The 142,875-nt window shown below is 39.3% G+C and overlaps 1 protein-coding gene and 1 pseudogene across 5 annotated transcripts; one reads left to right on the top strand and one right to left on the bottom strand.

Annotated features, from left to right (window-relative positions):
- Positions 1-30,720: 30,720 nt before the first annotated feature.
- LOC132649817 (small nucleolar RNA SNORA17) lies at positions 30,721-30,825 on the bottom strand (annotated as a pseudogene).
- A 4,394-nt stretch (positions 30,826-35,219) lies between these two features.
- Herc6 (HECT and RLD domain containing E3 ubiquitin protein ligase family member 6) lies at positions 35,220-139,962 on the top strand. 5 transcript variants are annotated; one of them, XM_060374152.1, is made up of 23 exons: positions 35,221-35,505; positions 37,355-37,514; positions 38,727-38,803; positions 45,938-46,165; positions 47,538-47,632; positions 55,418-55,545; positions 58,683-58,819; positions 59,242-59,315; positions 60,771-60,889; positions 61,755-61,814; positions 82,163-82,256; positions 86,113-86,302; positions 106,205-106,359; positions 110,392-110,472; positions 111,235-111,342; positions 129,050-129,184; positions 130,075-130,113; positions 132,361-132,527; positions 134,026-134,089; positions 134,915-134,985; positions 136,317-136,500; positions 136,596-136,698; positions 136,955-139,962. In XM_060374152.1, exons 1-23 carry the CDS (start codon positions 35,313-35,315, stop codon positions 137,161-137,163), a joined length of 2,871 nt encoding a protein of 956 aa, XP_060230135.1. In that variant the 5' UTR covers positions 35,221-35,312; the 3' UTR covers positions 137,164-139,962. The 5 variants fall into 5 exon arrangements, with proteins under 5 accessions (XP_060230138.1, XP_060230135.1, XP_060230134.1 ...); XM_060374151.1 differs by having other exon boundaries at positions 35,222-35,505; positions 130,075-130,218; XM_060374155.1 differs by lacking the exon at positions 45,938-46,165 and having other exon boundaries at positions 35,220-35,505; positions 130,075-130,218.
- Positions 139,963-142,875: the final 2,913 nt, after the last annotated feature.

The raw sequence follows: 142,875 nt of genomic DNA, 5'->3' as shown, positions 1-142,875 counted from the left end.
CGCCACGCTTTGCTTGTGTCACATTTGTATGTCACCCAGTTTTCTTGCTCGTTCTTTGGGCTGCAGTAACAGGCATCTTGGGATGGTTTGCAATGCAACTGTCCTGCCATAGATTACTATTTTTGTGAAGGAAGCGTTGTCTAGTATATGGAGGTCCAAAGTGCCCTTAGAATCTTTAGCCTAATAAGGAAGAAGAGGAAGCAAGCCAATAAATGAACGAGTAAAAGATAAATCATGTCAGGAGAGGACGGATTTTATCCCAGGCACTGGGTCCCACTGCAGCTAATGAAGGCAGTACGATTCTGAGCAGAAAGCAACAGCGAATGCCTGTTAGGCTGTGTCACTACACTCCAGGGCAGGTTCCACGCACAGGAGTACTGGCCAACACAAAACTGATTCCATGTTTTTTTCTGTTTTAGTTTTGTTCTGATTTTTGTTTTTTAATCCCCCCCCCCCCCCCCGGAGATAGGCTTATTTTGTGTAGCCTTGGCTCTCCTGGACTCGCTTGTAGACCAGTCTGGCTTCGAACTCTCAGTGATCCATCTGCCTCTGCCTCTGAGTGCTGGGATTACAGGCATGCACCACCGCGCCCGGCTGTTTGTTTGTTTGTTTTCTTTCTTTCTTTGTTTTTTTTTTTTTTTGAGAGGAAGAGAGAATTTGGGTGGGTAGGAAAGTGGGGATGATCTGAGAGGAATTGTGGAAGGGGAAAGAATATGCTCAAAATACACTGCTTGAAATAAGTTTTAATTTAAAATATTCTTAAATATTCTCAAAATTAATGATTAAGTTGTATTGACTAGTTATACCTCCTAGTCCAGGATCATCTGGCAATCCGGCGCACTTAATAATAATGTGTTTAGACAGTGATGTTCATGTTGATGACTCACAAACTCTAACGATGACTTGAGGATTATGTTGGGTAGAGAGTCAATTTTCATAAAGCTCTTGAAATTGTTACTGGATCTAACATACATACAGAAAAGTATGCAATTGAATGTGGCTCAAGGGATTTTCTCAACATACAGCCTGTCTTTGCATCCAGCACCAGATCAAGAAACAATGTTATTAATATCTAGGAATCCTTCACCCTGCCATCCTGTTACTGCCATCAAAGGGCAACCTCTATCCTGACTTTTAATATAGTAAAGTAATTTTGTCTTTACACTTGATATTTATTAAACTGTAAACTATTCATTCTTTTGTTTGTTTGCTTGCTTGGCTTCTCTGGTTCAATAGTTTTTTTTGTAAGATTCTTCCATCTTGCTGTACAGTTTCAGGTCTTAATAATTTTCCATTTCTCAATTATATCATAATTTATTCATTTATTTTTATGATGGGTATTGAAATAGTTTCTGGTTTGGAGCTATTATAGTTAGTGCCTAGAGTGCTCAGTGCCTTGAGTTCAATCCTTAGCACCAAAACAGCACGTAAGAGCACATTCTATGCTTCCAGAAAACCCTAGTTTGGTTTTCAGCACTCACATAGGGCAGCAGTAGCTCCAGGGGATTCAATGCCTTTGACCTTCAAGGGTACCAGCACTCATGTGCACAGACCATACCCATAGGCATAATTAAAATTAATAAATCTCGTTTTAAAACAAAGAAAAATAATTACTATCATTTGTATTTGTAAAGAAACTGGATGAAGAGGCTGAGAAAGTAACGTGAGGCACTTAGTTTCAGGCAGGGCCTCTCTCCACAGCAGTGTTGCCCGCTACTACATCATATGCTTTCTTAAGAGAGGTAGGAAGGTACCGAACTCATGTTTACTGCACAGTGCTACCCAGTGCCTTTCTCTCTAGAGCATCTCTGATGTCCTTTCTACAAGTGCTGCAGAAGCAACACCATCTAATTCTGAAGCCTTTACTCAACTCTGGCGTTTCTTTTATAGACTCTCTGGAGATAGTTGTCACCTGTTCTGTTTTTAGAACTGGTGATTGTACACTGTGTGAACAAGTATAAATGTGGTCTATATCGGTCTGTGGGATCAGCAGCTCCCTTTCTCTCTTGGAGGTTACTCTTGGTACTTTTCAGCGTGAAAAGGAAAGGGAGAGTGTCCATGGGCACATGCACACCCCGGCTCTCATTCTTCAGTCAGAGCAACGTCTACACAGAGACTTTGCCCTCCTAACATAAATATCTTATTGGAAAATTTAGAAGGAGGAAACAAATTCTAGGCCACCATGACCCTTCTCTACAGTCAGCTCACAGTATGCTCTGTTTTCTCCTGAGCTCCATTCGGAAACAGCCTCCTTGCACAAAGCTTTCAGTCACTTCAAACAGGCTAAAGGTAACTTTACCTAACTCCAGTGTTATAAGCTGATTGCAAAGTTACCCATCTCTTTTTCTAAGGAAGGAGCTTGCCAGAAGGCAAATCTGCTCATCTCAGGGGGCATAGTTTATTTTCTGGCCTAACTGAACCAAAGTGCTTATTTCTCCTCTTCCAGTGTTTCAGAAAGAGTGAGGCTCTATCTCTTTGCTTTTATGAGACACAGAAGCTCCCAGTACTTCAGTGGTTCTCAAACTGCCTAATGCTGTGACCTTTTAATACAATTGCTCATGTAGTGGTGGCCCCCAACCATAAAATTATTTTCACTGCTACTTTATAACTGTGATTTTACTACTGTTATGAATCACAATGTAAATATCTGTTTCCTAATGGTCTTAGGTGATCCCTGTAAAAGGGTCCCCCTTCTCCTTTTCCTTCTCCCCCCACATCCTCCTCCTTCTCCTCCTCTCCACCATTCTTTGCATTCTATATTCTTTCCAGAAGCATAAAGTGACCAGAAACTAGTGATCATTATATATTTTACACAAGGGATACAATATAACAGAAAGATAACCTTGGCTGAACTAATTCAAGATGTACAAATCAAAATACTAGCAGGAACATCTCTACAATATTTAGAATCAATAACCATGTACAGAGAGGCAGAAGAAATGAGCTTTGGAGACTGAACCTGGATTCAAATTTTCTCTGTTCCACACTGAGGCCTGCAACAAATCGTTTACTTCTTAGTGTGTCAAAAATCTCCTCATCTGGAAGATCAAGATAAGGCTGACTTTATCAAGGGCTATTGTGTAAAGTGTAAAAGTTGAGACATGTGATATACAAATTACTGGTAGGACGAAGGTGTTTACAAGAATAGTTAGAAGAACATATAAAGAGCTAATGAGTTCAGTTTTCATCTTTTTGAGAAGGGAATAGTACAATATTTAAAAATCAGTCTGAAAGTCCAGCACTAACCCACAAGCAGTATGATCTCAGACAAGTCGCTTAGCCTTTCTGTGCTATTAAAAGGAGGCTGGCAGTAATGAGACTAGCTCATAGGACTGTAAGGTGAATATTACACAAGTTAGAACCTTTGTGTCAGTGTGCAAAGGGAGTAAGTGCTTGCAAAGGTTAGCATCATGGCTAATTTCATGTCAATTTTGTTAGGCTAGGGTGCCCAAATATTTTGTAAAACAGAAATCACTTAATCAATTTTTATGTAATAAAGTGTTTCCCAATTCCAGAATAGTCAGATCAATTTAAATACTAAAGAACAAGAAAACAAACACTAATCTACTCATTAAATTTTAAGAGTACATTACAATTTATAACTGGATCTAAAATTCAGTTGTAACAGGGATGAGGGCAGTTGTCTAGGAGATTGTTAGAGCTTCCACTGGCACAACCTAAGAAACAACTGGAAAAGACAGAAGACCAAGCCTCAGAGAAAAGTAACAACGTCATGTTCTCAGGATGTGAGAAGCTTAATGATGGAAGTCCAATAAAGTACTGTTGGCTTGGGTATTTTATAGGACTCCTGGACCCTCCCCTTTCTTCTGTTGATCCTGTTTACATAAACAGGCCTGGCCCATGCCTTTCTACTTTTTCTCCTTGTAATGTTTTCTGGGAATAAAAAACAGGCATCTCAGGAACCCTGCTTTCATTTTCCTTCTTTACCTATGTGCCCGTAACTGTTTTATGCCCCCATCTCAGAGACAGACCAGTTCCTGCCAGGAGAGGAATGAACACTCTAGCTGTTTTACAAGGACTAGTCTGAGGGGAGCTGGTCCATGAAAGAGGAGATGTTTATAAGGCAGGCTCCTGGGGCCAATCTAGAAGGCTGTGGTAAAATTCTGGTAAGCAGCCTGTCTGAAACTCCATCTTCAGGACCATTTGTAAGAAGCAAAGAGGCTAAAGACTGCTAGAGGACACTGTATTATGTCCCACATAATGTTTTCTGGAACAAGAAACAAGTATCTCAAGAACCTTCCTTTCATTTTCCTTATTATGCCCTCCTTACTGTTTCATTTCCCCCCCACCCCCTGAAGACTGAGGCACTTCCCAAATGGTTTTCCAGACAGGAAAAAAAGAAGAAATTTCACCACCATTTGGTTTTTCAGTTAAAACAATAGTGGGCCTATTGATCTTAGAGGGTTTGCAGTGTTAGATTGAACCAAGGTCATGATGTCTTATCATCTGGTCAGCGCTTTGCTTACCAAGAAAAAAGTCATGAATGAGAAATGGCTAAGTAAGATCTTCTATGACCTTAAGCCTAATGTCCAAAGAGTGTGATCCCTTAAACCATTAAAGGAAAACAACAGTCATTTTATCCTTTGGTTATACCTTCCTGTGTGTGTTTAAGAGTATGCTGGTAGTCAAAATCAATCATTTATTTAATTTGTTTTCTGTCATGGTAATTTGAAGATCTTGTTCTCAGGGTCACTTGGGCTTGGGAGGACCCTTTGGCTCCTCTCGCCTTCCCTTTACCAGTTCCATCTGTGTGAGAGTAATTCAAAGGCCTTGCTTGACCATGGCTCCACTTGAAATCATAGAAATTTCCCTCTGTATTGACCCTCTTCTTTGTCAACTGGATACTCTTTAGAGTTCACTAGGTGTCTTCATGGCTTTCCTAAACACGAGAAAAGGCAACTCCCCACAGGAACAACATATTTTTTCCCTGAGACCCACTTGACCTTGGATGATAAGAAGGAAATACATTCCCTTTTAATCCCTCTGAATATGTTAGAATATCCTACAAGTATGGATATTGAACACACAGAAGGTAAGTTATACCAGCCTGGTACTTTTACTTCTAACTACTGTGTAATATTTAGGTAAAACTTAGGCAAAAACAAAACATTTAAGATTTGATCAGAAATACATTTTTGTTCTTTAATCCAGGCCTAATAGTTATTATGGAGAGTAGACCAAGAACTCTATTGATTGAAGCAAAGGTTTCACATCAATGCATTGAACTTTGTCTCAGACTCTTATAGCTTGCTTAAGCTCTATAGCTTTCTTTTTCCTTTTGGAAAAATATCCAACCATTTTATGAAATATTAATAATAACATTGATACCACCTTAGTAAAAGAAAGTTGAGCCCAAACTGCATACATATAAATTAATATTAGCTATGAGCATACTGTTAAACTGTAACTCTATGAAACTGACTCTAGTAATTTACACTGAACAGGAGACTCACCATTGAGTCCAGTGACAACTGGCTGGACTCAAACCATCTGTCCTTAAAAGCACATCTAGTTTCCCAGATGAGTTTTAAATAGTGTTTCATGCACTGGGAACAAGACCTGACAAGCTTTTTAGACTCTTTAAACTTTATAAATTCATGGATGAGAATGGCACAGAGCTTTCATGATCAAGGAGATCACAGTATCTATTACCAAGTGATAAATACTGAAGCAGTGCTTTTGGGATATAACTGAAATAGAACCAAGTTCTGTTCTCTGTAATCCTCATAAACCCTATTCATAAAATGATTTGGTCAGTGCAATGAAGTGAATGAATGAATAATTATTTTATGTAAACATATAATAATAGAAAATCACAAATAATATTAAGAAAAACTGCCAGTGTTTTGAAATCTGCAATGCCAGAAGTCTATGCACTTGTTAGAAATGACAACTGTTTTCGAGTTTTCTAAATTCAATCGTCTGTTCTGGGTTTCTATTCTGGGTCTTGTGCAAATTATCCTTTGGAATCTGAAAGTAACATTTGCAAGAGATGATGAAAGGCATGTTTGTGGCTGGTTGTCAAGCAACCAAAGGCAGAAGTTACTGGCATATAGCCCTTTTATTTTGTATAGAGAGTGGGTGTAGATGTTGAACTGAGTTTCTATTGGTTATATTCTCTTCCAATAGCAGAAAAGAATTTGTTCTTTCCCAGCTAATTAGCATACTCTGGGAAAGAAACCAACTGTAGACATAAAAAAAAAAAAAAGCTGTTAAGGAATTCAAAGGGACTCCAAAAGTTTTTAAAAAATTAAGAAAACGAATGGCAGCAAATGGTGTATGTGTTCGGCTATGGGAAATAAGCAAGTTCTCTCCTTTCCTCCCGCCCTTCTCTCTTCCTTCCTCCTTTGGTCTCCCCTCCCTCCGTGTTTGGCATAGCCCAGTCTCTTTAAAATTCAGATCTTCTTGCCTCAAGCTCCCATTCATCTTCAGGAAGAACATGTGTGTGCCACATAGGTGACAAGAAATCTATCTCCTGAAGATGCTTTAATGTAAATAAAATTAAAATCCCCAGGAATACTTCTAGAGAGAAACCAGAAAATGCTTAGTTACATCCAAACAACAACAGCATTGTTGCTTCCTATCCCTGCCTACTTCAGAATAGACAATATAAGAAGATACTGCAAGCTGTAACCTGTGAAGAAAGAGTTTTAATGAGAGTAGAAGGAAGAGGACCAAATGGACATCACCCTGTCACTACTGGGAATTTCTGTGTGGCCTGAAATGTGACCAGTTAAGATATATATATCTCCTTTTTATGGTAATGAGCTACATGTTCCCTCTTTCTCTGTCATCTCTTTCTGTGGTTTCCTCCTCTTCTTCCTACAGTTAATCCTGGACCCACTGACATGTTTGTCATCTTACAATATTACCTTACAAAACTTCAATAACTCCATTTCCAAAAGAAAAAACAAAAACAAAAACATTCCCAACTCCTAAGGCTAGTATTTCTGTCAGAACCCAGAGACTGCACTATCCACTATCCATTAAACAAGAAAACAGAAATCTACAGAAGAAATGGGGCTTTTGGATCTGTTGCTGGGATCAGAGCTCGGGCCTTTGCATGCAAGTTGTGTTGAGTGAGTCATGTTCACCCCTAGATGGAGAAGCAGGTTTTTATTCATGTCCTGTCCTAAGGAAAGTCAGGGATGTTTGAAATGCCTACCCCAGTTTTTCAAACTTTTCAATGGGCAGATCCTCATCTTCAGCAATCTTTAGTCCCATTACTTCTCTAAATGGATCTTTTCTCTACTCAAACCTCTTCACCCCCAAACCTGTAGAGGAATTTAAATCCAGCAACAAGGATGCTCTGCCAAAAGATCATATCCAAAGACCTTCTAGGTCTGTATGACCTGGCTGGAATGCCTGTGTGCCCTTGTACATGTTTAATCCCAAACAATGAAAGTAAGGTTAGTTTATAGAAGGAGGCAGGCATGTTTGAAAGTGACATCTAATTGAGAGACAGACAAGTGACAAATCAGGGAAAGATTTGACAGAATGAGTCAGAGATAGTATATGCCCAACAATCATGAGGACAGGAAAAGGGGTAACTTAAGAGAGCAATTCAGTTGGGTCAGTCACTTGGCAGTCAGGTGAAAGCCAACTCTTGGGAATCACTTGAGGGGCAGTGTAGTGGAGTTGAGTTAGTGGCAGTTCAGATCAGTTCAGGCCCTAGGATACTGACTGGGAAAAACACAATTTGTAGTTGTTTTCTTTTGTGAATATCAATATTTAAATAGTGAAGTAAGGAGGGAATGAGGAAAAGGACAAGAGTGAGTAAAGAAAGAATGAGAAGAAAACTAATGTTTTAAAGATATAAAAGAAATAGAAAAAACTTAGATGTTAGGTTTAGAGAAAAAGGAAGACATAAAAGTCTTTCTCATGAGACACAAGTAACAATATATTGACTAGACACCTAAAATACAATTTACACATTCTGAACTTTTAAAATTATGTATACATGTGTATAACACATTTAACAGAATGACTAAAGTAAACAACAAAATGAAACAGAAGATGTAAGCCTTAGTCAATGCTTCTTCCTAGTGTCCCTGTGCTCTACACAGCTTCTTCTTGCTACAGCCTGGGTAGCTCAGCTTCACTCACTTGCCTGACTTTGTGCTATATTCATCATAGTCTGTGCAGCTCAGGATATGTTGTTCCTATCAGGATGCTACACTAGATTCTACATTCTGATGTGATCTTCTCAATGTCTTGATCAACCCCTTAAAGCATGCCAGACTAGCAGGGGCAGAGACATGGTGAATGTTATAGATGTCTGAATTTCATGACCACTTATACTTTCTCTAGGGCTGTGTCCTCAGGTTGCTGCCAGTTCACTGGATTCAGCTTCCCAGGAGCTCTTCCCACCACCTGATCACTTGATCTTTTAGGGAATAGTAGGAAAGGACAATGTAGGCCATATATATATATATCCTGATTTCATTTTCCTGTACCCTTTTTCTGGTCCATGGTCGGTCGTTTTCTTCTCTATGGCCAGGGAAGCTCGGACTATGATTTGGCCTGTCACAGTGTACCCGCCTGCGGGACTAGTAATTCGTGGGGTCTTCGAAGAGGGCCAAGCCTGAAGAAAAACGGGTGAAAGAGAAGAACGGGACCAAGCAGTTTTCCTTGTCAAAGTCCCGTTTATTGTGGGGCAAAGCTTTTGCTTTTAAGCTCAAAGAATAAGGAAGTAAAAAATTGGAGGGAGAAAGACGGGAGGCTATCTCGTGATTCCGGTCAGGTGGGGCAATCAGGTGGTGAGATCAGATGGGGGAGTCAGGTGGCGGAGTCAGGTGGGGGGTGGTTCCTGGTCTCAGGAAGCAGTCTATCCAGGTGGTCAAGGCTCGTTGCAGCCTCCGGCGCCAGCGTCCGTCATGACTACATGCCTGGGATTCTTGGTCTCCGGCATCACAGAAACTGTCATTCTGTAGCACTCGATGTACCACATTCTTAGACTACACTTTCCACATGATCATTTACATGGGTTTAATGGATTTAAAAACTTTAAAAAATGCTAACTTTATGTTATGATCTGGCTGGAATGCCCGTGTGGTACACAGCTCCATTACCAGACACAGAGGCAGATGTTTAGAATCAGAGCATCTGAATGTAAACCAGTGACCAGATGCAGGAACTGAAGCACTCTACAGTGCTATAGACTGCAATCCACAGGCCAGTGGAAAAATCTGTTCATTAAGCTGCAAGTTTACAAAATATTCTGTAAGACTAACAATTTAGCAGCAATGAACATGAAAACTATATGGTGTTAACATTGAATATAATAGCTCTGAGGTTAATGACGCCACAACCCTCCTTTCTTGGGTACTAAATAGATAGGTAAGAACATAGTGGAAATGCTGTGGCACTAAAGCAGATCCAAATTTTTCAAGGAATCATTGTTTGTGAGTGATTTTGCAGTGAAAGAAATAATATTTTGATAGATAACAGTTTTATTAAATAAAGCTTAAAATTAAAATAAAAAATGTTGATATAATGTTCTTTCCAGTAGTTACACAGGAAAAAGCAACCTGTACACTATTCATTATAAAACATATCTTTGTGCATATGTCAGTTTACACTTTGAAATTGTTAAAATTTCTAAACTTTGAGTGACAGAAGCAGCACAGGAAGGCTTTATGAATGATATTGAGATAAGAATCCAGGCAGTAAAACATTTTATCATTTTACCTGACTATGCATTGACATCTTTTGTTCAACAGAAAAGGAGAATTTCAGCAATACTGTCATTTTATCGTAAAAATGTTCGTGTAAAGATATTTAACTTTAAAAAAAAGGTATTTAACTTCTTCAGTGATCAGTCACACAACAACTAAACTATTTAATTAAAAATTCTAAAGTATTTATAATGAAATAGTATAGCTTTAAGTTCAACTGCCGTAGAATTAAAGAGGATATTCTCATGGAATTCTCTGTTAGGCACCATAATCATTCTCAAATATACCCAATAACCTTTCTCAAATAAAATGTTAATAACATGATTACTGAGAATTTCTATTTTTATAATTAACAAAATACAGATATTTCAGACTTCCAACATGAATATTTTCTATTATATACACCAAAATAATTAACTAGAAATCATTGCAAAACAACAGGATAGCAGATAACTGAAATGTTTGCTTTATGATACAACAGACTTATGCATTTGGTGTTTCCACTCTGAGTGACTGGGAGCCGGGCTCTTCCTGTGAAGAGAAAACTTTGCTCTTCACAAAGCCTAAAGTCAAAGGTCAATATAATGAATGTGGAACAAAAAAGGAGACCATTAATTTGAAAGACATCAAGAGGATGGGTATATGGGGGGGTGGAAGCACAAAAGGGAAGGGGAAAATGATGTAAATATATTATAATCTCAGAAAAAATGTGGAGCCACAATTTTTTTGTATGAAATTGCTGCTACAGGTTTAAAAAATTTCAAAGAGTAATAACAAATTATGAAGCTACTATATACAATTTTTCAAAATATTTCCAGATGAAATTAGTCAAAAGTACCTAAAATAGCCCTATAAAACAATGTCCTGTAACACCAGCTAGTGTCGAGATGAGAGTCATTTCCATCTTTCTGTTACTGTCTGTGTGGTGGTTTGAATAGGAATGGCCCCCATTCCTATCGAATCTTTGAATGTTTGGCCCAAGAAGGAAGAGTGGCACCATTAGAAGAGTGGCCTTGTTAGAGTAGGTGTGGCCATGTTGGAGGAAGTAGATCTCTGTGGAAGCAGGCTTTGATTTCTCATATGCTCAAGCTAGGCCTAGCATGGCACTCACTTCCTGCTGCCTGCCAATCTGGATGTAGAACTCTCATATCCTTCTCTAGCACCATGCTTGCCTGCATGCCACCATGTTTCCAACAATGATGATAATGGACCAAAGCTCTGAACTATAAACCAGGCCCAGTTAAATGTTTTCCTTTATAAGAGCTGCAGTGGTTATGGTGTCTTTTTGTAGCAATAAAACCCTAACTAAAATTGTCCTTGTGATTCCAGTCATCATGGTTGTGGTCTTCATAGAAGAAATCGTCTGTCTCCTCTAAAATAGTAGTAGCCTGAAGTTCAAAGTAACAGCATTCACTGCCTACACAGAAGGATGAGAATTCTGATTTTATGCAAGATGATAGCATATCTTGGGTCTAAGTGTTGCAGCTCTGAAAGGAAAGGTATCCTGACTGTCGGGAGCCAAGGAATACTATAAAGTCACACTGCACACTGCATAAAGAGATCGATGGGAAGGAAAAACCTCGGAGGGTGGAACTGTTCAGACACAGGGTTCTTGATGGGAGAGTGTCATTGCTTTCCATAGTGGGGCTTTCCTGGGTGAGGATTGGTAAGATTTCATGTCCTGAGCTTGGGAACTCAGGGATTGGTGGGCTTTCCTGTTCAGGGATTGGTGTTTTGTTTTGTTTTTGTTTTCCTCTCCTTTCCACCTCTACATTAGGCCCATGGGACAAGATAGGAAGACCATCTTGTAGTCTGCCGCTTTGGAAGAGGGGTGGGATGTGTGGGTGTAGAGGACACTGGCTCCTGGCTTGCATCCATTAATACAAATCTAGAGATCAAGTTGTCCACCATATGACTATGAGCTGCGTGGCCGTAAGCTTGAATTTCGCAGTATGACACACAAGCACCCTTCGAGGCATGACTGCTTTCTGATCCAAACTGAATTTTGAAGGATGTTGGGTAGCACCATCGATTAAGAACAGGTACTTCCTCGTGTTAGAAATTCACAAATGCAAACAGTTTCCATTTACAGTTTTCATTCGAAATTTCAGTGTTTTTACTGCAAGGCCTAGCGAAACATCTAAAAGACACTCTGCCCCCAACTTCCTCTCTGCGATACCTGAAGACTGCAGTCGCCCTCACAGCTTTAGCAGCTTTCCTGGGTCCTGTTCTCAGTTCTTCTGCTCTGCCTAGGCCTAAGGCTCACCCCATGGATCCTACAGCAAACTCGGCTAAACCCCAAACTTTCGTCTAAACAAAAGCTTCCATCGCCTTAACTTGTAAAGATGGTAGATGGGCAAGATGTGAGGGCATATACCTGCAAATCCCAGCGCTCAGAAGGGAAGAGCAGGAGGACAGGGGATTCATGCCAGTGTAGGCAACATAGAAACACTCTATCATCAACTCTCTTCCTACACACTCCCTTACCCCCCAAAAAAACACTCCTAAGAGCAAACACCAAGATACCACATTTGATGATCATTTGGGAGATTGTTTAGACTTTTTGCTTAATCCAGACAATGGTGCGATGAGAACCCATTCGTGAAAAGTGCATATGCTGTGATTTATGCAGGGTGTCATGTCTGATTGTGTTTGCTAGATCACCTAGTAGCTTCTATAAGCCATTTCCTTTCCTCCTGTACAAGGATATTGTTAAGTCCTAAATCCTGCATGAAGACCACCACTCACATATACATTTGGCAATAGTCTTTTATTTCGAGAAAACCTGCATGCAGGGGTCAAAGCATTTTATAAAATGGCAACTAGACAGGCCCTTTTATAGGAAACTAAGGGAATTCTAGCAAGGGTTAGGTAATATAAAACCTGAGTGGTGGGTGCCAGGGAAGTTACAAGGGTCGATTCCTAACTGACTTGTGTCCAGGTAGTCAATGGACTGCATTCCTATGCCATAAATGTTTAACTACAGGATGAGACAAGATATTTTTTCATTCTTGTAATTACCTCTAGGCTGTTCCTTAGGTAGGGGATTTTATAGTCTTGTTGCTGGAATTGGTGACCTATGGTCTAGTTCCTGGGATTTATGACTTTTCTTTTAAAGCCAGGCCTGGTCCTAAAATGGAGACACAATGAAGTTTATGACATCCCCTCAGATATATTTCTTATAAATTAAAATTTCTGACACATAATTCAGAATACCAGTCTTGCTTGGATAATGCAAGGCATTTCTTCAAAATATGTCATGCTTGAAATTGTAAGCACAGTATTGCATGCATGGCTTCAGAGTTCTAACAGTTCAGGAGTGGTGTATGCCTTTAATCCCTTAAGGATCTAGAGCTTTGATCCAGTTTGCTCTATGTGATGAGACCCTGTTTCAAAATAACAAGAAGGCTCAAGCATATTAACTAAATCATAAAACAGAAATGCCAGAAACAACAAATGTGCTAATTAAATGGTTAAGAGATACAGACTCCCCCAACCCTACAGGAGAGCTCCCTTTAAAACCCTGGATTATGCACAAACTGCAGCTAAACACCTGTTGTCATGGAGAGCTCTCTTATTAAGCAGGGAAGAAAAGTTAAAGTGGCTAGTTTCAGACTCAGGCAGAAAAACAAGTAGCAAATGACCTTGCAGGTGTAGGTTCTAAGAGGGAAAAAGGGGAAGGTCTGGGTGAGAACGGACTAGCATGCAGTGGTATATTTTGATTGGGCATGTTAATTAAGTGAGCCAAAGAAGGGCTTTTGGTTGCTGGACTTTAGTACTTTGATAGGGGGACCTTGGTAGTCAACCTCAGGAGGAGGAAGTGGGAAAATATGGGGGATAGATTTTGATAATTAGTTTTAAGAATGTAATTTAATAGTTTTTAGCAAGGCAGAGAGAATAGGGAAAAGGGCAAGGCCTGCCAGAGCCATGCTGGCCAGAGTCCCTTTATAAATGGTGTTGTTTGCTCTGGTTCTATTCTGCTCTCATCTTTTCTCTCTCCGAGTAAGCTCTACTTTGCAGGCCTTTCTCTCTTTAAGGAGCTGGAGGGGCTGGAGATGAAGCCAGGTTGCTGTAGAGCTTTTCTAGTCTGTGCAAAGCACTGATTTTGATTCCCAGCACTGCATGATGGTGCATCCTGGAATCCTCCCAACTCCAAAAGAGTAGGAAGCAATGCCAAGAGTTTAAGGTCATCTTTAAAGTCATCTTTGGCTATATGTGATCATCCTGAGATATATGAGAACCTATCTCAAAACAATTGGCTGGAGAAAACACCTTCATCAGGTTTCTACCACACAGGAGTATATTTAGAGGGTGCATAGCTGACCACCAACTTGAAACATGGGTCCCTTGAGACCTAATTTCTTGCCTATCTTCTTCTAGCTGCCCAACATCCCAGATGCTTATCTATTTATTTATTATGTGTTAACTTATGCCTGCTGTTTCCTAGGACACTAAAAGGAAGATATTTGCCATATAAATTGTGATATTCTTAGAACCTAAAACAGAACCCAAGGGCTCTAAAATATTTGTTAAATGAGTGTGCAAATAAAAGCAGAATACTCATTTTCTGTGCTTCACTGGAGACTGCTCTAGAGAAAATTATGTTAAGCAAATAACATGTAAACATGATGACAGTAAGAACATTTTAAAGGAGATTAGTGGCCCATCTCTGAACCCATGAAAGTAGAGAAGGAAACTATGGTGGTTTGAATAAGAGTGATTCTCCCCCCTTCTGCAGGATTCCCCAATCTCTGCATTGGACAGATTTTAATATTAGACATAATTTCCCTCCTATGGAGTGGGCTTTAGTCCCATCAGAGAACTGTTAGTTACTGTCATGATATTAGGACCACTTTAGAAATATATTTCCATGCTGGTCATCATTATAGTTTATTGGATAGATAGGGGTATTTCTTCACTCCAATGTCAGCTTACACAGTACTTTTGGAGCTCTGTAAAAGTTCATTCTAAGATGGACATGGTGGCTCATGCCTTTAATCCCAGCACTTGCAAGGAAAAGGCAGATCAAATTCCAGGATATCCAGGACTGTTAAACAATTAAACTCTTTCTCAATAAAGCCAAAAACAAAACAACAACAAAAAACCAAAGCAAGCAAGCAAGCAAACAAACAAAACCCTAATCTGTAGATAAGCTTAAATTTTCTTATTTCTGTATTCAAAGTTTGTGGTAACTTCAGCAAAAGGGACTTACCTTCAATCTCTGTGAGACATCAGCAGCCTATATTGTTTTGGGAGTCGCTAGGACTAACAACTCAAAGAGCTCAAACAGAAGTTTCTCATGCCTGGTACTGGGATTTTTGTTAGACTGTTTACAGCTTTTATGAGGAACATTGCAGCCCAGGTGTTATAACTTCATTTAAGAAGAACACACACACGTGCCTGTGGGCACACACACACACACTCACAAACACATACAATTCACCAGTATATATGGTATATTGGTGGCACAGTGCATAATTTCTGCTGATAAACCTCAGATCCACCAAAGCCTTTTGGTGGTAGAGACAAGAACCTGATCAATTCTGCAGAAGTGTTTTAAAAACTGAATTCCTAGGGGTAAGGGAGGTGGCTCAGCGGGTAAAAACACTTGCTGTGTAAGTACGAGGACTTGAGTTAAAATTCCAAGCACCTGTGTAAAAAGCTGAACATGGCTACATGCCTGTAAATCCAGTACTACGGCAGACAGAGACAGGAAGATTACTGGAGCTTGTTAGTTAACCAGTCTAGCCCAGATTCTGTGAGAACAAGGAAAAGAGTTCTCAAAAGAATAAGGCAAAGACTGATGTGGCAGGTCACTAATATCTTCCTCTATTACACTCACATGTGCACACACATGCATGTATCACACACACGGACCCCCATGCACACACATAGATATTTTTTATTTCACACAAACCCTAAATTTCTGTAGGCCTTCTGCATTTCATCTCAGCACTGCTCATCTTGATTTGTTTTTAAAAGTCTTGACTTCTCTATTTGTTTTCTCACTTGCCCCATTCTTTTGTTCCTATTTAAATACAAAGATGGAATCACGCATTTATATTGTGATCGCAAACTTCTTAAAGCTTCCCCGTGGGCTAAAACAGTGTATATATTTTTCATTATATGAGTTTTAAGCCAGCGTTAAAAATTCCTCTGGAATGTTTGTTTTCTCTTCTGCCTTGTCTATAGCCTGAGTTGTAGTTACATATGTTCCATTTTTGACATTTAATCTATCCAAGGACAAAATTATAATTAAAAGATCTTAATTGGCATGAACTTCAATTTTTATAAACAGACAAAGCTTCGTTTCTTGAAATAGAGTAAGTATTCAGTGAACCAAACAGAAGTTGTTTTGTAGACAGATAAACGCAAAAAAAAAAAAAAAAGAACAAAGAGCTATTTGATCCAAGTTACTTTCCTTGTAAAATGTGGAGACAGAAAAGAGGGATAGAACAATGGACAAATAACTGAGGTTATTTCAGGTTGTCATATCAGGATTAAGTCAGATGGAACTTCATTTTCATGCCAACTAAAACTGATACCCTCGAAAAAATTGTTCACCTCTCTCCCAAATTTGATAACAACTTATTATACATTTAATGTCAGGCTCCAATGGCCTAACTGACTCTTTTTTGATTTTTAGACCGTTGGACACAAAACAATTGGGTCTAGTAACAAAGCTAAGAGAGTTTGCTCAACAAAATAAGTTGGCTTTCTGTATTCTCTGTTACCTATCTGTGTATAAATTTTTTAATTTCAGAAAAAATGTGTCTGTACTAAAGACATAAAGGTGTCTCTTTTTAAAAGTAATCATTGCCAAATTAACATATTGTAATGTCAAATTTCATACTATTTACATGTTATTTGGTGTTATAAATAATTGATGGTTTAAATTATATGAAAAATAAATAAAGGTTTAGATAAGCACTGCGCTATTTTATATAAGAGATTTGAACATTCACAGATTTTGTTAATCTCTAGGGAAATAATTGTCTTTGTAAATTATATCTCTGAAAAGGGACTTACAGTCTTTTTAAAAAGACTTTTCAACTTAACAGTTAAACTTCAAATATCCAGTTTAGAAATGAGTAAAGGTTCTGAATAATTCTTCAAATTAAGATTTCCAGCAAGCACATAAAAAGGTACTCAACGGCATACTTCATTAGAAAAATACAAAACAATTCAATAGATGTCACTAAAACCTACTAGAATGGCAATAATAATAAAAAAGAGAGCAAAATTGCCTGGGGGAGAGCAATAGAAATGACAAGGGAAGTGGTACTCCTCATGTTCCCTGGACCCACAGAGCCAGAAGAGGCCATGGTGGAGTGGAGTGCAGAGGTCTGAGCAAATTGCCATAAAAAGACTTAAAACTACCTCTTCTTCACATGGCAAAACTGCACAGAACACTGGGGCTGCATTCACCTCTTCTCCAACAGCAGCAATTGGAGCCTGCTAGAGCCCGAGGTGTCTTAGAACTTTCCATTTCAACTCAGCACAGCTTGGACAGTAATTTACCCCATAAATACTCGTTTTTATCTCTTATATTGCATTATTTAGTCCCCGCTTTTTTATGATTGTCTCAGGATATTTTTGCTTTTGTTTGTATATTGATTAGTTAGATTTTTAGGATTACTGTATATGTTTCTATATCTAATTTACTGCAAAGCATTCTTTTAAGAAGTTTTTTGATGATGATGATGATGATGTTGGTGGTGGTAGTGGTGGAGGTGGTGGTGGTGTCGTGTGTGCATACAGGTGCCCAATGACACCAAAAGAAAGACCAGATTGCCTGGTGCTGGACTTACAGGTGGTTGGGTAGTAGTCTGATGTTATCGAAGTACCATTTCACTTCTAACCTTTTTTCTCTCCTATGTAGTATTGGGGAGTTGGAAGGAATAAGGGTGCTGTAGGGAGGTAGGGAAAAGACCCAATAAAGTAACCAAAAGTCTAGTTACAAGGCACTAAGATGAAAAATTAATAAGTAGGACCTCATAAAACTGAAAAGCTCCTGTAAGGTAACTGACACTGTTAATCAGACAAAGAAGCAGCCTTCAGAATGGGGAAAATTTTTTTTGTTAACCAATTCCACATTCAATAGAGGTCTACTGTCCAAAATACATAAAGAACCCAAAAACTAGATATAAAAAACAAATAATCCAATTGATAATGGAATACAGATCTGTTGAGAATAAACAGAATTCTCAACAGAGGAATCTGAAATGGCTGAGAAACACTTCAGGAACTGTTCAACATCGTTAACCATTAGGGAAATGCAAACCAAACTACTTTGAGATTCCATCTTACACCTTTCAGAATGACTAAGATCAATAACATGCTGGCAAGGATGTGGAGCAAAGGGAACTTTTAGGAGTCTCCATTGATGGTGGGAGTGCACACTTGTACAACCACTATAGAAATCAATATGATAGTTCCTTAGAAAATTGAGAATGATCTACCTCAAGACCAAGGTATATCACTCTTGGACATATATACCTAAACAATGTTTCATTCTACTACAAGCTACTATAAGGACACTTGTTCAATTTTGTTCACTATTGCTTTATTTATAATAGCCAGAAACTAGAAACAACCAAGATGTCCCTCAACAGAAAAATGTATTAAAAAATAGTATATTACTCATTATTTCATGTCAAAAAATGACATCATGAAATTTATAGGCAAATGGATAGAACTAAAAAAAGAGTCATTCTGAATGAGGCATCCCAAACCCAGAAAGACCAATATGGTATGTATTCACTTATAAGTGGATATCAGCTGTTGAGTAAATGATTATCTACAATCCACAAACCCAGTGAGGTTAGGTAAATAGAAGGGCTCTAGGAAGAGGGCAGAGTGCATGGGCCTCCCTGGGAAAGGGACTACATTTTATATTGAGTTGTTGGCTAAGGAAGGGGTCCTGTGGAGATCCCTAAACAACCCAGGCCAATGGTAGGACAGAAAGCCTATCTCTGAAAACTAGCATCTAGGCCCCATTGCTGAGGACAACATCGACACAGCTCATTGAACATAGAGAGGCTGACCTGGTGCCTGTATGGAACTTTCATCCCTACATTCTACCCTTTTTGGTGCAGGAATGTACCCTGCAGGCTATGGAAAGAAAAGCCTGAACACCAACCCAATCACAAAACCCTCCCCATACAGTCTATCCTGCATGCAAGATGTGCTGGGGCAATGATGGCCCAGAACTAGTGGGAGTAGCCAACCAATGTTTGGTTTAGCTTGAGGACCATGCCATGAAAGACAGCCCATTCCCTACACTGCCTGGATCACCAGGAACTAGAGACTGTATAGGCCAGAGACCTAGGGTAGAAACAAACATGACTGGCAAAAAAAAAAAAAAAAATCAATGAAATTATTCCAAATGATATTCTGCTCTACTGAGAGATTTGTGCCTTGTCCAATAGTCATCACAGAGGCTTCTTCCAGCAGCAGCTGAGACCTAGTGCAGAGACCATAAGCCTAAATTTGAGGTCTCCATCATGTCCCTCCCCTTTGAGCTCAGGGAACCCCATGGAAGAGGTAGAAGAATGATTGCAGGAGTCAGAGGAAATGGAAGACACCAGGAGAACATGGCCCACTGACTCAACTAAGCTGGGCTCACATGAGTTCACAGAGACTGAAGCAGCAAGCAGGGGCCTGCATGCGTGTGTGTCAGATCCTCAGCATTAATGTTGTGGGCTGTCAGCTTTGGTTTTGTTTGTTTGTTTGTTTGTTTGTTTGTTTGTTTTTTGGGGGGTTGGGTCCACTAACAGTGGAAACACGTTTATTTCTGACTCTTTTGCCTGTGCTCAGGAGTCTTTCCCTCCCATTGTGTTGCCTTGTCAAGCCTTGATTTGAGGGTTGTCATCTCTTGGAGGCCTGGTCTTTTCTGAAGAGGAAATAGAGAAGTGGAGTGAGAGAACACTAATTGGGATATATTGTATGAGAGAAGAATCTAGTTCCATTTAAAAATAAATAAAAGAAAATTTCATGGCTTTAACAGTCTCAAAAATCTATTGACTATAACAATAGTCTAACTTCCCCTGCCCCCCCCCCAGGTACTTTACTCCATTTTATTTTCTTTTAAGAGGCAATTTTTCACTCATCCCTAGTCTCACTCATCCTATTTCTCTCCTAGTTCTAATCTTATTAGCTTAAATCTAAATATACTTTATACTGTCTTTGGTGGTTTGTCTTCAGCAGTTACTGAAGTCAAACAGGTCATTGCTACTAACTGGTGAGGTGACACTTGCAGAGTGGGAATATCCAGCAGCTGTGTTGTTCTCGTTGTTAATATTCTACTCAGGAAAAATATAAAGTTTTTACTAGGCATTCTGAGCTCCTAAACTATTTTGTCAATATATCTCATTTCAAATTCTTCAAGTAAAAGATTATAGCTGATTGCTAAACAGATTAACAACACATAAATCCCAGTGAAGAAACACAAAAACCCAAAGCAATATAACCTCTCCAAAAACTGCTAACCCTATGATAGTGTAATCTAACTATACTGAAATCCCATACAGATAATTCAAAGGAATGATTGTTAGTATTTTCAGAGAGATAAAAGAAGAAAATAATCTCCCAATAAGAACACAACAACTAAAGAAATTTGGAAGATGAGGTGAGATATGCAAATGGAACTCAATAAGACACAGAAATCTGAAGAAAAAAATAATATGAATTATTGGAAGTAAAACTATAATAAATCAAACAAAGAAGCTCTGTGGAAAGTCTCTTCAGTAGAATGTATCAAGAAAAGTATCAAATATCTGAAGACAGAATAGAGGAACTGGAGCTATCTAACAAGAACAGAGATAAAATACTAAGAAGCTACTGGTGAATTAAAAAATTCACAAAATACTTTGAAAACACCAAATGTACAGAAAGTAGGCACTGCAGGAGAAGATTCTTGTTCTACAATCATAGACATCATTTCCAAAAGAATCATAACAGAGAATTCCTCAGAGTTATAAAAACAGAAACAAATCCAGATACATGAAGCATTAAGAAACCAAGCAGACAAGATTAGAAAAGAATCTCCCACCACCATACTAAAATTAAAACTTAATAAATACACATTACAAAGAAAGTATGTTAAAAGCGACAAAGAAGAAACACCAAGTCACATATAAGGACAAGTCATCAGAATAACAGCAGACTTGTCAATAGAAACTTTAAAAGCCAATAGGCTCTGAAGCTTTTTATTTCAAGTTCTAAAGATAAAACTGTCTGCTTAGACTGTTATACACAGAAGAACTATCAGTCATGATGAGTAAGAAATCAAAACTTTTCACAATAAAAATAAACTAAGGAAATTTCTTTCCACTAAACCATTATTACAGATCTTTGAAGGGACTCTTCAGACTGAAAAGAAAAACAAATCCACCATGAAGGCATAGGAAAGAATAAACCACAGTAAAATAATAGTATATCAAAAAGCAAGGGGGAAACATTATAAATTCACAAAATGACAGAAATCAATTCACATCTTCCAATAAAAACTCTGAATATTGGTGTTCTCAATTCTACCATAGACCCAGATTAGACTGAATCAAAACCTAGTAATTATCTAATTGTTGCCACCAAGAAACGTACCTCACCATAAAAGATAGACACTAACTTAGGGTAAAAACATAAAAAATATGTATTCTAAGCAAATTGACCTAAGAAACAGGCAGGCATCACTATTCTAATATCTTTTAAAAGTCAGACTTCAAACTAAATCGGGCCAGGAAGATTAGAGAAGGTCACTCTATACTGATCAAGACAATAATCCATCAAGAGGCATTAGAATTATAAGCACATATGTTCAAATTGAGGTGCACTCAATTTCATAACACAAATATTACTAGTTTTAAAGTCACAGACTAATTCCAGAGAAATATTAGTGGCTGACTTCAAAATTCTACCCTTAGCAATTGACCATTCATCCTAACAAAAGCTAAACAGAAATATCAAATCACATTATAGACTAAATGGACATAACAGGCATTTACAGATTATTATGTCCAAACACCACAGAATGCACATTCTCAGGAACCCATATGACTTTCTATAAGATAGATCATATATTAGAACACAAAGGAAGTCTCAATAAATATATGAAAATTGGAATAATGTATTGAATGTTGTGTGATTATAATGGAATATGACTAAAATAAACAGAAAGACAAACCCCAGAACTTAAGACAAACTCACTGTTAGATGATGAATGGCTCCTTGAAGAAATCAAGAATGAATTTATAAAAATTTTTTAGAATCAAATAAAAACGCAACATACTAAAATATATGGGATAAAATTAAAGCAGTCATATAAGAAAGGCTTATAACTGTAGGTGACTGTTTTAGACATCAGAGATATCTTAATAATATATCTTAGTGCCAGGATGAAAGAAGAGTAAGTCAAACCTAAAGCCAGCAGATAGAAATAAATCATTAACATTAGGACAGAAATCTGTGCATAGAAGAAGTATTAGTACAGTGGAAACCACAAAAACAAAATACAGAGATCAGTAAAACAGAGTTGCTTATTTGAAGAGATAAACAAGACTGACAAATCCTTAGCCAAAACAACAAAAGCAGGAGAGTGAAGACTGAAAGGACCTTTATTAAGGAGGGTGCAGGCTCAGCTGTAATGAATACCCCAGCATATTGGTGATGCCAGTACTAAGAAGTACAAGGAGACAACAGCAGGTATGGCACAGAGCTGGCCTGAGCTTACGAGACAAAGTATGTGTGCTGTGGATTCCAGAACTGGAACAGTAGAAATCACCAAGCCAATTGGAACCCAAAAGATTGTGAATCCCAGATTACCAACACTAAAAATTTACACTGTTGGAGTTTGGCTTTGCTTTGATATTGTTGTAATTGTGCTGTTTTTCTTCCATCTTAGAGTAAAAAGTATGTTTTTAGTTTTTAACTTACATAATTCTACAGTTGAGAGACTACACTTCTAAAGAGACATTAGGTATTTTAAAGAGGCTGAATTTTTAACGTTTTTAAATTTTTTTTAAATGACTGTGGCATTTAAAAGTTATACTTCATTTTACACGGTCATATGATATCTTGGGGGTAAAAACAAGAAAGGAAAGGTTATGATTCACTAGTGATATGTTTATGCAACAAGCTGACAAGAAGTCAATTGTATTGATTCGTTTTTTGTTTTTGTTTTTGTTTTTTTTTTTGTCAATTTGACATAAGCTTGACTCATATGGAAAGAGAGAATTTTTCTATTGACAAATTGCCTGTATCATATTGGTCTGTAGAGGCGCTTTTTCTTGATTGATTATTGTTGATATAGGAGAGCTCAATACACTGTGGGTGGTATAGAAGGTGATTCTGGTTGTATAAAAAAGTCGAGCAGAGGCAACCATTGCAGAGAAAGTCAATAGTAGCATCTCTCTCTGCTTCAGTTTCTGCCTTCAAGTCCCTGACTTGAGCTCCTTCTCTGGTTTTTCTCCATGATGTGCTGTGATGTAGAAGTGGAAGCAAAATGAATCCTTTCCTCTCCTAAGTTGCTTTGAGACATGGTCTTTATCACAGCAACAGAAAGCAAATTAGAATAGATATTGATACCAGGATCATGGAGTATTTCTATGATAGCCCATACATATGTTGGTATGTTTTTGTGGAATGTATATGTATATGTACATATATGCATATGTTTTGCTCTTGTTCATTCACATGCTGATTTCTCTATCCCAATATCTGGTTTCAATCTAGACACTGCATTGTGATGCTTATTATAAGCATCACCTGTCTCAAGTTTGTGTAAACATGCTACCATTTGTTTTCTGTATTGCCAATAAAACAACCAGCCAGTACTGAGCAATAGAGAGAATAGGGTGGGACATCCTGGTCCACGGGGGAGGAGAAAGAAGCAAGCGGGGGTGGGTGGGTGGGAGGGTTCAGAGAAGAGAGAGCTGGGAGGAGAGGACCTGGAAACACCAGGAGAGATGACCCAACTGTACCTAAGACATGAATTAAAAGCAATTATAATTTGGGAAATCTGAATGGGAGGAAGCTATGCAGGCTTAGAGGTTTAGGATGGAGTAATTATTGCCCAGCATTGTGTTCTAGGTTAACTAAATACATCCTAGTCTCTGTGTGGTGATTTGGGTATACAGCTGGTTTAGGAATAGTGGCTGTTTAACTAAAAGATAAATCAATATTAAATATTAATAATCATCAGCAATATTATTTTGGGAAGAGTTATAGAAGGTGCTTGAAATAAATTGTGCTCAGAGCTTAATGAACTTTTGTGGGATCTTCGGAGATAAGAATGTAGAGAGAAGTGCAGATGGCTCATGAAGCTTCAGAGAGAAACAAAGCTCTATTAACGCTATTTATATGATATATTTAAACTGAGACAGGGTGGTTTCTGCTCAGCTGGTGCTGAAGAATCATCTGTGATTAGCAAAACACCAGCACCAATGAAGTGAAATCTTTGCTTTACTGGGATAATCAATAATGGTCAGTAGGGGCTACAATCAACTATGATTAATAAGACATCAACACAATCAAAGCAAAATTTTCTGCCAAGTTTTTCCTCAGGGTCAGCATACAGAAGCTGCAGTCCGGGGAGGGTGGGGGCACAGCTGCATCTCAAGCTGGTAGCTGACCTTAGGAATATATAAGCATGGGACTGGTTTGGGCAGCATGGAAGGTGCAGAGTTGTAGGTGTTATAGAAAGAAGCTGAGGCCTGGCATCATGTGGCAGGGTTAGAGCCCCTGAAGATGCTATGAGAGGTCATAGGTCATGAAGTCTCAGTTTCAGTGGAGACCCCAGCATTTCGGAGTTTCCAGGCCTGTGGGTTGTTCATTAGGAACGGTGACAGGTGCGGAATGGAGTTGGCATGAGCTCTTAGAAAAGCTATGTGCATTTCAGATGGGCAAGCTAAAGAAGTAGGAATACCCAATACCCTTGGAGTCCTGAAGACACTGGACTATTTTCACTGGGCTATTTTGTTTTCATCTGATTATAACTGTGCCCTGGCTTTCCCCCTTTGAAATAAGAAACTAGAAACATTGCTTTTGATTTTACAGGAGCTCATAGTTAAGAGACTTTAAATCCTTAAAGATAACTTTAAATTGTTGGAATTTTGTTTATTTGTTTATTTGTTTTTTGATACAAGGTTTCTGTGTGTAGCCTTGGCTGTCCTGTACTCTTTTTAGAGACCAGGATAGCCTCTAACTCACAGAGACCCACTTGCCTCTGCCTCTCTGAATGCTGGGATTATAGGCATGTGCCACCACACCCAGAAAATTGTTGGAATTTTTAAACATGGAGGTTTTGTAAAAAATATAGTGCTTTTAATTAATTAATTAATTAATTAATTAATTTGGCTCTCCTGGACTTGCTTAGATCAGGCTGGCCTTGAACTCATAGAGATCTGCCTGTCTCTGCTTCCTTGAGTGCTAGAATTAAAAGCATGAGCTACCATAGCCGGCTAATATAGTGCTTTTTTGGTTGTGACATTAATGTGAAGTCTTAGGGATAAACAAGAATGGTTGTAGTTTAATAATGATGTGTTTGCATGTCAAGTAGACAAGGGGTCACTTACACTGTTTAGTTTTTTTGTCAACTTCACAAAAGATAGGATCATCTGTAAAGAAGAAACCTCAAATTGAGAAAATATTTCTATCAGACTGGCCCGTAGGCAGTAGCGTAAGGCATGCTGTTTATTACTGATAGATATGAGAGGTCCAGTCTACAACAGGATGTAGCCTGCCTCCGCTGTATGCAGGCTAGTAAGAAGTGCTCCTCAGTGGTCTCTATTCCAGTCCCTGCCTTGCCTTCGCTTTCCTGAGTGATGGACCAGAACATTAAGATGTAATAAACCCTTCCCTCCTCAGCTTGCTTTAGGTCAAGTGTCATTTCGAGCCAGGTTCTGCTTCTTCCCCTTGGAGCATCCATCAGACACTGGACCCAAAGGAATGAAGCTTACCCAGGAAGTAGGTTAGCAGGATCTGAGTCCAGTGGTGAATGTCAAGAGACAGAAAACCTCCTATACAGCTTTTCAGTGATATAGCTCTTGCAGTGATATATCTCTGCTTTATGGGGGTGGGGGGGTGGAGAATAGGGGCTATATAAACCTTGGGGAAGTAGGCAGAGGTTTGGGGGGCAAGTGTGTACATCACTGTTTGTGGCTGAGATAATGAGAATGCTTCATTTCCATGGAGAGGAATTCTAGGTACTAGCTGGAATTATCCTTATGAGGAAATCTGGAACCTGGCCACCAAGCTGTGCGACTACCAGGATGGCAGAGGTTGGGGGTCGAGACACTACATGCATCAGGACCCAAAGATGCAGAATAGGGAGGGAGCAATCCTTAATCTTGGTGGTTTCAGGATGAGATTTTTCAGGGTTTGGACACATCTCAACCTCACTCTTGCTCCAGGACAGTCGCCCATTACACAGTTCCTATTCCCCACAGTCAAAATGTTTTGCTGTTGCAACAGAAAGCTCTCTCTCTCTCTGTATACATGTATTATGTGGCAGTCAGAAGACAAGTTTCAAGAATCAGTTCTCTCCATAGAATGTGGGTCTAGAGGATTGAACTTAAGTCATCAGCCTTGACAGCAAGAAATTAGGGAAACATATTAGGATCAGGACTCTGATCCTAATCACCACTGAATCACCTAACCAGCCCAATTTTTAACTTCTAACCCTCCTGCCAACTCCAAAATCCTGGGATTTCAGGTTTTTTGCTATCATGACTAGTTTTATATGGTGATGAGGATAAAACCCATAACACTGTACATGATAGATAAGTACTATACCAACTGAGCAATTTTTTTTTATTTTAATGGATGAGTTCTATGAACTGTATCTTAAGAAATTGCTTAAAAGTCTTACACAGACACAGTGGAGAGAGACACACACACACAAACAGAGAGAGAGAGAGAGAGAGAGAGAGAGAGGAGATTGTGAGCCATTTGACATGAGGGTTGGGAATTGAACATAGATCTTCTGAAAGTCTGCTGAGCCCCTAAATTAGAGATTTTTAAAAGTCAACTAAAAGAAAGTGAAACTAGGGCTTAAATTACCCTTGAATGTTCTGTTTCCCTTTTTCCTTCTGTGTAACTTTTTCTGGGAAGGGGTCATGAACAAATGTTTATTCACCATAGAATAAGCACTGACGAAAAAAAGAAAAAAGAAAAAAAAAAAAAAGAAATCCCACCTAAATTTATCTTCGTGAATCACTGAGTTCATTGGTGTTACTTATAGGAACATGGCTCTGAGGCTAACTGATAGGAGCATGAATAACTCAAAGGCAAAAGAGCCGCTTGAGCAATACCTCACAAAAACTTCGTTACTGGAACCCCCTTTACACCCTGCCATAAAGTCTCATCTCCATGACAACTTTTCATTGCTAATATGACCGTGTGGAGGGACCTTGTAACTTACTGATCCCAATATGTTTTTCTAATTTCTTGATCTTAAGAGCACCCTTCTCCTTCCAGAAAAGAATCTCCAGTTGGGCAGATGTAGCTACTGTCAGCGCAAACGCACAGCTTTCACCTCACACGGGCTAAAAGCCGCTTATTCTGGAGCAAAACATGGATGACCATGGCCAGACACACAGGTTTAGGTTGCCCCAAGTTCCATGTTCCAACATGGAAGCAGTTTCATGAGGTTTGTTTGTTTGTTTGTTTTTTTAAATGAAGTTTTTATAGATTTTCAAAACAAAAGAAAGTCATGAATCAAGATACTTTCAAAATATATAGGTGGGAACACCAAGAATTACAACCCCACAAACAAATCTCTGCTTCAGGACTCAGACGCTTAAAATATTCTTAGTCCTTTATGAGTCGAAAGGCAGGTTTCGTCAAATTGATACACTACAGAAGGTTAATATCTTTTAGTCACAGGATGTTAGGTTTGATCTGTAGGTGTAAAAGTAATACCTATTTATGGGCTGAAGACAGCCCTACATAATTGTGATTAGGTTCTGCAAAAGCAACTTCCTAACCTCCATATCACTGACGTTCACAGCCAATAAGCCTCCACAGACACCGTCTTCTTGAGGTCACAGCTCCCCCTGCTGACCAAGCGTTACACTGTGCATGCAGGAAGCCACATCTTTATTCCCACACAGCAAAGTGGGCAGGCCAACAGACTTCAGCAGAGAGGAACAGCTGGAAAAAACCATTAAGAAAAGAAAACTTCTAAAATGCCAAGTTCACTTTCTGAGGAATCCACACAGAAGACAAAATATAGTGTTGCATAATGTCTATAAATCAGTTTGTTGTCAGATCCTCCAATTAATAATCCTCCTTCTAGGAAATTACAAACATTCTCATCTCGCTTAGATAGTAAATGGAAAGTCTCCCTGATGATTTGCTGTTGGGCATCTTCACTGTAGGGCTGGTAGAACTTGGAGAGCCGCGGCTTCCCGTGGTTGTTGAAGATGAGGATGGCCTTGATCATGGTTGGGCTGGGCCAACCAGGTCTTGACTTTGCTTGGATTTAAGTCAAGGTACTGTATAGAAGCTGCATAAAATCAGTATGGAAGTTCAATGTTGCTTTTCTTGCTCAGTGATTTTAAAGAAATTGAGTAATTCCCGTGTGATTTTTTTTCTTTTCTAAATTGCATTCCTATGCCCACATAAAGGCATGCCTCTATATATTGTCTATTACCGTAATTCGAAAAGTGAGATGTTTCTTTAATTATGTACAACCCAAGATGTTGATGTTTTGTATGGATCACAAGTGCAGCATTCTCTAATTCCTTCTGCTGTTTGTCACAATTGTTATTTAAAGGACCAGGAATGTATTGCATGAAAACATGACCTTTTCCTTAGTTTAAATGAACTCCAAGGTAACTGGACTTCTAAAGTAAAAAAGAAAAGAAAAAAGAAAAAAACTTCTGAATCAAATCAAATTACTAGCCACCATGATCTGGATCAGACTTCTTTCCTTTTGTCTTCTGTTATCTGACATAACATTTACATTTGACGTATAAGATTAATATACCTAAAAATAAAATAAAAAAGCTGGATTTGCTTCCACCTGTATTTACTGTAATTTTTATTCAATGGACTAACTTATTTACATTTAGGTATTTAAATAAATTTTTTTCTCTCTCTTTCACTCTCTCTTAGGGACTTTTGTATGGTTCGATCTAGTTTAACTTCATGTAGCATGGTTAGATATAACTCTAGGAAAGAATGACAATCAACAGTTAAAGTATAGCTCTTATATTCAAATACTGACTTGATCTGCTGTACTTTAGTGATATTATTTAGTTCGGAGAATTATGCGGAAAGCAACGCTGCAAAAAGGGTTAGATAACAATATAGTATCGTTTTATACTTTCATTTAACAAAGATTGTTTTATCTTAATAGTGATAGAAACAAGAAACCAGGCCATGCTACAAAAAGAGTTGTAAAGTCCTTACAGGTATAAAAAAAATTACCTTAAAAAAACTTGTTATTGGTTCTTTGTGAGTTTCACATCATGCACCGTAATCCCACTTATCTCCTCCTCCCCTCATACCCACCCTCCACTCCTGCAACCTACCACCCAACAAAGAAAAAATAAATCTCATTGTGGAGCCTGTAGCATGTCATAGTATGTCCCACTTTTGTCCCTTTTGTCCATACTTCTTTGTTTGCAAATGTTCATTGCAAAGACTGATTGGTCTGGTATGAGGCCTCTAGTTTCTGCTACTCTATCAATACTGAAAACTCACTAGGACTCCTGTCTGTTATCCTGTTGTTGTCCAGTGTCAGGGAGATTCTGCAGTTTTGGATCTGTAAGACCTGCCTCTTCATGCACTCCAGAAGTTCATCGATGGGATAGATGTTGGGTAGGCCAACTCAAACTAATGGATCTGGGTCTGAGAGGTAGTCAGCCCACTCTCACACTGTCAGGGCTGCCTTACCAGCACTCGCCTCCAGCCTCCATCCCTGCTGCTGAGGTGAAGTGCAAGGCATGGTCTCCTGAGTGTTGCAGCTGGTGAGGAACAGTGTCAGTTCTCCAGCTCTCATGCCTCCGGGGCCAGCTCTCCTGCCTGCCCAGTGTTGAGGAACCAGCAATGAGAAGAGGGTATTTTTTTCCTCGTCTGTGCCACCGCACAGCAAATAAGAGGCAGGACCAGCTCTCCTGCACTCATGCCCTTGGGGCTGACACCTGCAACCCCCACATACAGGGGCAGGTCAACTGTGCTGCCCAGGGGAGGTTTAGGGTCTGTTCTCCTGCGTGCTGCAGCAGACGAGGGACAAGACAAGCTCTCCTGTTCTCATAACCCCAGAGCCAGCTCTCCCTCCTGCCATATGTGGCAAGGGCCGAAGGTGAGGAAAGGTGTTTCTCTCTTACCCATGTTACCACACAGCAGACAAGTGGTGGGACTAGCTCTCAAATGTTCATGCCCTTGGGCCCAGCTCACCCAAAACTCCTATAATATGCAGGCCTCCTCTCCTGAATACTGTGTCTGGCAAGGGCCTGGGTTAGCTCTCTTGCTTTCATGCCCCTAGGGCCCTCTCTCCCACAATGCTCAGACAAGGAGGTAGGGCCAGTTCTGCACAGCCCTCAGACATCCATACGTCCCAGGGTGGCAGCCCAGACTGGGGATGTCCATCTGGCCTTTGTCAGTAACAGATCTCTGCTACTGTAGGGCCATGGACCCAGACATGGCTCCCAGTGGCAGCACAAACCAGGACTCCACCACCATCCCAGGAGACATCACTAGCTACTCACATCAGGCTGTTCCTCACGACCCTAGTCTCTAGTTCTGCTTCTTTTCATTTGCACACATCTTTCTGCCTCTCTTTCTCTTCCATTTCTCTACTAATTACTTGCTTCTCTTAGTGGTGTCCAGGGTTTCTGAGTATGTGGTGTTGTCTCGGGTGCTATGCCCTGCTATGCCTTATTGCACTGGTCAAGGGTCATCTTGGACATTGTCTGCTCTCCCTGGCCTGTATGATACAGGTGGACATCTCAGGCTATCTTCCTGTTCATGCCCCCTGACGCTGGACTGGTGGTCATCTCAAGCTCACTTTTTCAGGGGTGTTAGGCTAATAATCACTCAGATGTTCACAGATCAGAACACTGAGCATAGACACAGCCTCTCTCCTCCCTGACACAGCAGTCACACCTGCAATGCTTCTAGGAGCATGAATTACTTTTATGTTAATGGTTAGAGATACAATGAGACTCTAGAAGGAATCATTGTAACATTGCTTGTTTGCTTTTTTTTTTTTTAGCAAAATACAAGTGCTGTTTGATTTATTTTTTTTTTTTCCAAAATTCTAGCACTTTATACTTCAGGACACTTTAGACACTAATCAAGAAACACCAGTACTAACGGTATAAAACACCATGAATGCTGTTGTTATTAGAGTTTGATATCTTTTGTATAATTTGATAAGAAGAATTAATGCAAATCTTTGGGCATCTCTAGCTACAGTAAATGGAATTAAAGTTTGAAGTAAATCTGAGCATATTTTTAGGGCCTTTCGCAGTGTTTAATTTGTTGTATATGCATAGTGAAAAATTGGTCAGGGGACCAGTATACACAGACACACACACACACACACACTCACACACACACACACGCTCACATTCACTTACACAACATTTTAATAATTTATTTTATGTGCATTGGTGTTTTGCCTGCATGTATGTCTGTGTGAGGGTGTCAGGTCCTGGAGTTATAGACAGTTGAGACTTGCCGGATAGGTACTCAAAATTGAGCCCAGGGCCTGTGGAAGATCAGTCAAGGCTCATAATTGCTGTGCTATCTTTCTAGCCACTATACAACACAAATTAAATAGGAACAAATTTATTTCCTTAAGATGTAAGAATTTGAGTTTAAAATATAGATACCCTAATTGGAGTTTCCTTTTGAAGATTTAAAGTAAGTTTTGTTTTTAAAGTAAGTTTAAAAACTAGTTATTCTTGTCATGTTCAAAAGAAATTTAAAATTTTGAGCCTGTGACTATGATTAAAAAAAAAAAAAAAGAAAACGTTTGGCAGTCAGTGCTTATTGTAACAGTTACCAAAGCTAGACTAATACGCAACAGAATTCCATTTATTAAGGTTAAACCTTGAACTTTGAAGTCTTAACATCATATATATAATCTTAAGGCATCATCTTTTTAAACATACCTTAAATCACTTCTTAAGACAACAGTATGGTAACTTGAGTTTGCTTTTACATTGAAACCTGCTTTGTGATTTTATCTTTTTCAGCATGCAGTTTTTTATCAAGGTCAACCTGTCTATGAATTTGTCTTTCTCAATGGGAGAACTAGTAGCTCTAGGCAAAATAAGGCTGAGAGATGGCTCAGTGGTTAAGAGCACTGGCTGCTCTTCTAGAGGACCTGAGTTTCATTTCCAGCAACTACATGGTGGCTCACGACCATCTATGGTGGGATCTGATGTCCTCCTCTGGCATCCATGTGTACATCAGATGAGGCGCTCAGGCCTAAATAAATAAAAACTTAAAATATTATAGTAACCTTTTAAGAATGAATAACTGCCAACTCTCTAGCCACCTGATCTCTGATTTGACCTAAGGCTTACTCCATGAGATAGAACCCATACCTGAAACTGTTTAGGTGAACAAGAACCAGAATTTAGATAGCCCAGAGACTGAGCAAAACCAAATACTACTGATCTTAAAACAAAAACAGAAGACAACAAAAAGGTAACAAAAAATGACTCAGTGATATTCTGCTATACTCATAGGTCAGTGTCTAATTCAGCCATAATCAGAGAGGCTTCATCCTGCAGCAGGTAGGAATAAATAGAGAACCATAGCCAGATATTATGCAGGGGTGTGTGTCTCCATCAAATCCCTCCCTTCAGAGTTCAGCGAACCCTTCAGAAGAAGAGGCAGAAGGAGTGGCAGAGCAGCAGGGATGGAGGACAACAGGAGAACAAGGCCTTCTAATCTAAGCAAATCTCGTCTGAACACAGACTGAAGCAACAATCACAGGGCCTTTTCAGGGCTGCACTACGTTTTTTGCATATGTAGCTATAGCATATGCTATAGCTTTCAGTTTAGTACTTTTATGGGATTCCTGATTGTGTAAATGAGTGGGTCTCTGATTCTTGTGCCTTCTCTTGGGGTACTTCCATTTTTCTGTTGGCTTGGCTTGTCCAAATTTGATATGAAGGTTTACATTTCTCTGCCACTGGACCTTGCCCTCAGCCTCTGCAGTCGGACTCAGTTGAGCAACAACTTCTTTGCAGCTTAGTCTGGTTCATTATTCATCTCTACAGGTTTCCAGCTTTGGCTTTTTAGGCCTCTTTGAAACATCCTTAAAACTTCTTTAACCCCTGTATGCATCTCATAATCTATATAGTATACAGATAGATAGATGACAGATAGATAGATAGAAAGAAAGATTTATCATATTATGTTTAATGCATGATCTGAAACTAATAATCAAGACTGGAATAAAAGAACCTCAGCCATGGCTGCCAAGGAAAGCATATTCCCTGGGAACTGGCTGCCACTGAAATGGCTATACCCTGTGAATTTATTGTCACTTAATAATTATTTCACAAACCTAGCAATTTGCCCAGAGAAGCAAGACTCACAACAGCTTAGTTATAATGGAGATACTTTTCTTCTTCCCTGTGTCCTTTGCTACTCAGCACTTGAAACTCAAACAGCCAGGTTTTATTTATTTTATTTTTATATTAATTACAGTTTATTTACTTTGTATCCCAGCTGTAGCCCTCTCCCTCATTCCCTCCCAATACCATCCTCCCTCCCCTCATCTCCCCCTTGCCCCTCTCTAAGGCCACTTATAGGGGAGGTCCTCCTCTCCTCCAATTTGGCTCTAGCTTAGCAGGTCTCACCAGGACTGGCTGCAATGTCCTCCTCTGTGGCCTAGCTAGGCTGCTCCTCCACCGGGGATTGGGGGCGGAGGTCAAAGAGCTAACCATAGAGTTCATGCTTGAGATAGTCCCTGTTCCACTTACTAGGGAAGCCTCTTGGATACTGAGCTGCCATGGGCTGCATCCGATCAGGGGTTCTAGGTTATATCCATGCATGGTCCGTGGTTGGAGAATCAGTCTCAGACAAGTCCTTGTGCCCAGATACATTTGGTCCTTGTGGAGCTCCAGGTCATACTAACTCCCTCTTCTTTCATGATTCCCTGCACTGTGCCCAAAGTTTGGCCATGAGTCTCAGCATCTGCTTTGATACACTGCCGGGTGGAGTCTTTCAGAGGCCCTCTATGGTAGGCTCCTGTCCTGCTTCTCATTTTCTCCTACTTCCAATGTCCATCCCATTTGTCTTTCTAAGTAAGGATTGATCTTACTCTGGGTCCTCTTTCTTGTTTAGCTTCTTTAGGTGTACAAATTTTAGTATGTTTATCCCATTTTATAGGTCTACTATCCACTTATAAGTGAGTATATACCCTGTGTGTCTTTCTGTTTCTGGGATACCTCACTCAGGATGATCTTTTCTAGGTCTCACCATTTGCCTGCAAATTTCATGGTTTCCTTGTTTTTAACTGCTGAGTAGTATTCCATTGTGTAAATGTTCCACAATTTCTGTATCCATTCCTCAACTGAGGGACATCTGGGTTGTTTCCAGGTTCTGGCTATTACAAATAAAGCTGCTACAAACATGGTTGAACAAATGTCCTTGTTGTGTACTTGAGCATATTTTGGATAGATGCCTAGAAGTGGTATAGCTGGATCCTGAGGAAGCACTATTCCTAATTGTCTGAGATAGTGAGAAATGGGGCCATCCCAGACTAGAAAGAAAAACAACTGGACCTTGAATAAGGGCCAGCTAAGAAAGAAGAACAAGTCAGGCAATTAAGGGCCAGCTAAGAAAGAAGTCAGGCAATTAAGGGCTACTAAACCTTGAGTAGAGGCCAGACCAGATGGCCCTCCTCAAAAGTTTTAAGATAAGAAACCTGGAGATGGGAGGACTGCCCTTGAAGCTGTAAGCTGCCAGCTGCAAAACCTGGGGCTGGGAGGATTGCCCTTAAAGCTGTAAGCTTCCAGCTGCAAAACTGCTATCTTTTCTGCTGACTAGTCAATGTAAAGATATATGTGTGGCCTGATTTTTAGGTATAAAAACTCTGTGCTTTGTATGCTTGGGGTCATCTCCTGCCTTGAAGGGACGACCCCCATCGCGATCAGAATAAACTGCCTCTTGCTTTTGCATTGAACCCCGGTCCATGAATCTCTTTGGGGAGGGAGCAGTACGGAGACCCTGCATCGGGAGTGCAGGTTTTGCAATAGCATCAGATTGATTTCCAAAGTGGTTGTACAAATTTACATTCCCACCAGCAACGGAGGAGGGTTCCCCTTTCTCCACAACCTCTCCAGCGTGTGTTGTCACTTGAGTTTTTGATCTTAGCCATTCTGATGGGTGTGAGGTGAAATCTCAGGGTCGTTTTAATTTGCATCTCCTTGATGAACAGCCAGGTTTTAAGATGACCTGCGCGGGAAGCCCGTGAAAAAGTTATTATGGCACCGGAGACAAGTGACCACTTACACAAAAGAAAGGACCGTGACGTAAGAGACAAGGCAGCGCCCCTGGGAGGAGTTAAGAAGCTAGGTTACTTGCTTCTGGGAGCCAATCCCACCTAGTTGTCAAACCAGAGCTGTGGGTGACTCCGGAGAGATGTATTTCGTCTGGGCTGCGGGAAGCCCTCAGCCTCCTCGACTGGAGGCGGGAACCGGCGTTAAGCTCTTGCAGGCTGCCAGCGGGGAGCGCCACTCGCTGCTATTGTTCAGCAACCACAGGGTGCACTCCTTCGGGGACAACAGATGGGGCCAGCTGGGCCAGAGGAGAGAGCAAAGTACCGATCAGCCAGGTGAGTACCCAGCCCAAGAGCAGCTGCTCCGGACAGTATGTGGGCGCCTAGGCTCGCTGAACCAGGAGACTAGGGATACCGGGTGGCTAGACCAGGGATGCCGGGAAAGCTGAGAACCCTGCTTTAAGGTGCGCCTGTTAATGGTTTCGTTTTCCAGAGCTCCAGAGTTTGTTTCGGTTTCCAGTTCCTCTTCATTGACAAACTGAAAATTGCATTCCTCTGGACAGAAATAAGGTTCCTCTCTCTTGACTTTCCAGCTAAGCCTGAGTGAACTTTCTGGAGGAGGTCTTCCAAACCTAGTGGGTTACACACCTCTAACTACCTTAGCAATACCCTGGAGCATCTTTTCTCCTAAGTTTTAAAATAAGTATAATAGCACTTTTGGGCATTAAAGCTGTTGTAGGAATGTAAAAAAGAAGAAACCTGTAGAGTCTGGAGAGACAGTTCAGTGGCTAAGAGTTCGGTTTCTCGCACCTATTGGGCAGTTTACAACCATCTGTAATTCCATCTCCAGGGGATCTGATGCCTCCATGGCCACCAGCACACACACATGCACAGAGTGACACACTCACACATGCACATGAATAAAAATAATAATATATTTTTCAAAGGAAGCCACCTGTAAGCACTCCAAAAGGCAGCTCTATTCTTCTATTTTCTCTGTATGTATTTAATCCTTATAGAACTGATGTCATTATAAATTATTTGTATTTGTACTTAAAGAACAAATTGTGTTTTTATCAAAGCATATTACTCCATTAGGGGCTTTTATACATGATATTGATTCACATGCTTGTAAGTATAGCTCTAAATAAAGTTCAGTCTGTTTTTCTTTCTTTCTTTTCTTTGTTTGTCATTTTATATACTAAGCAAACACTCTACTACTGGGCCATATTACATTATCAGCCCTTGACTATATTTGATTACATGCTTAGAATAATTTGAAGAACTGTGTGGGAAATGAAAATTATTCCTCTATCCTTTTAGATTCAGTCCTGGAAGCTGCAAATTTAACTGGAAAAAATTAACAGCATCAGATTTTATTAATCTGTTACCTAGGGAGTAATTTGTGTGTATAGGAATTCACAGAAAGTAAATGAAAAGGGGTGCTTAGATTCACTGTAATTAAAAAAGAAAAGAGGTTGAGACTTTAATGGGTAATAAATTGTGGGAAACAGTTATAAAGCACTTGCCATACATGAATGAGGCCCTAGGTCAAGTCCTAGTACTGCAAAAACAAAACAGAACAAAAAAGAAGCAGAAAGAAATAAAAAGATAAATTGTGTACGTTAATAACCTGAATCTCTGATTGGAACATTTAATCACTCATGAACACTAGAGTGCAAGGACTCAGGCCGCACTGAGGGGTATGAAATTTCAGCTGGAAACTTTGACAAACTTGTGCAGAATTTAAGAGAGCAAATAATTTAAGAGACCAAATAATTACCTTGGTTAAAGTGGTCAGGCCCTGGTTAAAGTTCTATTCTCTGTGTAAAGATTAGCTGGACACATCTCAGTTTCTTTTCCCTAGGCCATGCCCATCATTTTGAGTTGGGTTTCGGTTTGCTTTTGCTCAAACCTTGCCAGCCAAGTTGTATCCAGATAGTCACTATAATGCTGCAGCTGTGTTTTCACACATGTAGGACGAATATACTGTATTTGTTTCTTCCCAATGTTTAGGAAGACTTCAGGCTTGATTTAACAGACGCTATTAAATCTAGATAGCTCTTCATCTTCTTTCTTTCTTTTTTTTTTTTTTTTGAAGGCAACTACTGACTTAAACTCTACAAAGTTCATAATTTTACAGGAGTTTTTTTTTTTTTTTTAATTATTTGTTTTGTATCTAAAGAACCAATTCAGGCACTGGCTAATCTCCACGTTGACCTGGTGAGCTGTGGGAAGGCACATTCTCTGGCTGTCTGCCAAAAAGGAAGAGTCTTTGCTTGGGGAGCTGGTTCTGATGGGCAGCTGGGGATTGGAGAATTTAAGGAAATAAATTTTATGCCTATGTGAGTATTTCAATTCACTGTTTCTTCCGTATTTTTGGGTGCTAGGTACTCAAATGCCAAGACACAAAAGTGACTGTGACTAAGGTGTTCCTAAGCCTCAAGGGTTAAGATGTGGTGAGAGAAGTGGTCAGGAAATCATGTGTAGTAGATTAATTGAAGGAGAAAATAAGAATGAAGTGATATGTGATATTCCCAGTTTTACTTATTGTAATAGAATTATGGGAACTCACTTGGACTCCTCCAGTAAATAAATAAAGAAAAATATTACCTTCAGTACAAACCAACAAGGTACCAAGTATTCAGAAAGAAATCTTACTTGATTATCTTGTATCTGAGTAAAGCAGAGCCTCTTATATTAACCACACTTTATGTATTTCCCAAATATTTAAGCCCCTCTGTTGTAGACTACACATTAGCATTATGAAAAGGCCTAATGGGACACACCATACTCTTCCATTGAACCTCTAATATACATAGACCTTTACTGATACAGAGACAGGAGAATCAGAAGTTTAAGATCGTCCTCAGTTGCAAAGGGAGTCAGACCAGCCACGCCTATGTGAGGCGCTTTCTCACCCTCCTCCCCTCAAAAACCTTAAATCCTCCAAACAAGCAAACAAGCAAACAAATACAACACCCCCAACCGTAACCAAAAACAATGGATGCAATGCGATTTTGGCCCCGTGCTGTGTGTCAAAATGAAGAGATTCGATTAAGGAAGAGTATACAGCATAGAACTGTGGTCCTGTTCAGGCAGTCAGATGCCTTGTCAGCTTAGTGATGCATGTGGTTAGATGACTGAGAACCTGCGGCCCCGTACACTGTCCAGTGAAACTACAGCTATGGCGGTGGGATTAGCAGGGTTGGTGTGGGAAAGCAGCCTCTGTCTGACCTGATGAACAGATTCAAGAGGGGCGAGATAAGTGGGAAACCCCGATGCTGCTCTGTCTTCACATGGGAATGGAGATGGTCTGAGGCTCTTGGAGGCTGGGAGAGAAACCCTTCAAGTAGCTAAAATCATAAAAAAGAATGAGTGGAAAAAAAAAACAGTTTGGCATTTTGGGGTAATGGTATTATGGAAGCACAGGAGAATACAATTATTCCCTAAGATCTGATGTATTATCTAAAATACTTTTAAACATCTGTAATTTCTTTGATCACTGATTCTAAACAAGGTTTAACAGATTTTTGTGACGTACTTATTTATTATAGGAAAATAAAAGCTTTGGCGGACATAAAAATAATCCAAGTTTCCTGTGGACACTACCACTCTTTGGCATTATCAGAAGGTAAAGAATACTTTGGCGACCTCTGTCATTTGGAAATATTTTTAAAGAATGTTGTGGAGATTTTGATCAGGATTGCAGTGAACCTGTAAATTGCTTTTGGTATGATGACCATTTTCATAATATTATATCTACCTATTCATGAGCATGAGAGGCTTTTTAAAATTATCTGTTCTTTATTAATTACACTGTATTCAGTTTGTATCCCCCCATAAACCCCTCTCTCTTCCTCTCCTAATCCCACCCTCCCTTCCCCTTCTTCACGCATGCCCCTCCCCAAGTACACTGATAGGGGAGGTCCTTGAGAAGCTTTTTTTTTCTTCATTTTCCAATGTCTCCAATCTCTTCATTCAGAGATTTCAAGTTTTCATTGTTGAGGTTCTTCACCATTTTGGTTAGGATTATTCATAGATACTTATTTTCTTTGAGGCTATTGTAAATGGTCATATGCTGGTCTTTCTCAGATTGTTTATTGTTGATTTTTAGAAAGGCTACTAAGTTTTATAAATTGATCTTTTTTGTATAATACCATTTTGCTGAATTTACTGATTCTTTCTAGAAGTGTTCTGATGGAGTATTTGGAGTTTCTTATGTCTAATACCATCTCATCTGAAAATAACGATAATTTTGCTTCTTTTTATTTTTGTTTCTTTAATTTCCTTATATTGCCTTTTGCTCCAGATAGTGCTTAGAGCACTATATTGAAAGAGTGAGGACAGCAGACAGCCCTGCCTCATTCCTGATTTTAATGGCAGTGATTCAAGTTTTTCTCCATTTAATGTTTGTCATATATTAATTTTAAATTAATTCTATTAATTATTAATTTGAGTTAGGTATCCTCCAGTCCTACTCTCTTTAGGACTTTTATTATGAAAGTAAGTTGGATTTTTGTCAAAGGCATTTGCATTTATTGAGATGTTCATCTTATCTTTAAGTCTGTTTATATTACCTGGAGGCTTTTTATTATTGTTTCAATCTACTCATTTGTTGTGAGTCTGTTTAGGGTGTTGATTTCTTCTTGGTTCAACTTCGGTGGTTTGAATGAATCTAGAAATTTGTATATTTCTTATAGATTTTATAATTTCCCTATAATATTCTGAATTTCTTTGGCATGTATTGTAATGGTTCAATATTAATTTCTGATTCTGTTAATTTGGGACATGTCTTTGGGCTAAGGGTCTGTCAATTTTGTTTAACTCTCAAAGAACTGGCACTTAGATTAGTTAATAGTACTCTTTCGAGTTTCCAAAAGATAAGAGAGTAAAACAGTATCTACAGGTTAGTGTGAGGAATCAAGGACACCTATCCTTGGAATATCAATGTTAGATTAATTTCTCCCAGATATGGTGGAAGCAGCTGTCACAGCTGCTTCTGTGTAGACTACACCATGGTACTGAGATGCTATGGTTTGGCTTTCCTGTAGACATGGAGAAAAAGAAGCATAGTAATCAACGCCTACCATGAACCAGGTTGCTGACTTTAGGACAGTATCCAATAGCTTGGGCTAGAATGTTATTAGCTTGTTTATTCAGCCTGCGCCACACATTGGAGATACAGAGATAAGTAGACTATGGTGACTGACTTAGAAAAGTTGTTTGTAGATTAAGGTGGAGAAACCCACAAACAAACAGTAATGAAGCCCATTTGACCCAATAGAAGGACCAGTTGTAGAATGTCTATGATACCTAAAATTGTCAGTAAAATACAAATTCCAGTGAGTCAGTGGTCTAGAAACAAACAAATCTTTTAAGTGTCACATCTGGAAAAAAACAACAACATAGGGTCCTAGGAGAAGAAGAGGGAGGAAGGGTGGGATTGGGAGGGGATGAGGGAGGGGGCTACAGCAGGGATACAAAGTGAATAAACTGTAATTAATATAAAAAATAAATTAAAAAAAAACAGTACTCTTTCAGCTTAGGATTGCTTTGGCTTTCCAGGGTATTTTGTAGTTCCATAATGAATTTTAGAATGTTTGTTTGTTTCTTTCTGTTTCTGTGAAGAATGCTATGGAGATTTTTTGTTAATTAAATTTTTATTTTTTATATTAATTACAATTTATTTACTTTGTATCCCAGCTGTAGCCCCTCCCTCATTCTCTCCCAACCCCTTCCTCCCTCATCTCCTCTCTGCCCCTCTCTAAGTCTGCTGATAGGGGAGGACCTCCTCCCCTTCCATCTGACCCTAGCTTATCAGGTCTCACCAGGACTGGCTACAATGTCCTCCTCTGTGGACTAGCAAGGCTACTCCTCCCTCGTGGGTGGGAGGGGGGGAAGTCAAAGAGCTAGTCACTGAGTTAATGTCAGAGACAGATTATAACTGGAATTTTGTTGAGTGTGTAAGTGTCTTTTGATAAAAAACATTTCTTTTCACAGTATTAATTTTGTGTACCCATGACCATGAAAGGGCTTTCTATTTTCTTGTGTCTTCCTCAACCTTTTTCTTCAGGGTTTTAAATTTTTCATCATGTAAGTAGTTCACTTTCTTGGCTGGGCTTATTCTTAGATATGTTATTTTTCACTGAGACAATTGTAAATGTGATTATGTCAATGATCTCTTTGTCAGCAAGTTTGTTGTTTATATGGGAAGGCTGTTGAGTTTTTAAAGTTGATTTTATGTCCTACCATTTGCTGAAATTGTTGGTCATTTCTGAAAGCTTTCTGGTACAAATTTTGTGATTTTGTATGTATAATATCCTATGATATGAAATAGAAATAATTTCTTCTTCTTTTTCTACTTTCATTCCTCTCAATATTTTTCTTGTCTTATTGCTCTAGCTAGGGTTTTAAAATCTGTAGTGAAAGGAGTGGGGAGAGTGGCCTATCCTTTGGATAAAGTGAGATATTAACATTGTCTGTTATTATTAGGTTGCCGTTAATCTGTGTCTTTAATTTTGGTCCTACAGTTGCTATAAAATTGTGTGTACTAGAGTTTGGTACCTATATGTTTAGAATTCTAATATGTATTGGTTAACTGTTCTCTTGATTAAAATCAATAAAAGTTTTCTAATTTGTCTATCTTGAATCTTTATAATCTCTTTTGATTAGTTTTAGTTTGAAGTCTATTTTGTCAAATATTTGGATAGGAATGCTTGCTTAGTTCCTGGTCCCATTTGTTTGGAAGATATATATTTTTTTACATCTTCCTATTTTAGAGTTGTTCTTTTCCTTAAAGCCAAGGTTATTGTCTTGTAGAAAACAGAAGTATGGATTTTGTTTTAAATCCAGCCTCTCTAGTTTTTTAATTGGACAGTTAAGGCAATTAATAAAGTTACTATTTATAATTTATTTAATTTTTATCTTATGTGCATTAATGTGAAGGTGTCAGATCCCTTGGAATTGGTGTTACAGACAGTTCTGAGCTGCCTCGTGGGTGCTGGGAATTGAACCCGGGTCCTTTGGAAGAGCAGACAGTGCCATCTCTCCAGCCCCTCTAAGGTTATTATTTAAAGATGTGTGCTGATTGCAATCTTATTCTTTTTGTTTGTTGTCTGTGTTCTTATTCTTAGTTTAGTAATTATAGCTTCACTTTTCTCCTTCTTTAGTCTCTTGGTTATGCTTATTTCTATATTTAGGCTAAAATATTGCTTCCAGGGGCTGGAGAGATGGCTCAGTGCTTAGGAGCACTGTCTGCTCTTCAAAGGACCCGGGTTCAATTCCCAGCACCCTTATGGCAGCTCACAACTGTCTGTAACTCTAGTTCCAAGGGATCTGACACCTTTACACTAATGCACATAAAATAAAATTAAATAAATTATTAAAAAAATATTGCTTCCAGTACCCTTTGCAGGTCTGATTTTGTAGACAGATTCTTTTAGCATGCTTGTATCATGAAAAGTGTTTCTTTCTACTTCATATATTGCTGATGGTTTCACTGGGTATAGACATACACTTTTGCATTTGTGATCTTTTAAAAGTTGGATACATTGCTTCAAGCTCTTCTAGCTTTTACAGTTTTTATTGGGAAATTAGTTGTTATTATAATGGGGTTTCCTTTATGTTTTTTTCTCTCTTGTAACTTTCAATTCATTCCTTCTTTATATTTTCATGCTTTAACTATTGTATTCTATGAGAATTTTTTTTTGATCTTGTCTACTTAGTATTCTGCGTGTTTTTTGTATTTTTCTTGATATATTTTTCTTTTGCTTGAGGTTGTTTTCTTTTGTGATCACACTGAAGTTCTGGCCTATGGCACTCATCTGGGATTCATCTCCTTTGTCTAGCCTTACTTAGTTCCAAGATTTGGTTATTTTATGCTTTTTCACAGTTATGCCTGTTCCTTTTCTGAATTTTAATATGTGTTTCACATTCTTTGCTGTGCTGTGTAATTCTTCTATTTTAAGCCTTGATATTCTATCTTTTTACTTGGTCAGTTTATTTGGAAGCCTTTCCTCTGAGGTTTCTAAATAGGTTATTGAGATTTTTAAAACCCCATCTCCAATTCAGCTTGAGTTCTCTTCTGTACTGTTTTTGTCATTTCACTCATGTTTGTTTTTTTCTTGAACATCGGTCAGCATTTATTCCTCGTGTTCACTAAATTGTGTCATTTTTTTTTCTTTTTTTTCTTTTTTTGGTCATGGTGTTTTATTTTTATTTTTTATTTTTTATTTTTTTTATCAGTTACATTTTATTAACTCTGTATCCCAGCCGTGTCCCGATCCCTCATTCCCTCCCAGTCCCTCCCTCCCTCCCTCATCTCCACCGTGCCCCTTTCCAAGTCCACTGATTGGGGGGACCTCCTCCCCATTCATCTGATCCTGTTTTATCAGGTATCTACAGGACTGGCTGCAAAGCCCTCCTCTGTGGCCTAACAGGACTGCTCCTCCCTTGGGGGGTAGGGAGGCCAAAGAGCCAGTCATTGAGTTCCTGTCAGAAATAGTCCCTGTTCCCCTCACTTTGGGAAACCAATTGGTTACTGAGCTACCACAGGCTACATCCGAGCAGAGGTTCTAGGTTATATCCATACATGGTCCTTGGTTGAATGTCAGTCTCAGAAAAGACCCTGTGCCCAGATATATTTGGTCCTTGTGGAGCTCCTATCCTTTCCCCATCAGACTAACTCCCCTTCTTTCTTATGATTCCCTGCACTCTGCCAAAGGTTTGGTCATGAGTCTTTGCTTTGAAAACACTGCTAGTTAGAGTCTTTCAGATGCGCTCAGTAGACTCCTGTCATACGTTCAATGCACATCCCATCTGTCTTTCTAAACGAGGATTGATCATCTTGCCCCATGTCCGCTCAATTGATTATCTTTTTTAGGTGTATAGATTTCATTATGTTTATCATATCTTATAGGTCTATATAAGTGAGTATATCCCATGTTTGTCTTTCTCCTTCTGGGATATTTCACTCAGAATGATCTTTTCTAGATCCCACCATTTGCCTGAAAATTTCATGATTTCCTCCTTTTTGATTGCTGAGTAGTATTCCATTGTGTAAAAATACCACAATTTCTGTACCCATTCCTCCATTGATGGACATCTGGGTTGTTCCCAGGTTCTGGCTATTACAAATAAAGCTGCTATAAATATGGTTGAGCAAGTATCCCTTTTGTGTACTTGAACGAACTTTGGGTATATACCTAGCAGTGATATAGCTGGGTCTTGAGGAAGCACTATTCCTAATTGTCATCTTTTTTTAACTCCTTGAATTCTTTGGCAAAGTTTATGGTTGTTCTTTTTAAGTTCTGTGCTTCAGTGCCCATCTACGTAATGCTCAGTGAAGAACATTTGTATAGCACTAGTGGATTTTGGGGTGTAAATACTGTCTTGATCATTCATAGTTGTTTTCAAAAAGACAAGGGCACAAACCAACTTTTGTTGGTTGTGTTTCTGATGTGGACACAGTAGACTGTAAGGCTGGGCTCTAGTACAGGATATATGTGCTGGGCTTGACCTGGAGAATGTATGTGCATGGGTGACCAGGGTCAAGAAGGGTCATGTCAAAGCATGCAGGTGGGTTATTTGTGTCTCCTTATCACATGAAGGTCCTTGTTAGGAAAGAGTCCTAAACTGAAGAAGAGTGGCAGGGGATGCCAGAATCCCTGGCCAGTGCTTCAGGGTCACATGAGTTACAGCCTGGACTTAAATTTTTAAAATATCACTTTGGCCACCCTTGATAGAAAAGACTGTTGTGAGCAAGGGAGGAATGTGGGACACTAGTTTAAAGCTCTTAATTTCTCATGGTATCTTGGCTAAAGTGGTAACGTTGGGAAATGAGAAAAAGTTGAATTCTGTGTATATTTGACAGCAGGGGTGTGGGGATTTAGGATTTTCTAGCTTGAAGCATATAGAAAACACAAGTCAAGGCCAATTCCACGTATTTGGTGGTGGAACAGCTGTAAAAACACAGTTTCCTTTGCAAGTGAAAATGGACATTGTTTTGAAGAGACTCGAACTTGACAATGTGCCTTGCCTTTCATTTGAAAACTTTAGTCTCATTTCTTCCTTTATCTTTGTTTTATTAATTTTTGAAGGCTTGTTAAATTAAGTACAACACAAAGAGTAGGAAAAAATAGTGCGTTTGCAACACCATGAGTGAACTTATGGGATATTATAGTAGTAACTTAAGCCAAACATAAAAAGACAAATGCTGCCTATTTCTCTTATGTGTAAAATCAGGACACCAGACTCATAGAAACAGAGTAGAGTGGTGGCTGCCAGGAACATATAGTTAGGGGAAAGGAAGAAGCTTCAAAGACTATAAACTCACCTATAGGATGAAGGAGCTCTGGAACTCTGTTGTCCTACAATGTAACTATTGTTTATAATAATGCTTTGTATATTTGACACTTATTAAGAAAGCAGAGCTTTGTTTTGTTTCACTTTCCTGTCTGCTTATTTATTTGGAATTGGCCATTGAACCCAAGAATAGTAAATAGTCTGAGCACACGCTAGAGATACAGCCTCAGCCCTACAAGCAGAATTAGGAAAAACAAAACAAAAAACAGCAACAACAAAACTACCTGTGTAAGTCAATTTAATTAGCTAATTCTGGCATTTGTTTTACAGTGTATATGCATATTAGAATATTGCTTCATCTTTCAAATATGTATAAGTTTTCTTTGTCAAGTGTATCTCAGTAAAACCAAAACAAAATGTGGTACTGAGGTGACAGGTTTTACTGTGTTCTTCATTTTTGTAGATAGCCAAGTATTTTCATGGGGAAATAACAGTCAAGGTCAGCTGGGCCTGGGGAAGAAGTTCTGTTCCCAAGCCAGCCCACAGAAGGTGAAGTCCCTGGAGGGGATCCCATTGGCTCAAGTGGCTGCAGGTGGCACTCACAGCTTTGCTCTGTCTCTCATGGGGACTTCATTTGGCTGGGGAAGCAACAGTGCTGGGCAGTTGGCCCTCAGTGAAAAAAATATTGAGGGTAAGAATATTTTTTATATTTATGAGTTGTTATTCTTTTGCAGCTGGAAAACTGGCCTGCCACAGGGCATAACAATGTAGTTCCCAAACTCTGTCTCATTAGCATTACCTGGAAAACTGTATCAGCTTTTCCTTGCTTCTGGAATAATATCACAAAACTTACCAACTTTAAACAATACACTTTTTATCTAAAGTCAGGAGTTCACTCCTAGGTCTCACCCAGCAGGTTGGCCTTGCTTTTTGAAGGTTCTGTGTTAGAATCCATTTTCTTGTTTTTTCTAGCTTCTATAGGACTCTAACTTTACCAGGACTATCCCTGTTTCTGCAAACCTGTGGTGGTAGATTAAAACTTTTAAAAATCGTGCTATGATAACACTGGTCCTTTTGCCTCCAGCTTCCTCAGTTAAAGGAGTAACACAGGGCCCACTTGGATCATCCAGGCTAACCTCCCTAGTTTAAGGCCAATTGGTTAACATTTTTAATTCTACTGCTTCCTTATTGCCACTTTACCAGGTCACCTATCATATTTACAAGCTCTGGCCTTGGCTCTGGCCATTTGTCTACCATAGGATGCCTTTAAAGCTCTTGATGTCCAGGTCAAGCCCCATGGAAATTAGAGCACAGAATCCTGTGCTGTGAGTGACAGGATTCAACCATTGTTACATATTCCCATGTCATTTTCATGTGCAAGCTTTGAGAATCACTGATTAAACTGATAGTGTTAGAGGAAATGCTAGCTCACATGTTTAAAAAAAGTTTCTGAGCAAGTGTCTCTCTTTGTTCCTCTAAAACACATTAAAATTTATTAAAATTTAAAACTACATTAAAATGCATTAAGAAGTCTTCTTCAAGAACTCCAGTCCCTTCTGTCCATTTCACTTCATTTGGCTGGTATATATTTCAGCACCTACTGTGTGGCAGGACAATGGCCAGCACTTACAATCCATCTAACCCTCTTAAGGTAGGTTCTCTTATTCTCTGTGTCACTAACACAGGCATTTACTATATGCATCAGAAATGAATACAAATTATGAAAACATTTTGGGAGATTGGTACTGGAGCTTAGTACTGAAGCTTAGTACTCCAGGACAATTGCTTCAGATGTTCTAGAAGGTTAAAGGTTTCCAGAAATGAGAATTAGAGTGCATAGCTTCCCCTCAGCATATTTTTTCTTTTAATACTTCTGAATGTTCACTTTCAAAATTATATTGACAGAAATCATAAAAATTATAAAAACGTAAAGATAAGAAAATCTGAGACTATCTTCCCACACTCGCCAGAGTCTCACTTTGTAGCCCAAGCTCTTCTTGAACTTACAAACCCCTCCCTGAGTCATTTTCTTATATTCTAGAAAGTCTACTTTCTTTCAACAGTGAACATCTACAAGCCTCACTCAATCGGAGCTCTGAAGAATCTGGGCGTGGTTTATATTAGCTGTGGTCATGAGCACACTGCAGTGCTTACCCAGGTAACTCAAAATGTGCTTCTCCTTTTCAGATGTTGGAGAATTATTGATAAGAGATATGTGTTGTTTACTGTTGACAGTAAGCGATCTGAGTGTCCAGGTTACTGTAACAAAACCTCACCAACCATGCAGCTTAGAGATACCAGAAGTATAATTCTCATAGCTCTAGAAGCCACAGCATCCTAGAGATTTACATATGATGATAGGTGGCTTTCTGACTCCCAGGTTATAGTTTTTGCTGTGTTCTCACATAATAGAAGGGGTCGGAGTGTTCTTCTTGAGTCTTTTTTTTAATATATAAGAAAAATAACTTCATTAATGATGGATTTACCCTCATGAATTAATCATATACCAAAGGTCCAATTCTATCTCCTGATAACACTATATTATAAATTGGGTTTTGTTGTAAAGATTTATTTTGTGGATGTCAGTGTTTTGTCTGCATGTATGTCTGAGCATCGCATATACACAGTGTTTAAGTAGGGCCAGATTCACTGGAACCGACATTACCAAGCTGTTAGGCTCCATATGGATGCCAGGAACAGACCTTAGACCCTCTGCAGAAGCAACAAATGCTCTTATCTGCTGAGCCATTGCTCCCGAACCCAGAAGTTAAGATTTTCATAAACGAATTTTACAAGAACACCAACATTCAAATATGACATCAGATGAATTTCAATATCTAAAAATGCCTATCTAATATACAAATATCTAAAGTGGAAAACTAAATAGAAATCAGGAGATGTCTCAATAGAAGTTAATAGAAGTTAATGTAGGAGCTAATCTTTCAGGCAATTATTCATTGGCAAAATTGGTCTATAAAAATTTTGTTTTATAATTTTTTTTTTAAATTTTATTAATTACACTTTATTCATTTTGTATCTCCCCATAAGCCCCTTCCTCCTCCCCTCCCGATCCCACCCTCCCTCCCCTTTCTGCATGCATGCCACTCCCCAAGTCCACTGTTAGGGGAGGTTCTCCTCTCCTTTCTCATCTTAGTCTATCAGTTCACATCAAAAGTGGCTGCATTGTCCTCTACTGTGGCCTGGTAAGGCTGCTCCCCCTTCTGGGGGAGGTGATCAAAGAGCAGGCCAATCAGATTATGTCAGAGGCAGTCCCTCTTCCCATTACTAGGTAACCCAATTGGACTCTGAACTGCCCTGGGCTACATCTGTGCAGGGGTTCTGGGTTATCTCCATGAATAGTCCTTGGTTGGAGTATGAGTCTCTGGGAAGTTCCCTGTGTTCAAATTATCTTGTTCTGTTGCTCTCCTTGTGGAGACCTTGTCCTCTCCAGCTCTTACTAGTTCCCACTTCTTACATAAAATTCCATTCACTCTGCCCAACAGTTGACCATCAGGCTCAGCATCTGTTTTGATAGTCTGCAGGGCAGAGGCTTTCAGAGGCCCTCTGTGTTAGGTTCCTAGTTTGTTTCCTGTTTTCTTCTTCTGGCTTTCAGAAGCCCTCTGTAGAAGGTTCCTAGGTTGTTTCCTGTTTTCTTCTTCTTCTGATGTCCATCCTCTTTGCCTTTCAGGATGGGGATTGAGCATTTTAGTTAGGGTCTTCTCTCTTGCTTAGTTTCTTTAGATGCACAGATTTTAGTGGGTTTGTCCTATGTTGTATGTCTATATGAGTGAGTATATACCATGTGTGTCTTTTTGCTTCTGGGACAACTCACTCAGGATGATCCTTTCCAGGTCCCACCATTTACCTGCAAATTTCATGATTTCCTTATTTTTCATTGCTGAGTAATACTCCATTGTATAGATATACCACAGTTTCTGCATCCATTCTTCAGTTGAAGGGCATCTGGGCTGTTTCCAGCTTCTGGCTATTACAAATAAAGCTGCTACAAACAAATGTCCTTTTTGTGTACTTGAGCCTCTTTTGGATATATGCCTAAGAGTGGTATAGCTGAATCTTGAGGAAGCGCTATTCCTAGTTGTCTGAGAAAGCGCCAGATTGATTTCCAGAGTGGTTGTACAAGTTTACATTCCCACCAGCAGTCGAGAAGGGTTCCCCTTTCTCCACAACCTCTCCAGCATGTGTTGTCACTTGAGTTTTTGATCTTGGCCATTTTGATGGGTGTAAGGTGAAATCTCAGGGGTGTTTTGATTTGCATTTCCCTTATGGCTAATGAGGTTGAGCATTTCTTTACATGCTTCTCTGCCATTCGATATTCCTCTGCAGAGAATTCTCTGTTTAGCTCTGTTCCCCATTTTTTAAGTGGATTACTTTGTTTGCTGCTTTTCAGCTTCTTTAGTTCTTTATATATATTGGCTATGAGTCCTCTATCAGATAAAGGGTTGGTGAAGGTTCTTTTCCAATCTGTAGGCAGTTGATTTGTTTTGATGACGGTGTCCTTTACTTTGCAGAAGCTTTTCAGTTTCATGAGGTCCCATTTATTGATTGTTGCTCTTAGAGCCTGTGCTGTTGGTGTTCTGTTCAGGAAGTTTTCCCCTGTACCAATGAGTTCTAGGGTATTCCCCACTTTTTTTTCAAGCCGATTTAATGTGTCTGGTTTTATGTTGAGGTCTTTGATCCACTTGGACTTCAGTTTTGTGCAGGGTGATAAGTATAGATCTATTTTCATTTTCTACATGTAGACATCCAGTTGGACCAGCACCATTTGTTGAAGATGCTATCTTTTTTCCATTGTATGGTTTTGGCGTCTTTGTCAAAGATCAGGTGTCCATAAGTGTGTGGGTTTATTTCTGGGTCCTCTGTTCGGTTCCATTGATCCACCATTCTGTTTCTATTCCAGTACCATGCAGTTTTTAAAACTGTTGCTCTATAGTACAACTTAAGATCAGGGATGGAGATACCTCCAGAAGATCTTTTATTGTAGAGGATTGTTTTAGCAATTCTGGGTTTCTTGTTATTCCATATGAAGTTGAGAATTTTTCTTTCCAGGTCTGTAAAGAATTGTGTTGGTAATTTGATGGGCATTGCATTGAATCTGTAGATTGCTTTTGGTAAGATGGCCATTTTTACTATGTTAATCCTGCCAAGCCATGAGCATGGGAGATCGTGCCATCTTCTCATATCTTATACTAATTCTTTCTTCAGAGACTTGAAATTTTTTTCATACAAGTCTTTGACTTCCTTGGTTAGGGTTACTCCGAGGTACCTTATGTCATTTGTGGCTATTGTGAAGGGTGTTGTTTCCCTAATTTCTTTCTTGGCCCTTTTGTCTTTTGTATACAGGAGGGCTACTGATTTTTTTTTTTTAGTTAATTTTGTATCCAGCCACTTTGCTGAAGGTGTTAGTCAGCTGTAGGAGTTCCCTGGTAGAGTTTTTGGGGTCACTCACGTATACTATCATATCATCTGCAAATAGTGATAATTTGACTTCTTCCTTTTCCATCTGTATCCCCTTGATCTCCTTCAACTGTCTTATTGCTCTAGCAAGGACTTCCAGAACTATGTTGAAGCGATATGGAGAGAGTGGGCAGCCTTGTCTTGTCCCTGATTTCAGTGGGATTGCTTTAAGTTTCTGTCCATTCAGTTTGATGTTGGCTATAGGTTTGCTGTATATTGCCTTTACTATGTTTAGATATGTGCCTTGAATCCCTGATCTCTCCAATACTTTAAACATGAATGGATGTTGGACTTTGTCAAATGCTTTTTCAGCATCTAGGGAGATTATCATGTGGTTTTTTTCTTTCAGTTTGTTAATATGGTGGATCACATTGATGGATTTCTGTATGTTGAACCACCCTGCATACCTGGGTTGAAGCCTACTTGGTCATGGTGGATGATATCTTTGATGTGTTCTTGTATTTGGTTTGCGAGTATTTTGTTGAGTATTTTTGCATCAATGTTCATAAGGGAGATTGGCCTGAAGTTCTCTTTTTTGGTTGGGTCTTTGTGAGGTTTAGGTACCAAGGTGACTGTGGCTTCATAGAATGATTTTGGTAGTGTTCCTTCTGTTTCTATCTTGTGGAATAGTTTGAAGAGAACTAGAGTTAGCTCTTTTTTGAATGTCTGGTAGAATTCTGCGCTGAAACCATCAGGTCCTGGGCTTTTTTTGGATGGGAGACTTTCGATGACAGCTTCTATTTCCTTGGGGGATATAGGACTATTTAATTGATTTACCTGGTCCTGATTTAGCTTTGGTAAGTAGAATCGATCAAGAAAATCGTCCATTTCATTTAAATTTTCAAATTTTGTGGCATATAGACTTTTGAACTAAGTCCTAATTATTGTTTGAATTTCCTCAGTGTCTGTAGTTATGTCCCCCTTTTCATTTCTGATTTTGTTTATTTGGATGGTGTCTCTCTGACATTTAGTTAGCTTGGCTAAAGGTTTGTCTATTTTGTTGATTTTCTCAAAGAACCAGCTCTTGGTTTCATTGATTCCTTGAATTGTTTTATTTGTTTCTAATTGATTGATTTCAGCCCTGAGTTTGATTATTTCCAGCCATCTACTCCTTTTTTGTGTGTCTGCTTTTTCTTTTTCTAGGGTTTTTTAAGTGAGCCATTAAGTTGCTTGAATGCGCTGTCTCGAATTTCTTCTTGAAGGCACTTAGTGCTATGAACTTTCCTCTTAGCACTGCCTTCATTGTGTCCCTCAAGTTTGGGTATGTTGTGTCTTCATTTTCATTGAGTTCTAGGAAGATTTTAATTTCTTTCTTTATTTCTTCCCTGACCCAGCTGTCTTTTAGTAGCAAGTTGTTCATTTTCCATGTATGTGTTGGCTTTTTGCTATTTCTGTTGTTATTGAGGTCCAGCTTTATTCCATGGTGATCAGACAGGATACAAGGGATTATTTCAATCTTCTTGTATCTGTTGAAGCTAGCTTTGTGACCAACTATGTGGTCTATTTTGGAGAAGGCTCCATGAGGTGCTGAGAAGAAGGTAAATTCTTTTGTGTTTGGGTGTAAGGTTCTGTAAATGTCTGTTAGGTCCATTTGATTCATGACCTCTGTTAGAGATATTATTTCTTTGTTTAAGTTCTGTTTAGTTGACTTGTCCTTTGTTGAGAGTGGGGTGTTGAAGTCTACCAGTATTAGTGTGTGGGGATCTATGTATGGTTTAAGTTTTATCAATGTTTCTTTCACAAATGTGGGTGCCCTTGTATTTGGGGCATAGATGTTCAGGATTGTGATGTCTTCGTGGTGGAATTTTCCCTTGATGAGTATGAAGTGTTCTTCCCCATCTCTTTTGATTAATTTTGGTTGAAAGTCTATTTTATCAGATATTAGAATGGCTACTCCTGCTTGCTTCTTGCATCCATTTGCTTGCAAAGCCGTCTTCCATCCCTTTACCTTCAGGTAATGTCTATCTTTGTGACTTAGGTGTGTTTCTTGTATACAACAGATTGCTGGGTTTTGTTTACTCATCCATTCTGTTAGTCTGTGTCTTTTTATTGGAGAAATAAGTCCATTGATATTGAGAGAGATTAATGACCAGTGGCTGTTAAATCCTTTGACTTTGATGTTGGCTGTGGTCATATGTTTGTGTGCTTGGTTGCTTTTTGTTTTACTGTAGTGGGGTTATTTGTTTCCTGTGTTTTCTTGGATGTAGTTAGTTTTCTTGGGTTGTATTTTCCCTTGGGCCTTGGTGCAGGGAATCTTCTTTTTCCTCTATTCTTATTATTCTTAGGTTTTGTCTTTTTATGTTGTCTTGAATTTCTTGGATGGTCTGTGTCAGGAATTTTTTAGATTTAACATTTTCTTTGGCAGATACATCTATTTCTTCCATTGTATCTTCCACACCTGAGATTCTTTCTTTCATTTCTTGTAACCTATTGGTTATGCTAACCTCTGTAGTTTCTTCTTTCTTCCCTAAGTTCTTTCTTTCCACAATTTCTTCCATTTGTGTTTTTTTAAAAATTTTTCCAATTCTATCTTTAGGTCTTGAGCCATTTTGTTGGTTTCCTTCACTTGTCTGACTATATTTTCATGTTTTTCCGTCAATTCCTTCAGCTGTTTGTTTGAATAATCCACTGTTTCTTTTATTTCATTCAGTGATTTAAGCATTTCCTCTTTAAAGGCCACAGACTGTTTGGCTGCCGCTTCCTCTATTTCTTTTCGTATTTTATTTGTTTCCTCTGTTATTTTCTTCTTGAGCATAGATGTTAGGTCATCTCCTTGAATTTCAATTATGCTGGGGTGTCTAGGGCTACTTGTCCCTGGATAACTGGGTTCTGGAGATGCCATATTGCTCTGGCTTTTGTTGGTTGAACTTTTATGCTGTCCTCTACCCATTGGGCTATCTTAGTTGTTTGAAGTTAGTTTTTGGTTGTTCCTGGACTCTTGTAGTGGAGAGAATCCCTTTGGCAAGAAGGTGGTTTTTCCTGAAGGAAGCCTTCTCAGCTTTTTGGGTATACTCACTGGATGGCTGGTGTTTTTCAGGAGCTCAGTTGTGATGGTGATAGGTACTCACGGTCCGTGAGACCTTCCAGGGAATGACTGAGTGACCCATGATCAGACTCGCAACTTTGCTTCCCCGTGGGGTTTTCTTGCGACTGGGACTCCCAGTCTCAGGCACCCTTGTGCCCACCAATCAGACTGGGAAAGTGATCAGGACAGGCAGGCTTGAGGCTCCAGCCCAGAGACCCAAAGCCTGTGTTACCCGAGGATTTCTTCTGGATTCTGGCTGGGTAGCCGAGAGTGGGCCCGACTGATTCCCACACCGTGGGAGCTTCCCCTCACCTGGGAAACACCATTGCTGCAGTTTTAGGGCCCAGAGTTCAGTCTCCTCGTTGCTTCACGGAGAGTGCTGTCCCGCTTCTCAGACACAGTGCTCTCACGGCGCTGCCATCTTGGCTCCCCCCCTTGTTTTATCATTTTCAAAAACCCACTTCACAGACAAGCACACACTTTGTTTTTTGAGGCAGGATCTCTCTCATTGGCCTGGGGCTCATTCATTCTGTCAACCCAACAGACAAGGAAGCCCAATCCTTTATTTCCATATCACTAACACTGGGATTAGAGGTGCACACCACAGTGCCTTGTTTTTTATATGAATTCAGGAGATTGAATCTGGCTCCCCATGCTTATGTAACCAACACTTTACCAACTGAGTTATCCCCAAGCCCCTAGAGTTGCTTTAAATAAAGAATCATCTTTTGAAGAAAGCGAATTTTCAGGAAATGCCAAAATAAATAAAGTACCCAACCCAATATTTAAATGTTGGTGTTAGTGTTCAACAGTTAATTTGTCATGATTAATTCAGCAACAACCATTGTCTAGTTCTTTTTTCCTAGCCTTATTGAAACAGAATTCACAAAATTATAATATGCCTTGTGTATATACAGTATACATGTGGAAAAGGTACCTTTCTCTTCATTAAATACTGGAGAGAGAGAGGGAAGAGGGAGAAGGATAGGGAGGGGGAAAGGGAGAGAGAGAGAGAGAGAGAGAGAGAGAGAGAATATACATGAGCACAGGAGAATTCAGATCCTCTGGAGCTGGTGATGAGATGCTTGACATGGGTGGTTGAATCAAACTCTAGTCCCCTGCAAAGCAGTACATGCTTTAAGTGCTGAACCATCTTTCCAGCCCCTGTCTTAGCAATATTAAGTGTGTAATACATTCTTAAAATCTTCAAAGTGTATAGTTTTCAAGGAAATTCCATAAATCTATAAATAATTTTTGTAATAATAATACAAATAATTTTAAAATAAGTTTATGAAAATTTATAAATAAATATAAATAATTTGGGAATAAATTTATGGGATTTATAAATAAATTTATAAGATACAAATTTCACATACCTCTTTTGTACTAACATAGTTACCTTTTAAAACATGGAATTAATTTGATTCCTTATTTTTTAAACAGGATGGACAAGTGTTTACATTTGGAGGCAATAGCTCTGGACAGCAACATCACAGTCCCAGGAGTAACAGAAGAGGCCCACAACTCGTAGAAGGAATTGGTGGCCATGTTTCACAGATAGAGTGTGGAAGGTATCAGGCCTTTTAAAAAAGTTTGAATGGAAAGTATTATGAGACACCCAAAACCGCATGGCTACACTCTTAATAAAAACTTGTCGTCTTAAAAATTTACTTCTTTAAAATACATTTTAATTTGAAAATTTCATTTCTATTAATAATTATGCAACAAATAATTATTAGAAGTTTACTATAATAGACAACTTTCCTCTGAGTAGAGGGTAGGAGAGAATTAAATAGCAAAGGTGGTAGTATTTGCCTGCTTAAGTTGGTAAGAAAAATTAATCTCATGCATACAGAGCATAATGACTATTAACATATATTCAGGGTTTCAGTTAACCTAATTATGAGGGTATACCTCATAATACCTATTTTGAGTATTTGTGTATGTATCTAACCCAGTACAAAAAAAACCCCAAATTTTTTCCCTTTTTATTATTATTATTATTATTATTATTATTATTATTATTATTTTACACTTTATTCACTTTGTATCCCCCCATAAGCCCCTCCCTCCTCCCCTCCTGATCCCACCCTCCCTCCCCCTTTTTCATGCATGCCCCTCCCCAAGTCCACTGATAGGGTAGGTCCTCCTCTCCTTTCTTCTGATCTTAGTCTATCAGATCACATTCAGAGTGGTTGTATTGTCATCTTCTGTGGCCTGGTAAGACTGCTCTACCCTCAGGGGGAGGTGATCAAAAAGCAGGCCAATCAGATTATGTCAGAGGCAGTCCCTTTCCCATTACTATGTAACCCACTTGGACACTAAACTGCCATGGATTACATCTGCGGAGGGGTTCTAGGTTATCTCCATGCCTGGTACTTGGTTGGAGTATGGGTCTCTGGGAAGACCCCTGTGTTCAAATCTTCTAGTTCTGTTGCTCTCCTTGTGGAAAACGCCAAAATTTTGCATTTAAAACACACAAAATAGAATATGGGATCCTCACATAAATTTACAAAGAGAGGGCTACCTAGTATTTGACTGGGTAAAACAAACAAACAAACAAACAAACAAAAAAACAAACTGCCTATTCAACAAATGATGCTAGTAAAACTTGATATCCACCTGAATAAAAATGAAATTAGATTCATATCTCTCACCTTGCACAAAAATTAATTCAAATTTAGCCTGGAAGATGGCTCTGTGATTAAAATTTTCTCAGCACAAGCCTGAGAGAGAACCAGTGAAGACATCCCCAAGACCTATGTAAATGGTGGGTGGGTATGGCAGTCCACCTGTAATTCCAGCCTTGGAAGGAATCAGGGCTTTCCCAAGAGACTAGTCATATCAGAAGTCTTTGGCCGGGTTCATTAATAGACCTTACTTATTCCGTAATGAATAAGGAATAAAAGTGATAGAAGAAGATTCCTGATATGAGCCTAGGAACCCCATAGGCTCACACATACGTTTGCCCACACTCATGTGGGCATATATATACACACAAACACCATACATACATGTTCACCATATATACACTGGTACATGGAAAAAACAAAACAAAAGAAAAGAAAAAAACAAAACCTCAACTCCAGTGGATTAAAGACCTTATTTTGAAACTTGAAGCCCTGAAAATGCTAGAGGAAGACATTAGGAAAAATCCTTCAAGATGCAGGCACTTTCCAAACAGGACTCCAATAGAAGAGAAATAGCTTCAAGAATTAACAAATTGAATTGCATGAAATTTACAACCTCATACAAGCAAGAAAATCTATCAGCAGAATGAACAGACAGCTTATAAAGGGAGAAAATCCTTGCCAGCTACTTCAGACAAAAGGCTAAGATCTAGAACATATAAAAACCCAAACTGCTAATAAATGTGCCATGAAATGAGCAGATGGTTTTCTCAATAAGCAGCACATGTTAACCGGGAACATTTTAAAACATGTTTAACATCTGTAACATTCAGGAAAATGCATATTGAAAACTAATTTGAGTTTGCACTTCACCCATTTCAGAACAACTGTATTCAAGGAAAAAAGCAGAAGAAATCCTGGCAAGGGTGGGAAAAAGCCAATGCTGGTGGGAGTGTAAACTGGTGCAGCCACCATGGAAACCAGTACAGAGATCTCTGAAACAATTAAAAGTAGAACTACCATTTGACCCAGCTGTGCTTCCCAGGGCATATGCCCAAAAGACTCCAAAAGACATTTGCACACTATTCATAAAAACCAGGAAATGGAATCAGCCTAGATGCCTCTTGATAGATGGACAGATAGGTAATGAAAATGTGATATACATATACAATGAGGTTTTCCTCAGCTATCAAGAAAAATGGAATATGAAAATTTCAGGAAAATGAATAGATCTGGAAATTACTATATTAAGAGAGCTGACTCAGACTCAAGACAAAAGCATGTTTTGTTCCATGCAGATCTTAACTTTTACTGTTTGTATGTATTCGTGTGGGTGAGAGTGTGATAGCTCATGAGAGACTAAAAAGGGAGGAAAGATGTGTGAGGAAGGCGGGCAATGGAACACACGTGACATGAGAGCAGAAAGGATACTACAGGGGTGAAGGGTAAGGGAGGAAAGACACAGAAAGATATGAGCAAACATGGCGAAGAGTGCCAATAAAAACAAGGATTTGACAGCCTCATGACAAAGCTTGATATTTTGTGTGCTGTTTTAAAAATTAAGAAAAAAAAATACATAAAATACATGATATGTAGAACAACTGGTAGAATGCTTGCCTATACCTTACAAACTTAAAGAGTAGATCCCTCGAACTACATATAGTGGGTGTGGTGGCAGTGGTACCAGGTGTGGTGGTGGTTGTAGTGGTGGTGATGATGAACTCAGTGTTTAACCCCAGCAGTAGGGAGGTAAAGGCAGAAGGATCACAAAGTCAAGCTTATCCTTTGCTACATAGAGATATGGTGGCAAGCCTGGTCTATATGAGACTCTGGCTCAAAACAAAACCAAAAAGGCTACATGATAGGAAATATAGTAAATCCCCATCACTAACTCTATCTTTACTAGTAAGTTAATACCACCTCTTTGGGGATGCCACCTCGTACTCTGCAGCACTAATACTTTAATGAGACAGCTGGCTGCATGGTGAAGGTGAATGGCATTTTCTTTTTTCTTGAAAGCTTGAGTGTCTGGTTCTTCGGAACATCGTATTATCATTGTATTGCATTTTATGTTGTAGTTATCACACCATTGCATATGTCTACACCACTGGTCAAGTGGTGTCTTTTGGCTGTGGACCAAGTTACACAAGCAACCCAACTCATCAGAAGGCCCCAGCAGAGAACTCTCACGTTACCTGCCTTCTATCTGCAGAAGGTATGAGTCCTTCTACCAGCTCATGACACCTTCTTTCACAGGATTCCACTGAATGATGATTATGCTGCTTAGTACTTTTATTTTAAACTGCTGAACTTTTTCCTGAATTAGAAACTTCTAAAGATTTAAGAAATACCAAAGAAGATGTCAAATTAGTTAATTATATTAACAATGTGATTTGATATATTTAAACAAATGCATAAGCATGTCAACTCCAATTCATTATGCAAGTGTCTAGACAACTAAAATGTTTATTGAGTGAATAAATAGCATTTGATATGGCCAAAATTACTTGTTTATGCTATTTGTAGTCAAAATTTAGGAGAATATAAATTTTCAACAATGAATAAATTTGACTTAATTATGTATAGATATATTTTTTTCCTATTAAAACTCTGAACACGTATGTCTTACTTTTTTAGATCTTGTGGATATTGAAGTCAAAGACATTTTTGCTGGAGCATACACCAACTTTGTGACAACTCGTCAGGTATTGGTATGTGTAATTTCTTTTAAAACTTTTTTTTTCTCTAGATTTCAGCAATTATTTCTTTTTCTGATGTCAGGAAACTGAAGCCAGAGCCTTGTATATGTTAGGCAAGCATTCTCCCCTGGGCCATACCCACCTTTCCCTAAATTTCAGATTAGCATTTGAGAACATAAATTATTCATGTTTTTATATTTCTTACTAAAATTATGTGTTCCTCTGATAAAAGGAAGACAGTTTACAAGACCTGGTCTCAAACAATGGACAGTGAGCTGGGGATGTGGTTCTCTGGGAGATTACTTGCCTAGCATGCAAAAGTCCTGGATTTGATCCCAAAGTGGGGATGGCAGGAGAAGGAGGGGGGAAATGAGGGGAAGGCTTAAGACAAAGAGAGACAGAGACAGAGAGAGAGAGAGAGAGAGAGAGAGAGAGAGAGAGGAGAGAGAGAGAGAAGATGGGACAGGGAAGATGCTTAAGACAGAGGAGAAGAGGAACAAAATTAGACTATGGGATAAAGTTTGGACAACAGAGGAGAAGTCAAGTAAGAAGACATGAGAAAATGGTTTCTAACATGGGAACTTGGAGGTGGCTTTTCCAGAGAAGCAACAGTGCAGGAAAGTCAAGTCAGATGAGTACAGAGTTTAATTTTTCTTTGGGAGGGAAGATTGTGTTGTTTTAGCAGAGAGCAATAACCTGCCTGAAATGGGTCAGCACAAGAGGAGGAAAGAAAGTTGAAACAAGGATTTTTTTGACAACAGAGACATTTTGACAGGAAAGTAAATTAGAAGATCATCAGAGGGCTTCTTATGAGTGACAGGAGAATGTCCCAGAGTAGGAAAGAGAAAAAAGTCCCATGCTGTATCCATATGAGTCTCTGTGGCTGTGATGCAAGTGTGTGGCCAAAAGCAAACTTGGGATGAAAGGGTTGAATTGGCTTACATCTTATAGTCCATTATGAGGGTAAGTCAGGGTAGGAATGCAAGGCAGGGACCTGGAGGCAGGAACTTGAAGTAAAGACCATGGAGGAACACTGCTTATTATCTTGCTCTGGCTTGTTCTGCTACTTATATAGGCCAACCTCACCTGCATGGGGATAGTATCACCCACAGTAGGCTGGGCCTTCACACATCAGCCATTAATCAAGAACACGCTCTAGAGACAAAAACTACAGGCTAATCTGATAGTCAATTTAGCTAGGATTCCCTAAGCTTTATGTCACCTATTTCATTCTCGAATTTTAATATTTTCTTGTGTTATTACACTTTTAAAAATGCAAACCAAGTAAAATGGCCCCAAGTTAGGAAGCAGAATGTTTAGGCCAGCCCTGATGCCAAAGCTCAACCCACCAAACACCTGCCCAAGAGGGCAGGGCTTTTATTTGTCAGGCACTGTATCGATTGTTAGTCTAGTCAACATGTGTGTACATTTCCCCGGTCATTTGTGTCTTTATCTTCTTCTTTAAAGCATACTAGGTCCGCAAGTGACTCCATGAAAATCCTGCCAGAAATAATCCGAATCAACCAGATACTGGTAAAGAAATGGAGAGCAGCAAAAAAACGGAAAAAGCATGAAGAGGCCAAAAGGTGACCCAGTTTGATGACTTAGAGCCACTTCTGTGTTTCTGAAATCCTGATCACTTTGCCCTAGCTCTAAGAAAAAAGATTTGGCTTTATTGTAATAAAATTTACATTTTGGATGTAGTTCTCTTTTTACTTCTTTTTGGTTAGATCAGTCATTGATGTGTGCAGTAATTAATCTTTTACTTAACGTAAGTAAGAGCTACAGGGAGAATGCATATGCCATGTACCTTTCTAAGTAAGGGAGATATATGAGTGAATCTTAACAGTAAGTTGTACTGCTTTCAGATTTCCATAGTTGACTCACTAGCGTTTCAGAATTTAGGCTTTCAGAGTGATGGCTTTATTCAAATGCAAATGCCTAAAACGTCAACAAGAAAGAGTTGGTGATACATAGTAATATTTAAAAGTAGTATACTCATAATCTAGATATTAATAATGAATCTAGAGCTCTGTTATTTATTCACATATGCAATGAAAGAGGCTTTAGGTATATCTAACTTGCAGCCCACAGGTCATGTCAATTCTAGGCTACCAATAAATACTGCTCAATACATTTGTATATGACAATGACAACATTACTAATGCTGTGACCCTTTAATACAGTTCCTCATATTGTGGTGATCCCCAACCATAAAATTATTTTCATTGTTAATTCATAACCAATTTTGCTACTGTTATGAATCATAATGTAAATATCAGGTATTTCTAAGGGTTTTAGGCCACCCTCATGAAAGAATCACTTGACACCCCCCCCAAAGGGTTGTGGCCCACAGATTGAGAAGGACTGCTATATGACACTATCACCTTGCAATCTCAAAAGGTTGGAAACTGCCCTGTTGTGACGTTGCCCTTCTTATTGTGTTTTCAGAGAAATCAGTTTGATATTTTCATCTTCTACGTGTTTTACTGCAAGCTTTTTGAAGAAAAGGTAAAACTTCAATGGAAATTACCTTTATTTAAAAATACTGGAGGCTGTCTAAAATGAAAATTATAGAACTAGGTTGAGTTTGAATTTTGTCAGCACACAGATTCCAACATAGAGAATCCTCTGGTTGATAAAAGATTCTTTCATTTTATAAACTAACTCCTCCACATTCCTGCGTCTTTTGTTTTAATGGAAGGAATGGTGTTTTATTCAGGCTCTTTATATCTACAGCTAAACATTTGTGCATAAAATATTGCTTTACTATTTTAAAACTAGGAATTTATTTTACAGTTCCTATTGAGTTGGATCAACAAAGAAATGGGATCATGTATGTTTTGTTTTTCATGTGTTGCTACAGAGAAAAATCTAATTTTTTCCTTATTTGGTTTAATGGTAGGCCTGATTCTGAGAGTCAGATAATATATTTGTTTTGGATTTTTGAGACAGACTTTCATGTAGCCCAACTGGCCTTGATCATGCCATGTAGATGAGCAAGACCCTAAACATCTGACCTTCCTGCCCTCATCTCTTAAGTGCTGATGTTACCTAATAGTTTAAATAATTTCTTTAAAGCTCAGTATTTGGGCCTTCTATCCCGCATTTCTGAGAATCTTTCAAGGTGTCACCTAGGTATGTATCAAAGGAGTTGGGGGATGAGCAATGTCAAGGGTTTTAGGCTCTTCTCTGTCTCCTCTGGAGACTGGCACACTATTGATCTGTCTGTTGCTGTTGTATAATTTGTTCTGCTACTTCTTCATGTAGATATGCTTTGTGCTTCTCTTGTGAACTTGCTTCAAGTTGGCTCCAAAGTTTAGAAGATGGTAATGTACATGTTGTGTGTGTTATCACCCCTGGTTTCTAGGTGACACTGCCTTTACTCTTGCTCATTGATTCTTCAAATATCTCAGCAATTTAATTAATTCTTTTTTTTCTTCCATTGCATGTGTCTTAATTAGGGTTTTTATTGTTGTGATGAAACAACAGGACAACAACAAGCAGTTTGGAGAGGAAAGGGGTTGGCTGGTTTATGCTTCCAATTGTTCACCATTAAAGGATGTCAGGACAGGAACTCAGGATGTCAGGAACCTGGAGGCAGGACCTGATACAGAGGCCATGGAGGAGTCCTACTTACTGGCTTGTTTCCCATGAATTGCTTACCCTTCTTTTTTCCCCCGTCTTTCTTAAGGAACTCGGGACCACCAGCCCAGGAGTAGTCCAACCCACAATAGACTGGTCCCTTCCCATTAATCACTAATGAGTGCTCTACAGCCTGATCTTATGAAAACTCTCTGATGACTCTAGCTTATATCATAAAACTAGCCAGCTTAGTGTGAGAGAGATGTTTGTGCATATTCAGGTGAAAGCAACGAAGAATGTTAGGTGTCTCCAATTGCTGTGCAGCTCATATTCCATTTTATTTTTCAAGAAGAAAAAACCACCACTAGAACTGTTGCTGAAGACCATATATATGCGTTGGTTGCATGATATTGAGAAATCAAGTTGGCATTGAGCTGTAAGAATCATCCCTGATGGCTATTTTCATAGTTTTAAAAGGGCAATTTATGCTTCTAGAAAAGAAAGAGAAACAGCTGTGTATCCTACACGCTACAATACCGAACTGCCTTGCAAGGTATGTCCATTTGTGCAGCAGCGCACTACTGTTGATGGCATAACCAGCTCCTCTCCTGATGGGATTTGAGACCCACTCCATAGGAGCAAAACCATCCCTAGTATTGTAAAGCTGGTCAAAAACATATGCTGGGGGATGTCATAGATCCTGTGGAGGAACTGAAACTGTTGCTTTGCTAAAGTGGAGTATCATCAAACTGCTTTTTTGAATATTTATAATTACATTCAGAAACAAATGCTACTGTCAGCCTTAACAGAAGAAGGTTTTGTTTTGCTTTGTTTTTCTCAGTGGTTGGTGGTAAATGCAGAGACTCATGGCTGCACAAAGTCCCTAGAATAAGTGATAAATGAGTGCTCAGTTTTAAAGAAGACATTCATGTCTTTCCTTGTGAGCTCAAGGAACATCAAACAAAGTGGAGCAGAAAAAATAATGTCCAAGGGCTAAAAAGTTCTGAGAAACACCATGTTCTGGGCAAGACACAGCCATTACAACCTTAGATTCCACAGAGCTGTAGGTTTCTGAACTGGTTCTAGATGAGAATGGGTTCATCAACACTCAGGCAGGGAAGGAGGATAGGCTCCAAAAGTTCTGATGAACTATTTGCTGCTGATTAATTCAGGGAGAGTGAGCATCTATGTCTTCAGAGCAACCCCATGGCTGGCCCCACCAGGATAGTTGTAATGGATAGTTACAATCCTATACTCACATGTACATGCCAGGCTACACTGGGTCACTAAACAAAACTAAAAGTCAGGAATTTGGAAAGGGACTGATAGGGCTGAAAGGGGTATTGACAAGGATGAAAGGAGATAAAAGATTATGGGAAAAGAATGTCTGGAATACATCATATAGCTCTATGAAACTGCCAGAGAACAAAATTAAGGAGTAAAAAGGTAGAAATAAAGCAAGCAAACAAGGTTTGTTGAGAAGTGGCCAGATAGTTCCCTACAGCAGTGAAGGGGCTCACAGTTTCCAGCTACTTTAGTTTTTGAGACAAAACATCTCACCGAAGCTCACTCCTTTTAAGTAAGCTTGATGGCCAGCAAGTTCCATGGATATCATCCTCTACCTCCCAACTCAGGCTACATGCACACAGGCACCACTGTTGCCCAGCTTTTCTTGTGGGTGCTTGGGATTTTAATCCATGTCCTCTTGCTTTCGCAAAGGCACACTCACATCCTGAGCTATCTCCCCAACCCAATTTTTTTTTAAAAAACATTTTATTAGCATATATTAGTCATACATAATAAGTTTCAATATACTGTTTCACGCATTGTATATTTTAATCATTTTCCCTTTACTAATTACCTTCTCTTGCCTCCTCATACTCCAACTGATCCTCTTCCTCTACACAAATAGCACCTCTTTTGTCTTAATGGATTTTTTTCATGACCTGTGAGTTTCTTTTTTCTTTCTTTTTTGAAAGATTTATTTTTATTTTATTTGCATGGCAGTGTTTTGCCTGCATGTATGTCTGTGTGAGGGTGTCAGATACCCTGAAACTGGAGTTACAGAGAGTTGTGAACTGCCCTGAGGGTGCTGGGAATCGAATCTGGGTCCTTTGGAAGAGCAGCCAGTGCTCTTAACCCGTTGAGTCATTTCTCCAGACCTGACCAGTGAGTATCATTAGGATTGTTTACAGGGTCATGGGGTACCTTAGCAGTGGCTACAACACTGAAGAAAACAGACTTGTTCTCAGTGTTTTGATTCTTTGCAGTTACCACTGACCACTGTAAAAAAAGAAGATTCTCTGACCAAAACTGACACTGGCACTGTTTTCTAGGCATAGACATAATTATTCAGAAGAAAACTGGATGGGTACATTATGTCCATTTAGTATAACAAGAATAGTAGTTTCCCACTAGGGCCTGTGAGCTAGCTAGCCATAGGCTTTTGACCAGTTCTACAGTATCAGGTGTGATTTCCCTCCTGTGCAGGAACCCTAAAGTCCAATCAGCAAGTGGTTGGTGACCTCTACAGAGGATTTGCCACTGTTGCATCAGGGAGCTCATCTTTCCTGGCCAGTGAGTATTGTTGTATGCAGATCCAAGCAGAGTAAGACTCTTAAGAACAATTCTCTCCAAGTAGCTTTCATGGCACTTTCTGGCAATGTGATGACTATCCAGAGTAAAGAAGCTTCTATCCCAGTCCCAGATTTCTTTTTCTATGTCACGTGATCAAAATGTTGAGTCCCACTGTTTCTTATTAACCAGCCTCATTCTAAGCTTAGGAGCTTGAGGTTCTTAGGAGAACCTCAACAGAATTCTCTAGGAACTAGAGAAGCCCAGGAAAGATAAATGCTATGGCTTCTGTCTGACAGTTCACTAGGAATCATCTTTTCAGTGTCTGCAAAACATCTGGGCATCTGTGCTTGCCCCAGACAAAGGCAGACAAGAAACCGGGACACCATTTCCATTGCCCTCTGCCATCTCTTTCCGACTTCCTCCTTACACTCTGGAAGGGAAAGACTCTACAGGACTTGATGTCCTTCTTCTTCTTCTTCTTCTTCTTCTTCTTCTTCTTCTTCTTCTTCTTCTTCTTCTTCTTCCTCTTCTCCTTCTCCTCCTCCTCCTCCTTCTCCTCCTTCTCTTCCTTCTCCTCCTCCTTCTTTTCCTCCTTCTCCTTCTCCTCCTTCTTCTTCTTCTTCTTCTGAAAAATTTTTGTTGTTAAATCAGGGACAGTTAAGTGAAGTTCTCAAAAATCCCAAAGCTTAATCTGGTTATAATTGTTGATCCAATGGCCACCATTGTAACCATAGTCAGTTCCTCACTCCCTTAGATGCCATCTGTTAGACAAAGAGCAGAAACTTTTTCTTGTCTTAGAGGCTGAAGTGAGGGAAAAGATAGCCACAGCCTTAATCATTGGTAACAAAATGAGACTCTGAGCTGAACAGAAAACTGGAAATAGAATTTTCAGGCCTTTTGATCAGGACAATAAAAATGTCCTGTTACTGCCTTAATGGTATCATAGGAAAAACATTAATATGCCCAAATCCTGTAAAACACAGAACATTTTCCCATTTCTGAAATGGATGTTTTCTAGAAAGTGATATATTGACATTTGGAAAAGAATTCATACCAATAAGTCTCCTTTGCAACCTATCAGAAATAGTGGGGGAATCCAAATAAGAAGCCATGATGTGATAGTGTCGCTTGTTCTGATGTTCTTAAGGTTCTTTCACTTGGCTGGCCTACAATGAATGGGATTGTCCTGAGTTTATGCCTCACAGAATAGCTGCTGAGAAGTGGTGGTACATCTTTAGAAAAATATTTCACATCAAAATTTTCTTCTAAATATACTTACAGTTTTGGTTTTTGAGCCATGTGATGATACACATTTGTAGACTATCTCTTTGCAAATAAAACATGCCAAAATAGTTCAATCAAACTAGGCTTCTGAAAGAATTTGCTCCCAAAGACTTGTTTCTTTCTATGTGTGTAAACTGAAATGATGCAACAGGTTTGGCTGTGTAACAACTGAGTCCATCTTCAGAAGCAGGAGAATTTTATTGTATCACTGACCCATTATTGATTACTGTAGTGATTCTCCAGCAGAAGGCTTAGAATCTTGCTTGTCAGGATATTTTGAAAGCCAATGTATTGTTATGGATTATAAATAAATCTTCCCCCCCCCAAAGGTAGATACTGAATTAACAAGTCTTTAAACTGATTTTGTCTTTCTTAAATCCAAACTTTACCATAGGCTGCGTGTAAATGTTTGTAAATCACTGTACTATTTGACAACTTTTTAAGTGTTAAATATGTATTTCAAATATATTTTTTAAATGACCGGTGTCAGAAGTAGAAACAGTACAGGGCCTGTTGTGCAAGCATGAGTACCTGAGTTTGGATTCTCAACACCCATGTAAGATCTGGGTATGGCTCTTTGTCCATGTGCTTGTGGAGGTGTGTACCCCAGCACTGGAGGAACAGAGGGATAGGTTGATCCTTGGTGGGGAGAGGGCTGCTTGTTATCCAGTCTAGTGGAAAACACAATCATCAGGTTCAGTGAGCAATCCATTAATAAGAAATAAAGTGTAACACAAAACTAACAGATGCTCAAAGTCAAGCTCTAGTCTCTAGTCACATGTTTATACATGTGCAACCCCCACACATGTGTACATATATGTGTTTACAAGTATATACAACTTCTACATATACAACACACACACATTTAAAAGTAAGTAATAGAATTATAATTCTAAGTTATCTAAATTGCTTTCCTCTGTCTTTCCTAGATTAGAGATTTTCAATTTCTTAACCTTTGTTCCCTTATTCAGTGAATTTATTACAAATCACTGATACCAAATGAAGTGTTTCTTAGAATAATAGTCTGCTCTCTTGAATCAAGGCACTAAATTAAAGCTCAGTAATCAAAGTCTGAAAACAGTCATTCTGTTTCATGGGTTCCATTTCTGTTGGTGTTTAGAGAAAACTATCGTTGAGGTCTCAAGGCAGCAGCTTTTGTCAACACTGTGCTTTGACACATAAAATATAAACTGCTGTAAATTACCTCTAGGCTATTAGTCAGCTCCAATAATATAGCAATATTAAATCTGCCTACATTTTGCAAACATCTATAGTGAATAAAGATGTTTATAAGAGCACAATTAATGTTAAGATTAATGTATCTCCTTTTTTAAATTATACTTTATTTGCTTTGTATCCCCCCTCTAGTTCCCTTCCTCCTCCCCCCTTCCTAATCCCTCCCTTACTCCCCCTCCTCCCCCTTCTCCACACACTCCCCTCCCCAAGTCTACTGGTACGGGAGGGTTTCTTTTTCTTCCTTCTGATCCTAGTCTGTTAGGTCTCATCAGGAGTGGCTGCATTGTCTTCCTCTGTGGCCTGGTAAAGCTGCTCCCCCTTCAGGGGGAGGTGATCAAAGAGCAGGCAAATCAGTTCATGTCAGGAGCAGTCCCTGTTCCCATTACTATGGAATCCACTTGGACATTGAACTGCCATGGGTTACATCAGTGCAGGGGTTCTAGGTTATCTCCATGCATGGTACTTGGTTGGAGTATGAGCCTCAGGAAAAGACCCCTGTGCTCAAATTTTTTGGTTTTGTTGCTCTCCTTGTGGACCTCCTGTCCTCTCCAGATCTAACTATTATTTCCCACTTCTTTCATAAGATTCCCTGAATTCTGCCCAAAGTTTGGCCATAAGTCTCAACATCTGCTTTAATAGTCTGCAGGGCAGAGCCTTTCAGAGGCCCTCTGTGGGAGGCTCCTAACTTGTTTCCTGTTTTCTTCTTCTTCTGGTGTCCATCCACTTTGCCTTTCAGAGTGGGGATTGAGCATTTTAGCCAGAGTCCTCCCTCTTAATTAGTACACATTAAATTGGTTAGAAGAAAAAGTGGGGAAGACCCTAGAACTCATTGGTACAGGAGACAACTTCCTGAACAGAACACCAACAGCACAGCCTCTAAGAGCAACAATCAATAAATGGGACCTTGTGAAGCTGAAAAGCTTCTGTAAAGCAAAGGACACAGTCCTCAAAACAAAATGACTGCCTACAGATTGGGAAAGAATCTTCACCAACCCTCTCTCTGACAGAGGGCTAATATCCAGTATATATAAAGAACTAAAGAGGTTGAAAGGCAACAAATTAAGTAATTCAATTAAAAAGTGGGGAACATAGCTAAACAGAGAATTCTCGATAGAGGAATATCAAATGGCAGAGAAACACTTAAAGAAATGCTCAATGTCATTAGCCATCAGGGAAATGCAAATCAAAATCTATCTCCTTTTTTAAAGATTTATTTATTATGTGTATGGAGTTCTGCGTGCATGCACACCTGTAGGCCAGCAGAGATCACCAGATCTCACAATGGATGGTTGTGAGCCACTGTGTGGGTGCTAGGATTTGAAGTCAGGACCACTGGAAGAGCAGCCTATGCTCTTTTTTTTTCTTTTTTATATTAATTACAGTTTATTTACTTTGTATCCCAGCTGTTGCCCCCTCATTCCCTCCCAATCCTACCCTTGCTCCCTCTTTTCCTTCCTGTCCCTCTCTAAATCCACTAATTGGGGAGGTTCTCCTCCCCTTCCATCTGATCCTAGCTTAGTAGGTCTCTTTAGGGCTGGCTACAATGTCCTCTTCTGTGGCCTAGTAAGGCTGCTCCTCCTTGGGGGTGGGGAGGTCAAATAGCCAGCCTTTGAGTTCATGTCTGAGACAGTCCCTGTTTCCCTAACTAGGGAACCAACTTGGATACTGATCTGCAATGGGCTATATCTGGGTAGGGGTTCTAGGTTATATCCATTCATGGTCCTTGGTTGGAGAAACAGTCTCAGAAAAGACCACTGTGCCTAGATATATTTGGTCCTTGTGGAGCTCCTGTCCTCTCCAGGTCATACTAACTCCTCCTACTTTCATATGATTCCTTGTATTCTGCCTAAGGTTTGGTTATGAGTCTCAGCATCTGCTTTGATACACTGCTAGGTAGAGTCTTTCAGAGGCCCTCTATGGTAGGCTCCTGTCCTGTTACTTGTTTTCTCCTATTTCCAATGTCCATCCCATTTGTCTTTCTAAGCGAGGATTGATCATCTTATGCTGGTCCTCTTTCTTGTTTATCTTCTTTAGGTGTATAGATTTTAGTATGTTTATCCTATCTTATAGGTCTAGTACCCACTTATAAGTGAGTATATACCACATGTGTCTTTCTGCTTCTGGGATACCTCACTCAGGATGATATTTTTTAGTTCCCACCATTTGCTTGCAAATTTCATGATTTCCTTGTTTTTAATTGCTGAGTAGTATTCCATTGTGTAAATGTACTACAATTTCTGTATCCATTCCTCAACTGAGGGACATCTGGGTTGTTTCCAGGTTCTGGCTATGACAAATAAAGCTGCTACAAACATGCTTGAACAAATGTCTTTGTTGTGTATTTGAGCTTATTTTGGATATATGCCTCGGAGTGGTGTAGCTGGATCTTGAGAAAGTGCTATCCCTAATTGTCTGAGAAAGTGCCAGATTGATTTCCAAAGTGGTTGTATCAGATTACATTCCCACCAACAATAGAGGAGGCTTCCTCTTTCTTCAGCATGTGTTGTCACTTGAGTTTTTGATCTTAGCCATTCTGATAGGTGTAAGGTGAAATCTCAGGGTCATTTTGATTTGCATTTCCCTGATGGCTAAGGATGTTGAGCATTTCTTTAAGTGTTTCTCTGCTATTCTGTATTCCTCTACAGAGAATTCTGTTTAGCTCTGTAACCCATTTTTTAATTGGATTGCTTGATTTGTTGCTTTTTAACTTCTTGAGTTCTTTATATATTCTGGATATCAGCCCTCTGTCAGATATAGGGTTGGTGAAAATCCTATCTCAGTTTGTAGGTTGTCATTTTGTTCTTATGACAGTATCTTTTGCTTTACAGAAGCTTTTCAGTTTCATGAGGTCCCATTTATTGATTGTTGATCTTAGAGCCTGTGCCGTTGGTGTTCTGGTAAGGAAGTTGTCTCTTGTGCCAATGAGTTCCAGGCTCTTCCCACTTTTTCTTCTAACTGATTTAGTGTGTCTGGTTTTATGCTGAGGTCTTTGAGCCACTTGGATTTTAGTTTTGTGCAGGGTGATAAATATAAATCTATTTTCATTTTTCTGCATGTAGACATCCAGTTGGACCAGCAATATTTGTTGAAGATGCTGTCTTTTATTCATTGAATGGGTTTGGCTTCTTTGTCAAAAATCAAGCATTCATAGGTGTATGGGTTTATTGCTGGGTCTTCTATTTGGTTCCATTGATCCACCATTCTGTTTCTATGCCAGTACCATGCAGGTTTTATTACTATTGCTCTGTAGTACAGATTGAAATTAGGGATGGAGATGCCTCCAGATGATCTGTTGTTGTACAGGATTGTTTTGAAAATTCTGGGTTTTTTTTTTCTCTCCATATAAAGAAGAGAATTTTTCTCTCAAGATCTATAAAGAATTGTATTGGTATTTTGATGGGAATTGCATTGAATCTGTAGATTGCTTTTGGCAGAATAGCCATTTTCACTATGTTAATCCTACTGATCCATGAGCATGGAAGATCTTTTCATCTTCTGATATCTTCTTCAATTTCTTTCTTCAGAGACTTGAAGTTTTTCTCAAACAGGTCTTTCACATGCTTGATTAGAGTCACGCAAGGTACTTTATGTTATTAGTGACTACTGTAAAGGGTGTTGTTTTCCTCATTTCTTTCTCGGCCCTTTTGTCTTTGGTATACAGGAGGGCTTCTGATTTTTTTTTTTTAAGTTAATTTTGTATCCTGACACTTTGCTGAAGGTGTTTATCAGCTGAAGGACTTCTGTGGTTGAATTTTTGGAGTCGCTCATGTATACTATCATATTATCTGCGAATAGTGAAACTTTGACCTCTTCCATTCCTATTTGTATCCCCTTGTTCTCCTTTAATTGTCTTATTGCTCTAGGTAGGACTTCAAGTACTATGTTGAAGAGATATGGAGAGAGTTGGCAGCCTTGCCTTGTCCTTGATTTCAGTGTGATTGATTTAATTTTCTCTCCATTTAGTTGATGTTGGCTATAGGTTCGCTATATATTGCCTTTACTATGTTTAGGTAAGTGCTTTGTATCCCTGATCTCTCCAAGACTTTAAAAATGAATGGATGTTGGATTTTGTGAAATGCTTTTTAAGCATCTAAGGAGATGATAATTTGGTTTTTCTCCTTCAGTTTGTTTATATGGTTGATTACATTGATGGATTTCTGTATATTGAACCACCCTTGCATGCCTAGGATGAAGCCTACTTGGTCATGGTAGATGATATCTTTGATGTGTTCTTGGATTCGGTTTGCCAGTATTTTATTGAGTATTTTTGTATCAGTATTTATAAGAGAGATAGGTCTGCAGTTCTTTTTTTTTTGTTGGGTCTTTGTGTGGTTGAGGTATCAAGGTGATTGTGGCTTCACAGACTGAGTTTGGTAATGTTCTTTCTGTTTCTATTTTGTGGAATAGTTTGAAGAGGAATTGGAGTTAGCACTTCTTTGAAGGTCTGGTAGAATTCTGTGCTGAAACCATCTGACCCAGGGCTTTTTTTGGAGGGGAGACTTTTGATGACTGCTTCAATTTCCTTGGGGGATATAGGACTCTTCTGTCTTTCTACCTGCTCTTGACTTAACTTTGGTCGATGGAATTGATCAAGAAAATTGTCCATTTCATTTAGATTTTCAAATTTTGTGGCATATAGGCTTTTGTAGTATGACCTAATGATTGTTTGGATTTCCTCAGTGTCTGTAGTCATGTCCCCCTTTTCATTTCTGATTTTACTGATTTGGATAGATTCTCTCTGCCTTTTAGTTAGTTTGGCTAAAGGTTTGTCTATCTTGTTGATTTTCTCAAACACCCAGCTTTTTGTTTCATTGATTCTTTGAATTGTTTTATTTGTTTCTAATTGACTGATTTCAGTCCTGAGTTTGATTATTTTCAGTCGTCTGTTCCTCTTAGGTGTTTCTGCTTCTTTATTTTCTAGGGCTTTCAGTTAGGCCATTAAGTTGCTTGTTTGTAATATTACAAATTTCTTCTTGAAGGCACTTAGTCCTATGAATTTTCCTCTGAGCACTGCTTTCATTGTGTCCCATAAGTTTGGGTATGCTGTATCTTCATTTTCATTGCATTTTAGGAAGTCTTTAATTTCTTTCTTTATTTCTTCCCTAACCCAGCTGTCATTGAGTAGCAAGTTGTTCAGTGTCCATGTGCGTGTAGGCTTTTTGTTATTTCCATTGTTGTTGAGGTCCAGGTTTAGTCCATGGTGGTCAGATAGAATACAGGGGATTATTTCAATAGACCAAATATAGGGTCTATTTTGGAGAGGGTTCCAGGAAGTGCTGGAAAGAAGGTATACTCTTTTGAGTTTGGGTGAAAAGATCTGTAGGTCCATTTGATTTAGGGCCTCTGTAAATGCCTTTATTTCCCTATTTGGTTTCTGTTTAGTTGATCTGTTCCTTGGTGAGAGTGTATAGGTATTGAAGTCTCCCACTAGGTGTTGGGATCAATGCGTGCTTTAATCTTTAATAATGTTTCATTTAGGAATGTAAGCGCTCTTTTATTTGGGGCATAGATGTTCATAATTGTGATGTCCTCCTGGTGGATTTTTCCTTTGAAGAGAATGTAGTGCCCCTCCTCATCTTTTTTGATTAATTTTGGTTGAAAGTTTGTTTTATTAGATATTAGGATAGCTACCCCAGCTTGCTTCTTGGGTCCCTTTACTTGAAAAACATTTTTCAAGCCCTTTACTCTAAGGTAGTGTTTATCTTTATTGCATCAGTGTGTTTCTTGGATGCAACAGAATGTTGGATCTTGTTCCCTCAACCATTCTGTTAGTCTGTGTCTTTTTATTGGAGAGTTGAGTCCATTGATGTTGATAGACACTAGTGACCAATGAATGTTACTTTCTTTTGATGTGGGGTTGGTGGTGTTGCTGGGTTTCATTGCTTGTGTTCTTTTGAATTTTTATTGTGTAGTTATCTATGTCCTATGTTTCCTTGGATGTAGTTGTTTTCATTCAGTTGGAATTTTCCTTCTAGTAACTTCTGTAGGGCTGGGTTGCTGTGTAGATATTGTTTAAATTTGGTTTTGTCATGAAATATTTTGAATTCTCCATCTATGTTGATTGTAAGTTTTGCTGGGTATTGTAATCTGGGTTGGCATCTGTGGTCCCTTAAGGTCTGCATGACTTCTGCCCAGGCTCTTCTAGCTTTCATAGTTTCGGTTGAGAAATCTGGTGTGATTCTGATAGGTCTACCTTCATATGTTACTTGGCCTTCTTTCCTTGCTGCTTTTAATATTTTTTCTTTGTTCTGTAGGTTCAATGCTTTGACTATGATGTGACATTAAAAATTTCTTTTCTGATATAGTCTATTTGGTGTTCTGTAGGCTTCTTGTATGTTTATGGACATCTCTTTCTTTAAATTGGGAAAATTTTCTTCTATGATTTTCTTGAAAATATTTTCCAGACCTTGGAGCCTGGTGTCTTCTTTTTCTTCTATTCCTATTATTCTTAGATTTTGTCTTTTCACGGTGTCCTTGATTTCTTGGATGTTTTGTGTTTGGAACTTTTCTGATTTTATTTTTTCTTTGAGAGATGTATCAATTTCTGCAAGTGTATCTTCAGCACCTGAAATTCTCTTCCATCTCTTGTATTCTGTTGGTGATGCTTATCTTTGTAGTTATTTTTTTCTCTCTGTTCTCCAGCTCCAGGTTTTTCTCTGTTTCTGTATTCTTTATTGATTCTAATTCTGTTTTCATGTCTTGCACTATTTCCTTCATCTGATTGAATGTAGAGTCCTACTTTTCAATGATGGCTTCTATTTTTTTTTTTTTTTTTGTTATTTTCCTCTCTATTTAGAGGCCACTAATTGTGCCTCTATTCGTTTGGCTGTATTTGCCTGTATTTCTTTGAGAGCTTTGTTCATTTCCTCTTTTTTTTTTTTTTTTTGCCTCAAATTGTGTGGCCTTTTCTCTGAGAGATATTTTCGTTTCCTCTTTATGAGCCTCAAATAGCTGGAGAAGCATAGTTTTAAAGTCGTTTTCTTGTGTATCTAGGAAATTGAAGTGTCCATTGATTTGGGGGTTCCTGGAGAAGCTATGATGTCCTGATTTTTGTTGGGTGTGTTCTTACGTCGGCCTCTGGCCATCTCCTTATCTGTAACCCTCACTGTTTGTTCCTGGAGTCTGTACTTCAGACTAAGACCGTCTTTTTCTGGTTTCTGGATTGTTTTTCAAGAAGATGAGAGAGGTTCACTGGTTTGGGAGTGTGCCTTGTCGTTTCAGCTTTACCTAAGTGAGGAATGTGATGGTGGCGCTATTCACAGGTGCTTTTACCGGGGCACAGTGTGCATGCGTGGATTTTCTGACTATAGCAGTGTTCTACAGGCCACTGGTTTCCAGCTGTCTGGGATCCAGGAATTGTTTGCCTGGAATTCGCTGGTAGACCCACAGAGCAGAGGCTTCTTTGTTGGGATCGCTGTCCCAAGAATCCCTATGATGCCCACACTAGGGGTGTGAGTGGCAGGGATCTGTTGTCTGGTTCCTTGTGTAGAGCGGCCCTGGGTCTGGGCCTCTGCAAACACTCCCTTGAAGGCACATCCACTCTCTTGCAGGACCAGTTGGAAAACACAGGGGTTCCCCTTGTTCTCTACTCTCCAATTTGATCCTGCTGGGGCAAATGCGGGTGTAGGCTAACAGTCAGCTCAGTGGTGCTGTAGTAGCAGGTCTTGGTGTCCATCTGCACTGTGTGCTGTCCTGGGTGCAGCCCATGCTGGGGCTCGGGCATTTTGGTCTGTGTCAGACTCTGCAGGCCCCTTCTGTATCCTTCACCTCCACCAGGGAATGATTTTGGTGGCTGGTCTTAGGGAAGTGCTGGGGTGGGAATGGGTGGGGGGAGTGGGGACTGAATCTTCTCTGTCCGAGATCCCAAGGCCAGGGCCCAGGTGCTGTGGTCTGTGGTGGAATCCACAGGCCACCTCTCTGTCCCTCCCCTCCACCAGGGAAGGCTTATGGCAGTTGGTCCCAGGGGGTGGGGGGGTGAGCGGGGTGTATGGGAGTGGAGTGTCCTCAGTCCCAGATCCTGAGCCTGGGTATCTCTGCCAGAAGCCGCCCAGCACTGGAGCTTATGGCAACTGGTCCTGGGGAAGTGCCAGGTAGGGTTGAGTGTCCTCAATCCCAGGTCCTGAGACTGGGTTTCTTTGCCAGGGGCCGCTGGCTGTGCGCTGCAGCCCAGGTGCTGTGGCCTGTGGTGGAATCTACAGGCCGTCTCTGTCTTTCCCCTCCACCAGGGCAAGTTTATGGCGGCTGTCGCAGGAGAGTGCCAGGAAAGGTTGGGTATTCTCAGTCCCAGATCGTGAGCCAGGGTTTCTCTGCCAGAATCCGCTGGTGCTGGAGCTTATTGCGGCCGGTCCCAGGGAAGGGTCTGGTACCAGGAAGGGTTGAATGACCTGTGTCCCAGATCCCGATCCAGGGTTTGTTTGCTAGGAGCAGCCATCTGTGCTGGAGCCCAGGAGCTATGGTTTGTGGCAGAACCTGCAGTGTGCCTCTCTATCCTTCTGCTCTGCCAGGGCAGGCTTATGGCTGTGGTCTTGGGGTTGTGCTCGAAAGGGTTGGGTATTCTCAGTCCCAGATCCTGAGCCAGGATTTCTTTGGTGGGAGCCACCACTGTCGCTGGGGCACTGGCAGTATGGTCTATGGCGGATTCTGCTGTCCGCTTCCACTGCCTCCTCCAAAGAGGAAATAGAGAATTGGATATGGGTAAGTGCCTAGGGATCGAGTCCCAGGAGGAGTCTGTGGGTGACCTGATTCTAGATGGACTCAGTTCATGGTTAGTCTCTTTCTCCCTGGAAGCCTAGATAACTCTGTTCTGGGTTCAGTAGCTCCTTCACTCACCAATTTAAGTGTTTTAGGTCCTTTGACCCTCAGATAAGGTGCACGCTAGTCGCCGCCATCTTGGATCCCCCCTTTCTTCTTTATGCTAGCCTCAGACTCATGCTTCTTGCATGTAGAGGAATCTTCTATACTATTATTTTTAGAAGTTAAGGTTAAACTAGCTTAAAAAGCCTGCATGTTAATTCTTTCCAGCTGAAATCACCTAAGGCACAATAACTACAGAAAAAATTATCCGGCCTGATTTTTTTTTTCTATATGCAGCAAGCAATAGAAATTAAGAGCAGAGGGAAATGTGTCACCCTATATCAAAGTGAGAAAGTAGAATTATAAGTAGAGTTATATTCATTGTAGTGACCCTTTTAGCTACACACACACAAACGCACACCTCCTACTCATATCCTTAGGTCTTCCTGCTTGTTCATCTTATCATTCCTTTACAAATGTGTTGTTCTTTGTCTAAAAGGTATAAAGCATCAAACTTTTATGATTTCTTTAGAATTATCTTCTTCCTATGTACCCATATAGGAACATATAAAGGAGCAATATATAATAAAACTCATATGTTTTTCTCATGTATGTATGTCTTCTGCGTATTTCATACTGGGAAATCTTCTATACTTATTGAGTTCTTAGGCTCATCTAAAGATTCCATAGAGCCAGGAGAAAGGCAGAAGTGATCTCTTCCTCTTCTACAATACTGTCTTTTTAAAGAAGAAAAATACCCATGACCACTTTTTTGTGAGTTTTCGGGTGAAGGCTGCAAAGGACAAAGAATTTTTGAGAAATATTAACAGTTATAACTTATATAAATTCTAGTTCTAATAGCAATATTTATACTTAGTCCAGAAAGCACAAAATATTTTTTCATGTGTGAATATTTTATTGAATATGGTTGTTTTTTTTACTTTTTTAATTAATTAATTATTATTTATTATAACTTACTCACTGCTGTAGCCCCTCCCCATCTCCTCCCAGGCCCACTCTCCCTCCCTTTTTTCCCCCTATGCTCCTCCTCTAGTTCACTGATATGGGAGGTCCTCTTCCCCTTCTATTTGAGCCTAGCCTATCAGGTCTCATCAAGGCTGGCTGCATCATCAGCTTTTGTGGCTGGCAAGGATGCACCCTCCAGGGAGAGATGATCAAAGAGTCTGCCATTGACTTCATATCAGAGACAGCTCCTGCTCCCCTTACTAGGGAATCAACCTGGAAACTGAGCAGCCCATGGGGTTCATCTGAGCAGGGGTTCTAGGTCCTTTCCATGCATGGTCCTTGGTTGGAGTATTGGTCTCTGCAGCCCCCCACCCCAGGCCCACATTGGTATCCTGTGGAGCTCCTGTCTCCTCCAGGTCTTTTTATCTCATCCTTCTTCCATAAGGTTCCCTGCACTCTGCCCAAACTTTGGCTATAAGTCTCTAGAAAAGATCATCCTGAGTCAGGTAACCCAGAAGCAGAAAGACACAGATGGTATATACTCACTTATAAGTGGATATTAGCCATATAATATAGGATAAACATATTAAAATCTGTAGTCCTAAAGAAGTTAAATAACAAGGAGGACCCTTGGGAAGAGGCTGAAACCTCATTCAGAAGGGCAAACAGTATAGACATTGGAAGTAGGAGAAGACAGGGAACAGGACAGGATCCTTCCACAGGGTTCCCCTGAAAGACTCTACACATCAAGGTATCAAAAGAGATGCTGAGACACACAAAAATATTTATTGATTATTCTTCTGAAGTTATAAGACTTTCAAATGCTCATCATGAAATGAACAAATCAACCTGCTAACTAGCCATTCTCTGGGCAGTGTTTCAATGTGGATAGGGGTCATAGCAGAGAAGAGTTGGGTAAATATGCAAGGATCTAGAACTGGTGGAAATACGGATAGGATTTTGAGGTAAGAGATTCAAAGACTCACTGCACAAACTGTGTATTTATGTTTTTCATTAATGAGTTAATGTGTCTTTCAAAAAATTTCTAAGGGATAATATCCAGAATATATAAAAAAAAAATCTAAAGAAGTTAAAAAGCAACAAATCAAGTAATCCAATTAAAAAATGGGGTACACAGCTAAACAGAGAATTCTCTGTAGAGGACTACAGAATGGCAGAGAAACACTTAAAGAAATGCTCAACATCCTTAGTCATCAGGGAGATGCAAATCAAAACGACCCTGAGATTTCACCTTACACCTATCAGAATGGCTAAGAGCAAAAACTCAAATGGCAACACATGCTGGAGAGGTTGTGGAGAAAGGGGAACCCTCCTCCACTGCTGGTGGGAATACAAACTTGTACAACTTTGGAAATCAATCTGGTGCTTTCTCAGACAATTAGGAATAGAGCTTCCTCAAGATCCTGCTATACCACTCCTAGGCATCTATCTAAAATATGCTCAAGTACATAACAAAGACATTTGTTCAACCACGTTCATAGCAGCTTTATTCATAATAGCCAGAACCTGGAAACAACCCAGATGTCCCTCAGTTGAGGAATGGATACAGAAATTGTGCTACATTTACACAATGGAATACTACTATTAAAATTAAAAATAATATTAATATTAAAAACAAGGAAATCATGAAATTTGCAAGTAAATGGTGGGATCTAGAAAAGATCATCCTGAGTGAGGTATCCTAGAAGCAGAAAGACACACATGGTATATACTCACTCGTAAGTGGATATTAGATATATAATATAGGATAAACATTCTAAAATCTGTACACCTAAAGAAGCTAAACAAGAAGGAGGACCTGGGGTAAGATGATCAATTCTTACTTAGAAAGACAAATGGGATGGACATTGGAAATAGGAGAAAACAAGTAACAGGAGCCTACCACAGAGGGCCTCTGAAAGACTTCACCTAGCAGTGTATCAAAGCAGATGCTGAGACTCATAACCAAACTTTGGGAAGAGTGCAAGGAATCATATGAAAGAAAGATAGGGGATTTAGTATGACCTGGAGAAGACAGGAGCTCCACAAGACCAAATATATCTAGACACGGCTTCTGAGACTGATTCTCCAACCAAGAGAATTCATGGATATAACCTAGAACCTCTGCTCGGACGTAGTCCATGGCAGCTCAGTATCCAAGTGGTTTCTCTAGTAAGGGGAACAGGGACTATCTCTGACATGAACTCAGTGGCTGGCTTTTTAACCCTTGACCCCGTAGGGAGAAGCAGCCTTGTAAGGCCACAGAGGAGGACTTTGCAGCCAGTCCTGATGAGACCTGATAAGCTAGGGTCAGATGGAAGGGGGAGGAGGACCTCTCCTGTCAGTGGACTTAGAGAGGGGCATGGGAGAAGATGAAGGAGGGAGCATGGGATTGGGAGGGAATGAGAGAGGGGCTACAGCTGGGATGCAATGCAAATAAAATATAATTAATGTAAAAAAATAAAAATTTAATTTAAAAAGTTTCTAAAATGAACCATCAAACCTCTATGCTGACAGGGTCTCTAGGAATAGTAAAACTACTATTATTTCATCACTCCATCTCTAATGTAACTGTGGATATATAAAGCTTAAATAGAAATGGTGGCTAGACATAATGGTGCATACCTGTAATCCTAGCACTTGAAAGCTGAGGAAGGAAGATCACAAATTCAAGACCAGCCTGGGCAGAGTAAGACTTTGTTTTAAAATGTAATAAACAAACAAATGGAAGTGCCACTGTATGTGGAGAGCAGGCAACTCCAGTCTGTGGAATAGACTGACTTTTGGGATTGATAGCTCCATAGACTTAGTTTCATAAAATCTTCCTAGGGCTCAGCTTGTAACTTTGTGATAGAGTATGGTTTACCGTGTGTGAGGCCTTAGGTCAGAGGCTCTGAGCTCAATCTTAGTACTATAAAATAAAGAACAGTGAAATAAAATAAAGTCCTGTTAAAATTGTAGTCCCTGCTTGATGTTATCACTATAGAGATAACAAGCTGTGGCTTATTCCTTTTCAACAAGAATACATCTATACATTTCTGTGATGTCTAGTCTATTATTCTAAAAAGAAGCAAGCTTTAATTGAAGTTAGTATTTTATGCATGGTAAGATAAAAACCAAATAATATGATATGGGGGTTTAAAACATTCTTTTCTTGTGAGGGTGTTCTTTCAAGTAGATACAGTGTTCCTAAGTGACACAAACTAATGGACTTGGTGCCCTAACATGTCAGAAGGGACCTGCAGGGAGTGAAAGTTCCAACAAAGACCGCCTCAGTGTTTTCCTGTTGTTGATGACACCTAGCAGTGCTCAGCCTAGAACACTTAGCTCCTTAAAACTGTTGTCTATGGCTTCCAGTTAGGAGTTAATAAGATTCATGAGTGTTTCCAGAGTTCAATATCTTTGCTCCTGTGCATGATAGAATCCCTGCTGTGGCCATGTGAAGTCTTGTCCTTGCCATGCACTTTGGCCCTTGGGTGTCTATCTCATTTGGAAGCAGGAGGGAGACTGCATGCCTGCATACACACACAACCTTTTGCTCTAGTAGGACAGCCCTGTGTCTCAGGACCTCCTGTCTCAAGGCACCCAGAGCACTCTCCATGGTGCTCCCAGTCCTCATGGGGTCCCCAAGCATAAGTGTGAGCCCCACCTCCAGGAAGTTGAAGGTGGGCTCAGGAGCCTGCCCAAGGCAGCAGGTCCCCTTCATTCCCATGTTCTCTCGGGCTGTTGAGACTAAATCCTCCCATTTCTTTGAATACCCAACAATAGCCATTTCAGGAATTTCAATCTTAAGGAAAAAGTAACAAAATAAACATATTTCTCATCTCAATTTTTAAGCTTAATTTTAGTAACTTATGGTGTTTATTTTAGTTTTGTTGTGGTCTCATCTTTGGAGGCCAACCTTCCCTCGGGTCTAAGAGCAGAGACATTGTAAGTAGTTGCTGCCTCTCAGGAGGCATATGCACAAGCATTCAGTAATGCTGCTGATGCTTTCTAGGGAACCTAATTTGTCAAGGCAGGGGCCTCAGACTGTTCTTGATATGCTGTAGAGCTTCACCGTGAGAGTGCCGGAAACTGCACTCTTGACCAGTCTTGGAGAGGTTACATTCAGCTTGAGCTTATGCGATGATTGATAAAGTTTTGACAATTGTAAGAATTAGGAAATGATCCTAGAAATATATATAAAGTATTCAATTTTCAATCATTTTTCAAATTAGTGTTTTAAATTGTTTTGCTGAGTTGAGATACAATGTATTCCTTGTACTTTTTCAGTTTTTGAGGTTATGTTCTTGAACATTTCATTAAGAACATTTTTATCAATATTTTGCACATATATTTGCAGTATTGAGGTAAATCATTTTAATAAATTCAGAAATTAAAATGAAGAATTCTTTTCCTCTCTGTTTATGTGTTCACAGAGATACTGGAGAGAACAATTTCATTGAAGTGGACTTAAAACTGGCAAGGAATGTCTTCAAGAAGTTAACAGAAGTAAAATGGATCTCTTCCTTGGTAACAACCACTGTTTATTTGACTTGCATGAGCTGTAGCATAATCACATTTATTTATAGGAATAAATATAATAACAGTTTAGTTTGGTGAAAGGGGAGTAACTGGGGCTGAACAGAGGCCTAGTCTCCATTGTAAAGGTACTTTAGTCCAGACTGTAGGAGGTGGTGGCATTTGCTTTTTTATTAAACCATTAAATGCACAGTAGATATAATCTTCCGTCTCCAATATGAAGAAAGTAATATGGAGACATAAAGCTTCTATGAAAAGAACAGTGGTTTGGGAAGCAGGATACCGTCTGTGGGGAATGGTTAAAAACACTCAATGCCTGTTTTGAGATGAATCTCAGGTGTATTTCTGCTAATGAATCATCTCTTCTCTACTTTGGGTTTACCTTTTATCTTTACCTATAATTTTAGTTTGTTATGAAGGTTTGTGGTTCTGGGCCACATAGAGGGAAACATACAAACTTAGATTGTGAGTACAGAAAGCTGCAAATTAATAATAGACTGCTATCAGTCGTGGTACCTTGGGACTGCCAAACATAGTGTAATATGGGAGTCTTAAGAACAATAAAAATATCCTTTATAGTTTTAGAGCTGGGATATTTGGAAGCTCTAAGATTAAGGTTCCAACATACCCAGTATCTGATAAGGATCAACTTTTTGGTTAATAGAAGACTATGTCTTTATTTTGAGTTTTCATTAGTAGAAAGAAGGGTAGAAAGAAAGGGTCTTACTTATAAGACTCCTAATCCCATTGATAAGGACTGTATTTTTATCACCTAATCATCAAAAAATTCTTCTTCTTAATATCATTGCATTGAAGGGTAGGATTTCAACACATGAATTTGAGGGAGACAGATAATCTGTAGCAGAGGAGAGAGAAAGACAAGCTGTATTCACCTTCACTGAAAGCTAGAGACAGGGTTTAAATACTGATGTATGAGGGTAAGAAAAGGGAGAGAAAGGGCATCTGTGGTCAGAACAAATGGGCTTCTACTGAGTTAGATGGAAGGAATGTCTATCTGTGATGTTCTTTTATATTCAGGTACATGTGGTCTGGGTGCTCGGTCTCCTCAGTAATGAAGCTACTTAGAAGGAGTTTATGACAGCTTTGCTTTAAGCACTTAAGAGGAACCCTAAAATTTCTGCTTTCTGCCTAGCTATATCTCAATAGACCTCAGTTTACAGTAATTTTTGGAGCTGATAGAGCCCAGTACTAAGGCACTTGCCTAGGATATATGAGCCATAGGCTCACTCTACATTAATCTCCATGCTGTTTAAAAGTTTCCAAATACATTCTACATTTGGAAAAGAAAGGGGGAGCTTTTGCTTACTGTGTAGTAAATATTATATTTTCATTATAAAGATAAAGACTAGTAGATGATATTCAGTACATTTGGGCCGTGAGTTTATTTACATGATGAGGAGATAACTGGGGGTGATCCTCTCCATGTAATTTAGGAGTCATGTTAATATCATGGGAAAATTATGGAAAGGGGTTCTGAATGAAATCCCATGGGAAATGCTACACATTATTATGAATCATGATGCACATTAGTAAATCCAAGACTCCATGATAGAAAAAAATCTAACTTAATATTTATCTTTCTTGGAGTTATTGACATTGTGATGATTTTTTCTTTATTAACACCTACTAGCAATCCATAGAAACTATCATTGATTTGCTCCCTGTTACCCCATAGAAATGGGCCATGGTGAAACACATCACTCAGAAAGTGGAAGCAGAAAGATCAAAGAATTTAAAGTCATTGTCAGCTATGTAACAAGTTTGAGGCTAGCCTGGGTTACATGAGATCCTGTCTCCAAATTATAATAATATAAAATAATTGAAATTTAAAATTTCTCTTAGACATGAAAACAACAAATTATAATAATATTAAATATAAGCTAGTTGCAGTGGTGCACACCTGTAATCCCAGCACTCAGGGAGGCAGAGGCAGGCGGATCTCTGTGAGTTTTAGTCCAGCTTGTTTTACAAGCAAGTCCAGGACAGCAAAGGCTACACAGAGAAACTCTGTCTCAGGGAAAACAAACAAACAAACAAACAAACAAAAAACCAAAAAACCAAAACACAACAAAAAAGAATGTTAAATGTAATAAAATAACACACAGAATCTCATACTTTATCACTGCATGTATCACCTCAGCACTATGAAAAGTATAGGCAGACATGATAGGTAAAAAGGAAGGATTCATTACTAGCTGTTCTGGCAGACAAATTCTGAATCTAAAGGGCCTAATCCAATGAAGATTTATTTTTGTCACAGAAGTCCAAAGAGGGATGGAGGAGGAGGGACTTCTAAATAGGTGTTTCTTTACTTGAGCTCCAATCCAATGTCTCAAGACCCCTATTTTTAAAATCCTTTATTGGATCTTCTGGAGTTGGTCAAAGATTGTGTAAAACTACATGAGAGGCCCTAGAGGCCATACCTGAAAGGGCTTTAGATCACCTTCACCTTCAGAAGCTAGGATTCACTCATTCATAAGGCTCCGTCCAACTTCAGGGGAGGAGAAATGTTATCTGCTGTGACCCCAGAAGGAAAAGGAACAAAGTTGGTAAGGTGAACCTAAGACAAAATCTGTGTCTGCAAGGCTGACTTTAGTACAGATAGATATGGATTTGCTCTCTTAAACTGAGTGACTTTCTCTAGTGTCTTTTGATTGAGTCTTTCTTTTCGTCTGTGGGGAAGATTTTTTAAAAAGCAAAAATTGCTTGGAAAGGGGCAGGGAGAAGCTAAGGGAGGGAGGGTGGGATTGGAAGGGAATAAGGGAGTGGGATACAGCTGGGATACAGAGTTAATAAAATGTAACTAATAATAATAAACAATAAAAAAGCAAAAACTGCTTTGCAAACAATTATTAGAATGACTTATATATGATCATCTGTCACATGAGCCATACCCAACAGACATTCAAATATAAAGACTAACATACAGACATGCATAGTGGCCCATGACTGTAATCCTAGCACTTGAGAGGTACACAGGAAGATGCATTTTATTTTGCTCTGTTTTCCAAAATAAAAACAAACTACCAGCACACTTCAAATTAGTCATAATATAATTTTTTACATATGTTGTATGGTAAAAGTTTGTTCTTGAATCAATAAGTAACAATTCAGAAATTTTGGTTCTGAAGAAAATAAAGACAAAAGTAGATTTTTTTTGTGTGTATGTGTATATGTATGTAAGAGAGGGTAATAGCTTTTTTTCTCTTTTCTTTTCTCTCTCTTTTTTCTTTTTTGACATGATCTCCATATCATAGGCTGTGCTGCATCTCCTTACAGTGACACTGAACTTCTGACACTCTTCTTCTAACTCTTGAGTGTTGCACAACCATACTTGGTTTATATGGTGCTCACAGGGCAAAGCTAGGGCTCTGTGCACTGTAGACAAGCTTGTTAAGCAATCAACCTACCTTTTTGGATTTCTTTTCTATATCACTGGAATTGGCTTTTGAAGTTGTGAATCAATTGCAGTCTTCCGGCTAATGAACTCCACATGTGTGTCACTGCGACTAGCTTACAAAATTGTTTCTGGAGAACTTTGCATTGGTTTCAGACCAACTATTTTCTGAGTATGTCCCAACTACATGCGATTCAGTTTATTTCTTTTATGTACCATAGAATAAAATAGGCAGATGGCTCACACAAGAACTGCCTCATGGGTATGTAGAATGCAAGGGTTGATCAATGCTTCATTAATAAGTTCCAGAATGACTAAATGGATTTTCTAATTGGAAGATAGTGAAATGAAGCTTGCAATCACAACTTGTATTCATTTACAGCAGTCTTCTGTAGCCCAACCTTGTTCTTTGTCTCCTTTTGACCACAGATCACCACATGTCTTAAGGAGAATCTGCTCAGTGGCCTACCATACACTTCTCCACATCAAGAAGCTCTATTGGTTTTTCTTTTGCTCCCAGAATGTCCTGTGATGCAGGATCCTAAGAATTGGAAAGTCCTGACAGTTGAATTTGCAAGGGCTATTTATAAAATGAATCCACGATCATTAGCATTCCTGAGTAAGTTTTGTATCATTTTACAAATATATTCTGTGGAATCACTTTTGAAGTAGAAATTGTAGCAGACATTAAACAGACATCATAATACTTTTCTGAGTATGTGAAGTTTTGCAAAAATTAACCAAAAGCTTTAATAACCACCACTGTCATCACACAAAGAGAGTGTTGTTTTTAGACTTGGAAGAACTCAGGCATTAGACTTTGTTAACAACACCTACCTTACACTTTTAGGTCACATTTTTGAAACTTCAAACATTTGACCAAGAGTAATAAAAAGCAAGGTTAAACTTATCATAGTTATTTTATTTAAATTATGGATTTTTTTTGTAATTTTTAGTGAATGTTGAAGGTCTGATGCTTAAAAAATATAGTGAACTATAAACTATCCCTATGCCATCTTCGAAGGAGTTCCAGACTCTAATTTCTGTGTGTAAACATCAAGCCTCCTTTTATGGTAGTTGCGAAGATGGCTAAGTGTGTAAGTGCATTTGTTCCAAACTCAGCACCCACATAAAAAGCTGGCATGGTTGTATAAACCTGTAACCCCAGAGCTGCAAGGAACAAAGAGAGGAGAGCTGAGGCTTGATAGCTACTAGACAAGCTCCAGATTCAGTGAAAGACCCTCTGTCAAAGGAACAAGGCATAGGATGATAAATCAAGACATTGGACATCCTGCTCCGTCCTCTGTGCACGTGCACACAAATGCACACACAAGCGTATAACACACACACACACACACACTTTTATAATAGCCCTCTTTCAACAACTACTAAGTGTTGCTTAAGGACTGTGTTAAATCATCTCTTAAGGTTCCCAGCACTTTAGCATTGCCAATGCAGAGGCCTGGAGAAACAGACTCCAGCTGGTTCAGAACATGGAATGTGCCATAGACAGTTGCGGACAATCTGCTGCTGCTATTGATAGTAGTAACATGTATTTCTACGATGTATATAAACTTATACATGAAAGAAAAGCAAGGAAGTACAATTACAGGAATTAATTATTAAACTATGTCCTTTTTATTGGTTGAATAAGCAGTGTTTTTAAAATTAAATATAAAAATTATTTAAAAATTTAAAAATTATAATTAAGTGAATTTATGTGCATTCAGTGTGTGCCAGATCTGATAGAGTCCAGAAGAGAGTATCACCTGTTCTGGAACTAGAGTGACAGACAGTTGTGAACCATCGTGTGGATGCTAGGAACTGAACCTGGGTTTGCTGAAAAAGCAGCAAGTGCTCTTAACCGTGGAGCCATCACTCCACCCCTGTATTTGCATTTTTTTTTCTGGAGATTTTTCTGGGTGTCAGAGAGAACATCTGTAATCCCAGCACTTGGAATGCATAGGAAATGGACCAGTTAAAGGCCAGCCTTGGCCACATAGTGCTCCAGTATGACAGTTTTACAGAGTATATAATACATAATCATCAGATCAAAGATACTGACATATTTATCATCTCAAACATTTATTATGTCTGTGATAGGAACATTCAAAAGTCTCTTTACTGGCTGTTTTAAAACAATCGATTACTATTAGTTGCTTTATAATGTTGGGGTATTAAAAACTTTTCCAACTTCATACTTGTACCAACTAATCATCTCCCTCCATGGCCACTGTTTCTTTCTCTACCTTTGTGAGATCAACATTTTTAGCTTACACATGAGAAAACATTCCATGTACCAAGTTCTTAAGCTCCATTCATCTTTCTAAAAATGCAAATTTCCTATTCTATTATAATTTTTATGTTTAAATCTTTGATCCATGTGGTTTATCTAGGTGAGATTTTATTTTTTTCTAACAAGTTTTCACTTCTTCCCGAACCATTGCTAGTGATATGTTTTATTTTCAGGACATGAAATGTACGAAAATGTCTTGTATACTTGAGTCCATGATCTGTGTAGCAAGCATCTGGAAAATATTTAACTGTGTTAGCTTTGTAATTTATTTTAACTTTTTGGTTGTTGTTTTTTGAGGTAGGGTCTCTTGTAACACTGGATGGCTTACGATGCCTCATCTTCCCACCTCTGCCTTCTGGGGACTGAGATTGAAATATTTACTAGGGTAATTTTTCTGAGAATTCTTTAAAAAGACCAAAATCTGGTACAATCTCAGTAATGCTAAAAGTGAAGTGTTGGCTATTTAAAATAAGTGTATGTCTATTTGTGACAGCTGTTTATGAAATCTGAAAATAAGCATTACTTAATTTTTAGGTAAAAGTGTCAGTAAAATTGCATAGCTATTCATCTGTACATTTTTAGATTTTTGTAGTGGTTTGATAAAATTTCTAGTAAGGAAGTAATGAAGTCAGCATATGATCTTTAAATGTTTTTTATTAATTACAGTTTATTACCTTTGTAGATTCCTCTCTCTTCCCTTTCCAATCCCACCCTCCCTCCCTCTTCTCCACCCATGTCCCTCCCTCACTCCACTGATAGGGGAGGTCCTCCTTCCCTTGCATCTGATCCTAGTCTTATCAGGTCCCATTAGGAGTGGCTGCATTTTTTTTCCTCTGGAGTCTGGTAAGACTGCACGCCCCTCCCCCCAAGAGGAAATGATCAAAGAGCAGGCCAATAAGTTCATGTCAGAGACAGTCCCTTTTCCCATTACTAGGGAGCCCATTGGAGACTGAGCTTCCATGGACTACATCTCTGCAGGGGTTCTAGGTTATCTTCTTGGTTGGATATCAGAAAACACCCCTGTGTCCAGATTTCTTGGTTCTGTTGCTTTTCTTGTGGAGCTCCTGTCCACTACATGTATTTCTATCTCCCCCCTCTTTCATAAGATTCCCTTCACTCTGTGAAAAATTTGGCTACGAGTCTCAGCATCTGCTTTGCAACCCTACAGGTTACAGTCTTTCAGAGGCCCTCTGTGGTAGGTTCTTGTCCTGTTCCCTGTTTTCTCCCTCTTCTGATGACCATCCTCATCACCTTTCTGAATGAGGATTGGGCATCTTACTCAGCATCCTCCTTCTTGATTAGCTTCTTTTTTTTCTTTATTAATTATACTTTACTCACTTTGTATCCCCTGCTGTGGTTCCCTCCCTCCTCCCGTCCCAATCGCTCCCTTCCTCCACCCTCTGCCTGCATGCCCCTCCCCAAGTCCACTGATAGGGGAGGACTTCTTTTCCTTCCTTCTGATCCTAGTCAATTAGGTCTCATCAGGAGTGGCTGCATTGTCTTCCTCTGTGGCCTGGTAATGCTGCTTCCCCCTCAGGGGGAGGTAATTAAAGAGCAGGCCAATCCGTTCATGTCAGAGACAGTCCATGTTCCTATTACAATAATCCAATATTACACTTGGATACTGAACTGCCATGGGCTACATCTGTGCAGGGGTCTTAGGTTATCTCCATGCATAGTCCTTGGTTGGAATAGCAGTCTCAGGAAAGACCTCTGTGCTCAGATTTTTTTGGTTCTGTTGCTCTCCTTATGGAGTTCCTGTCCTCTCAAGATCTTACTGTTTCCCACTTCTTTCCTAAGATTCCCTGCACTCTGCCCAAAGGTTGCCCATAAGTCTCAGTATCTACATTGATAGTCTACAGGGCAGAGCTTTTCAGAGGCCCTCTGTGTCAGGGTCCTGACTTGTTCCCTCTTTTCTCCTTCTTCTGATGTCCAGCCTCTTTGCTTTTCTGGATAGGAATTGAGCATTTTAGCAAGAGTCCTCCCTCTTGATTAGTTTCTTTAGGTGTACAGATTTTAGTAGGTTTATCCTATATTATATGTCCATATGAGTGAGTATGTACCGTGTGCATCTTTCTGCTTCTGGGATCCCTCACTCAGGATGATCTTTTCCAGATCCCACCATTTACCTGCAAATTTCATGATTTCCTTAATCAATAAATGGGACCTCATGAAACTGAAAATCTTCTGTAAAGCAAAGGATACTGACCTCAGAACAAAACGATAGCCTACAGATTGGGAAAGGATTTTCACCAACACTATATCTGACAGAGGGCTAATATCCAGTATATATAAAGAACTAAAGAAGTTAAACAGCAAAAAATCAAATAATCCAATTAAAAAACGGGGTACAGAGCTAAACAGAGAATTCTCTGCAGAGGAATATCGAATGGCAGAAAAACACTTAAAGAAATGCTCAACCTCATTAGCCATAAGGGAAATGCAAATCAAAACGACCCTAAGATTTCACCTTACACCCATCAGAATGGCTAAGATCAAAAACTCAAGAGACAACACATGCTGGAGAGGTTGTGGAGAAAGGGGAACCCTCCTCCACTGCTGGTGGGAATGTAAACTTGTACAACCACTCTGGAAATCAATCTGGCGCTTTCTCAGACAACTAGGAATAGCGCTTCCTCAAGATCCAGCTATACCACTCCTAGGCATATGTCCAAAAGATTCTCAAGTACACAATAAGGACATTTGCTCAACCATGTTTGTAGCAGCCTTGTTTGGAATAGCCAGAAGCTGGAAACAGCCCAGATGCCCCTCAGTGGAGGAATGGATGCACAAATTGTGGTATATCTACACAATGAAATAAAAACAAGGAAACCTTGATTAGCTTCTTTAGGTGTACAGATTTTAGTATGTTTATTCTATATTATATGTCTAATATCCACTTATGAGTGAGTATATACCCTGTGTGTCTTTCTGCTTCTGGGATACCTCACTCAGGATGATCTTTTTTAGTTCCCACCGTTTGCCTGCAAATTTCATGATTTCCTTGTTTTTAATTGCTGAGCTGTATTCCATTGTGTAAATGTACCACAATTTCTGTATCCATTTGCCAACTGAGGGACATCTGGGTTTCCAGTTCCTGGTTATTACAAATAAAGCTGCTACAAACATGGTTGAGAAAATGTCCTTGTTGTGTACTTGAGTATCTTTTGGATATATACTTAGTAGTGGTATAGCTGGATCTCGAGGTAGCACTATTAATCGTCTGAGAAAGAGCCAGATTGATTTCCACAGTGGTTGTTCAAGTTTACATCCCCACCAACAATGGAGGAGGGTTCCCCTTTCTCCACAACCTCTCCAGCATGTGTTGTCACTTGAGTTTTTTATCTTAGCCATTCTGATGGGTGTAAGGTGAAATCTCAGGGTCGTTTTGATTTGCATCTCCCTGATGACTGAGGATGTCAAGCATTTCTTTAAATGTTTCTCTGCCATTCTATATTCTTCTACAGAGAATTCTTTGTTTAGCTCTGTAACCGATTTTTTTTAAAATTGGGTTACTTGATTTTTTGCTGTTTAACTTCTTTAGTTCTTTATATATACTGGATATTAGCCCTCTGTCAGATATAGGGTTGGTGAAGATCCTTTCTCAATCTGTAGGCAGTTCTTTTCTTCTGACAACAGTGTCCTTTGCTTTACAGAAGCTTTTCAATATCATGAGTCCCATTTATTGATTGCTGATCTTGGAGCCTGTGCTGTTGGTGTTCTGTTAAGGAAGTTGTCTCCTGTGCCAAAGAGTTCTAGGTTCTTCCCCACTTTTTCTCCTAACCTATTTAGTGTGTCTGGTTTTATATTGAGGTCTTTGATTCACTTGGACTTTAGTTTTGTGCAGGGTGATAAATATGAATTTATTTGCATTTTTCTACATGTAGACATCCAGTTGGACCAACACCATTTGTTGAAGATGCTATTTTTTTCCACTGTAGGGTCTTGGCATCTTTGTCAAAAATCAAGTATCCGTAAGTGTGCGGGTTCATTTCAAAGTCTTCTATTGGATTCCATTGATCCACCAGTCAGTTTCTATGACAGTACCATGCAGTTTTTATTATTGTTGTTCTATAGTACAGCTTGAGATCAGGGATGGAGATACATCCAGAAGATCTTTTATTGTAGGGGATTATTTTAGTGATTTTGGGTTTCTTGTTATTCCATATGAAGTTGAGAATTTTGGTGTTGGTATTTTGATGGGATTTGCATTGAGTCTGTAGATTGCTTTTGGTAAGATGGCCATTTTTTACTATGTTAATCCTGCCAAGCCATGAGCATGGGAGATCTTTCCATTTTCTGATATCTTCTTCTAATTCTTGCTTCAGAGACTGGAAATTTTTTCATACAAGCCTTGGCTTGCTTGGTTAGAATCACACCATGGTACTTTATCTCCTTTGTGGCTATTGTGAAGGGTATTGTTTCCTAATTTCTTTCTCAGCCCTTTTGTCTTTTTTATACAGGAAGGCTACTGATTTTTTTTAGTTAATTTTGTATCCAGTCACTTTGCTGAAGGTGTTTATCAACTGAAGGAGTTCCCTGGTAGAATATTTGGTGTCATTCATGTATACTACCATATCATCTGCAAATAGTGAAACTTTGACTTCTTCTTTTCTGATTTGTATCCACGTGATCTCCTTTAGTTGTCTTATTGCTCTAGCTAGGACTTCAAGAACTATGTTCTAGAGATATGGAGAGAATGGGCAGCCTTGTCTTGTCCCTGATTTCAGTGGGATCGATTAAGTTTTACTCCATTTACTTTGAGGTTGACTATAGACTTGCCGTATATTGCCTTTTCTATGTTTAGTTATGTGCCTTTTATCCCTGATCTCTCCAAGACATTAAAGGTGAATGGGTGTTGGATTTTGTCAAATGCTTTTTCAGCATCTAAGGAGATGATCAAGTGTTTTTTTTTTTTTTTTAATTTCACTTTGTTTATATGATGGATTACATTGATGGATTTTCATATATTAAACCACCCCTGCATACCTGGAATGAAGCCTACTTGTTCATAGTGGATGATATCTCTGATGTTTTCTTGGATTCGGTTTGCAATTATGTTGAACATTTTTGCGTCAATGTTCATAAGGGAGATTGGCCTGAAATTCTCTTTCTTTGTTGGGTCTTTGTGAGATTAGGTACTAAGGTGACTGTGGCTTCATGGAATGAGTTTGGTAATGTTCCTTCTGTTTCTAACTTGTGGAATAGTTTGAAGAGTATTGATGTTAGCTCTTCTTTGAAGGTCTGGTAGAATTCTGCACTGAAACCATCTGGCCCTGGGGTTTTTTTGGATGGGAGACTTTTGATGACAGTTTATATTTCCTTAGGGGATATAGGACTATATAATTGATTTACCTGGTCTTGATTCAGCTTTGGTAAGTGGAATTGTTCAAGAAAATTGTCCATTTCATTTAGATTTTCAAATTTTTTGGTATAGAGGCTTTTGAGGTAAGACTTAATGATGTATTTTTTCAGTGTCTACCATTATGTGCCCCTTTCATTTCTGATTTTGTTGATTTGGGTAGTGTCTCTCTGCTCTTTACTTAGTTTGGCTAAGGGTGTGTCTATTTTGTTGATTTTCTCAAAAAACAGCACTTCGTTTTATTGATTATTTGAATAGATTTATTTGTTTCTAATTTATTGATTTCAGCCCTGAGTTTGATTATTTCCAGCTGTCTACTCCTCTTTTTAATAGACCTTTTAGGTGAGCCATTTAGTTGCTTGCATGAGATGTTTTGAATTTCTTCTTGAAGGGGCTTGAACTTTCCTCGTAGCACTGCTTTCATGGTGTCCCATAAGTTTGGGTATGTTATGCTTTCATTTTCATTGAATTCTAGGAAGTCTTTTATTTCTTTCTTTATTTTCCTGACCCAGCTGTCATTGCATAGTGAGTTGTTCAGTTTCCAAGTGTGTGAAGGCTTTTTGCTATTTCTGTTGTTGTTGAGGTCCAGCTTTAGTCAATGGTGGTCAGAATGGATACAAAGGATTAATTCAATCTTCTTGTATCTGTTGAGGCTTGTTCGTGACCACCTATATGGTCTGTTTTAAAGAAGGTTACATGAGATGCTGAGAAGAAGGTAAATTCTTTTGTGTTTGGGTGAAAGGTTCTGTAGGTGTTTGTTAGGTACATTTGATTCATGACCTCTGTTAGAGTCAATGTTTCTTCATTTAATTTTTGCTTTGTTGACCTGTCCTTTTTTGAGAGTGGGGTGTTGAAGCCTTGCACTGCTAATGTGTGAGGATCTATGTGTGGTTTCAGTTCTATTAATATTTCCTTTACAAATGTGGGTGTCCTTGTATTTGGAGCACAGATGTTCAATACTGTGATGTCTTCCTCGTGGATTTTTTTTTATGAGTATGAAGTGTCCTTCCTCATCTCTTTTGATTAATTTTGGTTAAAAGTATATTTTATTAGACATTAGAATGGCTACTCCTGTTTGCTTCTTGGGTCCATTTGCTTGGAAAACCATCTTCCAGCCCTTTACTCTCAGGTAATGTCTATCTTTGTGACTTATGTTCGTTTCTTGTGTGCAACAGCTTTTTGGGTCTTGTTTACGCATCCATTCTATTAGTCTGTGTCTTTTTATTGGCTAATTGAGTCCATTGATGTTGAGAGAAATTAGTGAGCAGTGACTGTTACATCTTTTGATTTTGATGCTGGTTGTGGGAGTGTGTTTGTGTGCTTGGCTACTTTTAGTTTTGCAGTGGTGACGTTATTTATTTCCTGTGTTTTCCTGAAAGTACTTATTTTTCTTAGGTTGTTTTTTTTTCTAATATCTTCTATAATGCTGGATTTGTGTGTAGGTGTTGTTGAAATTTATTTTTCTCGATGAATATTTTATTTTCTCCATCTATGATGACTGAGAGTTTTGCTGAGTATAGCAGTCTGGGCTAACATCTGTATTCTCTTAGGGTCTGCATGATATCCTTCCAGGCCCTCCTGGCTTTCATGGTCTCTGTTGAGTAGTCAGGTATGATTCTGGTGGGTTTGCCATTGTATGTTACTTGGCATTTTTTCCTTGCAGCCTTTAGTATTTTTTTCTTTGTTCTGTATACTTACTGTTTTGATTATTATGTTGTGGGAACATTTTCTTTTCTGGTCTAATTTGTTAGGTGTTCTGTAGGCCTCTTGTATGCTTTTAGGCCTCTCCTTTAAGTTGGGGAATTTTCTTCTATGATTTTGTTGAAAATATTTTCTGTGCCTTGGAGACAGGAATCTTATTTTTCCTCTATTCCTATTATTCTTAGGTTTTGTCTTTTCATATTGTCTTGGATTTCTTGGATGATTTTGTGGAATTTTTTAGATTTATTATTTTCCATGACTGATACATCAATTTCTTCTATTGTATCTTCCACACCTGAGATTCTTTCTTCCATTTTTTGTAGTCTCTTGGTTATACTTACCTCTGTAGTTCTTGTTTTCTTTCCTAAGTTCTCCCTCTCCATGATTTCCTGTGTTTGTGTTTTCTTTAATTCTTCCAATTCTATCTTCAGATGTTGAACTGTTTTGTTGATTTCCTTCACCTGTGTGACTGTATGTTCCTGTTTTTCCTTCAATTCTTTCACCTGTTTGTTTGAACAATCCTCTGTTTCTTTTTATTTCTTTTAGTGATTTAGTCATTTCCTTTCTGAAAGCCACAAACTGTTTAGATGCATCTTCCTATATTTCCTTACAGATGGCCATAATCTGTTTGACTTTATCTTCCTTTAATTCTTTATGCATTTCACTTGTTTCCTCCACTAACCTCTTCATAAGCATAGATGTAAGGTCATCTTCTTGAATTTCACTTATGTTAGGGTGTCCAGAACTACTTGCCGTGGATAACTGGGTTCGGGGGATGCCATATTGCTTTGTGTTTTGTTGGTTGTGCTTTTACACTGGCCTCTCCCTATCTGGCTGCCTCAGGTGTTGGCTGTTAATTTCTGGTTCCTGCTGGAATTTTGGGGTGGGGAAAATTTTCTTGGCAAGGTTCTGAAGGAGGCCTTCTCAGGCTTTTGTGTATGGTCAACCAAATGGTGGTTCTTCTCAGGAGTTGTCACAGTTTACCTCAGGTGTATGGACCTGTATGGTAACTGTGGTTTTTGGCAGTCAGGAAGGCTCTCCTTTCACCAGGGGAAGTCCTGGAGACAGCTGCCCTGCCACTGGGTTTCTTGCTCTGAATTTAGTGAGCTGCTGCTGCTGCTGTTTTTGTGCTGTGTTTGCTGGGCACAACCCTCTTGAAGAACCAGGAGGCCCTGTGGTTTGATCAGTTTAGCTAGGGGTAACTGGTTGCAACTGAAGCAGTATCTGGGGGTTGATCCCATGGCTCTCAGGCTTCTGTAGATCTGAGATTGGAGCTGTGTGCCCCAGAACCCTAGTGGTAATCAGTGGCACATGAGCACAGCACTCATGTGTGCTGCTGGAGGCCAGAGATTGGAGCCTGTGGGAACCCTGAAACTTTTCCTGTTCTGGGTGTCTTGTGGTCGGACCTGATGTTTCCCCTGCTGTGGGGTTTCCTCCCAACAGGAAGACCTCGTTTGTGATGTTTTGGGTTCCACAGTTCCATTTGCAATGGCAAATAGAGCTCACAGGCACAGCCAATGGGTCTGCCTTGCTTGCAGGAACCAGGGAACTTTTTCCTAGAACTTTTTGGGGGTTGTCGGCTGAGCGACTTGAGTGTCAGACCTGTTGTTTCCTTCACTGTGGGGTTTCCTTCTGACAGAGAAACCCAGTCTCTGGTGTCCATGGGCCCACAGTTCTGTCTGGAATGGTGAGTGGGGATCGCAGTAGGTCTCTGGGCTGACTGCTCAGTGCCTGCCAGACCCTGGGACTTTTTCCAGGGATTGTCTGTTTGACCTGAGTTTGGTCCTGATTGCTTCCTTCACCATGAGGTTTTTGTTCCTGGAAATCCCAGGCTCTGGTGTTGTGGGGCCCACAGTTCAGCCTGGGAAGGTGTTCAGAGCATGCAGGCATATGGCTCTGGGCTGGCAACCAAGTGCCTGCAGGGTCCTGGTAATTCTTTCAGGGTTAAGCTGGTGACCTGAACCCAATTGATTCCCACACTGTGGGGGTTGCTCTCACCTGGGAAACACAATCGCTGGTGTTTTAGGGTCCAGCGTTCAGTCTGTTGGTCACTGTGAAGTCCCTGCTGTGCTGCTGGTCAGAAACAGTGTCCTCCCAGTGCCACCATCTTGGATCAACCTCAGCATATGATCTTTTTTTTTTTTTCCCAATGCAGTTTATTCAGGAACCTTGAACAATCCTCGGACCCTGGGGAAAGCCAGCCGACAGCTTAAATAGCCTCTGGGTAGCCAACCCAGGCGTGCCACGTGGGCAATGCAGATAGGTCCACATACATGGAAGCAAGCCAGATCCTCAGCCTTAGCCAAATGTGGAATTGTTCATGACAGAGAGCACTCACCATCGGGAAGGTGGAAGGCGGAAACCAGCTCCATCTTTAAGGCGCGGCATTACGCAGCTCTCTACAGTTCCCCCTTTTTGTTTTAGACACATCAGGCAAGAGTAGAGGTCTGATCTCTGATATTAGAAATAGATTGGGACTTTGTACCAATGTTCATTTAGGTATCATCCACCCAAAGAGCATCAGACCCGTCCGATACCTTTTTCTCAGAGGCGGGACCTGGGGCATCAACCCGCATGCAGACATGCTCTTCTCTGGGTTGAAAGCGGCTGACCCTGAGTGCAGTGCTTAGCCTCGCATCCTGAGCGTATCATTTTAGCTTTTTATGGTAGCCAACCATGCTTGGGGAGACTGTCCTGCTTCAATAGCTGTAAAGGCCTGAATGATCATGGCTGCATCACACTGTTGTGAGACTCTAATCTTGCATATATACCACAGGGAAACCAAGGAGACCAACACCAGAAGGCCTGCTAACGCTCCCATGCCCACCCATTCCTTCAGATGATTCATGGCTGCAGCAATTCATGTTGATAATCCTGTGGCTAGTCCTGCGTCCACTCTGGTAGAATTTACTGTGACAATGGCCACTCTCAGCTGCTCCATCGTAGTATCGAATTCTCCAGTCCAATTACCTAAAATATAGCTAGACAATTATTTAGACAGATTTGCAGCACAGGAAAAATTCTCATGTTGTATGCTAGTGACACAAAGTCCAGCATACTTTCATTGACAGCCAGGTTGAGCGATTTGCCATAGGGTATCAATTTGCTCCTGCAAGAGGTCAATCCTCTGATTGACCACCATCAAGCTTCCTTTTAGTTGAGCATTAATTCCTTTATGTACAACTAAGGCATGAGCTACATTGGCTAAATGATTATTCAGGGTCTGAGCAGTCTGCCTAGTATGACTCATGGCTAATGCCCTGGTGGTAGCTCCAACAGCCGCCAATGAGATGGTAGTAACAATGGTGGCTGTAGTTCCAAGATCCCTTTTCTGTCTGAAAAGAGTCATAGCGTGAGGGGCATCAATGGGCACAGGCACCCAGTGAGGCATGCGAGTAACCAGGGCATACCTAAATTTACTAGCATTCCAGCATTGGGCAAAAAAGCAAGTATCATTAGCACAATTACTTGGCTCTATCTGGCTAATAATGAATAAAAATGGGGGATATAGATAAACAGGTGTGGGCTTATAGGAAATATTATGAGAAGCCTTAACCCCTCGTTGGAACATCCTGCGTCAGTTCTAGAACTAGCAGTGGTGGTGTCCGAGGTCTGAGTAGGTTCAGGAGACCATTGCCCCCAGGGGCGAGACGTGCTCCATGCCATTTGACTAACTCCATGTTTTCCTCCAATTTTGAAAGTCATTTAAGGTTCTTAAATTATTTTTTCCCTTTTTTCTTAAATTTTTCATCAATTACACTTTATTCATTCTGCATCCCCCCATAAGCCCCTTCCTCCTCCCCTCCCAATCCCACCCTCCCTCCTCCCTCTGCTTGCATGCCACTCCCCAAGTCCACTAATAGGGGAGGTTCTCCTCTCCTTTCTGATCTTAGTCTGTCAGTTCACATCAAAAGTGGCTGTATTGTTGTCTACTATGGCCTGGTAAGGCTGTTCCCCCCCAGAGGGAGGTGATCAAAGAGCAGGCCAATCAGATTATGTCAGAGGCAGTCCCTCTTCACATTACTATGTAACCCAATTGGACTCTGAACTGCCCTGGGCTACATCTGTGCAGGGGTTCTGGGTTATCTCCATGAATAGTCCTTGGTTGGAGTATGAGTCTCTGGGAAGTTCCCTGTGTTCAAATTTTCTTGTTCTGTTGCTCTCCTTGTGGAGACCCTGTCCTCTCCAGCTCTTACTATTTCCCAGTTCTTACCTAAAATTCCGTTCACCTGCCCAACAGTTGTCCATCCGCCTCAGCATCTGCTTTGATAGTCTGAAGGGCAGAGGCTTTCAGAGGCCCTCTGTGGTAGGTTCCTAGGTTGTTTCCTGTTTTCTTCTTCTTCTGATGTCCATCCTCTTTGCCTTTCCGGATGGGGATTGGACATTTTAGTTAGGGTCTGCTCTCTTGCTTAGTTTCTTTAGATGCACAGGTTTTAGTGGGTTTGTCCTATGTTGTATGTCTATATGAGTGAGTATATATCATGTGTGTCTTTTTGCTTCTGGGACAACTCACTCAGGATGATTCTTTCCAGATCCCACCATTTACCTGCAAATTTCATGATTTCCTTATATTTCATTGCTGAGTAATATTCCATTGTGTAGATGTACCACAATTTCTGCATCCATTCTTCAGTTGAGGGGCATCTGGGTTGTTTCCAGCTTCTGGCTATTACAAATAAAGCAGCTACAAACATGGTTGAGCAAATGTCCTTTTTGTGTACTTGAGCCTCTTTTGGATATATGCCTAAGAGTGGTATAGCTGAATCTTGAGGAAGCGCTATTCCTAGTTGTCTGAGAAAGCGCCAGATTGATTTCCAGAGTGGTTGTACAAGTTTACATTCCCACCAACAGTCGAGAAGGGTTCCCCTTTCTCCACAACCTCTCCAGCATGTGTTGTCACTTGAGTTTTTGATCTTGGCCATTCTCATGGGTGTAAGGTGAAATCTCAGGGTTGTTTTGATTTGCATTTCCCTAATGGCTAATGAGGTTGAGCATTTCTTTAAGTGCTTCTCTGCCATTCGGTATTCCTCTCCAGAGAATTCTCTGTTTAGCTCTGTTCCCCATTTTTTAAGTGGATTACTTGGTTTGCTGCTTTTCAGCTTCTTTAGTTCTTTATATATACTGGATATGAGTCCTCTGTCAGATAAAGGGTTGGTGAAGATTCTTTCCCAATCTGTAGGTGGTCGCTTTGTTTTGATGACGGTGTCCTTTGCTTTACAGAAGCTTTTCAGTTTCATGAGGTCCCATTTATTGGTTGTTGCTCTTAAAGCCTGTGCTGTTGGTGTTCTGTTCAGGAAGTTTTCCCCTGTACCAATGAGTTCTAGGGTATTTCCCACTTTTTTTTCAAGCCGATTTAATGTGTCTGGTTTTATGTTGAGGTCTTTGATCCACTTGGACTTCAGTTTTGTGCAGTTTTGTGCAAGTATAGATCTATTTTCATTTTCTACATGTAGACATCCAGTTAGACCAGCACCATTTGTTGAAGATGCTATCTTTTTTCCATTGTATGGTTTTGGCGTCTTTGTCAAAGATCAGGTGACCATAAGTGTGTGGGTTTATTTCTGGGTCCTCTGTTCGGTTCCATTGATCCACCATTCTGTTTCTATGCCAGTACCATGCAGTTTTTAAAACTGTTGCTCTATAGTACAACTTAAGATCAGGGATGGAGATACCTCCAGAAGATCTTTTATTGTAGAGGATTGTTTTAGCAATTCTGGGTTTCTTGTTATTCCATATGAAGTTGAGAATTTTTCTTTCCAGGTCTGTAAAGAATTGTGTTGGTAATTTGATGGGCATTGCATTGAATCTGTAGATTGCTTTTGGTAAGATGGCCATTTTTACTATGTTAATCCTACCAAGCCATGAGCATGGGAGATCTTTCCATCTTCTCATATCTTCTTCTAATTCTTTCTTCAGAGATTTGAAATTTTTTTCATACAAGTCTTTGACTTCCTTGGTTAGGGTTACTCCGAGGTACCTTATGTCATTTGTGGCTATTGTGAAGGGTGTTGTTTCCTTAATTTCTTTCTCAGCCCTTTTGTCTTTTGTATACAGGAGGGCTACTGATTTTTTTGAGTTAATTTTGTATCTGGCCACTTTGCTGAAGGTGTTTATCAGCTGTAGGAGTTCCCTGGTAGAGTTTTTGGGGTCACTCACGTATACTATCATATCATCTGCAAATAGTGATAATTTGACTTCTTCCTTTCCAATGTGTATCCCCTTGATCTCCTTCAACTGTCTTATTGCTCTAGCAAGGACTTCCAGCACTATGTTGAAGAGATATGGAGAGAGTGGGCAGCCTTGTCTTGTCCCTGATTTCAGTGGGATTGCTTTAAGTTTCTCTCCATTCAGTTTGATGTTGGCTATAAGCTTGCTGTATATTGCCTTTACTATGTTTAGATATGTGCCTTGTATCCCTGATCTCTCCAATACTTTGAACATGAATGGATGTTGGATTTTTCGAAGGCTTTTTCAGCATCTAGGGAGATTATCATGTGGTTTTTTTTCTTTCAGTTTGTTAATATGGTGGATCACATTGATGGATTTCCATATATTGAACCACCCCTGCATACCTGGGATGAAGCCTACTTGGTCATAGTGGATAATATCTTTGATGTGTTCTTGGATTCGGTTTGCAAGTATTTTATTAAGTATTTTTGCATTAATGTTCATAAGGGAGATTGGCCAAAAATTCTCTTTCTTTGTTGAGTCTTTGTGAGGTTTAGGTACCAAGGTGACTGTGGCTTCATAGAATGAATTTGGTAATATTCCTTCTGTTTCTATTTTGTGGAATAGTTTGAAGAGAATTGGTGTTAGCTCTTCTTTGAAGGTCTGGTAGAATTCTGAGCTGAAGCCATCTGGTCCTGGGCTTTTTTTGGATGGGAGACTTTTGATGACCACTTCTATTTCTTTGGGGGATATAGGTCTATTTATTTGATTTACCTGGTCCTGGTTCAGCTTTGGTAAGTCAAATCGATCAAGAAAATTGTCCATTTCATTTAGATTTTCAAATTTTGTGGCATATAGACTTTTGAAGTAATTCCTAATTATTGTTTGGATTTCCTCAGTGTCTGTAGTTATATCCCCCTTTTCATTTCTGATTTTGTTGATTTGGGTGGTGTCTCTCTGCCTTTTAGTTAGCCTGGCTAAGGGTTTGTCGATCTTGTTGATTTTCTCAAAGAACCAGCTCTTGGTTTCATTGATTCTTTGAATTGTTTTATTTGTTTTCAATTGATTGACTTCAGCCCTGAGTTTGATTATTTCCAGCCATCTACTCCTTCTTGGTGTGTCTGCTTCTTCTTTTTCTAGGGTTTTTAAGTGAGCCATTAGGGTGCTTGAATGAGCTGTCTCGAATTTCTTCTTGAAGGCACTTAGTGCTATGAACTTTCCTCTTAGCACTGCTTTCATTGTGTCCCACAAGTTCGGGTATGTTGTGTCTTCATTTTCATTGATTTGTAGAAAGACTTTAATTTCTTTCTTTATTTCTTCCCTGACCCACCTGTCATTTAGTAACAAGTTGTTCAGTTTCCATGTGTGTGTAGGCTTTTTGTTATTTCTGTTATTGTTGAGGTCCAGCTTTATTCCATGGTGATCAGACAAGATACATGGGGTTCTTTCAATCTTCTTGTATCTGTTGAGGCTTACTTTGTGACCCACTATGTGGTCTATTTTGGAGAAGGTTCCATGAGGTGCTGAGAAGAAGGTAAATTCTTTTGTGTTTGGGTGTAAAGTTCTGTAAATGTCAGTTAGGTCCATTTGATTCATGACCTCTGTCAGAGACATTGTTTCTTTGTTTAATTTCTGTTTGTTTGACCTGTCCTTTGTTGAGAGTGGGGTGTTGAAGTCTCCCACTATTAATGTGTGTGGATCTATATGTGCTTTAAATTTTATCAATGTTTCTTTCACAAATGTGGGTGCCCTTGTATTTGGGGCATAGATGTTCAGGATTGTGATTTCTTCCTGGTGGAATTTTCCCTTGATGAGTATGAAGTGTCCGTCCCCATCTCTTTTGATTAATTTTAGTTGAAAGTCTATTTTATCAGATATTAGAATGGCTACTCCTGCTTGCTTCTTGCATCCATTTGCTTGGAAAGTCGTCTTCCAACCCTTTACCCTCAGGTAATGTCTATCTTTGTGTCTTAGGTGTGTTTCTTGTATGCAACAGATTGCTGGGTTTTGTTTACGTATCCATTCTGTTAATCTGTGTCTTTTTATTGGAGAGTTGAGTCCATTGATGTTGAGAGAGATTAATGACCAGTGGCTGTTAGATCTCTTGATTTTGATGTTGGCTGTGGTCATCAGGTTTTGTGCTTGGTTGCTTTTTGTTTTACTGAAGTGAGGTTATTTATTTCCTGTGTTTTCTTGAATGTAGCTAGCTTTCTTGGGTTGTATTTTCCCTTCCAGTGTCTTCTGTAATGCTGGATTTGTTTGAAGGTAGTTTTGAAATTTGTTTTTGTCATTGAATATCTTGTTTTCTCCATCTATGAGGACTGAGAGTTTTGCTGGGTATAGTAGCCTGGGCTGACATCTGTGTTCTCTTAGGGTCTGCATGATATCCGTCCAGGCCCTTCTGGCTTTCATAGTCTCTGTTGAAAAGTCAGATGTGATTCTAATGGGTTTGCCATTATATGTTACTTGGCCTTTTTCCCTTGCAGCTTTTAGTATTTTTTCTTTGTTCTGTATACTTACTGTTTTGATTATTATGTGGCAGGAGGATTTTCTTTTCTGGTCAAATTTGTTGGGTGTTCTGTAGGCCTCATGTATTCTAATTGGCCTCTCCTTTAGCTTGGGGAAATTTTCTTCAATGATTTTGTTGAAAATATTTTCTGGGCCTTGGAGAAGGAAGTCTTCTTTTTCCTCTATACCTATTATTCTTAGGTTTTGTCTTTTCATATTGTCTTGCATTTCTTGGACAGTCTGTGTCAGGAATTTTTCGGATTTAATATTTTCTTTGACAGATACATCGATTTCTTCCATTGTATCTTCTACACCTGAGATTCTTTCTTCCATCTCTTGTAGTCTGTTGGTTATACTTACCTCTGTAGTTCCTGTTTTCTTCCCTAGATTCTTCCTTTCCATTATTTCTTCCATTTGTGTTTTCTTTAATTTTTCCAATTCTATCTTCAGGTCTTGAGTTGTTTTGTTTACTTCCTTCACCTGTCTGATTGTACTTTCCTGTTTTTCTTTTAGTTCCTTCAACTCTGTTTCTAACATTTCATTCCGTGTTTTAAGCATTTCCTTTCTAAAGGCCATAAACTGTTTGGCTGCAGCTTCCTCTATTTCTTTACGGATGGCAATATTCTGTTTCAGTTTATCTTCCTCTATGTCTTTATGAATCTTATTTGTTACCTCTGTTATCATCTTCATGAGCAAAGTTGTTAGGTCATCTTCTTGGATTTCAGTTATGTTGGGGTGTCCAGGGCTACTTGCCCCTGGGTAACTGGGTTCTGGAGATGCCATATTGCTCTGTCTTTTGTTGCTTGAGCTTTTACGCTGGCCTCTACCTATTGTGCTATCTTAGGTGTTTGGTGTTATTTTCTGGTGGTTCCTGGGGATCCTGTGGTGGAGAGAATCCCCTTTGCAGAAAGCTGGTTTTTCCTGAAGGATGTCTTCTCAGCTTTTTGGGTATAGTCCCTGGATGGCTGGTGTTTTTTCAGGAGTTGCTCAGCTCAGGGATATAGACCTGAGTGGTAACTGTGGTCTTTGTTAGTCGAGAGGGTTCTCCTCTCACCCAGGGAAGTCCTGAGGGCAGCTGCCCTGTTTCTGGGTTTCTTGTTGCAAATTTAATGATCACCTGCTGTGACCCAGTTGGACATCAGGCGCGCCTCAACTGTTTGTGCTTGTGTCTGGAGCACAGCTGAGTGCTGGCGCCTCGGCCCCACTAGACTGCTAGACTTTTTCTAGGGAAGGATTGGGTGATTTAGATCAGTACAGTTTTCTTCCTTCTCCGTGGATTCTCTGGAGACAAGGACTCCTAGTGTCTTTTTTGCCCTGGTGCACACTGCTCAGTGTCTGCCAGCTGGCTGGCTGCAGAAATTGCCTGTGCCTGGAGCACAGCTGTGTGATGGCGGCTCAGTCTCTGTCAGCTGTCTGTTGCGCAGAAACTGCCTGTGACTGCCTTTGCGGCTTTTGGGAGCCTGAGTGGCTCCCTAAGCTGGGTAATTTTCCGGGGACCTTTTCAGGTTGGGGGTGAGCTGAGTCCTCTGAGATCAGACCCGCCGTTTCTATCTCCGGCGGCGAATCAGGCGCGCAAGCAGGCAGGGCTCTGTGCAGGAACCTGGGTCCCTGGCTCTGGCTCTGGGCTGGCTCCTGGGGTGCCCGTGGAACCTGCCCGAGTCTTTTCCAGGGGATGTCTGGGTGACCTAAGGCCGGTCCCAATTGTTTCCTGTACCCTGGGGTTATCTCTCAACTGAAAATTCCAGTCTCTGATAGTGTGGTGCCCACGGTTCAGTCTGGGACCGTGACCAGAGACACTGGCTTGTGGCTCTGGGCTGGGGCTGGGGCTGGTGGCCTGCAGCCAAGTGGCTGGTGGAACCAGGATCTCTTCCACGGTTTAGCCAGGTGAGTTAAAAGCTGATTGAATCCCCCACCGTGGGGTATCCTCTCACCTGGGAAACACAATGACTGTGTTTTATGGCTGAGAGTTCTGATTGCTGGTCACTGTGCTGATCCTGCTGTGGTGCTGCTCAGAATGAGAGTCCTCCCGGCTCTGCCATCTTGCCCTTCCTCAGCATATGATCTTAATCTCAGCACTCATATGATGAATCAGGAAGCCTAGCAGAAGTTCAGGGCCAGCCTGGGCTACATATTGAGGACTATGTAACAATACGCTATCTCAGAAACAGCAAATCAAGTAAGAACAACAAAAGCAAAGAAAACTATGGCCAATCAATTAATCATAAATAAAAACCATTAGCAAGTTTCTTCAAATCCTGAATTTGAGTTATTTTAATTTTAATGATATTTTTCAAAATTAAGCTTTCTCCTACTTCTGTTGAGTAGTGTGTTGCTGTGATCATATCCACAGAAGAGTTATTTTATGGTTATGATGGGTGATATGGAAAATATTGTCTATTTGTGTCTTAAATATCCCAGCAGAAACTGTAAAGTTTAATGGATGAGAGGAGAAATATATTTATCATGTTAAATGTTTACACCCTCAGAAAAATGTTGGGCATCTTTAGAAGTTTCTTCTCTGAACATACTGGTGGAGATGCTAAAGAAAGCCATTGTTTCTCAACTTCATGATACAGTTCCAACGGTGCCGGATTGCTCTAACCTTAAAGTTCTTTTAGAAGTGATGAAAGAAGTACATAAGGTAAGGTTTCCTCTAAAGGAATTTACATAGCAGTTTATTAAATAATAATTCCTTAGGTCTCAGCCAGTTAAAAACTTCAAAAATATTTTAATTAAAAATATAATTATATATCATTTCCACCTTCTCTTTTTCCCTAAAACCCATTTTATGTCTTCCCTCTCTTCCCTTTATGTCTTCCCTTTTTTCTGTCTTTCTCAAATGCATGGACTTGTTAGTTTTTGTTACATATAAATATATAAAAATATGTACATTTATCTAACCTACTGAGTCCATTTAGTGGTTCTTCAGGGATGGCCACTTAGTATTAAATAACCAATTAGGAGATAATTCCTGGAGATGACAAATTCTCCCTCTCAGCAGTCTTTAGGTTGGCTATAGTTCTTTTCGTAGAGGTGAGGCACTGTGACATTTCTGTCTTCCACAATAGCATGTCTGTTGGTATTGCCATTGCTCTGACCCAATGTAGGCAACCCTTATTGTTGAGGTATCATGTAGCTTTCGTTTCACTTCTAGGAAACGTAGTCATACAGTAGACTTCCTGGTCCTTTACCTCTATGTCATTGGGTCTGTGAAACAGATGTCCTCTACATTTTGATCAGTTGTAGTTTCTGTAATGGTCTACATTTGCTACAAAGAGAAACACCCTTGCTGAGGGGTAATTCCTGTAGTAGACACAAGGATCGGTGTTTAGACTACAGTTAGGAATCAATTATGCTGGTCTAGTAAAGTGGCAGAAGTAGGTTCTCCTACTGTGACTTCATTAGCCCTGGATAGTTATCTAGGTTTCCAGTACCAGGCATGTTTTCCCTCCTGTTGAGTGGGCCTTACATCTAATCTGAAAGCTGTTTGATTACTGCCAAGATTGTTCAGTACCACCTTTAGAGATATTTTGCCATACTGGCCATGCTGTGTGTGGATCATAGTCATCACAGCAGGGTAGAATTGTGGTTGCCTCCTTCCCTTGGCAGCTTTCATAATATGTTCTGAGACGATAAAGACTAGACCTCAGGGAAGAGGCTTTCAGGTCAGGACCACATCTAATGCTGATGTCTGAAGTGTACAGTGTCTCCAACATCTGGGAAGCAGCCAACTGCAGGAGCAATAGCCTATGTTGTTTTGGAAGTCTTGAGCTTCCCTGACAAACAACTCTAAAGGGGATTTGTTATATATGGCACTGGAGTTTTATATATTCTGGATATTAATCCTATGTCAGATGTATAGCTAGCAAAGATTCTCTGGTACTCATGGGTTTCCTCTTCACTTTATTCATTTCCTCAACTGCGATTTTTTTTTAAGTTTATGAGGTCCTAAATCTCAATTGTTGGCCTTAAATAATAGGCAAATATTCTATTCAGAAGAGTTTCCCCTACAACTACATCTTATAGAATATTGCGATTGCTTTCTTCTATCAGTTTCAGGTTTTAATTTGAGGTCTTTGATTTCCTTGTGGTTAATATTTGTGCCATGTGGTAGATGTCTGTCTACTTTGATTATTCTGTGTGAGGATATTTAGTTTTCTCTGCACCATTAGTTGAAGATGCTGTCAAAACTCCCACAGTTGGTGATAAATGGTACCTAATTATGTTTTTTATTTGCTTTTTCCTGGTGACTAATAGTTAATAAAGTTGAAAATACTTTTATGTAGTTATTGGCTGATATATCTTATTTGAAGGTATTTTGGCTTATTTTAAGATTAATTTGTTTTTGTTTTTATTACTGAGTTATAATTATATATTTGTGTGCACATATGTGTATATAGTTAGATATATGCAGATTCTTTTAATTATACTTTTCTTTTACTCTATGTATCTATTTTACTTTCTCAGTGGTATCCTTTGAGGCATAACTGTGTTGTTGCATTCCTTTTTCCTTCTCTCCCTCATTTCCTCCTTTCTTTCTCTTTTGTGGTGCTGGAGTTGTAACCTACAGCCTCACAGATGCTAGGCAAGCACTCTATCACAGAACCCTGCTGCATCACACACATTTGTTGTTGTTGTTTTGGGGCCAGGGTGTTGCTATCAACTTAAAGCTGGCCCAGAACGTTTGGTTTTCCTGCCTTAGTATCCAAACCACTAATGTTATAGGCATTTGCCTTGGTGCCCATCTCACAGTTTTTAATTATGGTAAAATATCTTTGTTTCTTTCTGTGTGTCTCCTGCCACTCTTTCTCTGTTTCTCTGTCAGGGTCTCATGTACCCTTGGCTGGCCTCAAATTTGCTGTATAGTTGAAAATAATCTTGAACCTCTCTCCATCTCCCAATAGCTGAGATTTTAAGCTTGTTCACCTCTTGGTTGGTTGTATTTGGTACTGGGGACCTACTCCAGGGCATTGATCATTTTAGGCAAACACTACTAAGATATATCCTCCAGCCTTACCTTTTCTTCTGAAAGTTAAATTTCTAACCATTTCTTATTAGTTTGTAGAAATCTTGTAGAAATTAATAAGCTTTTGTTTCACCTTTCTGTTTCTGTGCATATAATCCTATAATTTAAGAATAATACAGTTTTTGTTACTTTAATTTTTTTGGCTGTAGTATATAAAAGTTGTAAATGCATGACTTCTGATATGATTGATTTGTGAGTATTGCTTCTTCTGGGAACTGTTGTACCCCTTACACACATAGAAACCATTTCTGAATACCTACAAGTGGACAGTACATACCTGCAGATAGTTTCTGCAAAGAAACCTTTCTTTTTAATTTATGGGGATGGATGTTTTGCTTGCACGCCTCTCTGTACACCACTTAGGTGTAAATGTCTGTGCAGGCCAGAAGAGAGTGGTAGGTCCCACATAGCTGGAGTTACAGATGGTTGTAAGCCATCATGTGGCCCTGGGACTTGAACTCAGGTTTGGAAGAGCAGCCAGTGCTCTTAACCCCTGAGCCATCTTTCCAGCGATTCTGTAGACAAACCTTTAACATCCTCATTGGCTTGCCCTGAGTGACAACAAACACCCAGGTTAAATTGCTGTGGGAAACTATGTGGACACAAGCATAAAATATTACTGTCTGCATTTAGGATGATGTTTGCTGATTACTGTTTGTATAGAAAGCGTATGTAACAGAATTATTCATTTTTAAAAAGTTTTTGACTAAGATAACAGCAACTTATTCTCAGTGTCATAGGTGTCTTGATTTAAAGGCCTAGCGGTCAGAACAGGGAGCCTCTGGGTTTATGTCCCAGGAGTTCTTACACCTATCTGCTCTTGGAAGTTGTAATTTAAAATGGTTCTTCTGTCAACTTAGACTTGTCTGAGAGCACTTGTGTCATCTCCTTTATGACCTGTCCCTTACTTTAAAGGGTTCCTCCCCAGTGTTCCGACATGGAATGAAATCTCCCCCAGGATATTTTTTTAAATTAAATTTATTGAGAAGATCTTTATAAAATGCCCACTAGTATCTTATATGGATTGGATTTTGGGATACACACAATATTTCCTCCAGTATCATAAATACATACATGTGAAATTGAAAAAGCAAGATAACGTACATACAAATTGATACACGACTAGCATTTGTAGAGATAAGTAAAAGGGGGAAACTCAACTCTCCTACAAATGCATTTAGAAAGGAAAGATACTATGGAGAAGCCAGGATTTTTTTTTTTACTGACTGATAGATATCATGTGTATGAAAAATTACTTTTTGTTGTTTTCTGATTTAGGGTGTCTTGTTTGTTTGTTTGAGATGGGGTTTCTCTGTGTAACCTTGGCTATCCTGGAACTCACTCTGTAAACCAGGATAGCCTTGAACTCAGAGACCCACTTGCTTCTGCCTCCCCAGTGCTGGAATGAAAGGTATGGTACACCACCACCTAGCAGGTGGAAAATTCTTGAGTGACAGAATTTGATTTTCTAGTGAAAGATGCTGAGTGAGGGTTATCCCATTCAACTCAACTAGCCTAAAACATACTTCTCCATCACTGATAAATGCATAAATGATAAATTTAGATGTGCCTATAAATAAATCTAGGTGTTACACTTTACCTAATTTATTAATAGAAAGTGAAATTCCAGGTCATGTTCTCTTTAAGGCTAACCGTCAACTTTCAGAAAGTGCTTTCATCATAAGTGAGCTTCCTGCCATCTTGAAATCTCCTAGAGATAACAATCTGGTAAGTATAACATATATCCTTGTAGGTATGTTCATGACTTTTAGATCAGAAAATGTCCTTGTTACAATACTAAATTAGCTAAATTGCATGGCCATAGAAAACTTAAACATTTTGCTTATAAAACAAATATATTTTCTTACAAACGTGCCTCCAAGGGCTAGACATATAGCTCATGCTAAGTGAATGGAGGCCCAAACTCTGATGTCCAGTACTACATAAACTAGGTATGGCAGTGTATGCCTGTAATCTCAACACTTTGATGGAGGGCAGCACATCAAAAGTGTAAGGCCAGTGCTGGAGAGATGGCTCACTGGTTAAAAGAACTGGATGCTCTTCCAGAGGACCTGAGTTTGTTCCTAGAACCCATATGGTAGTTCACAGGGGATCAGGTGCTGTCTTCTGGCATCTTTAGGCACTGCAGACACTGCACAGGTGTGGTACATAGACACACATGCAACAATAAAACCGTACACTTAAACCAATAAAATAATTTGAAAAGTTCAAAATATTTTTTTAAGAAAGAAGTGAAAGCTCATCTGGTACATAATGAGTTTGAGGTCAATCAGGGATATATGGCATTTTGTCTCAAAAAACAAAGAAGATAGACAGAAGGAGGCAGGGGTGCTTTGCTGTAATTAGACTTAAAAAATAGGTTCAAGGCATCACAGCAGTAAATAAAGTGATAAAGTTAAGGACAGGAATAATTGTTATTTTTCTTTCATTGTCAAAATTGTTGTTTGCTTATATTTCTTTCTTTTTAAGTTGTTTGTAGACTTTTTCATCACTATTGCTTCCGGTGATTTTCTGTTTATCTTTGATTTGCCATCCAAAATTAAACTAATGCAATTTAACATCACTGCAGAATCGTGGGTATGTATGTTTTCTGTTACTATGACAAAATAGCTGAGGCTGTATACTTTATAAAGAGATGTATTCAGCTCAAGGCTTTAGAGGTTCACCAACATGATGTAGAAATCTTGATGAAACCATTCTCATTTCTGCACTGCCCTGTCTCCCCTACCACCATTAAAACATGAGAACCACAAAAGGACCTTGCCATGTGCTAAAGAGGCCAATTGTGTTGGATGGCTCACTTTATAACAACCTGTTCTCACAAGAAATAACCGGCTGTCAGTCTAATAGTAATCCCCTCCAAGGGTCATGTCTCACGACCTTGTTGTCTTCCTGGGTCCAGTTTTAAAATGAATTATTGCACACTGGGAACAAAGCTTCACATGAATCTTTGGAGGTACGGTCAAATGATATTCAAGCCAATGTTGGTAATAATTTTTTAATAAAAAATGTAAAACATACATAAAATAAAAATAGTAATACCTTTCATCAAGACATCAGGTATAAACATTTTACCACATGCATTGGTCTACTACTTTTGTTAATTTTGCAGTTATTACTAGTTCTTTATTGTGAAGTATTTCAAGGAAATCCAGCTCAATGTTTTTTCAGCATTCAATCCTTTAATCTGATAATTCTGGTCACTTCATTTCTCATTTCTGATTTTGTCATTTAAGGAGTTACTGCACACTTCTTCCAGTTTATTTTTTCTTTTTCCTCTATACCTATTATTCTTAGGTTTTGTCTTTTCATATTGTCTTGCATTTCTTGGACAGTCTGTGTCAGGAATTTTTCGGATTTAATATTTTCTTTGACAGATACATCGATTTCTTCCATTGTATCTTCTACACCTGAGATTCTTTCTTCCATCTCTTGTAGTCTGTTGGTTATACTTACCTCTGTAGTTCCTGTTTTCTTCCCTAGATTCTTCCTTTCCATTATTTCTTCCATTTGTGTTTTCTTTAATTTTTCCAATTCTATCTTCAGGTCTTGAGTTGTTTTGTTTACTTCCTTCACCTGTCTGATTGTACTTTCCTGTTTTTCTTTTAGTTCCTTCAACTCTGTTTCTTTTATTTCATTCAGTGCTTTAAGCATTTCCTTTCTAAAGGCCATAAACTGTTTGGCTGCAGCTTCCTCTATTTCTTTACGGATGGCAATATTCTGTTTCAGTTTATCTTCCTCTATGTCTTTATGTATCTTATTTGTTTCCTCTGTTATCATCTTCATGAGCATAGTTGTTAGGTCATCTTCTTGGATTTCAGTTATGTTGGGGTGTCCAGGGCTACTTGCCCCTGGGTAACTGGGTTCTGGAGATGCCATATTGCTCTGTCTTTTGTTGCTTGAGCTTTTACGCTGGCCTCTACCTATTGTGCTATCTTAGGTGTTTGGGGTTATTTTCTGGTGGTTCCTGGGGATCCTGTGGTGGAGAGAATCCCCTTTGCAGAAAGCTGGTTTTTCCTGAAGAATGTCTTCTCAGCTTTTTGGGTATAGTCCCTGGATGGCTGGTGTTTTTTCAGGAGTTGCTCAGCTCAGGGATATAGACCTGAGTGGTAACTGTGGTCTTTGTTAGTCGAGAGGGTTCTCCTCTCACCCAGGGAAGTCCTGAGGGCAGCTGCCCTGTTTCTGGGTTTCTTGTTGCAAATTTAATGATCAGCTGCTGTGACCCGGTTGGACATCAGGCGAGCAGCAACTGTTTGTGCCTGTGTCTGGAGCACAGCTGAGTGATGGCCCCACTGGTCTGCTAGACTGCTAGACTTTTTCTAGGGAAGGATTGGGTGATTTAAGTCAGTACAGTCTTCTTCCTTCCCTGTGGATTCTCTGGAGACACGGACTCCCAGTGTCTTTTTTGCCCTGGTGCACACTGCTCAGTGTCTGCCAGCTGGCTGGCCGCAGAAACTGCCTGTGCCTGGAGCACAGTTGAGTGATGGCGGCTCAGTCTCCGCCAGCTGTCTGGTGCACAGAAACTGCCTGTGTCTGCCTTTGCGGCCTTTGGGAGCCTGGGTGCCTCCCTAAGCTGGGTAATTTTCCGGGGACGTTTTCAGGCTGGGGGTGTTGGCTGAGTGCTCTGAGATCAGACCAGCTGTTTCCCTCCCTGTGTGTTTGCACCAGACAGTGAAACTCATTCGCTGGTGCCCTGGTGCCCACAGTTCTATCTCAGGTGGCAAGTCAGGCACGCAGGCAGGCAGGGCTCAGTGCCGGAACCTGGGTCCCCGGCTCTGGCTTCGGGCTGGCTCCTGGGGTGCCTGTGGAACCCGATTCTTTTCCAGGGGATGTCTGGGTGACCTAAGTCCGGTCCCAATCGTTTCCTGTACCCTGGGGTTATCTCGCGACTGAAAATTCCAGTCTCTGATAGTGTGGTGTGCACGGTTCAGTCTGGGACCGTGACCAGAGACACTGGCTTGTGGCTCTGGGCTGGGGCTGGGGCTGGCGGCCGGCAGCCAAGCGTCTGGCGGAACCCTGATTTCTTCCGCGGTTTAGCCGGGTGAGTTAAAAGCTGATTGAATCCCCCACCGTGGGGTATCCTCTCACCTGGGAAACACAATGACTGTGTTTTATGGCCTTGAGTTCTGATTACTGGTCACTGTGCTGATCCTGCTGCTGCTGCTGCTCAGAATGAGAGTCCTCCCGGCTCCGCCATCTTGCCCCTCCAGTTTATTTTTTCTTGACAAAACTTTTAACACTTTTTAATAGATAAGTTATCTAATAATTTCATCTCTTATTTTGTTAAGTGTCAACACAGCAGTATTTCTGATCTTAATATGTCTAAGTCATTATCTGGAATTGTGAAAATAATGTTTCCTGATTAATTCAGTCTCTTTGATTACTCACAGAACAAACACGTATAATGAAGTATAATTCATTATACTTCAAAGAAGTATAATCTTTTCTTTTTCATTATTAAATGTCTTGAGAGTAAACTTTTTATTTAGTTTACCAATCTATGTTCCTACCAGCAGTGTATGAAACCCCTCTTTCACAAGAGCAGAATGCTAATGACCTTTGTGACCTTTTCTAGTTTGGCCAGTTAATCATGATTCATTTTAATTTGTGTTTCTCATTAGTTCTCACCCAGTTCTCACTTTCTGTGACATCATTTCTCTATATGAATATTCCTAGTCAGCTGTTCTTTTTCTCTCCTCTTCTTCTCTATTTGATTTTAACTATTGCTATGTTTTTAGTGCCAATTTTTAGATTTTGAGTTTCTCAGAGCTTGACTTATAAGCATAAACATATTTTAATACTATTTTATTAATTCTTTGAGAATATCATATCTCATCAAACTCCTCCCAGATCCATCTTCACTTCTCTACCTACAAATTTAGTATTTTTTTTTGATGGACAATGAGTTTTATTTATTATCAAATATTAAACCCAAATAATAAATATTTACATAAAAGTATATAACAATTTCAGTTGATTAAAAATCATTAAAAATATGAGTTATCCTTTATGATAAACACTCTATTAATAAAGAATACAGAAATTTCTTCAATTTCATTAACATGTCAATAGCAAAGTTAGAATTCATATTTGCTTTATAATGTTCTCCATGCTTGCCTCACATTGTCTGCTCATCCTTATAGTATAATTATGCAAAACAAACAAAAACCTGTACATACTGGAAGAGAAGAAAAGTATGCAGTAGTAGTATTATGTTGAAACTACCAAAAAAATAACAAAATTCTAAAAGCAATAATTGAATACTAGGAACTGGTAGGATACAAGAAGTTAATTGCTTTCCTTAAACCAAGAATGAACTGAGAGGCAAATCTACTGTAATATTCATCATTAGTGACATAGGGAATGACATTCATACTTATTCTTTTAGTAATAAAATATGTATTAGCAACCTGAAAGGAAAACAAAAAATAAAGAAGCAGGTTTGTGTATGTGTCAGCCTTGTTTGAAGTATGTATATACTTTTTTTAAATTTTTTATTTTTTTTATTAGTTACACTTTACTCACTTTGTATCCCCCCCATGGTTCCCTCCCTCCTCCCGTCCCAATCGCTCCCTTCCTCCACCCTCTGCCTGCATGCCCCTCCCCAAGTCCACTTATTGGGGAGGACTTCTTTTCCTTCCTTCTGATCCTAGTCAATTAGGTCTCATCAGGAGTGGCTGCATTGTCTTCTTCTGTGGCCTGGTAATGCTGCTTCCCCCTCAGGGGGAGGTAATTAAAGAGCAGGCCAATCAGTTCATGTGAGAGACAGGCCCTGTTCCTATTACAATGGAACCCACTTGGATACTGAACTGCCATGGGCTACATCTGTGCAGGGGTCTTAGGTTATCTCCATGCATAGTCCTTGGTTGGAATAGCAGTCTCAGGAAAGACCCCTGTTGCTCTCCTTATGGAGTTCCTGTCCTCTCAAGATCTTACTGTTTCCCACTTCTTTCCTACGATTCCCTGCACTCTGCCCAAAGGTTGCCCATAAGTCTTAGTATCTACATTGATAGTCTGCAGGGCAGAGCTTTTCAGAGGCCCTCTGTGTGAGGGTCCTGACTTGTTCCCTCTTTTCTCCTTCTTCTGATGTCAAGCCTCTTTGCCTTTCAGGATAGGAATTGAGCATTTTAGCAAGAGTCCTCCCTCTTGATTAGTTTCTTTAGGTGTACAGATTTTAGTAGGTTTATCCTATATTATATATTATATGTCCATATGAGTGAGTATATACCGTGTGCATCATTCTGCTTCTGGGATCCCTCACTCAGGATGATCTTTTCCAGATCCCACCAATTACCTGCAAATTTCATGATTACCTTATTTTTCATGGCTGAGTAATATTCCATTGTGTAGCTATACCACAATTTGTGCATTCATTCCTCCACTGAGGGGCATCTGGGCTGTTTCCAGCTTCTGACTATTACAAATAAGGCTGCCAAAAACATGGTCGAGCAAATGTCCTTGTTGTGTACTTGAGAATCTTTTGGATATATGCCTAGGCATGGTATAGCTGGGTCTTGAGGAAGCGCTATTCCTAGTTGTCTGAGAAAGCGCCAGATTGATTTCCAGAGTGGTTGTACAAGTTTACATTCCCACCAGCAGTGGAGGAGGGTTCCCCTTTCTCCACAACCTCTCCAGCATGTGTTGTCTCTTGAGTTTTTGATTTTAGCCATTCTGATGGGTGTAAGGTGAAATCTTAGGGTCGTTTTGATTTGCATTTCCCTTATGGCTAATGAGGTTGAGCATTTTTTTAAGTGTTTCTCTGCCATTCCATATTCCTCTGTCGAGAATTCTCTGTTTAGCTCTGTTCCCCATTTTTTAATTGGATTACTTGGTTTGTTGCTTTTCAACTTCTTTAGTTCTTTATATATACTGGATATTAGCCTTCTGTCAGATATAGGGTTGGTGAAGATCCTTTCCCAATCTGTAGGCAGTCCTTTTGTTCTGAGGAAAGTATCATTTGCTTTTCCAGAAGCTTTTCAGTTTCATGAGGTCCCATTTATTGATTGTTGCTCTTAGAGCCTGTGCTGTTGCTGTTCTGTTCAGGGAGTTGTCTCCTGTGCCAATGAGTTCAAGGGTATTCCCCACTTTTTCTTCTAAGCGGTTTAGTGTGTCTAGTTTTATGTTGAGGTCTTTGATCCACTTGGACTTCAGTTTTGTGCAGGGTGATAAGCATGGATCTATTTTCATTTTTCTGCATGTAGACATCCAGTTGGACCAGCACCATTTGTTGAAGATGCTGTCTTTTTCCCATTGAATGGATTTGGCATTTTTGTTAAAAATCAGGTGTATATAAGTGTGTGGATTTATGTCAGGGTCTTCTATTCGATTCCATTGATCCACCAGTCTGTTTCTATGCCAGTACCATGCAGTTTTTAATATTATTGCTCTATAGTACAGCTTGAGATCAGGGATGGAGATACCTCCTGAAGATCTTTTACTGTAGAGATTTGTTTTAGCAATTCTGGGTTTCTTGTTGTTCCATATGAAGGTGGGAATTTTCTTTCAAGGTTTGTAAAGAATTGTGTTGGTAATTTGATGGGAATTGCATTGAATCTGTAGATTGCTTTTGTTAAGATGACCATTTTTTATATTTTTTATTTAACTTTTATTAATTACACTTTATTCATTTTGTATCTCCCCCATAAGCCTCTCCCTCCTCACATCCTGATCCCACCCTCCCTCCCTTTCTGCATGCATGCCCCCCGCAAGAACACTGATAGGGGAGGTCCTCCTCTCCTTCTTTCTGATCATAGTGTATCAGTTCTCATCAGAAGTGGCTGCATTGTCATCTTCTGTGGCCTGGTAAGGCTGGTCCCCCCTCAGAAGGAGGTGATCAAAGAGCAGGCCAATCAGATTATGTCAGAGGCAGTCCCTCTTACGATTACTATGGAACCCACTGGACAGAAGTGGCTGCATTGTCAGGGATCGAGGTTATCTCTATGAATAGTCCTGGGTTGGAGTATGAGTCTCTGGGAAGTTCCCTGTGTTCAAATTTTCTGGTTCTGTTGCTCTCCTTGTGGAGACCCTGTCCTCTCCAGCTCTTACAATTTCCCACTTCTTACATAAAATTCCATTCATTCTGCCCGACAGTTGGCCATCAGGCTCAGCATCTGCTTTGATAGTCTGCAGGGTAGAGGCTTTCAGAGGCCCTCTGTGGTAGGTTCCTAGGTTGTTTCCTGTTGTCTTCTTCTGGCTTTCAGGGGCCCTCTGTAGCAAGTTCCTAGGTTGTTTCCTGTTTTATTCTTCTTCTGATGTCCATCCTCTTTGCCTTTCAGGATGGGGATTGAGCATTTTAGTTAGGGTCCTCTCTTTTGCTTAGTTTGTTTAGATGTAAAGATTTTAGTGGGTTTATCCTATGTTGTATGTTTTATATGAGTGAGCATATACCATGTGTGTCTTTTTGGTCCTGGGACAACTCACTCACAATGATCCTTTCCAGGTCCCACCATTTACCTGCAAATTTCATGGTTTCCTTATTTTTCATTGCTGAGTAATACTCCATTGTATAGATGTACCACAGTTTCTGCATCCATTCTTCAGTTGAGGGGCATCTGGGTTGTTTCCAGCTTGTGGCTATTACAAATAAGGCTGCTACAAACATGGTTGAGCAAATGTCCTTTTTGTGTACTTGAGCCTCTTTTGGATATATGCCTAAGAGTGGTATGGCTGGATTTTGAGGAAGCGCTATTCCTAGTTGTCTGAGAAAGTGCCAGATTGCTTTCCAGAGTGCTTGTACAAGTTTACATTCCCACCAGCAGTGGAGAAGCATTCCCCTTTCTCCACAACCTCTTCAGCATGTGTTGTCACTTGAGTTTTTGATCTTGGCCATTCTCATGGGTGTAAGGTGAAATCTCAGGGTTGTTTTGATTTGCATTTCCCTAATGGCTAATGAGGTTGAGCATTTCTTTAAATGCTTTTCTGCAATTCCATATTCCTCTACAGAGAGTTCTCTGTTTAGCTCTGTTCCCCATTTTTAAGTGGATTACTTGGTTTGCTGCTTTTCAGCTTCATTATTTCTTTATATATACTGGATATGAGTCCTTTGACAGATAAAGGGTTGGTGAAGATTCTTTCCCAATCTGTAGGCATTTGCTTTGTTTTGATGAGGGTGTCCTTTGCTTTATAGAAGTTTTTCAGTTTCATGAGGTCCCATTTATTGATTGTTGCTCTTAGAGTCTGTGCTGTTGCTGTTCTGTTCAGGAAGCTTTTTCCTGTACCAATGAGTTCTAGGGTATTCCCCACTTTTTTTTCTATCCGATTTAATGAGTCTGGTTTTATGTTGGGTTCTTTGATCCACTTGGACTTCAGTTTTGTGCAGGGTGATAAGTATGGATCTATTTGCATTTTTCTACATGTAGACATCCAGTTAGACCAGCATCATTTGTTGAAGATGCTATCTTTTTTCCATTGAATGGTTTTGGCATCTTTGTGAAAGATCAGGTGTCCATAAGTATGTGGGTTTATTTCTGGGTCTTCTGTTAGGTTCCATTGATCTATCATTCTGTTTCTATGCCAGTACCATGCAGTTTTTTATAACTGTTGCTCTACAGTACAGCTTGAGATCAGGGATGGAGATACCTCCAGAAGATCTTTTATTGTAGAGGATTGTTTTAGCAATTCTGGGTTTCTTGTTATTCCATACGAAGTTGAGAATTTTTTTTCCAGGTCTGTAAAGAATTGTGTTGGTAATTTGATGGGAATTGCATTGAATCTGTAGATTGCTTTTGATAAGATGGCCATTTTTACTATGTTAATCCTGCCAAGCCATGAGCATGGAGATCTTTCCATCTTCTCATATCTTCTACTAATTCTTTCTTCAGAGACTTGAAATTTTTTTCATACAAGTCTTTGACTTCCTTGGTTAGGGTTACACCAAGTTACTTTATGTCATTTGTGGCTATTGTGAAAGGTGTTGTTTCCCTAATTTCTTTCTCAGCCCTTTTGTCTTTTGTATACAGGAGGGCTATAATTTTAATTTTTTTGAGTTAATTTTGTATCCAGCCACTTTGCTGAAGGTGTTTATCAGCTGTAGGAGTTCCCTGGTAGAGTTTAGGGTCAATCATGTATACTATCTTATCATCTGCAAATTTGACTTCTTCCTTTCCAATTTGTATCCCCTGGATCTGCTTCAACTGTCTTATTGCTCTAGCAAGGACTTCCAGCCCTATGTTGAAGAGATATGGAGAGAGTGGGCAGCCTTTTCTTGTCCCTGATTTCAGTGGGATTGCTTTAAGTTCCTCTCTGTTCAGTTTGATGTTGACTATAGGCTTGCTGTATATTGCCTTTACTATGTTTAGATATGTGCCTTGTATCCCTGATCTCTCCAATACTTTGAACATGAATGGATGTTGGATTTTGTCAAATGCTTTTTCAGCATCTAGGGAGATTATCATGTGTTTTTTTTCTTTCAGTTTGTTAATATGGTGGATCACATTGATGGATTTCCATATATTGAACCACCCCTGCATACCTGGGATGAAGCCTACTTGGTCATAGTGGATAATATCTTTGATGTGTTCTAGTATTTGGTTTGCAAGTATTTTGTTGAGTATTTTTGCATCAATGTTCATAAGGGAGATTGGCCTGAAATTCTCTGTCTTTGTTGGGTCTTTGTGAGGTTTAGGTACCAAGGTGACTGTGGCTTCATAGAATGATTTTGGTAGTGTTCCTTCTGTTTCTATCTTGTGGAATAGTTTGAAGAGTATTGGTGTTAGCTCTTCTTATAAGGTCTGGTAGAATTCAGCGCTGAAACCATCTGGCCCTTGGCTTTTTTTGCATGGTAAACTTTTGATGACAACTTCTATTTCCTTAGGGGATATAGGACTATTTAATTGGTTAACCTGGTCTTGATTCAGCTTTGGCATGTAGAATCGGTCAAGAAAATTGTCCATTTCATTTAGATTTTTAAATTTTGTGGCATATAGACTTTGGAAGTAAGACCTAATTATTTCTTGGATTTCTTCAGTGTCTGTGGTTATGTCCCCCTTTTCGTTTCTGATTTTGTTGATTTGGATAGTTTCTCTCTGCCTTTTAGTTAGTTTGGCTAAGGGTTTGTCTATCTTGTTGATTTTCTCAAAGAACCAGCTCTTGGTTTCATTGATTCTTTGAATTGTTTTATTTGTTTCTAATTTATTGATTTCAGCCCTGAGTTTATTTCCAGCTGTCTATTCCTCTTTGGTGTGTCTGCTTTTTTTTTTCTAGGGCTTTTAAATGAGCCATTAAGTTGCTTGCATGAGCTGTATCCAATTTCCTTTTGAAGGCACCTAGTGCTATGAACTTTCCTCTTAGCACTGCTTTCATTGTGTCCCATAAGTTTGGGTATGTTGTGCCTTCATTTTCATTCAATTCTAGGAAGTCTTTAATTTCTTTCGTTATTCCTTCTCTGACCCAGCTGTCATTTAGAAGCAAGTTTTTCAGTTTCCATGTGTGTAGGCCTTTTGCTATTTTTGTCATTGAGGTTCAGTTTTACTCCATGGTGATCAGACAAGATACATGGGGTTCTTTCAATCTTCTTGTATCTGTTGAGGCTTACTTTGTGACCCACTATGTGGTCTATTTTGGAGAAGGTTCCATGAGGTGCTGAGAAGAAGGTAAATTCTTTTGAGTCTGGGTGAAAGGTTCTGTAGATGTCTGTGAGGTCTATTTGATACATGACCTCTGTCAGATTTATTGTTTCTTTGTTTAATTTGTGTTTTGTTGACCTGTCCTTTGTTGAGAGTAGGGTGTTGAAATCTCCCAACATTAATGTGAGGGGGTCTATGTCTGGTTTAAGTTTTATTAACATTTCTTTTACAAATGTGGGTGCCCTTGCATTTGGGCATAGATGTTCAGGATTGTAATATCTTCCTGGTGGATTTTTCCCTTGATGAGTATGAAGTGTCCTTCTCTATCTCTTTTGATTGATTTTGGTTGAAAATCTACTTTATTAGATATTAGGATGGCTACTCCTGCTTGCTTCTTGGGTCCATTTGTTTGGAAAACTGTCTTCCAGCCCTTTACTCTCAGGTAATGTCTATCTTTGTGATTTAAGTGTTTTTCTTTTAAGCAACAGATTGTTGGGTCTTGTTTATGCATCCAGTCTGTTAGTCTGTGTCTTTTTATTGGAGAATTGAGTCCATTGATGTTGAGGGAGATTAATGACCAGTGGCTGTGTTTGGGTACTTTTGTTTGTTTTGCTGTAGTGAGGTTATTTATTTCCTATGATTTCTTGAAAGTAGTTAGTTTTCTTGGGTTGTATTTTTCCTTCCAGTATCTTCTGTAACGCTGGATTTGTGTGTAGGGTATTGTTGAATTTTGTTTTTGTCATTGAATATCTTGTTTTCACTGTCTATGAGGACTGAGAGTTTTGCTGGGTATGGTAGCCTGGGCTGACATCTGTGTTCTCTTAGGCTCTGCATGATATCCGTCCAGGTTCTTCTGGCTTTCATAGTTTCTCTTGAGAAGTCAAGTGTGATTCTAATGGGTTTGCCATTATATGTTACTTGGCCTTTTTCCCTTGCAGCTTTTAGTATTTTTTCTTTGTTCTGTATACTTACTGTTTTGATTATTATGTGACACGAGGATTTTCTTTTCTGGACTAATTTATTAGGTGTTCTGTAGGCCTCTTTTATTCTTATAGGCTTTTCTTTTAAGTTGGGGAAATTTTCTTCAATGATTTTGTTGAAAACATTTCCTGGGCCTTGGAGGAGGGAATCTTCTTTTTCCTCTCTTCCTATTATTCTTAGGTTTTGTCTTTTTATGTTGTCTTGGATTTCTTGGATGGTTTGTGTCAGGAATTTTTTTAGATTTATCATTTTCTTTGATGGTTACATCAATTTCTTCCATTGTATCTTCCACACCTGAGATTCTTTCTTCCATCTCTTGTAGTCTATTGGTTATGTAGTTCCTGTTTTCTTTCCTAGGTTCTCCCTCTCTGTGATTTCCTCTGTTTGTGTTTTCTTTAATTCTTCCAATTAAATCTTCATATCTTGAACCGTTTTGTTGATTTTCTTCACCTCTCTGACTGTATTTTCCTGTTTTTCCTTCAATTCCTTCAGCTGTTTGTTTGAATGTTCCTCTGTTTCTTTTATTTCTTTCAGTGACACAGTCTGTTTGGCTGCATCTTCCTGTATTTATTTACGGATGACCGTAATCTGTTTTATTATATCTTCCCCTAATTCTTTATGCTTTTTATTTACTTCCTCCATTAACCTCTTCATTAGTATAGATGTAAGGTCATCTTCTTGAATTTCACTTATGTTAGGGTGTCCAGGGCTACTTGCCCCTGGATAACTGGGTTCTGGGGATGACATGTTGTTTTGCCTTTTGTTGGTCATGCTTTTTGGCTGACCTCTATCCATCTCTCTGTCTCAGGTGTTGTCTGTTAATTTGTGGTGCCTGCTGAGTCCTGGGGCGGGGAGAATCCACTTGGCAGGGTTCTGAAGTTCTCCTCTGCTTTTTGGGTATGGTCAACTGAATAGTGGTGCTTCTCAGGAATTGTCACAGATCACTTCAGGTGTATGGACCTGTATGGTAACTGTGGTATTCAGGAAGGCTCTCCTCTCATCAGGAGAGATCCTGGTGATGGCTGTCCTGCTGCTGGGTTTCTTGCTCTGAATTTAGTGAGCAGCAGCTGTTGCTCTTAAGGTGTAATTTTTGGGTGCAGCCCTCTTGAAGGACCAGCAATTCCCACAGTTTTGTCAGTCTAGCTAGGGATAAGTGGTTGATCCTTGGCGCAGTATCTGAGGGCTGCTGTAATGGCTCTCTGGCTTTTGTAGGTCTGAGGATGCAGCTGTGTGCCCCAGTGCCCTGTCGGTACTCAATAATGACAGGTGAGCACAGCATTTCTGCCTGCAGTAGAAGGCTGGAGCCTAGAGTCTGTGTGAATCCAGAAAGTCTTTTGGTGCTGGGTGTCCTGAGCGTTAGACCTGATGATCCCCCCGCTGTGGGGTTTCTTCCTGACAGGAACACCCAGTCTTTGATTTGCGGACTGCCGTTCTATCTGGCATGGTGAGTAGAACCCACAGGCACAGATGCGTGTGGCTCTGCCTTTCCGGCCTTTGGGAGCCTGGGTGTCTGCCTAAACTGGATAATTTTTTCCGATACCTTTTCGGGGTGGGGGTGTCGGCTGAGTGCTCTGAGATCAGACCAGCTGATTCCCTCCCTGTGGGTTTGCCCCCGACAGTGAAACTCAGTCTCTGGTATCCTGGGGCCCACAGTTCTATCTGGGGCAGCGAATCAGACGCACAGGCAGGGCTCTGTGTTGGAGCCTGGGTCCCCGGCTCTGGCTCCGGGCTGGCTCCTAGGGCACCTGTGGAACCCGAGTCTTTTCCAGGTGATGTCTGGGTGACCTAAGGTCGGTCCCAATCATTTCCTGCTCCATGGGGTTATCTCTCGACTGGGAATTCCAGTCTCTGATGTTGTGGTGTGCACGGTTCAGTCTGGGACATTGACCAGAGCACGCTGGCCTGTGGCTCTGGGCTGGCAACCAAGCATCTGGCAGAACCGGGATCTCTTCTGCGGCTTAGCCATATGGGTTAAAGCTGATTGAATCCCCCACTGTGGGGTATCCTCTCACCTGGCAAACACAATCACTTGTGTTATGTGGCTGAGAGTTCTGATTGCTGGTCACTGTGCCGATCCTGCTGCGCTGCTGGTCAGAATGAGAGTCCTCCTGGCGCCGCCATCTTGCCCCACCTTTTGTATATACTTTTTTAAGGGTGCATTGACATTGCACGTGACTAGAGGTGTGTTGTTGTTGGTTTTTTCCAGAAGCAAACGTTCAACCAAGAGTGTTATTAGATGGTTGCTTTGATCCTGAGATACGTCTCCAGCCTTTACTTACTATTTTCCCTCCTTTTTTACTAATTACACTTTATTCACTTTGTATCCCCCCACAAACCCCTCCCTCTTCCCCTCCAAACCCCCCCCCCATTTTCACGCTTGCCCTTCCCCAAGTTCAGCCACTTCTGATGAGATCTGATAGGCTAAGATCAGAAGGAAGGAGAGGGGGACATCCCTATCAAATTTAGTATTCTTTCTCTCTCTAGCCCACCCCCGATTTTTAAACCCTACTTTAATTTGGGTTGCTCAAATACTCTTGGATGTAGAGCCTACCAGGGGCCACAGCTCTACCACCATTTACGACATAACATTATCTCTTCAGGTAGGGATGGGAGTTAGTTCTCACTCGTCTCCCATGACTTCATGGGCTGGTCTTGTCTGGGCTGAGTTTGCACAGCTCTTGTGTCTACTGTCAGAATCACTGTGAATTTGTATGTGCAACTGCCCTACTCTGCTCAGAAACGCTTTCCTTGTAGTCCTCCACCACTTCTGAATTTTCTAGTCTTTCCAGCCCCTCTTCTGTGAAGATCCCTGACCCTGTAGGGAAAGAGTATGATGTAGACCCTATCACTGAAGACACCAAACATGTGGCTTATAAAGCATGGAGAAAATCAAGTTAGTACTGACTTGGAAGCTTTAGTCCTACTGGCTAGCTTTCATGGTTCTAGAAAGTGCTATGCACACTGCCATAGAGAGAAATAATCATTAATCTGACCTAGCAATGACTCCTGCAAGCTAAAGTAATAACTGTCCTGGCAAGATATGCTAACTGTTGCAATATTGGCATTAATGTTATGGAAATAAACTATTTTCTGATTCAATTTAAAGCTCACTCTGTGAGATTAAACCAATTCATGGCATCATCATCAGGGCCAAAGAATTTATGCCTAGGTAGTTAGAGGCCATAGAGGAGAACCTATTATCATCACTCTGCTAAATGGACATGGTATTGAAACAACTACTAAAGACTTATTGCTATACCCATAGATTATTAGTGAATTTTTAAATTTCAAAGAAACTACTTCTTACAATATATATCTGTTAACACAAAGCTCATAACTGCTCAACATGCCAATAATAAGAGACCACAAAGTGCACAGTCCTGAATATCACATCTATATCTTATATAACCAACATATTATTTTCTAATTTTTATATGGTGGCTGGTTTGGTTACAGAATAAACTTTCTTCTCTGACCCTTTTGTTCCTCTCTCACAATTATACTATTACCACAAACACTTATGTATAATGTTTATATATTATGTTATATTATATTTGTATATACTGTCTAGAGAAAAACAATGTAGACATAATGTATAGTATATTGCCATATATTCTTCCTAGACATTATATCAAGCATTTTCCAAACATTTTTTTTTATTTCTCAGGAAAGGTTCATTTTTTAGATATTTAGATTTTAATGATTTATTGGAATCGAACTATATATACATTATTGTCTTTATTGTAAATTAAAACAACATTGGCCATCTGTATAAAACAAAGGAGTCTAGGGTGCCATGTCCACAAAAGAAAGCATTTTGATAACAAAATATTTCTTTTTTTATACTTTGTTAATTACATATGACTCTTGCCAATACACCATGCCATAAATTCCAGGTTTTTACAATAAGCACTCAAGACACAAGGAACATCATAGCAAAATCATTCCAAGGATAAAGACTCCCCCTTTATTGTTAATAGTTCCTTTTAATCACTGTATTATCAGTCACTTTGACCAAGTCATATCTATTTTCATCTGCCTGACATTCTGGCAAAGGGAAAAAGTAAAGTCTTTCTTCCCAAACATAACCTTCCCATAAAATTGCTTTAAATGTTTTCTTCCATATGTAGCATTTTGCTCTATAGAAATGTCTTATCTATCCTGTTAATCAGTAGATACGCGAACTTTTACACCGTCATGAAGGACTAGGAGAGATCATTTCTAGTAGTAATTCTCATGGGTATACTTGGGAGCAGACGTCACAGTTCTGTTTTCCAAAGGATTTTCAGTCAAAACTGAAATCTCCAAACTAAGCTAACTAATTCAAACTAACTAACCAATTCAAATGTAATAATGTAGAAATGGAAGACTCACATGTGGAGAATAGATGGAGATGGTGTGGACAATACAATAAGATGTAGATTCTCAAGCTAGGTCTTCACTAGGCAAGAGAAATTACAGGTATTTCTGCCTACTATAAGTCAGTGGCCACTATGTGTCACTCAGAGCCATGGACAGTATTTTCTAGCAGTCAGAGTTGATGAAGCAGCCCAGAACTACAGACTCTGGAACACAGGAGTCAATAAATAAACAGGGAGAAAGAAGCTCAAGAAATAACAGAACAATTTAGTAGGATTGTGTAAAGGTCTCAGTATGTGGTGGTAGCAGAGATCTGGAATAGAGGTTCCCCAGCCCAGAGTCAAATACTCCCTTACTTAAGATGGTAGTACTTCATATGGGCAAACACACTTGGCCTAGAAACCTATTATCCATTAATCAAACTGTCACTGTTGGAAGGTAGACAACAAGGGAACTCTCTTAATGCCTAAATATTGATTTATTGTTCATGTGATAGACCTGAAGGTTCAGAGGTATGATGAAGTAGCCAAGTCTACTGTTAAATTTTTAATCCAAAGGAGTTTAGCAGAAAGGAGACCAAGGCCTATAGTAGTGAAGGAGTAATGATAATGACAACTTAGGAAAGCTCAAGACACTCCCATTTAGAATGGCCAGAACTATGCTCCAGAGCAGTGTGACCCACTGAGGCACAGTTTTCGAGACTTAAAAGTAGATGGTGCAAAGAGGATGGACATCAGAAGAAGAAGAAAACAGGAAACAACCTAGGAACCTTCTACAGGGGGCTTCTGAAAGCCAGAAGAAGAAAACAGGAAACAAACTAGGAACCTGCCACAGAGGGCCTCTGAAAGCCTCTGCCCTGCAGACTATCAAAGCAGATGCTGAGCCTGATGGTCAACTGTTGGACAGAGTGAATGGAATTTTATGTAAGAAGTGGGAAATAGTAAGAGCTGGAGAGGACAGAGTCTCCACAAGGAGAGCAACAGAACCAGAAAATTTGAACACAGGGAACTTCCCAGAGACTCATACTCCAACCAAGGACTATTCATGGAGATGACCTAGAACCCCTGCACAGATGTAGCCCATGGCAGTTCAGTGTCCAAGTGGGTTACATAGTAATGGGAAGAGGGACTGCCTCTGACATAATCTGATTGGCCTGCTCTTTGATCACCTCCCTCTGAGGGGGGAGCAGCCTTACCAAGCCACAGTAGACGACAATGCAGCCACTTTTGATGTGAACTGATAGACTAAGATGAGAAAGGAGAGGAGAACCTCCCCTATCAGTGGACTTGGGGAGTGGCATGCATACAGAAAGGGGAGGGAGGTTGGGATTGGTAGGGGAGGAGGGAGGGACTTATGGGGGGATACAAAATGAATAAAGTGTAATTAATAAAATAAAATTTAAAAAGTAGATGGTAATAATTCACAAAGAGCATCCTCTCAGACAATGTCTTCCCTTTGTCTTCTTCCTATTGCCAACAGTTCCCCTTATGTCCTTCGTGGCCCTTAGGGTCCTTTCTGAGCTTTGCATGCTAATACTAGGCTTCTGAAGGCTGATAGTAGATTGTCTTCTTAGCATGTGTGATACCAGCATCAATCATGATTATTACAATAAGGGATCACAGACATTTTTAATTAATTAATTGTTCATTCCTGATTGCTAATTTTTGTACATGAACACTAGGTACCATAGTTTGTTTGATCCAGCAATTCTATTATTTTACATTGTAAAGATTCAATAACATCTTTCTTAAATTATAAGTGTATAGAGGGGTGGCAGCAAGATACAAAAGATATTTTTATTAGAAATATTAAACATAAATCAAGTCTGATGCTTTGTGCCTATAATTCCAGCACACAGGAGGATGGCAGGAGATATTAGGAGTTCGAGGAAGCTCAGCTGCATGGTGACACCTTTTGCAGGCATAAAACCAAAGGAGCAAATGATAAAGAAGCACTAAAATGAAAATCTCTAGAATTATTTTTTTGTAAAAAGTTGGGGAACCATGTAACTCAGCCTGGCCTTGAATTTGAACCTAATATATACCCCTTGAATTTCTTTCTGAAAACATTTTTACATTTATGTTCTGTATGTGCATATGCTGCCATCTACTTATGGATTTCAGAGGACAACTTGATTCAGTTAGTTCTCTCTCTCTCTCTCTCTCCAGCATGTATGTTCTGGAGAAATAGAAGAGGTTAGGAGGTCAAGCAGGAATCTTTTGTTCCTTCTAAGCCATCTCACCAGTCCCAGATCTTGAATTTTCAATCCTCCAGCCTCCACCTCTAGGGACTGCTCTGCCTGCTCTACCATTCACACTTTAATTCCTGATAGTCTTAAAGGTCCAAAGGAGAACCAACTAAAATTTTTATTTTTCTAAAAGTTCGAAGCCATGGTACTTCCAGAAACTATGGGACGCCCATTCTTTACACTGAGAGTCAAACGAAGTCATCTGGTTGAAGATACCATGCGTCAATTAAGACAAGCTGAAGTCTCAGAGTTCAAAAAAGAACTAACGGTAAAGAAAAAAGTCTTGTTGGAGGGTGTGTTTGTGTCTGTGTACATTTGTAATTAGGGAGCTGCATTCACAACTTTGGTAATTTGTCTTAAGGTTTCCAGAATTTTCCCCCTTCCCTTGAAAGAATAGAATGTTTAATTACATATCAAATTGTAAATAATAAATCAGGTTAACTGATTTATTGATGATTGTAATGGTTCATCCTAGTACTTAAAGACATAAAAATAACATTTTATTTTACAAATCTTCTAGTCCAGCTGAACCTCTAGGTGTCTTTGTTTTATTAATGTGTGCTTGTATGTATGATGCTATAAATAAAACCAGGGTTCCACAGATGTTAAGCAAGTGCTTTACCACTAAGCTACATCCCCAGCCATATGGATTTTTGAGTTTGCTCACATATCCAAAAGTTAGATAGAAATTGGCTATGTAATAACACAGTATTACTGCCTGAGACACTGGGTTATACTTTATATGTCCTTCCTCCTTTTGGGACCAGCAAGCATGTTCTCACAGCAGTGCTAGAGATGCAAGCCAGTAATCATTAAATATTGTTTGAGCCAGTGAAGACTCATGAGTGAACCCAAGCCAATGCTGGGAAAATATACTAATCTCTTGATAGGAAAAAATTGCAAAATCACATTCAAAAGAATTCAATCAAGAAATGGTGAAGAACTGGGACTATCTTAACAACTTGGAAATAAATAGGCTCTTGGCCTTCACTGCTTGGCAGCAACTCGATTGGAGATGGAGTATGAGAATGTAAAGCAGTGTTTGGTTCTGGCAGGTCTCTTGAACTTGAGAAGGTCAGGACAGGCTGAAGGTTTTTCCATAAAGAGTAAAGAGCTGTGTTTCACATAAGAGCCTTGAAGTAAATTCTCTTTCTTTAGGTTGAATTTATTAACGAAATTCGTGCTGAGAGTGGAGGGGTGAGTTCGGAGTTCTTCCACTGTATATTTGAAGAGATGACAGACCCCAAATACGAAATGTTTGTGTATCCTGAAAAGGGTTCCAAAATGTGGTTTCCAGTCAATGTAAGCTATACATTTCTCATACAACATATTCATGCTGCAGTATGAACATCATAGATGATACTGTAAAATCAGGAATAGTACCTCATTATCCATTTCCGTGCTGTTGCATGGAAAGCCAAACCATGTCCTGCCATGTATCCTTGGTGCCTTCCTTTTTTTTTTCTCCTGCGGAATAATATTGCACAGATATCCTAAAATTGTTTTCATCATCTCAGAGGGGTGGCTATTTGGAATGTGTCCCTAATTTTGAGTTACAATAAAGAATGCTTCAAACTAGTAGAAACTGTTGATAAATTAGTAGCTGTTAATTCTGATTGATTGATTGGTTGGTTGGTTGATTTCTTTGACTATAATGTTTTTTTTTCATTTTTTATCTTTTTTTTTACATTGCCTTATTCAGTGTCTTAGTATGTATCCCAAGCTAGCTTTGATCTCACAATCTTTGGATTACAGGGTTTCCCACACTCAGCAAAGCCTTCACTTTTAAGCATATCCATACAGTTCTGCTCAGGAGAAAACAGACATACAGACAGATACACAGACACACACACACATTTTAATTTGTATTTGTTTTTATAAAACAACAAAACCAAGTTGAACCAGAGTACAAACTATGGGACAGAAACCTGACTACGAGAGGCCATTGAAGATTGTACTATACTTTTAGCTCATTTCAGAAATCAGCCTGAGGAGTGAATAGGGCCAGGAGAGTGGGGAGACTAAACACTCTGTGAGTTACTGAACCTCTTGAACCTGGTAACAGCAAGAATGGCACTAAAGTAGGAATCTTAAATTTTCACACTAGGGACACTTCCTCCCCTGGGTTGCAGTTTTGTTTTGTTTTTCTAACCAGGATGACAAGATGCAGAGAAGACCAGTAAAGGCAGCTGTGTTTGTCTGTTTTCGTTGGTGTCACTTTAACGAACCACCTGAGTGCTTTGTTAAGGAGAGCAAGCCTATTCAGCTCAGAGTTTTAGAAGTCCAGGGGCATGGTGCTGACACCCACTGCTTCTCACAGGGTCTTCTGGCACACGGCACTATGGCAGGACCTTCTGCAGGCAAAGAGACTACATAGAGAGACAGGATGCCTGAGTGAGAAAGGGGTCACATGAGAGCTACTCCAGTGGTAAGCTCCATGTGGGGCTGCACTGTTAAATGGAGACATCATCCATTTAGCTCTCATGTGGCATTCATTCTGCTAAATTGAAGTGTCAATACAGAACAATCTTCCTTCCTCAGCCTTGCTTTTCTCCATAAACTGAAAGGTCAGGACCTTAAGATTCCAAATGATTAAAGAGCAGGCCAATCAGTTCATGTCCTCTGTGTCAGGCTCCTGACTTGTTCCCTCTTTCCTCCTTCTTCTGATGTCCAGCCTCTTTGCCTTTCTGGATAGGAATTGAGCATTTTAGCAAGAATCCTCCCTCTTGATTAGTCTCTTTAATTACCTCCCCCTGAGGGAGAAGCAGCATTACCAGGCCACAGAAGAAGACAATGCAGCCACTCCTGATGAGACCTAATTGATTAGGATCAGAAGGAAGGAAAAGAAGTCTTCCCCTATCAGTGGACTTGGGAAGGGGCATGCAGGCAGAGGGTGGAGGAAGGGAGGGATTGGGATAGGAGGAGGGAGGGAACCACGGAGGGGGGGGAGGGATACAAAGTGAGTAAAGTGTAATTAATAAAGAAAAAAAAAAGATTCCAAATGAAAACTTTGTAATTTCTCCTGAATGTATGTTTCTGCAGTTCAGATATGCTATAAATAATCAAAAATTCATTTACTTAATGTTTTGTATTGTTAACTTATATTTAAAATCATACACAAAGCTGTACATGGAGGCACATGGCTATAATTCCTCACTTAGGAGGTACAAGCAAGAGGAGTTCAAGGTCACCTTCAGCTATACAGTGAGTTTTAAAAACACACTATATGTCTTAAACAAACATAAAAACAGAAAGATTATGGAAGAAATGCAATTAAGTTATAAAAGAGTCTAAATTTTTATTTTTTTAAACTCAGTTTGCGTCTAACTTGTGATATTAATTAGAAAAGAGAGCTAAAATTTGTTCGTTATTAATCTAATTGTGCCTTTGTTTAACTGATTCTTTGTAATAACTCAGGAAATTTTTTTCAATTTTATTTTTTAGCCTAAGTTTGAGGAGAAGAAGTATTTTCTATTTGGGATCTTATGTGGGCTCTCCTTATGCAATCTAAAGGCTGTCAACCTTCCTTTTCCATTGGCTTTATATAAGAAACTTCTGAACCAAAAGCCATCTTTGGAAGATTTAAAAGAACTCAGTCTTCCCTTGGGGAAGTAAGTACACATAATTTGTTTTTTAAAAACAGCATTAAATCTCAGCTTTTTAAGCATAAATAATATCACACACCAAGAGACATAGGGCAAGGTATTCAATTTTAATATCGTGGGCTCTTTAGATGAGTTTCTGTTAGCATGACTTGCAATAGAGTAAGCCTTCAGAAATGAAAAAAAAATCCAGATTTTTCTCAGATCATAAGAACTAATCCAATAAAGAGTTTGGATATGGGCTTTTTACAAAGGTAGAAGGTACTTAGGGGAATTCACAGGATGTGCATGGGTCATCTTTCTTATCCTATAAATTCATATAGTGCTATAGTGAATATATACATATATATGGCTTATAAACATGTAGTGTATAAGTACATATGTATATGGTTTATAAATAGATACAGTGCTATAAGTTCATATACACGTGGTTTATAAATAAATATAGCGCTATAAGTGCATATATGTATAGATGTGGTTTTTAAATGATACAGTGTTAAAAGTTCATATATACATATAGTTTATAAATAAACATAGTGTGATGAGAGCATATATGCAGATGTGGTTTATAAAAAGATATACCGTAATAAGTGTGTATATACACAGAGATATGATTTATAAATATGTGATAAATGCATTATATAGCTAGATGGGGTCTATAAATAAACATAGTTCATTAGAGTGTATATATACAGATATAATTTATAAATAGATAGAGTGTATATAGGTGTGGTTTATAAATATAGTACTATGAGTCCATATATGTGGCTTATAAATTAATTAGTACTATAAGTGTGTGTACCTATAGCTTATAAAGAAATAGTGCCACAAGTGCATATATATATGTGGTTTATAAAAAAAAAGGAAAGCATGCTCAGATTCACTAGTAACTGAGTGGATGGACACAAAATGCCCTTTTTCTCCCAACAAATTTTTCTTCAAGTGTTGACAACAAATTGAAGGAAATGATAAGGCTTTTTATTAAAGCAGATTGTCACAACATTGGCAATTTTAACATTTTGTCCTTTTCTGTTATGAATGTTTTGATTGGGGTCCAACTCCTGATCTCCTCCCTCTTAGACAAGAGAATCTACTGAGCCATCACCTTAGGCATCTGGTTGTTTTAACTCTCTTTGTGGGAGGTTGTTCTGGGCATGGGACATATTTAATAGTGTCTGGGGTTACTACTCACTAGATGACAGCCTTAAACTGTGACAACTAAAGACACTTCCAAACTTTGCAAAATAAATTCTCCACACTTTAGAATCACTGAACACTGCTTTATATAATCCTTTTCACAACACAGCAGTATCAACGAGGTAGAGTAGACTACCAAATCAAATTGTAAATCGAGATTATCTAGGAAGATGAGTGAGAGAGAGTAAGAGAGGAAATTTACACTGAATTTTGTGAATGTCTACATTACTTACAATTTCCCCATTGAATGATAGTTACTTTGGAATTTTATAATATCAAATATATCAACTTAAATTATATTTTTCAATAGGAGTTTGCAAGAAGTTCTAAATTGTGAGGCCTCTGACATTGAAGACCTTCACATATATTTTTCTGTGAGTAGCAAGAAATCTGGATTATAGGTTGTCTGTAATCTGATTTTTGGGGGGAGCAGATTGCTGGAGGTCAAACCCAATAAAGTATTATATTACTAAGATATATCCCCAGCCCTTATCAGTTATTTTAAAAACAATTTTATTATAGAACCTTTACTATGGAATATCCATTTTTTAAAGATAATATATCTGTGTAAAGTTTTTCTCAACCTGGTCTTCATTTGTATACCTTGCATCTACAGGCTCCTAAATATGGATAAAGCATTAATTTAATGCAAACAATAATCTCAACTAAATAGGGCAATTGGTGATTGATATATATATATTATATATACACACAACATGTATATATGTGTGTGTGTGCAATATATACATGTTATGTGTATATATATATCATGTATTAAGGAGGATATAAAATTTTTATTTGCCAGGGCATTGTAGGTCAAGACTTTAATCCCAGCACTCTGGAGGCAGAGGCAAGGAATCTCTATGATTTCAAGGCCAGTCTGGTCTATATAACAAGTTCCAGTCCAACCTGGAGAGACCCTGTGTCAAAATCTTAAAAAAACAAAACAAAACAAAAACAAAAACACGAGTGCATGGGTGTGTGTGTGCGTGTGTGAAGTCGAGTTGTGTGTGGTGGTGCATCCTAGAAGGAGGTAGACGCAAGACAATAGCAAGTTTGAGGCCAGCTTGGATTATCACATAAAACAAGACTGAACTGAAATATGATCATCTATCTCCAGTCATTTTAAATTGTATAGGAAAGATGTTTGGACAGTAATTGTAGACCTATGTTTCTCAGTCAATTACATTTTGTTACAGATATACTGGAATCAAAAAGATGTTGATTTAATTCCAGATGGCATCTCTGTACCTGTGAATGAAACCAACAAGTAAGATTAGAGACCTAAAATATCTACTTTGAATAGGCATACACATTTTTATCAATACACTTTAAAATATATTTGAGCTTCTTGAACGTTTCGTTTTAGTTTTTTGTCTAATGAATGCTAAAGAGGCAGGAGAAGAAAAGAAATGATTCATGAATAAATATTTCTGTCATCAAAGAAATCTTTTTAGTCCCTATTCTATGTCACAGTTCTGGAAATTCAAAGATCACATCTGTGGGTGGCTTCCTTGTTGGCAGCATCTTGAGTGTGAGAGGGCAGCACCTGACAGACATAAGGAACGTGAGCGTGGATTTGGGTCTTCTTCTCTCACCTTATAAGGCTACCAGAGTTCAATCATGGTGCTCTACTGTGATGATTTTATGTAACTCTAACTATGCTCCAAAGACCCCACCATAAACACTATAGTGAGATCAAGTTTCTATCTTCTTCATTCCACAATGGGAGAAATAAACTTCAACACATAAATCCTTGCTGGACAGAGTCAAACCACATGCACACTGTACCCATTGCCGCTGGCAAGTCTATCATACTGTGAAAAGTGCATCCTATAATACAAGGCTGACCTTGCAGAACTCATTTCTACAAAGTAATCTGCTGGAAGAAAGATTTGGGGAGGAAAAGAAGGGCCAACCCTTCTTTTCATTTCTGTTTTTATTTCATTTTCATATGAAAATCTGATGATGGTGTAAAAATTACAAAGAAAGATGAAGCATGCTATGCTGGAGAGAATGTTTACTGCATGGCTCCCTACCAACAAGAGGCAGAAAGATAAAGGCATCAGAGAGAATGTGTAGAGGCAAAGTAGCAAGGGCCAAGAGGTTGGACTTATCCCATCAGCTTCCTGTGATGTGAAAGCACATGACATTCCATAGTCATCAGACTCTACAAATGGTGGATTTTTTGACCATTCTCTCTGTGGTACAATTCTTCCATACGATGCTGGAGAGCAGCTATTGAGGAAAAATGGCTAAGCTATAATGTGTGTTAAGTTAGATGGAGTAAATGCATTTTTTCATGTATAATGACCTCATTGGGACATGTCCCTGTTGAAAGTCAACTAGCGCTCATATTCAGATTGCAGTTACAATTGCTCCTTGCAATAAGAAAAATGAGAACACCCTAAAGTCTGATTTCCTCTCTAAGGACCTTTCCTTAGAGTTGGCCAGGTTTTCATCTCCCTGTATTGCATATACTTGTGATCTACACAGAAAAAAAAATACTTTTGTTTCTCAATAGAGTGAAAGGAGCAAAATAGACATATTGTAGTCACTGATAAGATTTGTCATAGTTTTTTTTATTTTTCTTCCCTCAAGGAAAGACTATGTTTTTAAGTGTGTCGATTACATTTTTAACATCTCTATAAAGACAATTTATGAGGAATTTCAAAGAGGATTTTACAAGGTGTGTAACTGGCATATAATTAGGCAGTTCCAGCCTGAAGAACTAATGACAGCAATAACTGGAAATGCTAATTATGACTGGAAACAATTTGAAAATGTAAGTGACAACCTAAGTACCCTCTAACTTTTCCAAATAGCTGATACCTATCCCCCTAAAACTTTCTCTAACTCTTTTTTTCTCTTGTTCTCAAGAATTCACAGTATCACAATGGATATCACAAATCACATCCAACTATTCTACTGTTTTGGAAAGCTTTCCATGAATTAACTTTAGATGAAAAGAAAAAATTTCTCTGTAAGTACTATAATATATATTAGTTCTTAATCTAATAGAGTGTTCTTAATGGCAAGACACATATATTCACAGCATGAATTTGTAGAAGAAAAAATTCAAATGTCATGACTTTTCTAGGATTTACTTGCCCTTGTGCAGCCTTCTCTGAACAACAAAAAAATGTACTCAATATTTATTAATGTAACCATTAGTTTCCTCTTATTTATCTTGCGTTATTCTGCATGAAATAGCTCAACAAAATTGTATTTCTTTGTAGTATTTCTTACAGGATGTGACAGGCTACACGTAAAAGGCCTACACTTGGAAGGGATAGTATTCCGTTGTCCTGAAACGTTCACTGAAAAAGATGACCCAAGGTCATTGACATGTCACAGTATTCTAGACCTGCCTAAGTATTCTACAATGGACAGAATGAAGGAAGCACTTCAAGTTGCAATCAACAGTAATAAGGGATTTGTCTCATAGGAATGATGCTGATCACCTCCCAGAAGTTCAGATGGCCTCAGAAATTAGGTCTTTGATTTTGGTTCTTCTGTTTTTCCTTAATCTAATTAGTGCAAGAGGTTAAATGATTTTACTTACAATCAGTTGGACAGTTTTTGAGATATATAAGTTATAAATTAATATTGTAGTTAAACAAAATTTTATAAAACATTTGCTGTATTCCTTCCTAAACTTGCTATTTTACAATGCTTGTTTTGTCTGAAATATTTTCTGAACAACAATTATCACTTAATAATAAACTAAATTTTAAAATTATTCAGCATTGGTGGCTAAAGAGAGAGGTCAGTGGTTAAGATCACTGGCTGGTCTTCCAAAAGACCAAGGTTCAATTCCCAGCACCCACCTGGCTGTTCCTATATCCCACCTGTATCTCTAGTTCTTGGGGATCCAACTTTCTCTTCTGGCCTTCAAGACACTGCATGGATATAGTACTCAGACACCCATGCAGACAAACACTCATGCATGTAAATTAAAAATAAAATGAAAAATAAATAGAATAGCATTTATTTAAAATGTTACTGTACATTAAACTATTAATTTGAAAGAATCACAAGTTTGAAAAATAAGCAAAAAATACACTGCTTTCAACATGTTTTGAAGTATATAGATGTAGATTTTGTATTAAGGATATCTTTAGAGTTCTGATTTTAGTAAATGCTAACTAATTTATTTTTATCATCTCAGTGTTGATGTTTATGGTTCTTTGAACATATTTATACTTAGTAGAGTGTTTCAGAAGTAATTCTAAGTGTAGATAATGTTGTTTTGGTAAAATACTGAGCCCAGTCATGAGCTCATACCTACTTGAACTTAGAAAAAATGTGAAGAAGTTGAAACATGCCTTATTATGATGCTATAGATTAAATTAACGAAGCAACATAACTATTATGGAAAATAATCAATACATCTCGTATACCACTTTTACTAAATGTTAAAACTTAAATTGCATTATACAACTTTGAAATGATTTTATAAACTCATATAATTTGTCAGAAGACTGACCTATAGGCTGCTGTGACAGGTTCTCATTTAAAATTTCCTTTCCTGTAAGGATATTGTTTAACATTTTACCAGACTTCACGTGTGAGCTGTTTATTAGACTCCAGAGACACCAAATAAACTACTAAAAATAGATCTTTAAAGATTATAAAATGACTATCACCAACAGCAACAACAAAACAAGTAAGTCGCCAGTAGATGAGATACTCTCTGAAGCCAGCTTTGCTCCAGTACCACACAAAGATGTCACAGAGAGAGAAAACCGTAGGTATTGTATGAAGCAGATACCAAAATCCTTCACTAAATTTTAACATACTGAGCACATCCAGGAAAATGGGAAAAGGATAATGCCTTACAACCAAATATGAAGTAAGGCAGAAATGCTCTTAAAATCAACTGTTTTCACCAGATTCATAGGAAAGAATGCCTGTGTAATACCTGAGAATAGGTAGAAAAGAAACTGGGCAAAATTTAAAACCTAGTCATGTAAAAAGCAAACAAAGGCTAAAGGAATCTGCCAACTTGATAAAAACCTATATACAATTAATTTCTTAATGGCAAAAGAGTGAATGCTTCCCACTGCCAAGGAGGTAAAAAGGCCTATCACGTCCATGTAACATTGAATTCAGGTTATCAATCTGTATGATAAACTAAAGAAAATAAAAGACATTAATTAAAAAACAAAGAACAAAACTGTCTTATTTTTTACATCATATTAACCATTTAGAAGAGACTACAAAAAAGCAGACTAAGTAAATACAGAAAGAGATCAAGACTTAAGATCACAAACATATATTGAATTTTTTAAAAAAGCATCATTTACAATATAAAAAGTAGAAAATACCAGAGGGTTATTTTTAAAAGTTAAAAAAAATTATAATGAAAGTTATATATAAAGAAGTCTTAAATTAGTATGTATGAAGAGATCATATTTACTAATAGCAACATGTCTTTTTTTTTTGTTATGAGCCTAGCCTTTAATGGCTGAGCCATCTCTCCAGCCCAGAACATGTCATTTTTTGAAGTTTGTTTTTTTTTGTGTGTGTGTGTGTGTGTGTGTGTGTGTGTGTGTGAATGGTGCTTGTTTGTGTGTATGTGTTTGTATATCTTTGTGTGTATATATGTGTATCTGTGTGTATATGGTATATGGTTTGTGTGTGTCAGTGTGTATATGGTGTATGGTGTGTGTGTGCCTGTGTGTGTGCACATTCACACATGTGACTGTCTCTCTGTCTGTGTCTGTGTGTGAGACTTGCTGTGTTGCTTGCTGTTTTGAGAGATTGGTTTGTCTCTGACCTAGAAAAGCTGGGACTACCAATTAGTAATCCCAGTTAGCTGGGACCACAATATGTGGTCATTTAATTTAATTCTAGCAATTCATTTTGAAGAAACTAACAAACTGATCCTAATGCACATTATGCAAAAGGCTCAGAACAGTGAAGATAATTTTAAAAAGAGCAACATTAAAGGGTATGTGGTTTGGATGAGAATGCCTCAATAGGTGAGGGTATTTGAATACCAGTTTGTGGCCTTGTTTGAGTGGGTTTAGAGATGTGGCCTTGCTGAAGGAAGTATGTCACTAAGAGTGGACTTTGGAGTTCATTCTCAGTTTGCATGGTCTGCTTTCTGCTCATAGATCAAGGTCTAAGCTTCCAGCCGAAGCCACCACACTTGCTTGCTTGTCTGCTGTCACACTTCCCCACTGAGATTGTGATGGACACTCTGGAACTATAGCTCCAAATAAACCTCTCTTTCTATATATTTTCTTGTTCTTGATGTTTTATCATAGTAATAAAAAAGTAAGTAATACAGGGGGCTTATATATAGTGATTTTGTGATTCACTTTGAGTATACCATGAAAAAGACAGTGTGAATGGGGGCTGAGTGTACAGGTCAGTAATTCACATAGAACAGAACTGAAAAGTAAGAAGTAAGTTCAACTACATATGGCCAACCAAGAGCTCCTTTCCTTCTAGCTGGGAGCAGAACCTAGAACTTAGTACATGCTAAGCAAGTATTCTGCCATGGAATTGTATAAACTTACCGTGGGTAAGAGCAGAAGCCTGTACCTTTCAGCCTGGTCCTACATCCTGAATTAGACCCTGCCTCCCAGCAGTTCTCTCTGGGACACAGAGTTAACATGCAACCTGTACAGAAACTCTTCATTATGATACTAACCAGTACCTGGTGTTGCCATTCTTTTTCTCACATACACTAGGCTACACTAAATCACGTGGCATGAAAGTCCTGCTACCCCTAAAAGATTATAAAAATTTGGGTGTTTTCTTTCTTCTGATGGTTGAGCTGAGATGCCTCAAGAAGATTTTTCTGGAAAAGCTGACCCCAAAGATGCTCCCTCAAGAGGTTCCTTTTGCTTCTCCCATGATCTCTCCTATGTTCCCCTCCCAGCTCCATCTCATTTTGTTAATGAAGTTCCTCTCCCATCCTTTGACTTTAACTATTTTTGTCCCCCTTATGCTGTGTGTGTGTTACACATGTATGTATGTGGGTATGTGTGTGTATTTGAATAACATGTCTGTGTAGGCCTGAGGTTGAGTTTTAGTGTCTTTCTCTACCATTCTCTGCTAACTTTTTGAGACAGTGTTTTATTGAACCTGGATGTGTCGGCTTCATCTAGACTGACTGGCCTCTGCTTCCCCAGTAGGCTTACAGGCATGTACCACTGTGCCTGGCTCTTTCATGGGCACTGGGGGTCTAACAACAGATCCTCATAGTTACATAGCAAGCACTGTGCATGAAACCATCTCCCCAACCCTGACTAAGTATTTCTGTATATTTATTTAAGGTCTGTCTATTATCAACAGCATATAGCAGATGGGTTGTTTTTGTCTTAGATTATAACAAACTTTATGAGTATGTCTTTTTTATTATTATTATTCCTTTAAAGCAGTCTCCTTTTTTTGCTCAGACTGGCCCTGGACTTATGGGTTCAAGAGATCCACTTACCTTAGTGCCTGGGTCACTTACACTTATGTGTATGCCAACACACCTGGCTTTTGTTTTTTTGTTTTTTTTTTTTTTGTTTGTTTGTTTTAATTTATTTATTTTTATTAATTACACTTTATTCACTTTGTATCCCCCCATAAGTCCCTCTCTCCTTCCCTCCTGATCCCACCCTCTCTCCCCCTTCTTCACACATGCCCCTCCCCAAGTCCACTGATAGGGGAGGTCCTCTTCTACTTCCTTCTGATCTTAGTCTATCAGATCTCATCAGGAGTGGCTGCATTGTCATCTTCTATGGCTTGGTAAGGCTGCTCCCCCCTCAGGGGGAGGTGATCAATCAGTTCATGTCAGAAGCAGTCCCTGTTCCCATTACCATGTAACCCACTTGGACACTGAACTGTCATGTGCTACATCTGTGCAGGAGTTCTAGGTCATCTCCATGAATAGTCCTTGGTTGGAGTATGAGTCTCTGGGAAGTTCCCTGTGTTCAAATTTTCTGGTTCTGTTGCTCTCCTTGTGGGGTTCCTGTCCTCTCCAGCTCTTACTATTTCTCACTTCTTACATAAGATTCCATGCACGCTGCCCAACAGTTGGCCATAAGTCTCAGCATCTGCTTTGATAGTCTGCAGGACAGAGCCTTTCAGATGCCCTCTGTGGCAGTTTCCTAGGTTGTTTCCTGTTTTCTTCTTCTTCTGATGTCCATCCTCTTTGCCTTTCAGGATGGGGATTGAGTGTTTTAGTCAGGGTCCTCTCTCTTGGTTAGTTTCTTTAGATGTACAGATTTTAGTAGGTTTATCCTATGTTATATGTCTATATGAGTGAGTGTAGACTCACATACTCACCGTGTGTGTCTTTCTGCTTCTGGCTCAGCTCACTCAGGATGATCCTTTCCAGGTCCCACCATTTACCTGCAAATTTCATGATTTCCTTATTTTTCATTGCTGAGTAATACTCCATTGTGTAGATATACCACAATTTCTGTATCCATTCTTCAGTTGAGGGGCATCTGGGCTGTTTCCAGCTTCTGGCTATTACAAATAAAGCTGCTACAAACATGGTTGAGCAAATGTCCTTTTTGTGTACTTGAGCCTCTTTTGGATATATGCCTAGGAGTGGTATGGCTGGATCTTGAGGAAACGCTATTCCATAAATGGGACCTCATGAAACTGAAAAGCTTCTGTAAAGCAAAGGACACTGTCATCAAAACAAAACGACTGCCTACAGATTGGGAAAGAATCTTCACTAACCCTTTATCTGACAGAGGACTAATATCCAGTATATATAAAGAACTAAAGAAGCTGAAAAGCAGCAAACCAAGTAATCCACTTAAAAAATGGGGAACAGAGCTAAACAGAGAACTCTGTAGAGGAATATCGAATGGCAGAGAAACACTTAAAGAAATGCTCAACCTCATTAGCCATTAGGGAAATGCAAATCAAAACGACCTGAGATTTCACCTTACACCCATGAGAATGGCCAAGATCAAAAACTCAAGTGACAACACATGCTGGAGAGGTTGTGGAGAAAGGGGAATCCTTCTCGACTGCTGGTGGGAATGTAAACTTGTACAACCACTCTGGAAATCAATCTGGCACTTTTTCAGACAACACACCTACCTTTTGAAATAACAAGACTATTCTGGGATACTTTGGAAGTTTTCCTCTTAGTTTTTTTCTGGTAGTTTTACTCTAATGTACTTTCCCTTCCTTC

This window comes from Meriones unguiculatus, chromosome 21, assembly GCF_030254825.1.
Source record: "Meriones unguiculatus strain TT.TT164.6M chromosome 21, Bangor_MerUng_6.1, whole genome shotgun sequence".
Taxonomy (NCBI): Eukaryota; Metazoa; Chordata; class Mammalia; order Rodentia; family Muridae; genus Meriones; species Meriones unguiculatus.
The sequence above is the reverse complement of the archived record's forward strand: the minus strand, read 5'-3'. Positions and strand labels throughout refer to the sequence as shown.

Excerpts from the sequence above, each read along its gene's own strand:
- Herc6 (XM_060374151.1), top strand. The coding sequence starts at position 35,313 with ATGTATTTCGTCTGGGCTGCGGGAAGCCCTCAGCCTCCTCGACTGGAG. Across the intron at positions 37,515-38,726 it reads GAAATAAATTTTATGCCTAT|GAAAATAAAAGCTTTGGCGG; the intron begins GTGAGTATTTCA and ends TATTTATTATAG. Across the intron at positions 86,303-106,204 it reads ACGATCATTAGCATTCCTGA|AAAAATGTTGGGCATCTTTA; the intron begins GTAAGTTTTGTA and ends TTACACCCTCAG.